The sequence below is a fragment of the Lutra lutra genome, chromosome 17 (genome assembly GCF_902655055.1).
Source record: "Lutra lutra chromosome 17, mLutLut1.2, whole genome shotgun sequence".
NCBI lineage: Eukaryota > Metazoa > Chordata > Mammalia > Carnivora > Mustelidae > Lutra > Lutra lutra.
This window is the reverse complement of record NC_062294.1, coordinates 52,139,890-52,265,379: the sequence shown is the minus strand read 5'-3', so window position 1 is coordinate 52,265,379 and position 125,490 is coordinate 52,139,890. Positions and strand designations below refer to the sequence as shown.

Below are 125,490 nucleotides of genomic sequence, written 5' to 3'. Positions count from 1 at the left end.
TGAGCCGAAGGCAGCGGCCCAACCCACTGAGCCACCCAGGCGCCCCTGGAGAGCCATCTTTTGAATGTATAATAAAAGGCAGTCCGCTGTTACTTTGTACGGATGAAGGAAGTCCAAATATAGGGACAGTTTTTCTTTTCAAAGTTTCTCTCACCTCTAAGGCCTTTTTACCCACATCAGTGGCCTGGCGTAAAACCCTGTATTCCTTTCCATTTGTTCCTAAGGTCATATCCTTTGATGTCCTTTGCGGTGAATTACAGCTATCTCCTTAGGTAGGTGTGTACAGCCTTAAGAAGAGTAATAATTTCCAACCCCTATTTGATTGGGGAGTTACAGCTTGACAATAACCCCCCTTTCTTCCAAACTGCTCCATGGACATGTAGGACTAGGAAAGCACATCTGGAGTCAGTATCAATATTAATTTTTAAGGCTTTGTCAATCACAAAGCACCACACATACCCCAGAACCATAAAGTGAGCACCACACATACGCAGCTTTTCTTAGTCTCTTTTCCATAAGACTACTGACATCAGTAAACCAATGGTCATCTGTCTTTTCAATGTGGGCATCTTTAAAATCTGGCTGACTACCATCAGCAAGATCAATAACCTCTTAACAGTTACGCTCTACAGAAGGACGATGGTCAGGTCCGAGCATGGGTAGCTGGGTTTAAAGTCTGACAGGTCAAGGGTTATTTCAGGGGATCTATATAAAGCATAAGTCTGGGGGGTGCCTGGGTGGCTCAGTGGCTTAAAGCCTCTGCCTTTGGCTCAGGTCATGATCTCAGGGTCCTGGGATCGAGCCCCGCATCGGGCTCTCTGCTTGGCAGGGAGACTGCTTCTCTCTCTCTCTCTCTCTCTCTCTCTCTCTCTCTCTGCCTGCCTCTCTGCCTGCTTGTGATCTCTCTCTTGTGTCAAATAAATAAAATCTTAAAAAAAAAAAAAAGCGTAAGTCTGCCTCCATCATCCATTGGTGGCCTTTGGTTTCAAAGACACTCTGGGCCTGATGTGAAGTCATTACAGTCAGGGACTGTCCCATAGTGAGCTTTGGGGCTCTTTTGTATGTACTTGGCTAACGCCTTTGCTTTGACGGTGAGGGATGAAACAAGAAGACCTCTTTGGGGTAAAGTGTTAATATCCTAATTACAAGGAATCACTGGCAAGTGGGGGAAGACCTAACTAAGAGATAAGGGCATTCCCAAGCACATTATGCAATCCGATCATAAAGAAAGTGGGGTCATCCATTATCTCCAGTAAGTCCACAGTTAACCCCATGAAGTGGGGCATGCTCTGGCTTCTAGGAAAGGATTTTTGTCTTCCCAGCCATGTGGAACTGGTCAAAGTGATAGCTGAGTTGTACAGTTGTTGGGGAATCTATCCCATTCTCCAGTTGTTTAAGTAATCGTATGCCCATGAGGGCCTGTTATTATCCCCACAGAAGAAAAAGCAGGAAGATTGTCTAAACGAGCTCTTGTGCTTTTCTCTGAAGTTTCCCTCAAGCTGTCTAGCTTAGGTAAATGACAAACATTTGAAGACAGTCAAGGTCTAGAATTTAACATCCACAAAGTGGGTTATTTAAACATAATTCCTTTCTCTAAAATAACCCTCATTTCCAGAGATAGCCGAATAAGGACAAATTTGTTTGCAAAACGAGTCCTATTTTAACAAACTTGGCCTAATTATTTACATACGCTCAGCAAGAACAGTGAGTGATCATATAGATCTTTTAGCATCTGCTTTGCTGGAACTTTTTTTTTTTTTTACGATTTTTTTTAAAATTTATTTATTTGACAGAGAGAGATCACAAGCAGGCAGAGAGGCAGGCAGAGAGACAGGAGGAAGCAGGCTCCCTGCTGAGCAGAGAGCCCGATGCGGGACTCGATCCCAGGACTCTGAGATCATGACCTGAGCCGAAGGCAGCGGCTTAACCCACTGAGCCACCCAGGCGCCCTGGAACTTTTAAAAAATATATTTTATTTATTTATTTGACAGAGAGAGAGCTCACAAGTAGGCAGAGAGGCAGGCAGAGAGAGAGAGGGGGAAGCAGGCTCCCCACCAAGCAGAGAGCCCAAACTGGTGCTCAATCCCAGAACCCGGGGATCATGACCTGAGCCGAAGGCAGAGGCTTAACCACTGAGCCACCCAGGTGCCCCTGCTGGAATTTTTTGTAAGGAATCTCTAGGTCGAACTTTTAGTAGCCTCTCCAGACCCAGAAGCCAAGCCAAGCGCTTATCATCAGGCATGTTGGCAGTATCTGTAGATTTGGATGAATTCCTCTTCACGAGGTCCCCAAGGTGTCCTGAGGGTCCTGCACCTGCCAGGAAGTGACATTTGGGCTGCTGGGAACTCTGTAAGCAAGGTACCAGGCCAATGTTTCTAAGGGGCTTTATGGCTCCACCTTTCACAAAGTCAACTTAGTTCCTTTAAGCTGTCTGGTCCTACCGGAGTCTATGGATGTCCTTCTCAAATACAACATTCCAGCCAAAGTCTTGGTAAAATAACCAATGTTTCCAAGTGTCCTCTTACAAGGAGAACAGATTGTTACAGAACTTACACAAATGACTATGACTGCCATGGAAGAAAGAATACTTACTGAGACCTTTTGAATCTTAGAGGGTACAGGTAGAGATCTGTTCACAAATGAATACTTTATCACGTTTTTATGAGTCACAGCTATCTTAAGAAAAAGAATTCTTAATCTGGAAGAGTGAACATTAGAAAACCAGCAATGTTTCAGACAAGAGCCACAGAATTATAATCATCTTTTTAGTTCACTTAGTCCCATGTTACTGATTCTTGTTCAGTTTGAATGCAGCTTTTAGTTAGTTCTGGAAATTCTTACTCATTTCAGTTCTGATCTTAAAGATACTAAATGCCTGTATTGTCCTACAAGTCTTTTGTATGAACCTCCTTGAAGATGAAACTCATTTTGCAAGATAGTAAGAACAATTACAAATGACAAAAAACCAAAAACAAAACAAAAAGACCCCAAAATGGACAGTGTTAATGATTCTGATACGAGAGTTCACTATGATACGACTGACAAGGAAACTCAAGTTATTCAGACACGTAACACTTCAATAACCAGAGCCAGAAGGTAACATATCACACAAATAAGCCTCATCAGTCAACAAGACTTTGTTCATGATTTAAATCTTGGGGATGTTTGCTAAAACCTTAGAAACTTTGTGGGGCACCTGGGAGGCTCAGTCGGTTGAGTGTCTGCCTCGTGATCCCAGAGTCCTGGGATGGGGCCCTGCCCGGTGGAGAGCCTGTTTCTCTGCCCCTCTCCCTTGCCCTCGCTCTCTTTCTCTCTGCCTGAAATAAATAAAATCTTTAAACAAAACCCTCAGAAACTTTTAAAGCACATGCCTAAATGGGATTCAGGATGTTAAAGATCTGATAAAGTCGAAACACAGAAACTGTGTTTTTCTGGGCGGGCAAAAAGGAAATAACTATTTACATTTTCTTAATCAAGAGCGGACCAACAATTGGAGAAAAACTGTTTGAACCGAGAGAAAGCAGACTTTTCAGTGTTATACCAGTGTACTTTTAAAATCCATTCATTTCAAGGGGCGCCTGGGTGGCTCAGTGGGTTAAAGCCTCTGCCTTCGGCTCAGGTCATGATCCCAGGGTCCTGGGATCGAGCCCTGCATGGAGCTCTCTACTCAGCAGGGAGCCTGCTTCCTCCTCTCTCTCTCTCTGCCTCCCTCTCTGCCTACTTGTAATCTCTGTCTGTCAAATAAATAAATAAAATCTTTTAAAAAAAATCCATTCATTTCAATCTTAGTCTGTCCTGACCACACCTAAAATTCTATTCTGAAGTTTTCTCTTCCTAAATGTCCTACAACTTTCCTTTGCAATCAGATTTTGTCCCAAGTCATTTCTTTCCAAACAACCAGTCTCATTTAGGACAAAAGTACCTTCTTTTACCATCGACAAAAATGCATTCCCATTCCTTATATCTTTCTTACATATCTTCTACTTTTCTAGAGTTGTTTCCCTTATTTCCATAAGTCTTAATCACACTTAGCAGAATTTTGCACTCTTACAAACACAGTACTCCCCAATGATGACCAAGTAGTAACCAGTTGTGACCTGTTAAAACAGTGTTCTTTGGATGGCAAAATTAAGCACAAAACGTTTTTACCAACAGATTTAAACATCCTTAGTTTCTTTGCCGTAAGAAGTCAAAAGCACAAAACCTATATCCAGGTATCAATGATTTAGGCCTTTATCTGATTTGGAAAAGACCCAGATGTCCAAAGAATTTCATCCCATTTATCATCCAAGCAAAACTTTCAAGTTTCAGGATACCAAAGCCTTTGAAATATATTGTAGCAATTAACCATGAAAACTATGATGAGACAGACAATTCATCATCATTTCAAGTCATCTTTTTACTAACAACTGGCAACAGAGATAACACGCGTTTCTTTGACCTTCAGTAGGCCTTGACAAAGTAAGAGTTTCACGTTTACTGCTGGTAACTTGAAAGAGACATTGTCTATCTTTTTGGTTTTTTTTAAAGATTTTATGTATGTATTTGACAGAGATCACAAGCAGGCAGAGAGGCCGGTGGGGGGGCACGCTCCCCGCTGAGCAGAGAGCCTGATTCGGGGCTCCATCCCAGGACCCTGGGATCATGACCTGAGCCGAAGGCAGAGGCTTAACCCACCGAGCCACCGAGGTGCCCCAAGACATGTCTATCTTAATTAAAACAACCAACTTAACTTAGTTTAAATACTGAATTATCCTCCCCGTTGTCAGTTTTTAGCTGAGACATGGGTGGGGAAATCTGGACTAGGCCGTGTTAAGTCCAAGAGGTGCTCTTCTCACTCCTGGACAGTGAGGGTAAGAGGAGGAGCCAACAGTTCTGGAAGCATCGAGGATGGTCTAGAAGCCAGGTTTACAGGCCGCACCCAAGGTGGTACAGAAACAGGGGGAGAAGAGGCAAAGTGCTGGCAGAAGACAGAGAGAAAAGTGTCCCCTGTCCTAGAGCTCCTCAGCTCCAACAGAGAAGCAGACACCATGTTTCGCTGCCAACAAGATGGGAACAGGTAGTCCATGTCCGGCCAGAGAACACAGGGAATTTCCCAAAATGAAGGGAGTTTCAGCAGATGCCTGGGAATATTCCTTGAAGTCCCCGCCCGACGGAGACTAAACACAGCTGGCTCCAGTTATCCCCATTAACCCGGGAAATGAGTGAGGGAGAAGCCCCCACATCTGTTAGGAGGAACAGAGAGGAGGAGAGTCAGGGTCCCCTTTGCTAGGGAGGGTCTGCGTTTCCCTCCAGCAACCCGGGGACGCCTGGGTGGCTCAGTTTTTAAGCATCTGCCTTCAGCTCGGGTCCTGGGATGGAGCCCCACACTGAGCCCCACATCGGGCTCCTTGCTCAGAGGGGAGCCTACTCCTCCCTCTCCCACTCTCCCTCCAGCAGCCTGGGTTTATTTGGAGGAGGTTTCTTTAGATAATTATCACCCGATATGTCAGGAGGGAGTTTACTAGCCGACCCGTTCTGCCCTATTTCCTACAAAAGAGATCTCTCTGACAGACCCCACTGAGGCTATGCGGTGTTACAGGAGCTCCGTCCTTTCCTCAGTTTTGCAGTCTGAATTGTTTCCAGTGGGTTGAAGACACCCCAAGGGAAAGTTCTTGGGAACCAAAGGAGAAGCGTACAGAGACCATGCTTCCAGAAAAGTAAAAAATGTCCATTATCACAGCCCCACCACCCCCACTCCTAGATAGCGTCCCATGCAGGGTTATGTCAGAAGTTCCCGTGTGTGTCAAAAGCGACCTGAGGCGTCCCTCAAGCAAGACATCACTATTAATCGCAATCTGGCCTTCCCATGAAGGCATTCTGCCCTAAAAGGCCCATAGGAGGGATGCCGGCGTCCCAGGCTGCTGATGGGTGCCTGGTCAAGGGACCCAAACACCCGTGCCGTGTTATCATACATCCCTGGAGGCTGCGTACTGCCCGGCCATTTTAACCCATGGAAAATACGAGACAAGTTTTACAAGGGGAAAAGACCCAATTTAGTAGTTTTAAATAGTTAGTAGAGAACGTTGACGGAAAACAGTAAAGACGGACATCCACCATGGTCTAAGCGACATTCCAACATATGCTGTCCTTTCAACCAACTTCTCTAGGAAATGGTCCCTGGTTGGGTTTTAATTCCATCGGGTACTGGTTTCGGCAGGATTCCAGTGGCCGTTGCTCGGCCAGAAGCCGCTGGACCAGGGACATGGGGGGGATCGCATTAGATCAGTCAGGAGGAAACCTCACATGGGCATCTTAACACTGGCAGCTGTCCTGATGACTCAGGTGGCTGTCCCATGCCCAAGACAGATGACTTTGTATTAAGGACAGGAATGACGAGAGGGCATCAAGTTTCTGGGTCTTATTACCATGCCGGCCAGGGTACTAACTTCCAGTGAAAAGGCAGACTTTCTCCTCCCCGTACAGAAGCCTCAGGCTAGAGGATAGCGACCTGAGCAACTGACAGGGAAACGTTCCAGTAAGACCGTATTCCTTGAAAGGCCCCTGAAATGAGATTGAAGGAAGAGGAGAGAAAGTACTCACCAAGTTTGCACTGAAGCTCAGAGTCCAGATGAAAAAAAGGTTCAAAGTCCCTTCCTGGTCACCAGATGTTGTTAGCAAGACCTTAGGGTTAGGGTTTGAAGCCGATGGCCCAGAAAGAGTTCTTCAGACATCTTTGGTGCAAAAAGGTCACCAGCAAGGGGAGAAGACCCCTGGGGAGAAAGTGCTCCACTAGAGTCACAAGGAGTGGCCCGTTATAAACCTACAAGTTGGGAGGGGGAGGTAGGAAAAAAGGAGTTTTCAAAAGAACTTTCATATGCTAAAGAGGACCTACCAGATACCTGAGGCTTTGCCATTGTCAAGTTCAGGTTGTTTTCCCCTCTAACAAGGCGTTAACATTAAGATAGTTGGGAGATTCCTGGAAGAGTGTCACACTTGTCCCATGGCGGGGGTGGGGGTGGGGGGGCAGGGGAGTGGGGGGTGGTGAGGGGTAGGGGGTGGGGGGTAGTGGTGGGTGGGAGGGGTGGGGGGGTGGGGGGTGGTTACAGGGTGTTGGCTTCTGCTTTGCGCTCAGCCAGTGTTCTGTTCCCTTCTCTCCCCTTACCAGTGTCCTGATTGCGACCTCACGAGAGACACTGAACCTGAAGCACCCAGCCAAGCCACGTGTGGATTTCCAACCTCCAGAAATTGTGTGAGATAATATTTATTGCTGTTTTAAGCCTGAACGTTTGGGAGCGATTCATTTCACAGCGATAGATGACTAAGTCATCTCAGACAATAAAGGCCTATTTACAGATGAGGAAACTGAGGCCCAAAGAAGGAGCTGAACTTTCTAGAGTTGCACAGGAGTTCTCATGGGTGCTCTCAGGTGTCCGGCTTGACAGCTGTGTCATTTAGACAAGAGCTTTCTTACTCAGCCCCACTCATAGGTCCCAGCCTCTTCCATGTCCTCCCAGCCTCCAGTCCCTCCCCTCTAGTCCATCCCCCCCCCACAGACTTACTATATACCCAGAGCTGTCCATGGCCTTCCCCTGCTCGCAGCCCTCGCATGGCTCCCTGGTAATGAAAAATCTCTTACATGTTTATAAAAAATATTTATTTATTTATTTCAGAGAGAAGGGGAGAGAGAAATAGCATGGGCAGAGGGAGGGAGAGGGAGAATCTTCAAGCAGATGCTCCATGGAGCAGGGAATCCAACACAGGGCTCCATCCTAGAACCCTGATATCATGACCTGAGCTGAAACTAAGAGTTAGCTGCTTAACTGACCAAGCCACCCAGGTGCCCCTCTCTTACACATTATTATAAGACAATGAAGCTGGGGCACCTGGGTGGTTCAGTCGTTTAAGCATCTGCCTTTGGCTTGGGTCATTATTCTGGGGTCCTGGGATTGAGCCCTGGGTGGGGGCTCTCTGCTCAGCGGGGTGTCTGCCTTTCCTTCTGCCTCTCCCACCCCTGCTTTCTCTCAAATAAATTAATAAAACAAAAAAGGACAATGAAGCTAATAGAATCTGCTATTTACAGTACATCCAAAGAGGAGAGAAACTGGTATTTTAAGACTCTTCTAACAAAGAAAAATATAATGTACAGATATTTTAAAGTTATAGACTTATATTACAAGATTTAAGTGATAGGTAGAATCTGGGTGTGGCTTCCCTGGGGCCCCTGCTTCACATTCTCTCCCAAGGCTATCAAAAAGGGGTCAGCTGGGGTTCTGGTCTCATCCAAAGTTTCAGCTGGGGAAGGATCCATTTCCAACCATGTTTTTTTTTTTTTTTTAAGATTGTATGGACTTATTTGAGAGAGAGAGAGAGAGAGAACATGAGCAAGGGGAGTGGGAGAAGGAGAAGCAGAAACAGACTCCCCTCTGAGCAGGGAGCCTAATGTGGGGCTCAATTCCAGAGTCTCGGGATCATGATCCGAGCCAAAGGCAGATGCCCAACCAATTAAGCCACCCAGGCACCCCCATTTCCAACCATGCTTCCATGGTTATTGGGAAGACTCAGTTCCTGGAGATAGGTTGGACTGTGGCCTCCATTCCTTGCTGGCTGCTGGCCACAGGCTATCCTTACTTCCTTGTCGTGGGACCTCTTCATAGGGAAGCTCACAACACGGCATCACAGTGAGCAAACAGGAGTGTAAGGAGGGCTGACGTCCGTCTATTATCACTTAGTCTCAGAAGGGACATCCCAACCCCCCTGGCCTTTAGCAGATCACTAGATCCAGCACACCCACAGGAAAGGGGAGACACAAGGACATGAAGACCAGGAAGTAGAGGTCACTGAAAGCCACCATAGAAACCAGCACCGGGAGATGAGGAGCCCTTTATTTGTGGGTGCAAAGTTATTCAGAAGCAGTGGGCCCTGGGGGATGACCTAGGAAATTTTGCAGGGTGGGCAATACTAGGTAGGATTTGGGGATTCTGTTTTGCTTCGACGTACTGAAAATGAATCCATCTCTCATGTTCTAAAAGCTGTGGTATCAGGTGTTCCGGTCAGCTACTGCTGCATAACAAATCATCCCAGAGCTTCGCAGCTTCAGACCACAGGAATCATCTTATTATCTTGCATAGCCCGTGGGTGATGGAATCAGGAAAGGCTTAGCTGGGTAGTTCCAGCTTGGGGCCGCTCAGTGTTTTTAGTCAGGCAGCAGTGGGGCTGGAACAGTAGAGTCCGTGGCGGTCGGAACCCACTGGCTGAGAATCTCCTTCCTCACAGAGTCTCCAGGCTTTCCGATCGTTTCTGTGTGGGTTAGTTCGGGCTTTGTTGTGGCTTGGTGCCTTCAGGATGTCTGGGTTTCGGGCATTATGGCTGAAGGTTTCAAGAGTATTTCAGCTCGCAAGGAAGACGTTGCATGGCCTTTCCTGACAACTGCACAAGTCATGGGGGTTGACTTTCTGCCATGTTGCAGTGACTATGGCTGAGTCATGAGCACACTCAGTTTCAAGGGAAGAGGAACGAGAGGAACTCCAACGAGAGGGGAAGTGAGTGGGACAGGAGAGATCTCAGGAAAATGCAAGGCAGCCCACTAATTCAGCTTTAGGAAAGGCTAATGTGACAGTGACTTAAACATCAATGAAGCTTATTGACCTGTCATGGGAAGTCCAAGAAGATGCCATCCCATGTGATATGAACATAGGGAGGGAAGTTCCAAGGTCAGGGAGTGTGTGTTTAACTTTCTATGTCAGCTTGGCTGGGCCACAGAATATCCAGGAATCTGGCCTTCTATTTTCTGGGTGTTTCTGTGAGGGTATTTTGGGTGACATTAACATTTACATTGGTGACTTCGTAAAGCAAACTAAAAGTTCCTTCTTTTGGGTGAGCCCATTCAGTCAGGGGAAGGCCTGACTAGAACCAAAAGGCAGACCCTCCTCAGAGTAAGAAAGAATGCTTTCTGCCTGACTGCCTCTGAACTGGGACACCAGCCTTCCTCCTGCCTTTGGGCTCACGCGGAAACATCAGTTCTTCTTGCATCTCAAGCTGCAGGCCTCCTGAGGAGACGTGCACCTGGTACTCCAGCCTTTGGACTTGAGACTGGAACTAAACATCAGTTCCCCTGGGTCTCCGGCTTGCCAGCTCCCGCTGCAGCCCTCAGGACCTGACCGCTTCCATTGTCGTGTCTTTCTTCTAGCTCTCTAGCTTGTGGCTCCACCATCCGCAAACGTGACTTCTGTCTCATGGTGTAAGACTGACACACCAATGCCCAACAACACATCTCTACTCCAGTATCAGGGAGAGGTTGAAAGGGAGACCATCCTCTTTGCTTAAAAAAGGCCGTAACTCAGACGCTGCATACATCCCATTGGCCAGCACCTACCCATGTGGCAAGACCTAGTTGCAAGGGATCCTGGGAAATGTAGTCTTTAGCTGAGCAGCCGTAGGTCCTTCGAATACTTTCCCATCATTTAAGTGAATGATTACAGTGATGTTAGCCATGTTTGCCACACAAAAGATGGAAACCAAGCAAGCAGAGGGCTGAAACCAGTGTAGTGATAGCTGAACAATGTTTAAGGGGACTTGGAATAGAAAATAATAGAAAACTCATTCGATTGATGTCTGATCTCTCTTATTTGCTCCAAGTTGGAATTGCTAGTGTAAATCCAATGTATCCATCTCCATCTTCTAGAGCCTGGTAGAGTTGGACTTCCTGGGCTCTCTCTGGCTCGTCAAGGTCGTGTGACTAGCTTTTGCCAATGAATTACAAGAGATTACGTATGTTGTTTATGTGTTAGGGCATTTAAGTTTTGGTACCAAAGCCTCCAGAACTTTCTTTCCTTGACCACAGTGACTGGCAGGACTCCAGATGCTAGTGGCTCTGTTAGCCTAGATACCAGACGTATACAGACCAGAACCCTCAGCTAATACATAACACCAGCGAGACATACACCTGTTTGCTAAGTTGAGATCTGGGCGTTGTTACTGCAACATCACCGAACTTACACAAACTATTACAGAAAAATAGGAAAGTTAGACCTTGCTTAGAGCACAGAGTTAACCCTAATTGGCTGATCAGCCACCCACACATAGCCCCCGGCCAACTGCTTGTAATTTTAGTGGGAAAGACATCCTAAACCTGCTACATAGAGGGGCCTATGACCCAGGCTTTGCCAATAAGGCCACTGAAACTGAAGGCAAGGGACGCCTGGGTGGCTCAGTCGATTAAGCATCTGTCTTTGGCTCAGGTCATGATCCTGGGGTCCTGGGCTATCAACCCCCATACTGAGCAGGGACCCTGCCTCTCCCTCTCCTGCTTCCTCCCTGCTTGTGCTCTCTCTCATGTTCTTAAAAAAATAAAAAGAAAGAAATGAAAGGGAAATCCCTTCTCTCCCCTTAAAATGACTTTTTGTACCATAATGGAGGCCTGGAGTTTCTAGACACTGTCTTGGAAAAAGCATGACCTCAAAGCGAAGGGCCATCGGTTAACATTTGTTGAGAATCTACCCTGCCCCCAGGGGCTGTTCATATACCATCTCATTTAACCCTCACCAGAGGGTGGTCAGTACTGTCTTTTCTTTACTGAGGAGGAGACAGGGGCAGGGAGAGGCTGCAGGAAAGTACATTTAGGGACACACCTCCTACCCACAGGCGAATCCTTGCCCAGGTCACAAAGGGTATGGTAGGCAAAACAAGCTCTGCCCACAGGGGTCTGCTCTAAGAGCTTGTGAAAAATGTGGTCTTGGGATACCTGGGTGGCTCAGTCGGTTAAGCTTCCGCCTTCAGCTCAGGTCATGATCCCAGGGTCCTGGGATTGGGTCCCACATCAGGCTCTCTGCTCAGCGGGGAGCCTGCTTCTCCCTCTGCCTGTTGCTCTCTCTCTCTCAAATAAATAAATAAAATCTTTTAAAAAAAATGTGGTTCTGACCCTGTCTTTCTCCCCTTCCCCACATCCTTCTACCAATTTATTCTCTAGTGACCCTTCTGGCAACCTCTTTGCTCCAGCTTCCACCAAACCACCATTGCCACAATCTCTGTGGGAGCCACGCCTTTTTTATTCATGGCACACATCAGCGTTTGTCTTAGGGGAAGGTGACTCCAGTGGCCTTCCTCACTTCTTCAAGGATGTCAGCCAGGAGTTCACTTTCCGCCAGGGGCATCACAGGACTTTCCTTCAGACCTGGGGGAGAGTACAGTTAGGGACCCCTTCTGACTCACACCTTTAAGATCAAAAGAACTACCATTCCCTGAATCCTGTGAGGCACAGTCATACATGGTGCTGGCAGATGGATGCTCCAGGGGATCCTGGGAATTGTAGTTCTAGACAGCTACTTAGATAAGCTGAGGGTTAGGGAGCAGCCCGCTTTTCCTACCAGGTTTGCCCCTCCACCCTGCCACCCTCTCACCCATCCTTCACATCCTTGCCCTTTCGCAAGCACTCCCGGACATGCTTGGCCTCATAAACCATGCCCGCTCCATTTGGAAAATTGAGTTCCTTGCCTGGGGTTGGGGGCAGCGGGAACTCCTTACGCTCTCCCTTCACCACCAGCTCTGCTGGGCACCAGTAGGGCTCGAGGACCTGGTGGGGAGAGAAGGGGTGGCTACCGTGGGCTCCAGCTTAAGGATATTCGGGGGGCCCCCCTCTCACACCTGGTGACTGGGAGCTGGTAGGAAGAAGGCTTGTCCCCCTCTTCCCCAATGCTGGGGATTTGCTTCTCAGCCACAGAACTGTCACAATAGAAAACTGTCCATTCACCTCCCCAGGGGCAAACCCCTCTCTAACCAGATGCTTAGGCCTCGAGGACGGCTTATCTCTACATGTGTGTGAATCTCCTTTGCAAGGAGGAGACTTAGACAATCCAGCATCTTCTTATTTTTTTTTTAAAGATTTTATTTATTTATTTGACAGAGAGAGATCACGAGTAGGCAGAGAGGCAGGCAGAGAGAGAGGAGGAAGCAGGCTCCCTGCTGAGCAGAGAGCCCGATGCAGGGCTCGATCCCAGGACCCTGAGATCATGACCTGAGCCGAAGGCAGTGGCTTAACCCACTGAGCCACCCAGGCGCCCCCAGCATCTTCTTATTTACTAGGAGACTTGATTTTTTGGCCCTAGAGCCCCCGGAAGCCAACAATATTCCCATTACCAAGTCTAGGCCAAACTGGAGACAGAGATGTGCCCAGGCAAGGTCCAAATTCTTCTGCTAAGAACAGGATTTCTTTCTAGCCACAGAGCCCCAGGAAGCCCAATGAGGCCGATCTTTGGTAATGCCTGGACCCAATCCTGGAAGCAATTCCACAGGCCACATCGGCCCTCTAAGCATGGTTGATAAGAACTGGTTTCTCCTCAGGCTCAAGGATTTTTGACAGGCCAGGAAATTCACCTTCAGGAAGGAGCCTAGAGGTCCAAACCCATCCCATGGCCTGGTGGTCGAGGATGGATTCCTTAGCAATGCTGGGGGAAAGGCTGATGCAGCCCCTAGCCGGGTCCGGCAACCACAACTGGCCCACTCCTGTTTGGAGGGGCCCTGGTTCCCAGCTCGGTCAGTCGCACCTCACCTGGGCCATGACCTTGGTGCCGCTCACTGAGGCCGTGTTAGAGAGCGGAGCACAGATGCTGCAGGTAAAGCTGGCGTGGAGCTCTCCTGGGTACTGGAGGAGCATGGTGACCATGTCGTCCACACCTGGGGAAGGCACAGGACAGAAGGCCTGGTCTCAAATCCCACCTATGGAACACTGGGGCACCTAGGTGGCTCAGTCATTGGGCGTCTGTCTTTTGGCTCAGATTATGATCCCGGGGTCCTGGGATTGAGCCCTGCATCTGGCTCCCTGCTTGGCGGGAAGTCTGCTTCTTCCTCTCTCACTCCCCCTGCTTATGTTCTCTCTCTCATTGTGTCTCTCTGTCAAATAAATAAAATCTTAAAAAAGGAGGGGGGGGGGGCTCCTGAGTGGTTCAGTGGGTTGGGCCGCTACCTTCAGCTTGGGTCACGATCCCAGGATCCTGGGATCGAGTCCCATATCAGGCTCCTTGCTCTGCGGGGAGCGTGCTTCTCTCCCTGCCTCTCCTTGCCACTCTGCCCGCTTGTGCTCTCGCTCTCTCTCTGACAAATAAATAAATAAAATCTTAAAAAAAAAAAAAAAGGAGGGGCACCTGAGTGGCTCAGTGGGTTAGGCCTCTGCCTTCGGCTCGGGTTATGATCTCGGGGTTCTGGGATCGAGCCCCACATCGGGCTCTCTGCTCGGTGGGGAGCCTGCTTCCCCCACCCACCCACACACACACTGCCCGCCTCTCTGTCTCTGTCAAATAAATAAATAAAATTAAAAAAAAAAAAGGAGACCTTGTCTCTAACACAGCAGTGAAAAAAGAATGAGGCACTAAAAACACACGTGCTGGGCACCTGGCTCAGCCGGTTGTGTGTTGGACTCTTGGTTTTGGCACAGGTCGCGATCCCAGGATCCTGAAATCGAACCCGAAGTCAGGCTCCCTACTCAGCAGGGAATCGGCTTCTCTCCCTCTTCCTTTCCCTCTGCTCCTCCCCCCACAACACATGCTCTCTCCCTCCCCCCCAAAATAAATAAATATTTAAAAATTTTTAAAAACAACAACAATCACAAAAAAACACATATGCTAAGTGAAAGCAGACCCAAAAGGCTGCATATTGTCGAATGCCACTTGCGTGAAGAGTCTCATGTCTGGCAAATCCCCAGAGCCAGAGAAGAGATGAGTGTGGCTGTGGAGGGCTCAGGGGTATGGGAGATGGGAGAATAATTCCAGGCCATGGGATTGTACACTTTGAATAAATACACTGTACGGTATGTGAATTATATCTCAGTAAAGCTGTTACCAAAATCAATGTATGCTGAAAAAAAGGGGGGTGCACCTGGGTGGCTCAGTCAGTTAGGCATCTGCCTTCGCCTCAGGTCATGACCCCAGGGTCCTGATATCAGGTCCCTCACTGGGCTCCCTGCTCAGCAGAAAACCTGCTTCTCCCTCTCCCTCCTGCTCTGCTTGCTTGTGATCTCTCCCTTTGTCAAATGAATGAATAAAATCTTAAAAGAAAAAAGCTTGCATACTGGGGCCTGCTTTTTACTGGACTTGAAACTGAGCCCACCATGTGAATGAGGCACACTTGCCAGATGAAAAAAAAAAGAGAGACTGACTTCATTAACTTTATGACAACCTCAGTTCCCCTTTCTTTCTTTGTCTCTCTTTACTCCCAACATGGGGCTCGAACTTTCAACCCCAAGATCAAGAGTGCACATGCTCTACTGACTGAGCCAGCCCGGTTCCCTTCTGACCACCTTATTATTGACATCTTACCAGTAACTAGGCTTCAGAGACATTAAGTGCCTTGGCTAAAACCATACAGCAAATCCCAGGACAGAGCCTGCCCACACTCTCCACTCTGATGCTCTTTGACTTTGGGTAGGAAGTTCCTATAGCTGTCTAACCTGATTCTTAGGGGCTAGGAGGCTCATCCCTAGTTCAGTGCTCCCAGTGAGGGAGGATATCCTTATCGTGCTCATACAGTCCAGGATAGACCGTACCTGTTTCATAGAGCCTGCCATGGCTGAAATCTTCTCGGGGCTTCTGCCCACCAAAGACCATGGAGATGAACTGGACACAGTAGATACCAAAGTCCAACAGGGCACCGCCAGCCTGGGCCTTGTCTATGATCTGGGGTATGCCGGTGAGGTCCTTCCCAAATTCTGCCCGAGCCACCTGGAGATCCCCCGACACGGCCGACCTTAGAGCTTCTATAGCAGGAAAGAAGCACGTCTAGATGCCCTGCACACCACAGAGGGGAGAAAGCAGGACAATGGAAAAGGAAGGAAAGACGTCAGAACCCATGAGTTAACCAACCAGTTCCTCTCCCTTCTGGAGCCCCAGCATGAGGGACTCCCCGCTGCTCCCCACTGTCTTCTCAAGAGCCCTCCCTCTCCCTTCCACAGCCCTCATCAGTCCCCAGGTTGTGTCCTGTCCCTGAGTCTCTCTGCCCCTCTCCTCTCCTCTCCATTCCCAGGGCCCCAACTCTGGCCTTGTCCTTTCTAGTTGGACCATTCCTCCAGTCTCCCAGTAGTTATGGGCTCAGTTGTGTCGCCACCAAATTCAGGGTGAGGTCCTAACCGGTTCCCCTCCGCCCAACCCCAGGATCTCCCAGTGTGGAGATGGGGTCTTTAAAGAGGTAATTAGGTTAAAATGAAGTCATTGTGGCAGGCACTGACACTGAGGAAGGACCACCTGAGACACAGGGAGAGGAGAGCAATCTCCAAGCCGAGGACGGAGGCCTTAGGAGAAACCAGCACCTTGATTGCGGACTTCTAGCTTCCAGAAGTAGGAGAAAATAAGTCTCTGTTGTTGAAGTCCCCCAGTCTGTGGTGGTACTTTGTTATCGCAGCCCTGGCAACCGAATACACAGGGTCTCCCCACTCCAGACCACCCTCCACGTGGTCCCAGAGGCAGCTTTCCCACTCCTAGAGTTGGCCCTGTCTCAAATTACTTGCCCCACCCAAGATCACAGAGCTAGGAACCGGTGAGATGGAATCTAGAGTCTCCTCTTACTCTAAAGCCTGTCCAAGGTCAAGTTCAACTAAAGACATGAAATCTGCCCACTCTTATTTTCTGGAAGTCTTAACTCTGCTTTCCCTCTCTGGCCCGTTTACCTGGGCACTGTACTTTTCCTTTATGGCTTGGGTCAGTTTCTACCCGCGGGAAACTTCCTTGACTATCCCCCACGCTGGGCTGATGCCTCTGGATTCTACTGCCTGGTGCTGTATCTACAAAAGTCTGTGCAACTGGGCATCGCGATAGCCCCTTTCTGTGACCATGGCCGACCTTGAGCTCATTGAAAACTGAGTCTGTGTCTTAACCCATTACGAATGCAGAGTTCCTAGGGTTGGATCTGAAACACAACTGGAGCCAATAAAAACAAGGAAGCAATAAATTCAGCACTTTGGCACTGCCGAGGCACAGTGAGAACCAGAAGCACCAAGGAACCAGAGTAAATCTGGACTATCTCCTCCCTGTGCATAGAGAACTTTGCAGACTGGGAGCAGTACTGGGCACAAGACAGCTAGCTAGGACATGGGGAAGTAAGAGGCAGCTGTTGCCACTATTGGCAGAACCTATGGCAAGGCAGCATCTAAGAACCAGGATACTCCTTAATGTGAAAATAGCTCCTAAAGGTCATTTGGTAGCCATCTTAACTGCTGGTGCTATCTAGTGCCATTGGGCAAACATTTTAATTACTGGCACTCTGCAAACTGTCAAAGGTCCCATAGAGGTAGCCATGTCTGATAAGGGCAAAAGCAAAGACAGGTTGACCTTGAGAGTTGGTAAGGTAGAGGTGCCCTGGTCCTTCTGATCAATATCCTTGGAAATCCCCCCAAACTCAGCCTATTGCTGTTCTGTGCCACTTTTTCTCTAAAAAGCTGACAAAATACCGCTCAGGGGGCTGAAGTTTGCTAAGCAAGGGCTCTCACTCCTGACAGATGTTGCTAGTAGAGTTCATGGCCCAGATCAACTACATTCTGGAAAATACACCAACAATAGTTCCCTTTGCCGCCATCTTTGTTCTTGACAAACCCTTCTGTTGTGTTCCTCCAAAAAAGTCCACTGGCAGCCATGTTTAGTAATGGCAAGAAGCACTCTGTTGGAGGTTGGAATGTCCCCTTCACCCTCACCTCCATGAGAAAGAGGTCTCAGGATTGGGCTTCGGCAACCGCAGAGGTCGTGCCCATGGGCTTCTCGCACAGAATGGCCTTGCCCACTGCCAGGCATAGCAACACTGCGGTCTTGTGCTGGACCTGCTGGGTGCTGATGTAGGCCACCTCTGGATTGGAAGGAAGGAGGGAGAGACATTAGGAGCCCTGGCCACCCCAGACATCCTGGACCTGTCCCTAATGTCGAGGCCCCGCCCCCAACAAGCTAGGAACTGGGGTCCCACCAACCAAGGACGGTCAGTCCCACCCTAGGGGTCAAGCCTTGTGTCCCATTAGGAAGGAGCTAACCATTCTCTCCTATAACTCATTTTCTTCAGATTATTTCCAACCTTCCAAAATGATCATGAAGTCATTTGTCATGATACCACCAAGAGGCAGATACTATTATTTCGCCTGTTTTACAAATGAGGAAACTGAGAAGGGCAAGCAGAAGAGGAAAATGCCAGTTCCCGCAGCCTAACTCCAGTCAGGTTGCTGTCCAGCTTTACGTCCTGCCCCCCCCCATCCAGGCCACTCCAGAACACAGGAGCCCAGGCCACACAGCTTACTTAAAGCCAGAACAGGGGCGCCCGGGTGGCTCAGTGGGTTAAAGCCTCTGCCTTCAGCTCAGGTCATGATACCAGGGTCCTGGGATCGAGCCCCACATAGGGCTCTCTGCTCAGCGGGGAGTCTGCTTCCCACACCACCCTTCTCTGCTTACTTGTAATATCTGTCTTTACAGATATTATAAATAAATAAACAATAAACAATAACTATAAAAATTATATTATTATACAATTATATTATAAATTATTATATTATAATTATAGCATAATTATAATATAATATATAATTATAATTATATATTATATATTATAATTTATAATTATAATTATATAATTATTATATAATATATTATAATTATATAATTATTATATTATTATAAATTATATATAATTATATATTATAAATAATCATTATAATAAATAAATAAATAAATAAAATCGGGGGCTCCTGAGTGGCTCAGTGTGTTAAAGCCTCTGCCTTCCGCTTGGGTCATGATCCCAGGGTCCTGGGATTGAGCCCCGCATTGGGCTCTCTGCTCGGCGGGGAGCCTGCTTCTCCGACACCCCCCACCCCCCCGTGCCTGCCTCTCTGCCTGCTTGTGATCTCTGTCAAATGAATAAATAAAATCTTGTAATAAATAAATAAATAAATAAAATCTAAAAAAAAAAAAAAAAAAAAAGCCCGAACAGGGGTGCCTGGGGTGCCTGGGTGGCCCAGTTGGTTAAGCGTCTGCCTTCGGCTCAGGTCATGATCCCTGGGTTCTGGGATCGAGCCAGTATGGGGTTCCCCGCTCAGTGGGGAGCCTGCTTCTCCCTTTCCCTCTGCAGCTCACCCTGCTTGAGCTCTGCTACGCCCTTTCTCTCTCAAATGAATGAGTGAATGAATAAAATAAATAAATAAATAAAAATCTTAAAAAGAAAAAAAAAAAGTCTTAAGAGGCTCACAAATTCAGGCCCCTTCCAAACCACGGACACCTTGTTAACAAACGCAATTTCTTGCTAGACTGTTAATCGCAGACCCAACTCGTTCCTACAGTTCTGTCTCCCCAGCCACAGCCCCTGCCGAAGCACACAGGGTTTGGGCCATCCCGCGGAGCCTTGTTTATCCTACGGGGCAGCCTAGAACCAGCGCCCTGGTGGCTTCGGCTGCATGTGTCACTCACCCACATTCGGGTCTTTGGCCAGCTCCTCATAGGACCCATAGGCCTTGCGGACGTCATGTTTCCTCGAAAACTCCTTCGCCCGGCTCAGGTCTCGGGCTGCTACCGCCACCACCTGGAAGGACGCTAGGGTCAGACTTGGGAGGTTGCGGCAGGTGGATGGGAGGGAGGTTGATGGAGAAGGGCCCGGGATAAGAAAAATTACGTCCCCCAGGATGCGAAGAGAAGGGGTCCCGGGGGAGGACGTGACGGGGGCTGGATACGGGTCCTGGAAAAGAGAGATCTGGCGCAAGCGATGATTAAATCCCCTAATACCTAAATTTGTTTTCTTCGCAGTAGTTCAGAACAAACCCCTCCCGAACTTGACGAAAGTCGAGTTCACGGGACAGAAGTAGGGAGAAAGGAGTAGGGCACCCTGGCTCCCTCCTCCCTCCTCCCTCCGACCCAGGAGTCCCGGTTCCCAGGCCTGCTCTTCCAGAGGATTCCAGAGAGAGGGTGGACCTGGTGCTCGGAGCGAGGCAGCGTACGCAGCACGGTCGTGAAGTCGCAGGAGATAAAACCGACTGACACGATGCCCCAGCGCACCGCCATCGCCAAAACCTGGGGTCCCAAGGTCTTGCCACCTGCGCCTAGAAATTAAAAACCTGGTGCCCCGCCCATCCGGGGGCGTGGTCATTTCTCCGCCTCTTGCACCTGCGCCACTTCTCATTGGCCACTAGGCCTGCGCACCCCTCCAGTCCGGACGCAAAGGAGAAGGTTATTTAAATCTAGCAGCGCACCATTGGCTCTGCTTTATGAGGGGGTGGGACCAGAAATTCTCCCTGAGTCGCCGGTGGAGACTTCTAACCGTGTGAAATTTTTTTTCCTTTTGCCTCTCTACGGGCAACATTGGGGTTGAAGTCCCCACCGACAACAAGCGTTGCACGCTCTACCCACACGCCAGCCAGGCCCTGCAGGAGTGGGTGGGGAGGCTTCCTCCCTTGTCACCTTCGGAGCTGGCGCCCTTCCTCCTTCCCCTAACTCTTTCGCTCCAAAAGCCGGGCACCCTTAGGAATTGCCAGGGGGGAGGGCAAGATAGTAATAGCAAATATAAACATTACTAATATTTCTAGAACGCCTGTCGTGGCCAGGCCCCCAGCTCCGTGGTTTAGTTTCCTCCCTTCCAATTTCTCACCACAGATCTGCGAACTGGGTTCTGTCGCTCGCTGTTTACAGAAAGAGAAACAATCCCAGAAAGCCATGGTCGTTCTTTGGAAGTCTCGCAGCCAGGATGTGAAGACGTGCAAACTGGCTGTTTCCAAAGACCGTTAAGTCTTAGAAACCAGTCTGTTCGCTTCTTAAGAGCCCAGGTGCCAGGTTGACTGGTCCCAGCCCCTCCTTGCCACTGCCTGGCTGTACTGCTTTGCGCAAAGGGTTTCCCTATCAGAGCTTCACCTTCCCGTTCGAACTGAAGTCACAATGGCATCTACCTGTTGAAGAGGATTAACTGAGCTCCAGAGTCTATAATGTAAAATATATCAAATGATTATTCTCTAAGTCAATTGGCAAAGGGCTGGCCAACTTCATCCACGGCAAATCTGTGCACTTCTCTTTCCTTGTAGACATTCAATTAAGGTCTGAGTTTCAGGGGCTCCTGTGTGGCTCAGTCGGTTAAGTGACTGCTTATGGCTCAGGTCATGATCTGAGGGTCCAACATCGGGCTCCCTGCTCAGCGAGAGAGTCTACTTCTCCCTCTCCCTCTGCCCCTACCTGCCCCCTAGCTTGTGCTCTCTCTCAAATAAATAAAATCTTAAAAAAGAAAACAAACAAACAAACAAACAAACAAACAAACCAGCTGATTAAACAATGTAGCAATGTCAGTTTCTGGCTTTGACAATGCACTATATTTACCTAAGATATCATCGCAGGGTGGGTTGCAGGGTGGGGGGAAGCTACTTGTAGGGCACAAGGGGGAGCTCTCTGTACTATTTTTGTAAGTTCTTAAACAGTTTCAGGATGAAATGTTACGACTTAAAATTGTTGGCAGCGAGTCCCTGTACCCAGAGGAATCATTTTGCAATATCCGGTAAAGGAGAAAAGGAGGGTGCCTTGTGATCCAGCAATTTCCACTGTGGGCAGAAGACACATACCCTTGAGAAACTGTCCGATGTGTACCTGGGAGGGCATGTGTATTATTGCAACATTGGCCGTGATAGCTCAAAATTGGGAAGAGCCATCAGTAGAAAAACCCATGAGCAAACGGTGGCAAATTCTAACAACAGGGTACCACACAGCAAGAAAAATGGGTGAACTAACTCCACACTATGTATACACTGAATCTCAAAAACATAAACTTTCAGTAGGGTACAGTACAAACACTGAACTGTGACGGCTGTGTTTAATTCGTAATCAAGTTAGGAAGATCACTGCCCTGGGACAAGAATCCTTTGTGCTGAAGGTCTGATAAGGAACTAGGGGTGGACCACCGGCAAGCAGATGATAGCCTCTCTGGGACCTGGAGTGAGAGCCAAGGGATTAACAAAGGGCATGAGACAATGTAGAATTTAGAGGTAGAACATCAGTGAATATATATTCTCTTGATGTCTGCTGGCAAGGGCTACCTGACTGGGCTCAAGTGGCCACACTGGAGGGTCTGTAACCGAGAAACACCCCTGCTTCCTAGCTCTTACTCTCTTTGTGGAGACAAGCAAGACAATGGTGCTGGAAGCATGGCAAAGATCTAAGCTTGGGCACCAGCACTTCCCAGAACTTGCAGGAAACACTGTGGGCAGACCTTGGAGGACGTTGAAATCATGGCAAAAGGGGAAGACCTGTGCCAGCCAGTTTCTAGCCAGGAATTCCAGAGAGACCTCTGGGGTCATTCCACAGCTTGTCCTCCCAGACAGAACACGGATATTTGCTGAGCATCTAATTTGCTCTAGGTCCCTAGGACACATCAGAAATGAGACAGATGCTTTCTCTGCTCTCATATGGGCTCTCAGTGCTTCGTTGTGTTCTGAGAACCCAGAACAGGCCAGCATGGTTGGGTCAGTGGGATGGAAGATGGGGCTGGGGAGGGGTCAGCAACGGTTTGGAGAAGACGTGGAAGGTTTTTCAGCAGGAGACAACAAAGATCTAACCGGCATGACTCACATATTCACTGAGCAAACATTTTTACTCTTGACTTGGTCGTGGGCTGGTTGATGTCCTGGGACAACCTCGCTTTGCTCTCTGCCGCCCTCTAGTGGGCGAAAGAGACACAACCTGTGACAGGCACAGTAATCACCCCCTCCCAAAGATGTCCCTGCTGTAATCACCAGAATCTGTGACCATGCGACCTGACCTAATAAAACGGACTTTGCAGGTATCACTGTGAAGGCTCCTGAGATGGGGAGCTTTGCCCGGATTCTGTGGTGGACTCGTTGCAATTATAGAAGACCTTAGGAGAGGAAGGCAGGAAACTCAACCCGGGCAGAGGGACCTCCAAACAGGGCAGGGGATTTGAAAATTCTGTGCTGCTGGCTTTGAAGCTGGAGGAAGGGGTCATTAGGCCAGGAATGCAGATGCCAGCAGAAGCTGGAAAAGCAAGGAAACAGATTTTTCACTTGAACTGCCAGGGTCTTGAGTTCGAGCTCCAAGTTCGGGCACAGAGCTTACTTAAAAAAAGAAAAGAAGTCAGAGTCTGGAACCCAGATTGGGAGTGGGGGAGAATGTGAAAGATAAACCTAGAGGGATCAACTGGACCACTTGGGCAGGGTCGAGGAGCTCCTGTGTGGGTGATAGAGTGTGAAGGTGAAGACAGCAGCGTTTTGATCAATAGAGTCATATCCAAGTGTTAGAAAAACCCTTAGGAAATTAAAGGTCACAACCACAGAACGGATGAGTGGACAGGATGCCAGGCAGGGAGCAGAGTGTGCACTCATTAGCCGGTTAAAAAAATTTTTTTGGGGGGGAGGGCGCCTGGGTGGCTCAGTTGTTAAGCTCCTGCCTTCAGCTCAGGTCATGATTCCAGGGTCCTGGGATCAAGCCCCACATCCGACTCTCTGCTCAGCAGGGAGCCTGCTTCTCCCTCTCCCACTCTTCCTGCTTGTGTTTCCTCTCTTGCTATGTCTATCTCTGTCAAATAAATAAATAAAATCTTAAAAAAAATTTTTTTTTTGTTTCAAATTAAGCGCTACACTCTACTTGGGCCTTGGACTTGTGGCCCTGAGATCAAGTGTCCCACGCTCTACTGATTGAGTCACCCAGGCACCCCCAATTAACTCATTCACCAGAAAATCTTCAGCACAGATTCAGTGCCAAAAAGAACTTCGCATGAACTGGATCCAGTGGACCAGGGTTCCAGTCCCAGCCTGGCCATTTACCAGCTGTGGGCTTTTTGGCAAGTGACTTAGCTTCTCTCTCTCTCTCTTTTTTTTCAAAGATTTTATTTATTTGTCAGAGAGAGAGGAGAGCGAGCGAGCACAGGCAGACAGAATGGCAGGCAGAGGCAGAGGGAGAAGCAGGCTCCCCGCCAAACAAGGAGCCCCATGTGGGACTCGATCCCAGGACGCTGGGATCATGACCTGAGCCGAAGGCAGCTGCCCAACCAACTGAGCCACCCAGGCGTCCCACTTAGCTTCTCTTATTCGCTTCATCTGTAGAATGGAGTTGGTGACGGTGATTGCCTCACAGTGTTTATGTGAAGATGAAATGGGCTGTTACTGAGATCATATAATGTGCTCGGCAGGGCACCTGCCATGTTCCAAGTGCTACGGAAATGTTCGCTGCTGTGCATTAATGTCTCGCTGCTGCTGTAAGAAATGACCACCAATAGTAGCAACCAAGAAATCATTTTCCGAATATACATAAATAGTCAAAATAATCCTGTTGATTTAAGACTAGAACAAAAGGCCAGGCAGGGAGACAGTGGTGGGGCGGAGGGGTCTTTGGGGCAGAGATGACCTGGTTCTTGACCATGTATGCTAGCCATAGATGCTGCTGTATGGGGCCACGAACTTGACAGCCGTGAGCCTCCCTCTCCTGGCTCCTTTGGAACTTAGAGTCTACTGATGGAGAGAGAGTAAGGAAGCCTGACACAAAAGGGTCCTGGGTAGCTGGAATGGGGGACCTCCTTCAACCTCCGACAGGTGCCCGGGGACACTAATTGCGTAAATGTGATCATATAATAAATTACTGCTTGCTGATCTCAAATTTCAACCCAGGAGCCATGCTGTTCATGTGTATTATTATTGGATCCTTCAAAGAACTCTACCATTTAATGCCCATTTTCCAGATTGGCTTAGTGAGGCTCAGCTCCCAGTCTTCCAGAAGCCGAGTGGCTGTGGCTGCTGTTTGTGGTCATTGCTGGGGTTCAAGCCGGGACGCACAGCAGGTCGTGTAACTTTCCAGAACCCTCCCTTGGATATTTCAGGATCTGGGAATTTGCGTTGTTAATGAGCCTCTCAGATAATTTTTTTAAAGTCCCATCAGTTCAGTAACAGGAAAAAAAAAAAAGTCCCCACAATGGCAGTGAAAACCCTTACTTCTGGGGTGTGTTCAGGCTTCTGCAAGTCTGGGATCTTACCAGCAGGCCAGAGACAAAGGCCTCAGTGGGTTTGTAACTGTCACCCCGCAGCTCTTTGACCCATCTCTCCACATCAGTCTCCAGAGCCACAATTTCCTCTTTCTGGGGGTGAGCTGCTCTGGGTCCACGCCTCCCGGTTGTAGCTCCTTGCGATCATACTTGACCGTGACCTTCCCTTGAGGCCTTACTCCATGCTGCTAGAGGCCCTTGCCTGCAGCCCCAGAGGGCCTCTGAAAGTAAAGAAGGGTCCCTGGCCCACAGGCTGCCAATACCTGGCCCAGGGTCGCTGTCCATTCCAGCTGCCTGGTGGGGCAAGGGAGGGTGGAAAGTATGTGCCTCCGGCCCCTCCCTGCACTGCTGCCTCCTCGAGGAGGCCCACCAGCTGGCTCCAGGCCACTGGCTTGGGCTCTGCCAGAGCCACACAGGACACCTCTCAGCAGATCTGCCTGCCCTTGGTGCCCAGGGGCTTTGTGTCTCCTCAGATAACTTTTATCATTTGAGCCTCCTTTACACTTCGTCCTCTTTGTGGGTACCAAACTGGACCTACGCTATTCCCAGTGGTGTGTTGGCAAATAGGCGCTGGCATGCAGGGGTAGGAGGAGGCTCTGATTTGTCGCCTCTGCTGATTTCCTTCATCAGCTGTTGGTGCAGATGTGATATCCGGAGCAGCTGCAGCCACTCTGGGGCCACAGCAGAACTAGGTTACGGGAGGAAGAGGTTCCCTGGAATCACCCTACCCTAGGATGTCTTGTGTTGGGAGATAATACTTATTCTATACTAAACCTTTCTATCCTTGTTGCTGGGATCCTGCTGAAGGGTGTGTGCGCTTGTGCGCGCGTGTGCACACACACACACACACACACACACACACACACACGGTGGACTTATCAGAAGACAGAAAGTTGCCAGGATGAAGCCTCTCAGCTATTATGCTTGAACTGAATTTTACAGAATGAGGAGCACTTTAGCAGGGGAACTGAGGATGAGGTTTCAGAGGGAACGGTATATCCAAAGACAAAGAGGCATGAAAAGTGTTCCAGAAAGTGTATTTGAATGGAACTGGAATACAGAGAACTTGGAGCCATGTGAGAAAAGGCCAGAAAGTGGGGCAGGGCCTCCTCCATGGGCTGAGGGGCTGGAACCTGATCCTGGGGCTGGGTTGGCTCCAGGACCCCTCTGGGGCTGTGTGGGGAAAGGGTGAGGAGCCAGGCAGCTGGAAGCCAGGGGTCAGGGAGAGCCTGGGTTCCTGGGGTCAGCACTAGTCAGCTGTGCTGATGACTCTGCTGCCCCTCGCAGCCAGCCATGGGGAAGACACCGTCCTTGGACATCAATGTTTCTCTCGAGAGACCCCCCCCCCCCAAAAAAAAAAACCCTCATCAGCCGGGCAGCAGGCAGAATTCCGGCAGCAGTGGGGACAGAGGCAGGATACCAGGGTAGCCATGATCTGGGCAGCTGAGGCCAAACCATCTCGGGAAGGCGGGCACAAGGCCAACCCTTCTCGGGAGGGAGAGGACTTCCCTAAGTTAGGTAGGCAGTGAGGGTCCAACTAGACTTGGGGATCTCGGAAAGAAGGGAGCACAGACTGGGAGGCTATGGAAGCTGAGGGGCAGATGTAGGGCTCAAGGAGCAACGTGTGAAGAGCCACCTGGCCCTCCCCTCCCCCAGGCGGCCACACAAGTCGCTGGCCCCCCAGAGAGGTTGATGTCGACTCCACAGCCCCCTCCCACCAACTGCCTCCATAGGAACTCAGAGTACGTGTATGTGTGTGTTGGGGGGGGGGGGGCTCCCAGGAGGATCACAGGTGTTGGGTGTCCAACTGGGGCAGCTGTGGGGGCTGATCGGGAACCTTCTTTTCTAAAGGGTCTCCATCCTTCTGGTCACCCGCTGGAGCTGGGACAGGTGCATCGTCTGGAAATGCAGGGAGGCAATGGTAGCAGTAGGCATCCCAGCTTCTTCCTCCCTCGGACCCGGAGTGGCCGCCAGCACCCTCCCCGCCCCCGGGGTGCCCAGGGACCCAGAGCACCTGTGTCCGGGTGGAACTGGAGCTGTCCCTCGGGGCCAGGGGCTGGGCTGTTCTGGCCTTGCTGCTGCTGTTTTCTTTGTTCCATTTGCAGAACGGCCTGTAGCGAGTGGGGGAGTTACGCAGGCAAGAGGGGATGATACGGAGTCTCCATCGCAACTTGCTAAGTGGTCCTGAACCCATCCCTTCCCTATGGGCCTCGGCATTTTTCTCTCTCTCTGAGAGTTGGGCTTAACAGTAAGAAGATCCAGTTTTCCCTCCCCTGTCATGGCTTGGGTCATACCTCGGGACCAGGAAGCCTTCACTGAACCCTTGCTGAGTCTAGCCTCCCACTCTGTCTTTGGTCTTCCTCCCTCCCACTTTCTTGCATAGAGCCCCCACTGCCCTTATCCAACATGGCAGCCACAGAGGGGTCAGGGATGGGGACATCCGCCCTTACTAAAGATGGCGGTCACCACCTGAGAGTCTGGTAGTGATGAACATGGTGGCCACAGGCCTTCCCAGCTTCTGAATATACAAGGACAGAGGCCACCAGGGACTTAGAGGATGCGGCCAGCCTCCCTGGCCAGTCACCTGCTGCAACTCTCTCTTCTGGGCCTCCAGGCGGCCCTGAGAGCGCCCCAGGGCCTCTGTCTCCTGGCTGAGGCGCTGCGCCTTGGCATTCAGCTCTGCCTCCCGGGCGGCCAACTCCTCCTCAAAACGCCTTAGTTCGTCCTCCGTGTAGGCAGGGTGCATCTCCACTGTCTGTGAGGTGGGGACAGGGGTCTCAGCGGGGTGCCGTGAGCCTTAGCCCACCCGCGCTGGGGAGGGCGCCGCTAACAGAGGAGGCCTGGGTCACGTGTGAGGGCGGAAGAGCTCTGTGTGGAAGCTGAGGGTGATAAAGACCCAGAGAAAGGGGAGAAGAGAGACCCAGAGGGGGATGGAGACTGAACCCAGAGACAGAGGGAGGCAGAGAGCCAGGGTAGGGGGACAGAGACCCAAAGGGTCAAAGAAGTGTCCAGAGACTCTGAAAGAAGGCTTCGGGCTGGAGGGAGAGAGGCATTCAGGACTCAGAGAATCTTCCATGGTCTCACCTCCCAGCCCTCCCCGGTGTCCCCAAACTCCTTCCTCTGGGTGGATGCGAGGAACTCCTCCAGGGTCACGAGACGGTCCTGGTTGGTGTCCACCTGGGGAGCCAGGGTAAGCGACAGAGCTGGGCCTCACTCCACCCCAGCCCCCACCCTCCCCATGACCCCTGTCCCCCCTCTCACGTTCTTCATCACGTGCTCCCTCATGCGAAGCCGCTCCTCCTCCATCTCCCGCATGTCATCTTCTTCGTTCTTCGGGTCATACACCTTCTCCAGCTGCAGCAGGGTCAAGGGAGAGGAAGGACACATTGACGGGTCCAGGGCGACCTCTCACCTAGGCTACTCCGTCTCCTTACACACACAGAACACGCAACTTCAACTCCCAGAAGTCCTCAGGGGCACCCTGACACTCCTGGTAGCCTCCTTCTGTCCCAGGGGCTGCTGGGAGTTGAAGTTTCTCTTGAGTTCCCATCCAGGGGGACCCGAGGGGACACGTGGCCAATGTGGGCATCCTCTGCACCCGTGGTTTCCGAAATGCTCGCTCACCTCCTTGGTGAAGAGGGCCTCCAGCTCCTGTTCATCCAGGACCCCATCACTGTTGATATCTGAGGGGGAGACAATAGGGTATCTTGGGGGGACTGAGTACAGGGTGGACTAGAGAAAGAATTGGGGGCTGATGTGGGCTCTGTTATGAGAGGACAGGTATCCTTGGGTCTCCAACAATTCAATGATACCCTTCAGGCTTCAGTACACCATTGGCCTGTTGCTAGGACAGCCAGATCCCTACCAACCAGGGTCCCAAGAAGGGAATAAATGAAGGTGGGCTTCGCCAGGACCACTCTTGGGACGGTCGTCACGCAGGACTACTTGATCCCTAACCCCTGGTGATCTAGGCACAGGATCAAGCCCTTTGCCCAGGAGCCAGGGGTGTCAGAGGCCTCCGTCCCACAGAGACCCAGGCCACAGGAATCTCTCCACCTGCCACCCAGCTTGTATGGCTCTGAGGCTCCAGGTTTCTCAGCCGCATGGGCCACACTTGCTGTCCCCCCGTCCCCACCCCTCGCTCGCTCAGATCAGCACCCACACTGGTCCTTCAGAGGAGGCCGGAAACCCTGACCTCACAAATCCAATGTTTAACTTTTTTTTAAACGTTTTCTTCTTAAGTAGTCTCTACAGTGAGTGTGGGCCTCAAACTTAGAACCCCGAGATCCAGAGTTACATGCTTCACCGACCAAGCTACCCGGGGGGTCCCGCCAAAGGGCATTTTACTTGACTTTCTGCCCTTGGCTTCCAGAACATCATTTTCTCCTCCCAAATACCCCTCATTCTCCTTCATTGGTTCCTGTGGCTCCATCCTCCTCCTGAATGCTACCTATTGGTGGGCCCCAGGGCTCAGGCCATCTGATCCTGGAATCCAACATGGTAGCCACCAGCCACACTGGCCATTTAAATTTAAATCGATTAAGATAAAAAATCCCAGGGGGGGCGTATGGATGGCTCAGTGGGTTAAGCAACTGTTCAACAGTTCGGCTCAGGTCATGATCCTGCGAGGGATAGAGTCCCACATCAGGCCCCCTGCTCTGCAGGGAGTCTGCTTCTCCCTCTGCCCTTCACCCTGCTCCTGCTCTAAAAAATAATAAAATAAAAATCTAAAAAAAAAAAAAAAATCCCAGTGTCTCACCCCACTTATTACCGGTCAAGCATTCAACAGCCACATGTAGCTGGTGGCTGCCATATTGGATAGCACGGAACATTTGGATCATTACATAAAGACTGTGACTGGCCAGCCCCTCTTCAGATGGATCCCTGCAGTCCCTCATCTACCAGTGCCTCTACACCTGAATATCCAACTGTCAACTCTCCTGGCCACATAAGTGTCTGACAGACATCTGCAGTTTAACTCGAACAGACCTAGTTCCCAATCTTCCCTGCCAAATATGGCTGCTCCCACCAAGTACCTCAGAGTCGCCCCTGACCCTATTTGTTAGCTCATAATCCTCATCCAGTCCATCCGCGAGTCCTACCAGCTTCCCCGTCAAGATAAACCCACAATCCAACAGCTCTTCCCTACTTCCCATGGCGAAGCCACCAGCATGTCCAGCCTTCTCCAGGCTTTGGCCATCCCGCCATATAGCCTATCCTCCACACAGCTGGATTCTGTCAGCCCTTAAGGCAGACAGAGTCAGTCCCAAACAAGACAAATTCTGTATGAGTCCACTCATGTGAAATAGCTAGAATTCACAGAGACAGCACCCAGAAGAGAGGTGGCCAGGGGCTGGTTGGGGAGGAGTAGCGGGGAGTCATTGATTGACCAAAGAGTTTTCCTTTGGAAAGGATGAAGAATAATTCTGGACTTTGGCTGAACAACAATGTGGGTGTCCTTAGCCTTCCTGAACTGTCCACTTCAAAAGGGCTGAAGATGGGACATTTCATGGTTAAGTGTATTTCACCACAGTTACAAATTAAAAAAAAAAAAATTCATGTCTCAAAACTAGAGAATTCAGTTCCTTGGTGTGTTTCAAGAACTTAACAGCCACATGGGGGCTGGTGGGTACAATACACTTTCCGCCCGTAACCCTCCTGTCGTCTTTGCCACGTTACTCATCTCTTAGCACTCCTCGGGGCGCTATTATCAAATCCCCTTCCTTGACTGTCATCCCCCCCACCCCCACCCCCAAGATCAGGAGGCATCTTGGCATTGGTGGTGTGTGAGTTTAACGGGCGGCTTGTGTAAAAATTCTAGAACATCTTGTACTCCCTGGTTTTTTTTAGATTCACCGAAATACAGCGTTATCAGTCTGCCTGATCACTGGCTGTGTGAGAGCGGGGAGCTCTGTTCCCTTCACAGCGGGATCCACAGACTCTCCATGAAGTTTGGTCTCAGAGGGAGCTGGGGGAAATGTCTGCTGAATCAATGAGCCAGGCCCAGCTAAGCTCCGCAGACTGCAGGCAGCTTCTGGGATAGGCACATCTGAGGGGGTCCTGGCAATCCTGGGTTAGGTTCCTTCAGAGGAGGAGAATGAAGGAAGACGTGTGTCTGAACCACCATGAAAAAGGTAGCTTTCCAGTCCCTGGAGGCCTGTTTATTTGGCAACAGGGCTCCTGGGCTGCTGTGGGAGGCGGGCCCAGCCTAGCCAAGCCTGGATGGCTCAGTTAGCGGATATCAGCCAGTCCTGAGAACCGAGGAGTCTAGTGTATCCCTGAAAGGAGACCTAGCTCTTCACTGGTAGGTTCTAGCAATGCGGAAGGGTGGAGCCTTCTAGACCAACAGGAGGGACAGGCTCAGATCTCTTTGGCCTGCCTAAGCCTCACTGTGATGGGGACACTTCTTGTTAGAATTCAGGCCCCAGAAAGGTCAGAGCCTCAGGGTTTAGCCTGGGTCTTGGGGCTCCTCCCCACCTTACCATGAAGTATGAAGAAGGTCTTGGGGTTAAACCTGTTGGGGTCCAATCCATCCAGCTCCTCCCACACCTCCTTCAACTGGGCTTGGCTGCCCTGTGGAGGGGAGAGCCAGGGGCTCATGAGCAAGAAGTCTGAGTCCCTCCCAGCCCTCGAACGTCATGCCCCTCGAGCAAGAAAAACTACAACTCCCAGCAGCTCCTGGGGGTGGCTCAGCATATTTAAAGGGCCTTCTGGCCTCAGTGTCTGCTGGGAATTGTAGTTCTTTGGCTACTTTCTCATCTTGCGGTGACTGGAGAGTTGGACTTGGTGTGGGGTAGCCACAAATGGGGGTTCTTACAGGTACATTGACTTTGGGGTGCTCTCGGTGCCGGCGTTGTTGTTCTTCCAGCTTTCTCTCTGCCTCCTTTCGCTGCTCCTCTCCCAGTGACTCCAGATAACGGCGTCTCTCGTGTTCCTTCAGCATCTCATAGCGTTTGAACTCTTCATGATGGGCTGCGTCGTACTGGGCGAGGTCCCGGGTGGCCTGGAGAGAGGCAGACGGTCACACCTAGGCCCTAATTTCAACCTCCAAATTCCAGGCCCTCAGCCCTGAACCTGGTCAAAGGCCACCCCAATCTCCACTCAGTCCTGGGTTCCATGTCCCGAGCTCACTTTTTTTTTTTTTTTTTTAAGATTTTATTTATTTATTTGACAGAGAGAGACAGAGAGAGCACAAGCAGGGGGAGTGGCAGACAGAGGGAGAGGGAGAAGCAGGCTCCCCAGAGAGCAGGGGGATCCCGATGCGGGCCTCTATTCCAGGACCCCGGGATCATGACCCGAACCAAATGCTGTTGCCTAACCAACTGAGCCACCCAGGTGCCCCCTGAGTTCACTTCTTGATCTCTACAACCCACTCTTGTCCCGTAACACAGCCTATCTGTTCAAAACACAGAGCAACAACTTTTTTTTTTTTGAAGTTTATTTATTTAAGTAATCTCTACACCCAACATGGGGCTTGAACTCATGACCCTGTGAGATCAAGGGCCCCAGGCTCTTCCAACGGAGCCAGCCAAGCGCCCCTACCCAGCAACAATATTAACCCACTTCTTTCAAGTCCTTCACAATCTCAAGATCTTGGAGGAATAGGGGCACCTGGCTGGCTCAGTGGGTAGAGCATGTGACTCTTGATCGCAGGGTTTTGAGTTCAAGCCCCACATTGGGTATAGAGATGACTTAAAAATAAAATAAGGATCTCAGGGGCGCCTGGGTGGCTCAGTGGGTTAAAGCCTCTGCCTTCAGCTCGGGTCATGATCCCAGGGTTCTGGGATTGAGCCCCACGTGGGGCTCTCTGCTCATCAGGGAGCCTGCTTCCCTCCCTCTCTCTGCCTGCCTCTCTGCCTACTTGTGATCTCTGTCTGTCAAATAAAGAAATAAAATCTTTAAAAAAAAAAAAAAAAAAGGATCTCAGAGAAATAAGTGATAGGTGATAAAGAACCCTGGGTCCCTAATTACTTTGCCCAGGGTTCTAATCCAGGCTCTGCTGTGTGAACAAATCCCACTAGACTGTGTGATTTTGGGCAAGTTACTTAGCCTCTCTGTGCCTCAGTTTCCTCCTCTGTAATTTGGAATGAACAATATGACACTGGGTTGAAGAGTATCCCCTTCAAAATTACTGTTCACCCAGAATGCTGAAATGTGAACTTATTTGGAAATAGGATCTTCGTTAAATCCAAATGAGTGGTGTCTTTATAAGAAGGCTACGGAGAGGGGCTCCAGGGTGGCTCGTTGGTTAAACGTCTGCTTTTGGCTCAGGTCACGATCCTGGGGTCCTGGGATCGAGCTCCGTGTTGGGCTCTCAGCTCAGTGGAGGGTCTGCTTCTCCCTCTGATCCTCCCTCATGCTCTCTCTCTCACTCTCAAATAAATACATAAATAAAGTCTTAAACAAAAAAAGAAAAAGAGGGACACAGAGAAGATACAGAGAGACATGGGGAGAACGCCATGGAAGCTGAGGCTGGAATGATGGGTCTACAAGTTGCAGAATGCTGGCAGCCTCCAGAGGCCGGAAGAGGCAAGGAGTGGGTTTTTCCCTATAGCTGCTGCTGCTGCTTCTTCTTTTGTTTTGAAGATTTTATTTATTTGAGAGAGAGAGAGACAAAGCAAGAGAGGGAACAGATGCAGGGAGAGTGGGAAAGGGAAAAGCAGGCTTCCCGCTGAGCAGGGAGCCCGACGTGGGGCTCGATCCCAGGACTCTGGGATCATGACCTGAGCTGCAGGCAGATGCTTTACGACTGAGCCACCCAGGCGCCCCTTCCCTATGGCTTCCAAAGAGAGTACAGCTCTGCCAAAGCCTTGGTTTGGGCTCAGGGATACTGATTTTGGACTTCTGGCCTCCAGAACTGTGAGAGAATACAATTCTATTTTTTATTTTTTTAACTCAAAAAAATTTTATTTTTTAAGTAACCTCCACACCCAACATGGGCCTCGAACTCACCACCCCGAGATCAAGAGTCAAGCGTTCTACTGACTGAACCTGCCAGGCGCCCCACATTTGTTGTGTTAAGCCACTGAGTCTGTGGTAAATTGTTACACCGTGCGATAATTTCAAGGTGTCTGAAGCTACTAGGTTTGTGGTAATTTGTTATAGGGCGGTATAAGAAACGAACAGAGCTGTTTTGTGGGGAACAGGTTCTCACAACAAGGATAGGTCTACAGGCATCGAGTGGGTAGAGAGCAGGGAATGCGGCTAAACGTCCTACAATGCACAAACCTCCCCCACAACAAAGAATTATCCAGCTCCAAACGTCAAGAGTGCTAAGTTGAAAAGTCCTGGTGAGCTCGGAAGGTAAAGCAGGGAGCCCACTGAAGAAGCAGCTATGAGAGATGGTGCGAGCTGAAGCTAGGAGAAGGACGGTGGGGCTGGAGAAAAGCGGACAGTTTCTGGACTATTCTGGAAGTGACTGGCAAAAACATTCCTCAGGGACTGAGCCCAATGCCAGGAATACTCAATTGACGGCTATTATCTTCAAGGCCACTAGATGGAGCTCCAGGAGGCCAGAAACGGGGCGCTCCGGGTTTGTCCTGGAGGCGCTGGGGACCCGCGGAAGGAATGCAAGCAGGGGAGAGGCAGGGTCAAGTCTGGGCACAGCCTTGCACTCCCCAGCCCCGCCGCCCTTGGCCGTCCCCATGAGGCTGGGCTGGAGATTCCGCTTCTCAGATAAGGGCTCTATTAGCTCCCATGGCTGCTATAATCGTACACTTGGTGTAAATGTAAATGGTGTAAAACAACACACATTCAGGGGCGCCTGGATGGCTCAGTCTGTCAGGCACATGACTCTTGATCTCAAGGTTGTGAGTTCAAGCCCCACATTGGGTGTGGAGCCTACTTAAAGGAAAAAAGGAGAGAGAGAGAAAACAACACACATTGATCATCTCGTATTATGGAGGCCAGAGATGTGAAAATAGTTTCACGGAGCTCAAATTACAGTGGAGGCCGAGCCATGCTCCTTCTACAGACTTTTCCTTTCTAGAACTACCTTCCACGCTGGCGGCTCCTTCCCCTGTCTGCAAAGCCAGCAACTGAGCACGTTCTGCTTCACACTGCCACATCCAAAGGTAGTCACACCTCCCTCTGTGAGGACACGGAGGGCCCACCAGGATAACCCAGGGTAATCTCACCTGCTCGGGACCCTCCTCTTAATCCCCTCTGCAAAATCTCTTTCGCCACAAGGTCACGCAGCCAGAGGTTCCGCTGATTGCGATGTGAAGGGTGAGACATCTCTGGGGGGGCAGCCACATGATTCTGCCTCCCCTGCCCCCACCCAAGTCATATGGGGAAGGACAAAGCCGAGGAATGATCTGAAATGGTTTGCATGGAGCCCAGCTCATTCTGCCTACACCTTGCTCTCCCAGAGAGAATCTGGGGAGGCTTCCGGGGACTGCCTGGCCTTTGCAGCCACTGACCTCGGAGAACACCAGGGTGATGGGGCACACGTCCCAGGCTCCGTTCCCTTCTCCCCCTCCACGAAGCCTCCTTCAGTCCACTGCCCGGAGGCCCCCCCCACCCCCCACCCCCCCACACTACCGTCTGGATCAGCAGCTCCAGGTCCCGGGCCTCGAAGGTGTGCTGATTCTGAGGGTCCAGATGTTCAAACTGCTTCAGGAGGCTCAGGTGATCCACCTGTACATCTGGATGAGGGAGAAGTTACTTTAAAAAAAAAAGTGCACAGAATGTTCCTTCTTTCAAAATCCCTACCCTGGGCTAGATCTGCTCTGAAGGAGGTCACAGCAGGTATTGGGAAAGCCCAGAGGATGTCCTGAATGAAGCTGGGGCAATCAGGGAGGGCTTCCTGGAGGAGGCGACACCACAGCTGACTCTGATGCTTAAAACAATAACCATAATAATAATTAACATGTATTGAGTACTCACTATATGCCAGGCTCTGCTTTAAACACATTAAATATATTTAATGCATTTTTAAAATATTTTATTTATTTATTTGACAGAGAGAGAGAGAGATCACAAACATCAGGCAGAGAGAGAGGAAGAAGCAGGCTCCCTGCTGAGTGGAGAGCCTGACGAGGGGCTCAATCCCAGGACCCTGGGACCATAAGCTGAGCTGAAGGCAGAGGCTTAACCCTCTGAGCCACCGAGGCACCCCTCTTTAATGCATTTTTTTAAAAATTGTATTTGTCAGAAAGAAAGAGAGAGTGAGCGAGCGCGTGTGCACAAGCAGGAGGAATGGCAGGCAGAGGGAGCAGCAAACTCCTTTGCTGAGCAGGGGGCCCAATGCAGGGCTCAGTCCCAGGACCCTGGGATCATGACCTGACCCGAAGGCAGAAGCTTAACCGACTGAGCCATCCAGGCATCTCTAGAGCATTTATTTCTCACAAAAATCTTAAGACAAAGGTTCTACGATGATCCCATTTTACAGATGTGAAAACTGAGGCCCAGAGAGGGTCAGGGACTTGTCTGGGTCACCATCATCTAGGGAGTGGCAGAGAGAATATAGAACCCATCGCCGGGCTCCAGAGCACAAGTCCTGTTACAGGCTGAATTATGTGCCCCAAAACCCATTTGTTGGGGTCCTAACCCCCAGACCTTCCAAATGTGACCTTATTGGCAGAGAGGGTCTTCCCAGAGATGACCAAGTTAAAACGAGGTCTCGGGGTAGACCCAAATCCAAGAGGACCTGTTTCCTTCTAATAGGGAAAAAAATTTGGATGCTATAGGGAAAACATGAGGCAGAAGCTGGCCATCTCCAAGCCAAAGAGAGACCCAGAACTGATTCCCAGCAGAAGAAACTGATCCTGCCACAACCTGAGCTGGGACTTCCGGCCTCCCTGGCTGTGAGACAATAGATCTCTGGTGCTAAAGCCAGCCTGTGAGGGGCAGGGGGACATGTGAATCAGACCCAGGCCGGCCCTCCAGTGGCTCCGGTTCTGGGGAGGGACAGAGCTGTACACGCGCAGGAAGGCCAGGACGCTGGGGTCCTGTGTTACCATGGGGCCGTCTCTGCCCAGGGTGAGCCCAGAGGAGGGACAGGCTCTCAGGACACAGACACAGATCAAATTTCATGGTGCATTATTCATGCCACTAATGGGGGCTGAGCCCCTACCCCTGGGCCAGACGTGGTGCCTGGCCCTGGGGCCGCCATGGGAAGCAGACAGCAGCAGCGTGGGCTCCCCTTGCCCCTAACACCCAGCTGGAGACAGAGGACCAACACACGTGACCCCAGCGACCCCAGGGACAGCAACCAACAGAACCTCCCTTGGGCAGCCCCATCAGGGTAGGAGCTGAGACAGAAACTTGGCCAGCAGTGCAAAGAGCCCTGAGAACATCCCAGGCAGAGGGAAGTGCCAGGGTCAAGGTCCAGAGGTGACAGACACCCGTTGCCCAGCAGCGTTATTAAAAATGCTGACAGGAGAGGGCACCTGTAAAGGGAGGGTTGGGTAGGCAGAGCAGCCGTGAGGACGGTGGACTTGGGCCTGCTGACCCCTGGGGAGCCGGGGTGGGTCCTAAGAAGAGGAGGGACAGGATGTGGACTGGATGCTGCGATGGGCTGCGTCACCGCCCCCAAGACGCCCACATCCTAAACCCTGGAACCCATGACTAGGGGACCTCAGGTGGCAAAAGGGCCTTTGCAGGTGATTAAATTAAGAATCTGGAGATGGGGAGGTGATCTCGGATTACCCAGGAGATCCAATGCAAACCATAAGGGTCCCTCTAAGAGGGAGGCAGGGGTGCCCGGGTGGCTCAGCGGGTTAAGCCTCCGACTCTTGAAATTTCGGCTCAGGTCATGATCTCAGAGTCATGAGATCGAGCCTGGCATTGGGTTCCATGCTCAGCACAGTCTTATTCCCGTCTTCTGCCCCTCCCCACCGCTCATGCTCCCAAGCATGCGCATGCGCGCTCTCTCCAATAAATAAACCTTAAAAAAAAAAAGAGGGAGGCAGACGGGGAAGGCCACGTGCGCACTGAACACAAAGGCTACATACTAGCTGTGAGGACGGAGGAAGAGGCCACCTGCCAAGGAATGCGATTCCAGCAGCCAGAAAAGACAGGCTGCCCCTAGGGTCTCCGGAAGGAGTGCGGCTGCGCGGACGCACTGATTTTTGCTGGGTGAAACTGAAAAATTCCGATTCTGATCTCCCAACTGTAAGGGAATTGGTGTGTGTTGTTTAACCCCTGAATTTGTGGTGATTTGCTGCAGTGGCCATAGGAAACGGCTACAGGATCCCCCTGGCTGCTGAAGGGGGGCGGGGGCAGGGACTAGGACCCAAAGCAGGGGAGGCACCAGGGAGCCCAGGGAAGAGGCGACTGCAGTGATCCAAGCAGGACCCAGGCGACAGCAATGGATGGGTGAAGTGGTCAACTCTGCAGCTGTAATAATTATATCAGCAGACAGCCGTGGGTGCCTATGAAGGCCGTCCAGTCACCGTGGAGCTCCAGCACCCACCTGGTGCCCGGCGCACAGTACAACCGGAGACACGGTTCGTCAATGGACCAGTGGAATCAGGTAGTCGTGAAAACAGGCGTGTCTGACTTTGGCTCGGGTCATGGTCTCGGGGTCCTGGGATCAAGCCCCGCATTGGGCTCTGTGCTCAAAGCGGATCTCCTTCTCCTTCCCTCTGCCCCTCCCCCTACTAATGCTTTCTCTCTTTCAAACAAAACATTAAAAAAAAAAAAAAAAAAAAAAAAAAGAGGGGCGCCTGGGTGGCTCAGTGGGTTAAGCCTCTGCCTTCGGCTCAGGTCATGATCTCAGGGTCCTGGGATCGAGTCCCACATTGGGCTCTCTGCTGGGCTGGGAGCCTGCTTCCTCCTCTCTCTCTCTCTGCCTGCCTCTCTGCCTACTTGTGATCTCTCTCTGTCAAATAAATAAATAAAATCTTTAAAAAAAAAAAAAGGAAAATAAGAAAGAAATGAAAACAAAGCCCAGCTCCCTACTGACGGTCAACACCACCCACCAAGGCTCAGCGCCCCCTTCCATAACACGGGAGCCTCACAGGATGTCCAGAGATAAAAGGCGAGCCATGGGTCCATCTCAAGAAAGGGGGCGTGTCCTTACATGTGGTCACGCCCCATACCAGACTGTACCACAGAGCCACAGGAAGTGTGGCCCCCCCACCATGGGGGGGGCGCCTGGGTGGCTCAGTCGGTTCAGCATCTGCCTTCAGCTCAAGTCATGATCTCCGGTCCTGGGATTGAGTCCCACATTGGGCTCCCTGCTCAGCGGGGAGTCTGCTTCTCTCCCCATCTCCCTCTACCCCTCCCCATGGCTCGTTCTCTCTCTGCCTCTAATAAATAAATCTTTAAAAATTTTTTTTAGAAATTAGAAAATATATATACCACCATGGTCCATAGTAGCCAAAGGGTACAGACAACCCAGATATCCATCAACCGATGAGTCGATAAACCCAATGGGGTCTATCTGTACACTGGAATAGTACTTGGCCCTAAAAAGGAAGTTGCTGACACACGTTACATTTTGGATGAACCTTGAAAACATTAGAAGTGAAAGGATCCAGACACAAAAGGTCACAGACGGTAGGGCTCCATTTATCTGGAGTGTCCAAGAACAGGCAAATCCAGACGCTTAACCGAATGAGCCACGCAGGCACCCCTATATCAATATTTTAAATGAAAATGGTTTTTAAAAATAAAAATGTAAAAAATGAAACGGAGAAGCAAAAAACAAACCACCAACCAGTCATGTTAACGGTAGATTGTTCTAGAAAGAAAACTCGGTCGATCTTCTATGCACATCTTAGGTGGTGGACAGGGGTGGGGTGGGGGGGGGTGGTGAGTCCCTAGGAGGGAGGCCGTCCCACCCCACCCACCCCTGCTTACTGGGCTCCTGCTCCGCGTCCATCTTGGCCTTGAGTAGCATCCGTAGCCGAGATACCTCCTGCCTCTTGAGCTCGTCCAGCTTGGTGCGGACATGGTGGCTGACAAAGTCCAGCTCCCGGCTCAGCTTCCCACTCTGCCCGGGTGGAGAGGACACTGGTCAGGCTGGGGGCCCTGGAGGGGGCGCACGGGGCAGCCTCATCCTTTCTCTGCCCTCCCTGGAACCTTCTACCAGCTTTGTGAAGCCTGGAAAGCTTACAGATCCTTGGCCCACCGGCTCCCCAAGCCTCCGAGACCAGGTCCAGCCCTGCAGCCTAGCGTCTGAGGCTCTGCCCACCTCAGGAGCCCCGAGTCCCGCCATCCATCAAATCACACTTGGTTCCAGCAGCAGTAACTGGGCATCAGCCTCCACGCTCAAGGCTCTTTCCCCCCTCCTGGGCTTTGCACATGCTAGTTGGTCCCTCTGCCTAGGATTCTCTCTTGCCATCCCCTTTCTAGGCCTAAGCAGATCCTCACTGCCCTTAGACACTCAAAGCACACGGCCTCTCCCTTGGAAAGATCCTCCCGGCAACTCCCCGCCCCCCTCCCTGGGGTGCCTTCCCTGGGCTGCCCCTCCTGTCACTTCAGATTCTGTTTGTTGCTCAGAGCTGACCCCACCCCTCTCCTGCTCACAGCCCCCACGGCTCCCCAGGGCCCCCAGGACAGAATCCCTGTGGCCGGTACCCGGGACCCCGCACGCATCCACCTCTCCAGCCCCATCGCCCCTGTCTTTGTGGCAGTGATCATGAACCACGGGGAGACAGCGGAAGGTACCAGATGCTTTGTTTATACACACAGTTCCCGCTGTCTGAAATGCCACACCTTCACCCCCCTATACAAACACACACACCCCGCAACAACTTCTACAACACGGACATCCCCACTCAGACTTCAAACTTCACTTGGGCAAGGGGCACCCCTGCTCCAGAAGTCCTCTCTCACTTGTCATGGGGGACTGTGCCCTCCTGAGGCCCGCCCAGGGCCCTCTGCTATCTGTCATCACTCAGGCTGCTTTTTCGGTCACTTGAGACTCACACCAGGGCTCCCCAGCCCACAGGTCCCATGGCCCTTGAGAGGCAACAGGACACGGTGACCATGGAGACAGCCCCATTCACCCCAACCAGTCAAGCATCTACTCTGGGCCAAGCCCTGTGCTGGACTCCCCGGATCTGTCCTCTAATCCTGCCCACAGCCCCATTTTACAGGTGGGTAAACTGAGGCGCAGAAGCCACTGGATCCCAGGTTGGTGTCGTGTCTCCCCACATTCTTTTCCTGCTCGAGCGGACATTACTGCCACTACCAAGGATGATGACTGACATCACCGTGGCCTCACAATGTGCCAGAGCAAGCCCTGAGGCAGGGATCTTTGCCAACCCACACCTCTCACATCCCAGAAAGTGTTGCATCAGGCCCCCCGGTTTCTGAGAAAGACACCAGGGCCCAGAGTGTGCGGCTGTTCAGCCTGGAGCACATGAGAAGGGGCTGGGATTGTACACTGTGCCTGGGCACTGTCGATCTCCACACCCTGCCTGCTTCACTGGCCCTTCTGTTTCCAAGGTCATTTCCCACTGATATGACCTTGAACCCTGGCAGGGTTTGGGGACGGCTGCCCCTGAGGTTATCCCGACTGGGCAGTGGGAGGGGTTGAGCCTCTAGGGTCTCTGGCTCTGCTGGTCCTTCACTGGTGGCCAGGTAGATGGGGAGACATGGGAGCCCCAGAAATGCTGGGAGGCTTTGGGGGAGCAGGGCCACCTGGGTCCTCTCTGGGACCAAGGCGTTTAGAGACTCAAGGAGGCCCCTCTAGGTGGGGCATGCCCACACGCACCTGAACGGGGTGGGGGTCTGTGTGCGGTGGGGCGGGGAGGAGGAAAGGGGGCCAGTCAGCCCCATCTCCTTGTGGAGGGGGAGGCCGCCATCAGCCAGCCCTGCGGGGACACAGAGCCTATAGGGATGACAAACACTGCCACGAGGGCCTCCATGTCCCCCTTCATAAAATGACGACTATCTCGGCCCCTCTGGAGGTCCAACATGAGCTAGAGGGGAGGCGAGCCGCAACTGCATCTCCTCTGTCTTGAATTCTTCCTGAGCAGGACACACTAGCCTGGCCCTCGGGGGACCTGCACGTGCACGGCAGGTGCGAGGACCGCCACCCTGTGTGTCTCCATTCTTGGAGCATCTCACCTCTGGTGATCCTAAGCTGAACCCTGTAATGCAGACTCGGCTAGCGCGCCCGCTTTGCAGATGGGGAAACTGAGGCACGCCGCGGGGCGGTCACACAGCATGGAAGGGTAGAGCAACAGGCTGGTCCTCCGAGCATGCACCCATCGTTCCCGCCCACCTGGTCCGCGCCCCACCACACCTTAATGTCCTCGGCATTCGCAGCCTGCAGCTTCTCTCGGAAATGCCCGTCCGTCTCCAGCACGTTGATGACTTCCTGGAGGTACCGATGGTAGTACAGGCCGGTGTCCTGAGGGGACAGGGATGAACATAGCGCCCAGCCCCCACCCCCCGTTCTCCCTGAGCCTAGGAGCCAGGGCCCACATCCCTGGGCGCCGGCTGAAGGACCCCGAGGCCCCGTGCTGGGAGCAAGAGGCAAGCCTGCCCCATGGAACAAAGCTTCTAGAGCCAGGTGGCCCCGGTTCTGATCCCCAGCTGCTCCATAAGACCAGGCTGATCCCCTGGGCCTCAGCACTTGTCTCCTCCCAGGCCATTGGTGGAGACAAAGTAGACATCACACGGGGAGACAGACACCCAGCCCGACACCGCACACGGAGTGGGTGCTCAGGGTGGACACACCAGTATTTGCTGGCGAGCCGTGAAACATACCCTCACCCATCGTTCATCAGGCAATCCCCGCGCTCCTACCGCGCACTAGGTGCTCTGCCAGGGGACTCAGCAAGTGACCAAGACAGACAAAAATCCCTATGTTCCTGGACCCAGACTGGCGTGTGTAGATGGGTGGCATGCCTGGGTGGCTTGGCCCGTTAAGCATCTGCCTTCGGCTGGAGTCCTGATCCTGGGGTCCTGGGATGGAATCCTGCATCAGGCTCCTTGCTCAGCGGGAAGCCTGCTTCTCCCTCTGCCTGCAGCTCCCCCTGCTAGTGCTCTCTCTCTCTCTCTGAGTCTCTCTCTTCCTGTGACAAATAAATAAAATCATAAAAAATAAAATAAAATAGGCAATAAATTCCCTGCTTCTCAGCGCCATGGTGAAAAGTACACGAGATGAAGGGCCTGGCACGATGCTCGATCTATTACTGCTATCATTTCGTAAGTAGCGAGCATGTGGTAGGAGCTGGATAACCTGATGGCTCAGCCAGGCCCCTGTGGGTATACCGACTTCCCACTGGCTGACAGCAACCCAAATGTATTCCCTTAGCGTTCTGAAGGTCAGAAGCCCAGAACAGGACAGGGCTGAGTTCATTCTGGAAGCCTTAAGGGAGAATCTGTTTCCTTGCCTTTTCCAGCTGCTTGAGGTTGCCTGTGCTCCTTGCCACATGACTCTGCGTCACTGTGACCTCTGCTTACGTCATCCTATCACCTCTGACTTTGACCTTCCTGCTTCCCTCTTATAGAGAACACTTGTGTTTACGTTGGGCCCACCTGGATAACACAGGCTAACTTTTCCTTCCATCTCAAGAGCCTTGTCTCAATCACACCTGCAAACACTCTTTTGCCCTGTAACGTAAGATAGTCACAGATTCTGGGAATTAAGGTGTTGACATCATTTTTTTAAAGTTAATTTATCGGTTTTGTTCTATTCTATTCTATTTTTAGTAATCTCTACACCACAGTGTGGGACTCGAATTCAGAACCCCGAGATCAAGAGTCATATGCCCTACAGACTAAGCCAGCCAGGTGCCCCAAGATGTGGACATTTTTGTTTAGCCAACGGGCTGGCTGCCAATTACTAGCTAGGTGACCTTGTTAGGACAGCTAGAATGCCTAGTTCACTTTAAATTTCTGATAAACAACAAATAACTTATAAATATACTGCAAGAGTTTACTTATACGCAACATTATTCATGCTTGTCTGAAATTCAATTTTAACTGCGTGTCTTGTGTTTTTATTTGCTATACCTAGAAACCTCAGTCCTTGGGCAAGTTACTTAAACCCTCTTGTGCCTCAGCCTCACCTGTGAAGTAAGGGTGGGAGCCCCCATTGAGGCCCCACGTGACCTGCCCCCTCCCCATTCTGCTCCAGTCCCACTGGCCACCTCCATGTCTCTCTACTCACTCTGCTCTCCACACCACACCGTTTTGGCCCAGGCTGTTCCCCCTGCCTGGAATGCCCTTCCTTGCATTTTGCATTTCAGCTCACAATCCTTCCTCTCTGACCATCACCCTGGTGTCCACTCTCAAGAAATGTGTGGGATGGGGGCGCCTGGGTGGCTCAGTGGGTTAAGCCGCTGCCTTCGGCTCAGGTCATGATCCCAGGTCCTGGGTTCAAGCCCCACATCGGGCTTTCCGCTCGGCGGGGAGCCTGCTTCCTCCTCTCTCTCTGCTTGCCTCTCTGCCTACTTGTGATTTCTCTCTGTCAAATAAATAAATAAAATAAAAAAATCTTAAAAAAAAAAAAAGAAATATGTGTGGGATGAATGAAGGGAAAGGGACTTAGAAGTGACTTCTGCACCTGCCAATATGTCACCAAGCACAGGCCTAGCTCACAAGGTGGGACCGCCACACAGGAGCATGGAACCATCCCTTCCAGAGACAGTGACATGCCCCTTACTGATGAAGGCTGTAGGAGAAGTCAGGCCAGAAATCAGCACCTGGGCCTTGGGAGTCTCAAATTCCCTAAGGCCAAAGATTTCACAGCATCTGATAAACACATGTGGGGACTACCTTCATAGCTTTAACAACTCCCACGATCTCCAGAAAGCCAGCACACCCCAGTTAAGGAACTCCACCTGCCCTAGGTGCTACTGGGAAATGTAGTTCTTTTTTCGGATTCCTTCTTGGGGGTGGCGCTTAAAACATAGGGGGGTAATGCAGATTTGTCACTTAAAATCTGACCTCATCTCCCCCACGCCTCAGAGCAGGGACTTACACTTGCACATACACACGTACACTCGCCCCGAGTTTTTCACCACGTCAAAGCCCCGGGACGGCAAAGAATGGCAGGCAAACTCCGAGCCGCGGCCGTGGGGGAAGTATCCACCCAGGGGCGACGCGGATCCGCGGGATTGTAGTACCACTTGCAAACACCTGGCTGGAGAGCAGGGCAGGGCCACTCACGGGGCTCTCGGTCGCAGGGCTCTCCTGCTTGGGCGTCCCCCGCTCCAGGGGCAAGGCCAGGACAGCGCGCAGCAGCAGCAGCGGTGGCAACAGGAGAAGGAGGGCTGCGCGGGGCCCAGAGGAAGTCATGGTGGCGTGGCCTGTGGGGGGCAGAAAGGTGGATAATGTCTGTCCCAAGTCAGACAGGACTCCCATGGACCCAGGAGTCTGGGCCTCCAGCCTCCAGCCCCCATCCCCTTTCTAAGAGTCAAGACTCAAAGCGTCTCGTTTCCGGAGACACAGGATTCCGCACCTCCAGCTCTTCCTTCCTGAGACCCAGAAGTCCTGGCTCCCAGCACCCAGTCTCTTCGCTCAGACTCAGGAATCCGAGATCTCAACCCCTTTTCCCCAGAACCAAAGGTCCAGGCCCCCAGCCTCCCTCTCCGCCAGGATCTAGAAATACTGGTGCCCAGTCCATCCCCCCGGGACCCAGTTTTCCAGCCCTCTGGTCCCCTTCTCCCGCTCCTCCCCAGGACCCAATCTAGGACCCCCCCCAACCCCTCACCTTTCCTTCCGCGCAGAGGGCGTTTTCCCGGGCTGAGACCTCCGGCGCGTTCCGGTGATTTCCCCCCGAGGCCCCGCCCACTTTCCCGCAGAGGACCCGCCCTCAGAGGTCTGATTGGTCCGCGTTGGCTCCAGGTCCCCAGGTCCCTGTCTAGCGGCCCGCCCCTTGCCGAAGTCGCTAGTCTGTTCTCGAAAGCCTCGCCTCCCTTCTCGGAAGCTCTAACTCTTGACGCCTCATTTCCTGCCTTTCAGGCGAAAGGAGAGTGGAGGCTTTCGAAGAGAACTACAATTCCCTGCAGGCAGGGGAAAATGAGGCCACTTCCGCTGGCCGGGAGGCGCCTGCCTCCGCCTACTGGCAGTTGTGGTTTTCCGCATCTATTTTTCCACAAGAAGTGGCTGCGAGTTACAGATCGGTAGCAATTGGCACAAGTCATCTTATAAATTTCTAACATATAATATATGAGATAGATGGAGATATATATATCTAATAATAAGCCATGTACATCCAATATAAGACACATACATGTATACCCCATATACACATGTATATACATATACGTATACATGTATATATGCGTATACACATACGTGTGTACACATGCATGTACACATACGTGTGTGCATATATACACATGCGCGTGTTGTGCGCACACACACACACACACACGTGTGTGTGTAGTAGAGCTACCCAGAGATGCCGGCTCTCTTGGGTCCCTTTAAGGAACACCTTCCACTCCCTTCCATTTCAGAACCCCGGAGCAGGGTTGCCTAGCTGTAGTGGAGGTCAAGGGTCATTGCTTTGTTGGAAGTGGAGTGTGAGGGGCCAGGAGGGAGGGGATAAGGGCAGGTCCCAGTGGGAATCCCCCCCTCCCTCTGAGCCCTCTTTCTTTGCCTGCTTAATTCCCAGAGACCCAGAGATTAGGTCCCCAGCTAAAGAGAGAGTTAGGTATGTTTAGAAATTGGCCAGAGAGGCAAGGTACCAAAGTGTGAATGTGAAAAGCCTCCGCAGGCACAAGGAGATGAGCTGCCCCATCCCAGGCAGGTGGGTGCTGGCCACCTGGGGTCAACAGGGGTCGAGTGTTTGGGGCCAAGAGTCCTAAGTTCCCATGCCTGCATAAAGGAGAGTTAGCTATTTGGAGGGAGAGAGAACTGGATTCCTGGGCCCATCGAAGTCATGAAAGCTGGAAACAGGCTGCTGGATCCCTGATGGAGGAGGTGCTAGAATTCAGGCTGCTTGGGTCCAGGAGAAAATTTTAAAGCTTAAGATCAGGTGTTGGAGGGTGGAGTCCACTGGGATCTTGGGTCTGTGTCCTGATTCTTCATTCTTGCTTCTCCAGAATGTCTCAGGAGAATGACACATGGAAGAAAGAGTGAGTGGGGGCAACAGGATGGGCAAGGATCGAAATGGGGGTGCAGGAGGGGCTTAAGGTTTGATTATGCCCACACTCACTTCATGGCTTTATGACCATGTTTGCAAGTTCAGCACCGTCAGCCTTGCAGTAAGGGGCTGGGGGTCTGGACTCCTGCATCCTACATTCTAGACAGGCCAGTGCTGGGGAAAAAGAGTTTCAGAACTGGTGGGACAGACTGAGGTTCTGCTCCTTCTGTGACCTCATGAGTGCTCAGAACCCGAAGTTGGGCAAGAAGGAAGGGAAGGAGGGGCTTTGGGGCAGCTGGGGTGCCCTGCTTGTTATCACCATGAGCCTGCACCTCTCTCAGGGTGCTGGGGGATGAGCTCATCGCCATGAGGCTGCAGAAGCTGGAACAACAGGTACTATGCCAAGGAGTCCTGACACCCCCCAAGCCCCCCATCCCGCACCCCCACCCTTCGGTCTTCCAAAGCTTCCAGGAGCACCACCCCAGGACTTGTTCTGGGACTCCTGGCCCTCCTTGGCTCTCTCCGAGCCTCAAGTCTGCAACTGGGAAATGAGAAAATAGGAATTGGAGATCCTAAAGAAGCAGACCTTGGTGATGAGAATGCAACATTTCTAAGGAACAAGGGTTCTGGAGCGCAGGACTTCTAGGTCCTGGGGGACCTGACGGGGTGCCAGGACTCCTGGATCCAAGGAAATAGGAGATGAGGGACTGAGAGCCTGGACTCCAGGACTCCCCTCCAGGCATGCCTCCCCTTACCCCAGGCCCTCCTTCGCCCCGTCTTCCCGTTCTGTTCCTGGTCCCCACACCCCCGTTTTACACTCGGCAGAGACGGCTCTTTGAGAAGAAGCAGCGGCGGAAGCGCCAAGAGCCCCTCATGGTTCAGGCCAATCCCGACGCTTCCCTGTGGCCCCGGCGACCATGGCGACGGGAGGAGCGCCTCGCGGGTGACAGCGGTGAGGAAAAGTTCTAGTGTCGGGCAGGAGCCTAGGCCCAGAGGGAGGGGTCTGCGGGAGTTTGGGACCGGGCCCCAAGGGCCGAGAGGGGAGGGTCCAAGCGGAGTCCTGATGAGACCCGTACCGGGCCCTCGGGCACCGGGGAGCAGGACCCGGGAGAGCTCAGGGGCGGAGCAAGGAGAGCGCGGGGGCGGAGCCCGGTGCAACTAGAGGGTGGGGCGCGAGAGCCGGGGCTGTATCCGGGCGGGGGAGGGGGCAGCCCTGGAAAAGGCAGAAAGGCAGGGACTCAATTCCGGAGAGTGGAGGCTGGAATTAACAAAGCCCCGGGGTCGCGTGGGGGCCGAGGCCTGGATCATTTCAAGACAGGTCCTGGAGAGACCGAGAGCTGCGTGTGCGATCGTGCAGGCACGGAGTTAGCCGCAGGGATGTGCTTGCTTGAGCCTTAGGATGGACTTTGCGTTCTGCTTGGGTCTCCGGGGTTTGGGCGGTCACGCAGGGAGTCGCTCAGGGCGGTCTGGGAGTCATTGAGAGAGCGGCTCTTCGCAGAGGACTGGAATTTGTACATAGTGTTAATGGGCCTCGCTGCACCTTCTCCCAGGCCTTGGGAACCCTTTCCTCCAGGAAAACGTGCCAGAGGCACACCTGCGCTCTGGTGTCCACAGTGCCCTGGGCATCGTGAGCTGCGGTGGAGATGGCAGCGGTGAGCGTGGCCCACTGGCATCGCCGACAGAAGGAGGTAATCTCGAGTCCTTGGGCCGCCTATACCCTAGAACTACACTCACACCAGAATCCAGGAGTCTGGAATCTCAATCCTTGCTCTCCAAAGAAGCCAGGAGTCCAGGACCCCAGGGGCCCTGTCATCCCTCACACCGAGGAATCCAGATCCTGAAACTACTCCTTCTCCAACACTCAGGAATCTCAATCTCCAGGCCCCTTTTCCACCTCCCCAACCTCCTGAAATCCTGATCTCTAGTCCCTTTCCTTCTCCTGGCTGCCAGACAGTTCCGATCCAGAGTTGGAGGAAGTTTCCGTGGAGGATGTCCCCACTTCTCCACCTCCTTATAAAGAGCCTCCAGGGACTCGACGCAGGGGTTGGCCAGCCCACCAACGACCTGGTAATTTCGGGGACGCTGGGTGGAATCCGGTTCCCTGGTCCATATGGCCCCCTTTCTTGTAACAGTTTTGTTTTTTAAAGATTTTATTTATTTGATACACAGAGAGAGAAGCACACAGTGAGGGAGGGAACACAATCAGAGGGAGAGGGAAAAGCAGGCTTCCCGCTGAGCAGGGAGCCCAATGCAGGGCTTGATCCCAGGACCCCGAGACAATGACCTGAGCTGAAGGCAGCCGCTTAACGACTGAGCCATCCAGGCGCCCCTCTTGTAACAGTTTTATTGAAATATATTTCACATATCATACAATTTACTCATTTCAAGCTTACAATTCCATGATTTCTAGTATATTTACAGAGACAAGCAACCATCACCACAATCAAGTTTAGAACATTATCATTATCCGGCGCCTGGGTGGCTCAGTGGGTTAAGCCGCTGCCTTCGGCTCAGGTCATGATCTCAGGGTCCTGGGATCGAGCCCCACATCAGGCTCTCTGCTCAGCAGGGAGCCTGCTTCCTCCTCTCTCTCTGCCTGCCTCTCTGCCTGCTTATGATCTCTCTGTCAAATAAATAAATAAAATCTTAAAAAAAAAAAAGAACATTATCATTATCCCAAAGGAAACCCTGTACCTTTTAGCAGTGACGCCACCCCCCCCCCCAACACCCTCCCCTCCACATCTCATTTCTCCCAGCCCTAGGCAACCACTAACTTACTGTCTCTTTAGATTTGCCTATTCTGGACACTTCATTTATTTTTTTCAAAATTTAAGTTCAATTGGCCAATATATGGTACATTATTAGTTTCAGATGTAGAGTTCAATAATTCATCAGTTGTGTATAACACCCAGTACTCATCACATCATGTGTCCTCCTTAATGCTCATCACCCAGTTACCCCATCCCCCGCTCAGTTTGGACATTTCTTTGAAATAGAATAACATAGTATATGATCTTTCATGATTGACTGCTTTTGATTAGCATGTTTTTAATGTCCCTCTATGTTGTAGCATCATCAGTACTTCGTTACTGTTATTTCTTGTATGACAATTCCTTCTATTCTCATGACATGACCAGAGATTCAATAACAGGGCCCTTGATTATCACCCCAAACCCCGTTCCTCCCTCCCATTTTAGTTGCCAATCTCTCGGATGAGCTCTTTGGGACAAGGTAAAGGGAGGACTCTAACCCCACCCCTGTCCTTAGACCCAGGGGAGAGACTTCTCAGTCAGTGTAGACACCGTGCACATGGGGGAGCTGGAGGATCTGGCATGAGTAATATGGAGAGGCCAGGAACCCAGGATATCTGGCCTTTTCCAGCAGCACTGGTGACCTGGTCCTAAGCTCCTGGGACCCAGGTGCCCTGAACCAGTCTTTTTTTCTGGCTTTTTCCACCCCTTAGGGGCCAGTGCGGAGGAAGAGAGTGAACCCCAGGATGTTGGAGATGAATACGAGGCCCCCATTCCTCAACCAAACCCCGGGATGGATGCTGACCTGGGACGGGGAGACTTGGCCTCCAACAAGGTAGGAGGTGGCACAGCCAATCAGGATGTAAGCGGAGGGCTAGCCTCAAGCTCGAGAGAGGGTGGTTCTAAAACTCTGCAGCCCAATCAGAGGCCCTTTTTGCTGGTGGGTGGAACCTGTTATGATTGGGCTACCAGTGTCTCTGGGTGTGCACCGTTTATGAAGTCAATCTGGAGGATTTAAATTGATGTAAGCATACATCAAAATCCAGCCCACCGAAAGGCAGCGAGCTTTGGAGAAGGGCCAGTTGGCACTCACTCTGAGTGAGTAAGACAGTTTCAGCTGCAGAGATCTGAGCCATGTTAGATGTTATCTAGACCGAAACAACACTGGTTTTAGCTGAACAGACTGCTTTCAAAGAGATTCTCTGGGGACGCCTGGGTGGCTCAGTTGGTTAAGCAGCTGCCTTCGGCTCAGGTCATGATCCCAGAGTCCTGGGATCGAGTCCCACATCGGGCTCCTTGCTCGGCAGGGAGCCTGCTTCTCCCTCTGCCTCTGCCTGCCACTCTGTATGCCTGTGCTCGCTCTCTCTTCCTCTCTCTCTCTCTGATAAATAAAAAAAAAAAAAAAAAAAAAAAGAGATTCTCCCATCTGTAGATGGGGCGGGCGTGGCTCCAGAGGGTCGCTATTAGTGGTGACCAATGAACAGATGATGAAGGCTTGGCTGGGTGGGCCCCTTGAAGGTGCTGGCCAATCAGCACGTAGCTAAGACGTTTGACCAATAGGCAGAAAACATGGTTGGGAGAGGGCGTAACCCTGCGCCGGCATGGCCAATCAGCAGTTGGTAAGGCTGCGGTGGAGGCGGGTCTGAACCATGCCTCAATTTTAATATGGCGCGTGGACTAGGGCGAAGACCTGGAAGGGAAGAAAGAGGAGTCGGAGTCTACAGTAAGGACTTCCCCACCGGCAGCCGAAGAGGTGTCCGAGACCCCGGAAGGCGAGGTCGGCGCGGGAAGCAGTGATGTGGGCAGCTCGCCCCGCGCGCCTCTCCGCGCGCCGGGCCCTCGGCTGGGAGAGGACATGGAAGCTTATGTACTGCGGCCGGCGCTGCGCGGCCGCACGATGCAGTGTCGCATCAGCCGCGACAAGCGCGGCGTAGACAAGGGCATGTTCCCTTTCTACTATCTCTACCTGGAGGCGGCCGACGGCCGGAAGGTGCGGTCTGGCCTCCTCTCCAGCAAGCCCCACCTCCCAGGGGCAAGTCCCGCCCCATTCTGAGGGAGGTCAAGACTTCCACGAATCGCGGTCTTGCTCAATGATGACACTGAGCAAGGACTTTTGAACGCCAACGCCAAACCCTGCCGTTCTCCGAACTAGGCTGCTTTCGCGGTAGCATAGGCCCTAACCAAGCCCGTAACTAAGCCTCGTCCACTCTTGAGATGGGCCCACCTTTCTCAAAGTCAGGCCACGCCGTCTGAGAGTCTAAAACCTTACCCCTTACACACCCTCTCGAAGTGTTGGACCCATTGCGTTTGTCCAAATTCGGCCTCTCGCTGAACCTTCTAATCTATCAGGCCCCTCCCCAATCCTGGGATAAGTCCCACCCCCTAGGAACCAAGCCCCTCCCCTCGCGGATTGCCTAGTCTAGAGCCAAACACGCCCCTCTCAACTGGCTAGTTTGCCCCTCTCGACTGGCCAGTTTGCCCCTCTCAACTGGCTAGTTTGCCCCTCTCAACTGGCCAGTTTGCCCCTCTCAACTGGTCAGTTTCCCCCTCCGCAGCGGCTTGGCGGCCTCTCCTCAAGGCAGTCTTCCAAAGGGAGGGTTTCCCCCTAATCAGTAGCGCTAGACCTGCGTTTGCCTGATGAAATGCCTACCAAAGTCCCGCTGGAGGCTCCTTCCTAGTCTCCAAAGCCACCCAGCCTGCCACAGTTAGGCTCAACGCTGCCAGGGCTCAGCCCTGACCCAGGACCCAGTGGCGGAAGGAATGAGGGGGGTATTAAGATGTGAAGCTCCCCTTCTGGACCCAGCTGATGACTTCCTTCAGTGAGAACCACATCTTCCAGAGCAAGGCTCGAGATACTTTTTGCTCTATTACCCTCTCCTCTGCCTTGGGGACACGTTTTTTTTTTTTTTTTTTTAATCTTGGACCCCTAACCCTAGCCAGATAATAGAAACTGATTCTGATGGGCCAATCTTCCTACCCACAGCACTTCCTCCTGGCTGGGCGCAAGAGAAAAAGGAGCAAAACCTCGAATTACCTCATTTCCCTGGACCCCACAGACCTGTCTCGGGATGGGGACAACTTTGTGGGCAAAGTCAGGTAGGCAGAGCCCTGATATGTGTGGAAACAGGCGGCAGGAGGGCTCGGGGGGTGCCGGGAGGGTTGGGGGAGAGAGGACAATCGGGCCACCAAACACAAGTTCCACCTGTTCTAGGACCTTTCCTCTTACAGATTGATGGGCTGTGTATATCTTAGGCGGTAGCCCCAGCAGGGGTGGAAATAAGAAAACTAAGGGATTTGGAGCAGAGGTTGACGTTTAAGACGTTTGACTTATTGAGTGGCAAGAGGGTGGGACTCCTAATTCCCATAGAGCAGGGCTGTGGTGTGCAGTATTCTTGTATTTTAGGGGGAAGAAGGCGCCTAAAAGGCAGGAGACTAAGAATCATGGCTCATCAAAGAAACAGAAGGGGCTGGGACTGTAGATGCATGGAGCACGGAACCCAAGTGCCAACTAGAGGGTTAATGGGAAGAGTTGATGACACGATGTGGGAAAGCACTTAATGTACAGCAAAACAGTAATTATTTTTACTCTGACCACTCCCCTCCTGGGGCAGATCTAATGTCTTGGGCACCAAGTTCACCATCTTTGACAATGGGGTGAATCCTGAAAGGAAGAATTTCATCCCGGAGACCGCTCGGATCAGAGAGGAGCTGGGGGCTGTGTGTTATGTGAGTGTCTGGGAGACAAGAGAGAATGAAGCAGGACGGTGGGGAGAGAGAAAGAGCCAGACCAACCGGAGCAAAATACCTCCAGGAGACCAACGTCTTGGGATTCCGAGGGCCCCGGAAAATGACTGTGATCATTCCAGAAATCGATGCCCAGAACCAGAGAATCAGTGTCCAACCTCAAAACGTGAGTTGGTTAAGGTTGGGAATTTCTGGGTCAATCGGGGAGGAAGGCCTGGGAGATCTGCCCTAGGTCCTAAGGGAGAAGGGGGCCCATGGCTTGCAGGTGGTCATATGTGAAGCCAGAGGGCGTTTGTCAGATTTCCGTGTTTCTCAAGGAAGAGAGATTAGGGACGCAAAATCTGCATCCCAAGAAAAAAAGTTCAGTGGTGGTAGCTTAACCACGCCCCCTGCTTTATCTTCTAGGAACAGGAGTCGCTACTGAGTCGCCTCCAACGGGGGGCCCGTCAGGGGCTGGTCCTGCTGCAAAACAAAGCCCCGTCGTGGAGCGACGAGAGCGGCGCCTACGTACTCAATTTTCACGGCCGAGTCACTCGGGCCTCGGTCAAGAACTTCCAGATCGTGCATCCGGTTGACCGTGAGCTCCTAGGAACCGGTTTACCTGGGCCAGGGCGGGAAGGGCGAGGGATGAGTAGACGAGAACTACTTCCCCCATCAGCCCTTGAGCGTTTTTCTAGGCAGGGCAGAGTCCGCGTTATTGCAAAGCCTCTTGGGAACTGCAGTTTAAACGGCCCTCAGGGTTTCTGGGCTTAGCGGGAGCGTCGCACAGCCTCTGAGAAGTGGTAATCTCGAAGTTCAGAGACCCGCATAAGGAAGTTGAGGAGTGGGGCTAGGTTTCCTTAGTTCCTGACTCCCTCCTCAGCCGACTACCTGGTGCTCCAGTTCGGCCGCGTGGCCCCAGACACGTTCACCATGGATTTCCGCTTCCCACTTTGCCCGCTCCAAGCCTTTGCCATCTGCTTGTCCAGTTTCGATGGCAAGCTGGCATGTGAGTAATGCAATGAAATGTCATGCCCTCACCAGCTTCTGTGCCTGCTCATTTGGAGGAAGGGCCCCCGCGTGCCTCCTTTTGCACTACCTTACTCATAACCAACACATCCTACTCTGCCTGCGTGCCAGTCCTGTGCTTTCACTGGACTCACGGTCATGGGAGATGCGCCTTAAACAGCAACAAAAAATCAAAATGCTCCTTTGCTACAAAGGAGAAAAGCGTGTGGAGGCACAAGTCAGCTGGGTCACATCAAGGTATCTATAAAAAAGTGATTTTCACACCACGTCTGAAAAATCACGAGCAACTAGGGCCAGAGGGGTCGGGGCGGGAACATCAGGGAGTAGGCACAGCTCATACAAAGGTCATACGGTGAAAAGGGGGCTCGATCGGTTTGGGAAAATGAAAGGAGACTAGTGTGGCCAGAGCCTGGGGAACCACTGGAGAGGGGCAAGGTATTTGAGCCTTTCAGCTGCTGGACAGATCTCATGGGGTCAGAAAAGACTTCTGAGTTGGAGACGTGAACTTGGATGGGTCATTGAAGACAGGCATGGGTCACTGAAGACATGCATGGGTGAGAGAGAATGATTACAAGATTAGCTACACTTACCTAACATTTATTATTCGGCGAACATTGTTTTAAATATGAACTTGGGATGCCTGGATGGCTCAGTTGGAGAACGTTGGGAATCTTGATCTCAGGGTTGTGAGTTCAAGCTTCACGCTGGGTGTGGGGGTTACTTAAAAATAAAACCTATTAAAAATGCAAATAAATAAATATGAACTCCTTTGGGGTTCTTACAGTCCTATAAGGCATGTGCTATTGTTAGTCAAGTTGTATAGGTAAGAAGAGTATGGAACAGGGCTTTAAGAAGGTGAAATTGGACTGCTGAAATCATCAAGCAGCCAGCACTTAAAGGCCAGCGGGAGGACAAGTATTTTCAAGGGAGGCACAGAAAACTGGAATTGAACCCTTTTCTACAGATCAGGGATTCCAGCCCCCAGTCCCCTTGGGGAGATACCTGTCGAAAGTTTAATAAAATTTAGGTCAATACCAAAGAAAAAAAAGACCTGGGGCACCTTGCTGGCTCAGTTGGTTAAGCGACTGCCTTCAGCTCAGGTCATGATCCTGAAATCCTGGGATCGAGTCCCACATCAGGCTCCCAGCTCCATAGGGAGTCTGCTTTTCCCTCTGACCTCCCTTCTCTAATAAGTAAAAGAAAAGAAAAAAAGACCCACCAGCCCTTAGTTCAAAAGAAGCTTAGGACAAGAAGAGGCAAATTTGAGGGATGTTGGGAAATAAGAGTTTGTCCTCTATTGACGTACAAGCCTTTATCCCCGGGGTAGTGGATTATTGTCAGGTTAGTACACACAGTGACGGTGACATTGCTTGTTACAAATCAGCAAGTTTTATTTCTTATCATAAAACGACACACAAAAATAAATAACTAGTAGAAACACAGAACTCCGTGATCTTAGCCACGCCTCCCACTGAGGTCCAGGCAAGGAGATGGGGACACAGGAGTGGGGGGAGATGCCCCAACTTGGCTCAAGGGTGTGGCCTGGATGGAGGACAGTGGTGAGATCTGGGGGACAGCAGGTGTGGCGGCCAGAAGGGAAGTAGGATTCCCACAGCGGGCCCAGGCCCTGGCCCGGGCGGCAGGGGTGAGACAGGGGCCCAGCTGCTCCTGGGCCTGGGCAATCCGCCGGGCGAAGCGACTGCGATCCCGGGCGAGCTGCTCCCAGGGTCCCCGGCGGGCGGCCTGGGCCGGTCCTGCCCAGACAGCCAGGAGATGGACAGAGACCTTCTCAGAGAAGCGAACCTGGAGATGGAGCAGCACAGACGCGTGTCCGCGGCGGGGGTGGGGGAGGGGGAGAGAGAACCCAAACAAAAATGAGTGACGCAAAAATGCTTGTTGTCTGAGTCACTCGCTAGTCAGGGGCCCACGGGATTCTCCACGTGACTCACTGCAGGCGGAAGCTGTTGCCAGGAGCTGACCTGAGCCACAGCTGCTCCCCCTTCCCATGGGGCCCCAGCCTCTTGCAAAGGATTGCATTACAGTGAATGCAGCCCTCCCAACGGAGTTCACACGCAACCGTCTGCAACACGCGGGGGACCCAGAAGTTGAGGCATCCAGCCCTCCTACCCCCCGCCCCAGGCCCAGGAGTTCCAGCTCCTCCCTAAGACTCGAGAAACTGAGCCCTCAGTACCCACCTTTCGCGACTGTAGGGGCGTCTCAGGGTCTGGATGCCGGGTGGGGGTTTCTATGGGCTTGAGTCGCCTCCGCAGTCGGAGGGGCAGCTGAGGACGAGCCCACGGAGGTGGCAGCTTCTCTCCAGGTAAATAGATGGCCACTCGGAAGGGGCAGGGCTCAGCTTCTCCCCGCTCCTCAGCAACTGCCCCTGCCCCCGTGTCCTCCTCTCTAGGCCGGTATATCCAGCCCCTGTGGAGGGCGCTCTGAGCTTGAAGGGAGGGACTTGGCTCAGAGTGAGCTGCTTCTGAATCCTCTTCCTGCTCTGTGTCCTCTTCTGGTCTATATACCCAGGCCCTTGAGAACGTATCTGTGGCCTCAGCTTCTCCCTCCTCCTCAGCTGGTCCCGTATCACTGTCTTCATCTTCCTCCTCTGTGTCCTCTCCTGGTCGATACACCCAGGCCCTCACGAGGGCACTTGTGGATGGGATGGAACAGGGACCCTCAGCTTCTCCCTCCTCCTCAGCTGGTCCTGTATCACTGTCTTCATCTTCCTCCTCTGTGTCCTCTCCTGGTCGATACACCCAGGCCCTCACGAGGGCACTTGTGGATGGGATGGAACAGGGACCCTCAGCTTCTCCCTCCTCCTCAGCTGGTCCTGTATCACTGTCTTCATCTTCCTCCTCTGTGTCCTCTCCTGGTCGATACACCCAGGCCCTCACGAGGGCACTTGTGGATGGGATGGAACAGGGATCCTCAGCTTCTCCCTCCTCCTCAGCTGGTCCCATATCACTGTCTTCATCTTCCTCCTCTGTGTCCTCTCCTGGTCGATACACCCAGGCCTTCACGAGGGCACTTGTGGATGGGATGGAACAGGGATCCTCAGCTTCTCCCTCCTCCTCAGCTGGTCCTGTATCACTGTCCTCATCTTCTTCCTCTGTGTCCTCTCCTGAACACCACTCCCAGGCCCAGGGGTGAAAGCCTGAAGATGAGGGGGAAACACGGCTCTTTCTGACTTCTCTGTTCTCTGTTCTTTCTTCCTCTTTGTCTTGAACCCCTTCCTCTCCAGCACAGTACACCTGAGCTTTGGGCTTGGATCCCAGAGATAAAGGGGCAGTAGGTGTTCTGGCAGCTTCTTTGTGTACAGCTTCTTCTTCCTCCTCCTCCCCTGGACCACACTCCCAGAGTGATGGAGAAAAAGAGAAGAACGTGACCATTTCATCTTCAGCAGCTCCTCCTTCCACAGATGGCTCCTCTCCACGAGGTTCTTGCAGGGTTCTTAGATGGCTGGGGAACAGGGGAGCAGGCTGGCCATTTCTAAATTCACCTCCTTGCTCTTTAGGGACACTGGCTGCTTGGTCCCCACCACACTCTTCGTCATCATCTTCTGAAAGTTCCCAGGCTTTAAGAGGAGGACGGTTGGCTTTTAAATCATGGCAGGCCTCCCAAAATGCTTCTCCATCCTCCTCAGCTGCTCCACTGTCTCCAGTCTCCCCTTGAAAGTGTCTGACCCAGAGGGAATGGCAGGTGGCCGGAAATGTCTTGGCTTCTCCCCCCAGGCCAGTTTCTCCCTGATCGGCTTCGGTTACTGCTTCCAACAGCCAGGGTTCTGGAGGTCCTGGGCCCCTCAGGTGGCTCCAGGCCCTGCTGAGAAGGCCCATCAGTGGGGACAGGAGGAAAAAGGGGTAGGTTTCCCTCCAGGAGGCACAATGATGGGGCACTTGGCCTGGGGCCATCTGTCTGGGCTGGAAATAAACAAAAGGAAATAGAGTTTAGAAGCCATGTAGGGGAGAGCATCAAGGGATGACTGTGAGTCATAGCAACGGAAATAGTAACACAAATAGCAACAAGAGATTCCTGTCCCACATTCCTTGCTGATCCCTGCCACTCCCCTCTCCAGCAGAGGCCCAGTGGTTCCCACCTCTCTTCTCTCCATACCTAGGAGTCTGAGCCAGCCCCCTAGCCTCTTCTCTCAGACCCAGAAGTCCCAGTCCCCAGAACTGAGAATACAGGTCCTCTACTTGGACCCCTTGGGGACAAGGTCCTAGTCCCTGGCTCTCTCATCCTCCTGAGGATCGACAGATCAGGCTCTCCTCCCTCTGAGACTCAAAAGTTAAGACCTCCGCAGGGTTCCATCCATTCCACCGGGGACTCATGAGTCCGGCTTCCAGAACCCTCCTCTCGCCAGGTTCAGGCCTCCAGGATCCCAATTTCTTCTCTTTCCTTCTCCCTGGAGTGCGTCCTTGTCCCACCTCATCCCAGACATAGGAGTCTGGGCTCCCAGGCCCTCGTTCCTCAGGACCCCGGGGTCCCGGCCTCAAACCCTCCTGTCTCGGTACCCAGAAATGCAAACTCCCTCTTCACTGACCAGGAGTCTGATCCCCAGCCCCCAACTGCCGGTGTGGGGGGGGGGGCGGTACCAGGCGTTCGGACCCCTCACTCACCGACTCGGGGCTGCACCTCACCCTGGGGGCAGGAGGGCCGGTTCGTGTTGCCACCAGCGATCGCAGATCTGGACGACTCGGGAGGCCAGCGCGTTCATCTCGCCCTCCGGTGCCGGGCTCGGGGATTCAGGTTATCACCTGCGGGGGCGAGCACTGTCGCAACGAAGGGATACGGGGCTCCAGTCGTAGGCGGGTGTGATCCACAGCGAGGTCGGGAACTGACGCCCCGCACGGCTTTTATAGGCCAACGCGGCCGCGTGTGATGACGTCACGAGGGGAGGCGGGGTTTCGAAACCCAGGCGTCTGGGCGTTGGGGTGGGGAAGGGAAAGTGAGGTCGGAATTCTCGCGGAGATTCGAGGGTTTTGTGTGACGACACCGCGGCGTTTCCGAACGCGGCCACGCCCCGAAATAAGCGAGCTTGTCAATCAAACGCGGGCACTGCCTCCGCCGCCTGGGCGCTCTCCCAGCTCCTTTCCGGGTGGGAAACCGGCTTCCCGCCCGGATTTAAAAAGCAGGCCACAGGCTAGAGTCTCCCACCGTCACTACCGGTCCGCTCCCTTCCTGGTGGGGCAGAGCATTGTTTTTTCACATTCCATTTTCACGGATGAGAAACTGAGGCTTGGGAATGCCATGTGCCCAAAGAAGTGGCCACAGCAGAGTCTAGATGGATTGCAAAGGAGAACAAGAATGTAAGCACCCTGAAGGCAGGCACTTGGCTTTGCTCACTAATTTTTTTCCCCTCAGTGCCCAGCACATAGTAGGTGCTCAACAAATATTGGGTGAGTGCATTGGAAACCAAAAACTCAGACTCCCTTTCCTGGACTCAAGCACAAGTTTCACCCACTTGAGACATATACAAAAGCTCGTACACAGGGGCGCCTGGAGGCTCCGTTGGCTGAGCGTCTGCTTTGGCCCACGTCATGATCCCGGGGTCCTGGAATCGAGCCCTGTGTCAGGCTTCCTGCTGCGCGGAGAGCCTGCGTCTCCGTCTCCCACTGTTGTTCCCCTGCTTGTGCGCGCTCTCTCTCTGTCAAATACATACATACATACATACATACATACATACATACATACATATCTTTTTAAAAAGAAAAAAAATGCAAGCTCATACACAAATTGAAATCCTGGCTGGGCAGAATCCACGGAAACTTACCAGGCCCAGGGACACACTCCCAATTCCCTGGCCCGTCCCCTTTACCATGATTTTGCTCCTCGGGATATGCCCAGGGACCATGTCTCCCTCTGGACGGCGGCATCCTCAGTCCAGAACACAATTCTCACCTGGATCCCAGGTAGATGTTTGACCATGGCCTCCTAACTCTGCCCTCGCTATGATCCAGGAATTCAGGGTCACTCCCTCTTCCTTGGAAAACCTGGATCCACTGGCTCAAAAACACATTTCCAGATGCCCGGCTCCACTAACCACTCAGGAGTCCTGACTCCAGGCTCACAGTTTTTCAGGGACCCAGAAGTCTGAGCCCCCTTTAGTTCCAGGATCCTGGCTACCTCCCTCAGGGTGCCAGTGACCCGGACCCCAGAGTTGTCGGGGCCCAGCTCCTCCTCTTCAAACAGGAATCCCAGTCCAGCAAGGACCCAGGAGTCAGGGGGCCCCTGCCCCTCCCATCGGTGGTGGGGGCAGCTGAACCAGGGGTCAGGCTTGGAAGTTGGGGGGGAGGCCAGGAGGGGCGGGGTCAGCTGGGATTGGAAGGGGAGACCGCAGCGTGGGCGGCTGGCTGGCCGACCAGCAGGGAGGAAAGAGAAACGGAGAGGGGAGGAAGACAGAAGGGGAATCTGAGGGAGAGGAGGAAACAGCGTCGGTGGGACAGAGAGAGAGATAGAGAAAGAGGAAGAGTTTGAGGGTGAGGGAGAGAGAGGGGGAGAGAACGAGATGGAAACCTGAGGAAGAGAGACTCTGAAAGTCCGAGGGAAAAAGATCTGGAACAGAAACAGAAAGACTGGAAGAGAAAGTCCAGGGTGGAGGGGGCGGGGGAGAGAATGAGTGAGAGACTGGAGGAGACCGATTAGACACGGAGAGGCAAGGTGAGGCCGGAGACAGAGACGCTCTGAAAGAAGGAAGAGTGACCAGAAGAGAGGAGAGACAAAAAGCAAAAAACGTGTGAGTGAGCAGGTGAGAAGGGAGACAGGTCTGAGAGGTAGCCCCCGCCCCCCCCCCCAGCCAGAAAAGGAGGGACACCATAGCTGGGGGCTCCAGCACTCACACGGCCTTCTTGCCCCGTCCTTGGGACCCCAGAGCTGGTAAGTTCCCTGGCTGGCCTGGGAGGGACTGCCTGGGTGTACATTCCTGGCAACCCCGAGTTTGGCAGGGATGGCTGGCAGGGTGTGTGTGGGCGGGCGGGAGACAGGTAGCTGGGGGCCGCTGGGAAGAGGCAGAGAATGGGGGCTCCCTGAGCACAGAGAGGGTCAAATTCCTGGCTAGAGTGCAGGGGGCAAGAATAAAGGAGCCCCTATTCTCTGTCTTGGGCTGCAGACAGCTGCCCCTTCCCGCAGCTGCCAGCGCCGCCCACCTCTCTTGGCATCGCGCTCGGTATGCAGTCCCCGGCCTGGGCCTCCCCCAGCCCCCCAGTCCCCAGACAACGGGCTCTTTCTCCTCAGCCTCCTCCGACCTGCGAGCCCCTGACCCCGTCTCTGTCCCCAGCCGGGTCAGCTGCAGAGACAGGCACACAGTCCCTTTCTTTCTCTCCCCAAGCCCTTGATGGAGGAGGGCAGACCTCGGAGCAGCCTCAGCCTGGCCAGCAGCGCTTCCACCATCTCCTCGCTGGGCAGCCTGAGCACCAAGGTTCGAGCTTCTTGGAGGGGTTGGGGAGGAGGGCGGGGCACTGGGCTGCCCCATCCTCCTGTTTCCCAGCCCCAGGGGTTGGGATCCTTAGCGATGGGCTCAGCCACACCCAGTAAGGTCCCAAACTGCCCATCAGTCCCAGCTAGGAATTCAGAGGCACTCCCAGCTGTCCCCACCCCTTGGATTTTCCCAATTCAACCAGAGTAACAGTCCCAGGGCATTCCAGTTGCTAAGATAGGGCTACTCCCCAGCCACGAGGCTCCCCCCGGGAACTCAGCCTGTGGCTACCCTTGACTGGGACTGAGAACTCACTCCCTGTCTTACCTCTAACCATCCTACCCAGTTGTGAAATCTGATAAGGAAAGACCTTTCTCTGATGATAAGTCTCTAAGAGGCCCGAGATACTGGCGTCACAAATTGTCACCCAAAGTTCAGTGACAACACTCATTTCCTTGTCCTCTGCCACCCTCTACTCATTTCCAGTTTCCCCAGTTCAGAATCTAGAGATTTGATCCCAACCTTGGTCAGCGCCATCCCCTAGGAAGTCCTGTGGGACTCTGGCTGTGGACGCCTGAGATGCCTGCATGGACGGGACAGGGGCTCCATCTGTTGGGGGGGGGAGGGGTTGGGAGTCATCTCTCTGCCTTGGACATGGTTGCTAGGGATGTCACTCCTTGGCACGGAGGCATCCTCCTCAGCTGACCCATCCAGCACTCAGAACGTGGCATGGAAATCTTTCCTGGTTATAGGGGCACCTCCCAGTAGTTCCAATTCTTTTTTTTTTTTTTTTTAAGATTTTATGTATTTATTTATTTGACAGACAGAGATCACAAGTAGGCAGAGAGGCAGGCAGAGAGAGAGGAGGAAGCAGGCTCCCCGCCAAGCAGAGAGCCTGATACGGGGCTCGATTCCAGGACCCTGAGATCATGACCTGAGCCAAAGGCAGAGGCTTAACCCACTGAACCACCCAGGCGCCCCAGTATTTCCAATTCTGATCCCAAAGACTGTACTACACTTCCGGCTCTGGTGGCCAACAGCATCCTCTCCTTGGCAGTAGACCCTTGAATCCCGTCCCTCCCCTTTCAACTAGTAGCTTCTTCCTTTCCCCCAAACACCTCCAGCTACCCATTCAGACTAACAGCTCTGTACCATGAATATCCAGTTCTGATCTCAAAACTCACTTCCCTCCTTGGCTTGGTGTCTAAGGGCAGCCAAGCGAGGGCCTCAGGTTGCCTGCCCCGCCCCCAGCACCGCCTCCCCAAGCCCATCCGAGGCCCCATTCATCTCTGTCCTCCTTCTCTCCTCAGAAGCCTCCCCGGGCAGTAAGCAAGGTGCATGCCTTTGGGAAAAGAGGCAATGCTCTCCGAAGAGATCCCAACCTCCCAGTGCACATCCGAGGCTGGCTTCATAAGCAGGTGGAGTGAGCATGAGAAGGGAAGGGACACCGAGTGACGCTAGAGGCCGGGCCCCTGGCTGTCCACTGTTTCTCTCCTTCCCACTCTCCAAATGCCTTTCGTTTTTTCTGATGTGGCTTCTCTCCTTTTCCTGTCCTTGTTCCATGCACCCGTTCATTCCGCGAGCACTTCCTGAGTATCCGTAATGTGCCAAGACCAGATAAGACAAACTAGTATCTATCGTACATTCAAGAGGGGGTGGGGCAGGGACAGGTACGACAGTAGCCTATTTCGATTCTAGGAATTGTTGGAATTGCTCTGAAGAAATAACACAGGAGGATACGCACAAAAGTGGCAGAGGGATGAGGGTGCCCTTTGACTCTTGGTCGGGGAAGGCGTCTCCGAGATGACATTTGAGCTGAGAACGAACAGACAAGAAGGAGCCCACCATGCTAAGAACTGGGGGATGGAGGGAATCTGAGAGCAAAAGGCTTAGCCTAAAGCTTGGTGTTTGGAGCCAGCCAAAGGTCGAGACAGGAGGGATGGCAGGGCAGTGGTTCGCAACATGTCCCTGCTAGGAACTTGCTGGAAATGCCGACTGTCAGCTCCCACCCACCCTAGATCTATGGACTCAGAAACTCTGAGGGTAGGACCCGGGAAACTGTATTTTAGCAAGCTCCCCTGGTGATTTTTGTGCAGACCCAGATTTGAGACTCCCTGCAAGCCAGTAAAAGAGGGGAAGGAATTCGAGATTTATTCTGAGTGTGATGGGAGGCTCTGTTTTGAGCAGGGGACTCCCACCATCTGACATAATTGAAAAAGATCCTACTGACTACGGAGGGAATAGACTGACGAGAAGAGAGGCACAAGGTTGGAGATGGAGTAGTTTTGGCAGAGGAGATAGGAGACGCAGGATTAAGATTATGGGTCCCAGTGCCACCTTCCGGGCCTCTGTGTCTCAGACTCCAGAATAATCCAATCAAAAGTCTGAGTATTTAAAGTTCTGGTGCACGGGCTGTACAGTTGCGTGTTCCAGCCTTCTGGTAACTTCTCAATCCCCAATTGACAGATGAGAAAACACAAGTGTCCTAGCCAGGAAATGACTGGTCTAATGGCATAGTTTGAGGGGGCAGAGCCAGGAGCCCAACTCAGGTCTGACTGTGTCCAGAATCCTTGTGAGTTCAACCAACCCCTGTACACTCTGGTTTCCAGCTCTCCGGCTCACTCTGTTGCAGCAAACACGTGTCTGTTCCTCTCCTCTTTCTGGGTTTATCTGTCCCCGGGTGTCACTGTCTTCACTTCCACTCCTCTCCCCACTGCCCCTCTACTCAGACCTCGCCTCCGGCTGTTTCCCCAGGACAGCTCCGGGCTCCGGCTCTGGAAACGCCGCTGGTTCGTCCTCTCCGGCCACTGCCTCTTCTATTACAAGGGTCAGTGCCCCGGCTGGCACAGGGTGGACGCCCCCCCCCCCTTTTTCCCTTAGCGTCTTGTGTGTTGCCTGATCCCAGCCCTTCTTTTGCAGACAGCCGCGAGGAGAGCGTCCTGGGCAGCGTCCTGCTCCCTAGCTACAGCATCAGGCCGGATGGGCCAGGAGCTCCCCGAGGGCGGCGATTCACCTTCACCGTGAGTCCGTCCATCCCCCGTGGGCACTAAGGCACTAGGCCATGGGGACAGCCATGGGAACATCCATTATTGGAGATAAAACAGCCTTGACCAGGGTCCATGGCATCCTCCTTTTTAGAGGGCTCGGCGTCCAGATCCCCAGTTCTCTCTCCCCCCGCAGGCCGAGCACCCAGGAATGAGGACCTATGTTCTGGCCGCGGACACTCTGGAGGACCTGCGGGGCTGGCTGAGGGCGCTGGGCCGGGCCTCGAGAGCGGAGGGGGACGACTTGTGAGTATAGTTCCTGGCCACGCGCCTGACCTGCACTTCTAATCCGAGTCCATCTAATTAGCCCCAGCCCCTCCCCTTTAGGTCCTGCCTCTTCAACGTCCAATCACGCGTCTTCTAGCTAAGGAGCTCCTGCCCTTCAAGTCCCAACTACAGGGAACTTCGGCAAAAAGTCTTTCTTTATTAAGCTCCGCCCACCATTTTTGTCCAGCCCTTCCCTTCATCAATATTCCATACTCTTTGATTGGCTCCCTCAGAAGTCCCCGTCCGTGTCGTCCGCGTCTCCCCCGTCCCACCACTCCCACCACCACCCCCCCCACCCCGCCTCGCGTCCGGGTTGCTCAGTGGCTTAAGCCTCTACCTTCCGTTGCTCGGGTTCTGATCCCAGGCTCCGCACTGGGCTCCCTGCTGAGGAGACCCTTCCCGCCCCTCCCCCTCTGCTTCTCTGCCTACTTATGATCTCTCGCCCTCTGTCAAATAAATAAATAAAATCTTAAACAAACAAACAAACAAACAAAAAAGTCGGGCGCCTGGGTGGCTCAGTGGGTTAAAGCCTCTGCCTTCGGCTCAGGTCATGGTCCCGGGGGTCTTGGGCTCAAGCCCCACATCGGGCTCTCTGCTCTGCAGGGAGCCTGCTTCTTCCTCTCTCTCTGCCTGCCTCTCTGCCTACTTGTGGTCTCTGTCTGTCAAATAAATAAATAAAATATTTAAAAAAAAAGTCTCCACCCCCAAGGCTGCTACTTAAGTAACGATCAAATATAAAAAGAAAGGCTTTTTTCAAACCCCATCCTCCTTTCCGAAGTTTCAGTCTAGAGACTCATAGTCTGGGACTTTGGGCTCAGTGACCCCAGAGGACCTTGTAGCCCTGCACTAGTCATTTCCACACTTGGGGCCTCAGTTTTCCCATCTGCAAAGAGGGAACAATGATTTATAGTGCACCATTTACCCTTTATTCTGTGTGGGTTCCCGTGTGCTCATCTGTGAGATGGGAATATGAGCTGTTACGAGGTACAAAGGAGCGATGTCTTTTTCTGTGCACACTCGTTAGTGGTCGACCCAGGTCACCCCCACGTCCCCAGCCTGGAGAGGGTCCTGGCGGCCCTGGTGGTCCCCCAGAGGTGAGCAGAGGGGAAGAGAGACACGGCTTAGAGTCACCAGAGGTGTCTCGGCTCTCCAGACTTCGTGGACGACCTGGGCTGCTCACTCCCAGCCCCACAGCCGACCTCCAATCTGGACCTCAGATCCGGAGGACCAGGAGCCCAGAGTGAGTTGAGGGAGTCTGGGACAAGAAGGTTCCACAGGCCACAGCGTCAGAGGAAGAGCTATATTGGGGGCGTGGTCTAAGAGAAGGGAGGGGACTGTGGCTGATTCGGGGCGTGGCTTAGTGCTCTCTTCCTTGAGTGGATGCGAGTTGCTGGAGTTCTTGTGGGTCAGAACCCATAGGGGGTAGTCTAAGGAGGAGATGCCTCAAAGGAGGAAATTATTCAGGATCAGGCTAATAGAGAGGGGTTCTACTCTAGAGGGACAGTGAGACACTGAAAGGGGACATGTACATGAAGCTGACTGGGTGGGTAGTGGGCTGAGGAGGCTCTAGTTCACCCAGTTTCCCGATTCTCTCTGCCCAACAGCCTATTCACACCCCTCTCTCGCCCTCCCTCCCCTCTGAGCCTTCCTCGGCCCCGTTCTGCTCCTGTGCGCAGACCCCCTCCATCCTCTGGTGACATAGCACCTCTTGCCAGACCCCATACCCCTCTGAGTCGCATCGATGTCCGGCCTCCCCTGGATTGGGGTCCTCAGCGCCAGACACTCTCCAGGCCCCCTACTCCCCGGCGAGGACCCTCCTCTGAGTCTGGGGGAGGAAGGCCCCCCAGGAGTCCCCAGCACTGGAGTCAGGAGGCCAGAACACAGGTGAGCAGATGGGCATGGTCTGTCTTTCCAGGCTGGTCTGCTGGCCATGGCCCCCTTGGCATCATGGGAATTGTGGTTCAACATAATCACAGCTGGCTTCAGATATGAGGGAAAGGGGACTTCATCTCCCATCAGTTCTCAGGGCAGTCTTTTCAAGCCAGCTTCTGGCCATTACACCTCATGTATTATGGGGATTGTAGTCCAGAATACTGTCCTGGACAATGCCAGGAGAGGTAGTGGGGATTGCACCTGTCTTGTGTCTCCAGTTTATCTTTCCAAGATGGAATTGTAGGCCCAGAATATCCACAGTTAACCACAAATGTGAGACTGAAAGTAGACTGCAACTTTTATGGACACTTGGGGCAGTTTTGCCAGGTTTCTCCATTTATTATCATCCCATGTGTCCCTGCAGTGGCACAAAGCTGGAGAACAGGTAGTTGAGGAAGTTGCAGGGGCCCGTTCTGAACCTCAGAGACTCTCCTAAGTCACACCAATTCTGGATGCAGAATTCTGGATGCACTGTAATATCTGTTACTAAAACATGCAAATTTCGAAACATCTCTATTTTGTTATTCCTTCCAGGCCCCCTCTGGCTCCTCCACATATCTCCAACTACCCCCGAGAGCTCCCGGGACACGGGCTTCCATGGTTTTATTGGTAGGTGTCCTTGGCGCCTCGAATCTGCCAGAGCCCCCTTCCTTGCTTTCTTGGCTATGGAGAATGTCATCTCCTGGACTAGTGTGCCTAGAGAAGACTGGATATTTTAAGGTCCCTTGACCGATGCTTCCATTAGTTTCCTCGGACTGCCACAAACTGGGTAGCATACATATAGAATATCTCTCCATTCACTGATATCATTTTCTAGGTATTTATTTCAGTTTTAAATTTTGTTTTCCATAGAGCTCTTGTATACTCTTAGTTAAGGTAACTCCTAAATTCCTGATAGTTTTTATAGCTATTTGAATGGTATCTTCTTTTTTACAAATTATATCTTCTAGCTATGGATGGTGTAGAGATAGACTATTGATGTTTGGAAACTCATCTTTCACCTGGCACTCTTGCCGAATTCTCTTATTCTTTTTTTTTTTTAAATTTTTAAGTAATCTCTACACCCAGCATGGGGCTCGAACTCAAGACCCCCAAAACAAGAGGCACATGCTTCACTGACTGAGCCAGCCAGGCACCCCGAATTCTCTTACTCTAATCACTCTTTGATTTCGTTGGTTTCTCTGGGTCGATAAGCATATCATTCCCATCCTAATACTTCTATTTGTTTCCTTTTTCTTTTCTTATAGCATAGGTCAAGATCTCTAAAACAGTGTTAAACTGTAACAGTAGTAGCGAGCATCCTTATTTTATTTTCAGTTGTAAAAGAAATGTCTAAATGTTCTCCACCAATTATAACATTGCTGAAGCTTTTTGGTAACAGAGTCATTGGATCTTCCTAAGGCCAGGAATTTGACAGGTGGTCTACCGAGGTTTGCTGAAGCTTGGAACAAAGCTAATAAGGGAAAAAAAAAAAAAAAAAGCTAATAAGGGGATGCCTGGGGGGCTCAGTCAGTTAAACTCAGTCGGGCTCAGTCCGACTCTTGATCTCAGCTTAGGTCTCTATCTTAGGGCCGTGAGTTGAAGCCCCAGGTTGAGCCCAGAAAGGAAAAAAAAAAAAAAAAAAAAGCTAATAAGAAGAAGGGTGGGGGGATCTGCCAATAGAAGCAGGGCTTGAGAAACAGGGCTTGACTGAGCACTGAGCTACAATAAAGACTGTCTATGTGACCCCTGCCTTTTCTCCTTTTCCTCAGCCGGGTCCCCCGCTGGACTCAACTTTTCACCAAAGCTTGGAGACAGATGTAAGTTCTCTGTGGTGTAAACCCTTCCAAGTACTCAGGCTAAGGGGGAGAATGCTTTAGATGGGGTGGGGTGTGGCGGGGAGGACCGGGAAGAGCCAGATCTGGTCCATAAGCTGCTCCTGTTCTCCTTTCTCCAGACTCTGTTGACCAAATTGTGTGGGCAGGACCGGCTCCTGAGGATGCTGCGGGAGGAGATAGACCAGAGGCAGGAGGAGAAGGTGTGAGGCTCTGAGATGGGGAGGGACACTTGGCTTCTCCACCTGCCTTTCCCCTCCTGCTCTCCAACATGCCCAGGGATTTGGGAGGACACCTTTTCTCTCTTGCTGGGGCCAAATGTGGATTCAGAAGTCCAACCACCTTCCCTCTCGGTGCAGGAGCAGCTGGAAGCAGCCTTGGAGTTGACCAGGCAGCAACTGGGCCAAACAGCCAGAGAGGCTGCGGCTCCAGGGAGGGCGTGGGGGCGCCAGCGCCTCCTGCAGGACCGGCTGGTCAGTGTGAGGGCTACTCTCTGTCACCTGACTCAGGTGAGCATCTGGGAAGGGGTGTGCACTCCCGCAGAGGCTCATGGGAAGGTTGTTCTTGAAAATTCTACTGCAAGGTTTTCTGGAGAAATCCCCTCCAATTTTCTTTTTTGCGGGGTGAGGGGCAGAGGGAGAGGGAGAGAGAGAATCTTAAGCAGGCTCCACATCGATCATGGAACTGGACCCCGGGCTCCATCTCACAACCCTGAGATTGTGACCTGAGCTGATTTCAAGATTAGAGCGCTTCACTGACCCAACTGCCCACGCGCCCTCCCTCTTCTCCCCCTCCCCTCCTCTCTTCCCTATCCTCCCCTCCCCCTCCCCTGCTTCTTCCCTCCTCCCCCTCCCCTCCCCTCCCCTCCTCCGCCTCCCCTCCCTAAGTTTTAAATCAGTCATCTTGACAGTCTTAGAGGGTGAGAGGCAAGCAGCCAAGAAACAGCAGACCTAATTTAGCGGTTTGAGAAGGTGAATTTGACGGTCTGAGAGGGTGAATTTGAGGTGCGCTTCCTCGCTTTGAATCTCAGCTCCTACTTCCTACTCATGGTAGCTGTGTCACCTTAGAGAAGTTACTTAACCTCTCTGGGCCTTAGATGCCTCTTATGTAAACTTGAAGTGATAAATATAGTATTTACTTCATGGAGTCATTGCAAGAATTTCATAAATACATATATTTATACACAAAATAATAAATGCATATTTAACACATATACATTTCATGTATTTCTCTTATAAATATATATTTAATATATATAAATATATATTTACATATAAATATAAATCATATAAATATATGAATACTTAATAGGGTAAGAAATGTTAGCTATAATTATTACCTGTAAAATGGAGACATTAATAATACTTACCCCGCGTGAATTAAACGAGAGTTGAGAATAGTGGCTGGCACGTGGTTAAGTGCCTCATCACTGTTAGCGGCCATGATGATGATCATGATGATGATCGCGATGATGGTGAGGCTTCCCAGGGGCACTTGGGGCTTATGATCGTGACTCTTACAAGAACTTACTGGATCTGTAGAGTCTACCACTCTAGCGTAGTCCAGAAGTAAGCAGAGAATTTAGGGAAATCTGTTACTTGTCAATACTAGCGGATCATTGGAATGGCACGTTCCATAGAGACTCTGGGAGTCTAATAGTCTGGGCGAAGACGCTCTTGGGAGTTGTAGTCCATAGACGCCCCAGGGACCAGGCTTCTCTTCCTCCTCGTCAACTGGGAAAAAAATGGAGTGGGGAAGGATCTGATGGGTGGGCATACTAACCCTGTGTCTCCCCTTTTTGGGACCCGAGGAGCGGGAGCGCGTTTGGGACGCATACAGCAGCTTGGAACAGGAGCTGGGCACCTTGAGGGAGACCCTGGAGTACCTGCTGCACCTTGGTTCCCCCCAGGTATGTCCCCCGCAAACTCCACCCTCTCCACCATCTTGCCCTGGAAACCCTTCAGGGCATTAAAGCTCCTCCCACTTCTTTTGAAGCTCCTCCCCACTGTCCTTTCCTTTCATTCTAGCCCCTTACTGTGCTTCAAATCCTGCCCTTTATTTTAACACCTGCCTCAGGTTCGGAACCACTTTCCCCTCTGGTTCTAAATTCTCTCCTCTAATTTTGGAGCCCGGTCCTTCAGTTCGCAGCTCCACGCCTCAGCCCTGCCCCCATCCTGCGTCCTGACTTTTGTTGTTATATTTATCCTCTGGAATTTCTAGTTCTAAATCCAATCCCTTGGTTCAAGCTCCACTTCTGAAGTATAAGTCCCCTTGCTTAGCCTAAGGCCCACTTTAAAAAAAAAAAAATATTTTATTTATTTATATATTTTTAAAGATTTTATTTATTTATTTGACAGACAGAAATCACAAGTAGGCTGAGAGGCAGGCAGAGAGAGAGCGCGGAGGAAGCAGGCTCTCCACCGAGCAGAGATCCCGATGTGGGGCTTGATCCCAGGACCCTGGGATCATGACCTGAGCCGAAGGCAGAGGCTTTAACCCACTGAGCCACCCAGGCACCCAAAGATTTTATTTTTAAGTCATCTCAAAACCCATGGTGGGGCTGGAACCCACAACCCAGAGATCAAGAGTCACATGCTCCAGGCGCCCCTCTCCCCGACTTCTTCAATCTAAGATGAATAATTGAGTTTCTGAATCATCTATCTTTAGTTTAAAATGTTGACTTCTTTTTTTCAAGATTTATTTGTTTATTTTAGAGGGGGGAGGGGCAGAGGGAGAAGGAAAGGGAATCTGAAGCAGACTCTGGGCTGAGCCCAGAGCCCCAGATTCGGGGCTCAATCTCATGACGCTGAGATCAGGATCTGAACTAAAACCAAGAGTCAGACGCTTAACCAACGGTGCCACCCAGATGCCCACTAAATGTTGATTTCTAGGGGTGCCTGGGTGGCTTAGCTGATTAAGTGTCTGACTCTTGATCTCATGTCCTGAGAGGTCTTGATCTCTCCCCATGCATACATAATCCATTTATGACTCCATAAATAGAGCCTCGCAGGGACACCTGGGTGACTTAGTCCGTTAAGCATCTGCCTTTGACTGGGGTCATGATCTCTGGGTCCTGGGATGGAGCCCTGTGTTGGGCTCCCTGCTCTACGGGGAACCTGGTTCTCCTTCTTCCCCTGCCTACCACCCACCACCCCTTGTGCACTTGCTCTCTTACTCTCTCTAATAAAGAAATAACATCTTGGGGCGCCTGGGTGGCTCAGTGGATTAAGCCTCTGCCTTCAGCTCAGGTCATGATCCCAGGGTCCTGGGATCGAGCCCCACATCAGGCTCTCTGCTCGGCAGGGAGCTTGCTTCCCCCCCTCTCTCTGCCTGCCTCTCTGCCTACTTGTGATCTCTCTCTCTCTGTCAAAATAAATAAATAAAGTCTTAAAAAAAAAAAAGAAATAACATCTTAAATAAATAAATAAATAAATAAATAAATAAAGCCTCACTGATTTCAGACCCAATTCTAACCCTCCTGGCATTCTCCCACCTTTGAGTAACAGATTCCTTTCCTTCTCCCCCCAGGACAGAGCATCAGCTCAACAACAGCTATGGATGGTGGAAGACACGCTGGCAGGTCTGGGGGGCCCCCAGAAGCCACCCCCCAACACAGAACCTGACTCCCCATCCCCCGCCCTCCAAGCGGAGGAGTCATCAGAGAGGGAGGTGAGACTCAAAAGCCTCTCTCCCCACCCCCAGCTTCCTGTCTTATCTGCCCTGGCCTGACTCCTCACCCACGCCACCTTCTTCTCTCTCCCTTTCTTTCTCTCAGCTAACCAACCACAGGCAAGCGTCGTAAGCTCCAGAAGCATTTGTTTCTTTATCTTGTTAGATTGTGATCGTAGCCCAGTGGTGTGCTCCAGCCAGCTCCCAACACCTCCTAAGAGCCACTTGGGCACATCTCCTCTCAACACCGTGTTCAGTGATATCCTGTTGGTTGCTTGAAACTGACCATGGTGGCGGTATTCGCACCACAGAGATTGGCGATTGCTACAAATTGGGGCTGTTCTCTCCCAGAGAGACATTTACTCAGCATTTACGAGACACTGCTGATCATAACCCCCAACTTGTAGGGTTCTGTAAAAAGGAGAGATGATGATTAGAAAGTATCAGACATGGAGTAGGCCCTCAGCACGCAAGACCCACTGTTGTCTGAGCTGGCTTAGAGTGGCTGTGTGCCTTGACCCTCAGATCATGCATCCGAGAGACCCTGGTTCAGATCCCAGCTCTGCCATCTTTGTGATAGCACTCGTCGACTTTGTTCTTGGAGCCTTGGCTTCCCCGTCTACTAAGTAGGGATAATAATGGCCACTTTGTAGGTTTATGGAGGAGAGTTAATGAAATAATGCAGGTAAAGGACTTATCACAGCTCCAGCTGCACGATCATTGCATAACCTGTGCTTACAATGCCTCACCACGTGTCAGGTGCTGTTCTAAGTGCCTTACATGTATGGACTCAATCTGCATAGCAAAGATGAAACATGGCTGGCCCAGAGAGGTAAAGTAACTGGCCCAGGGTCACACAGCTCAAATGCCAGAGCTGAGATTTGAAACCAGACCGGTTTTCAGTCAGATTCCTATTCATGCTGTGTCTCCATTGCTGAGTGCCTGACAACTAGTAAGAATGATGATGATAAGTATTATTCTCCTCTCCTGACCCCTCCAGAGCCTGCCTGAGTCCTTGGAACTGAGCTCAACCCGGTCCCCTGAGGCTGACTGGGGGCGGCCCCCCGGGGGCGACAGAGACCTCTCCAGCCCTCGCTCAGGTGAGCATCCCGGGCTGGATGGGACTTGCTGGGCATTCCCTGGCCTCACCAAGTCCCATTCTGCCCTCTCAGGTCTTGGATCACCGAGGGTCTCCCGGGCTTCCAGCCCCGAGAGTCGCCGCCCAGCTTCCCCACAGGCAGGAACCAAGGTAGGGGGGGGGGTCCATCCCCGCATCCTCACGCCCATCTTTAACCCTTTAACCTGACTGCCACCCACTGGGGGTGGGGGACAGCTGCGAGAAAGATGCTCAGAGATCACACCCCAGGGTAGGGAGAGATTTGTTGAGTGCTGGGATTGAATTTTTTTTCTACCACTTGTAAGCTGCGTGACTTGGGGTCGGTTATGAAACCTCTCCGCCCGTGTGTGCCCATCTGCAAAATGGAGCTCCTGGCAGTAATTCCCCCCACCCCCCAACCCCCGCCCACCCCTGCCTAGAACTGATGTAAGGATTCAAACTAGACTTCAAGCTAAGGTTGAAAATAGTGCTTAGGGACACCTGGGTGGCTCAGTCAGTTAAGCAGCTACCTTGGGCTCAGGTCCTGATCCCAGGTTCCTGGAATCTAGCCCTGCTTCTGACCCTCTCTCTCCCCTTCTCCCTCCCCTGCTCCTGCTTTCTCTCCCTATGTCTCTCTCAAATAAATAAAATCTTTTTTTTTTTTTAAAGATTTTATTTATTTATTTGACAGAGATTACAAGTAGGCAGAGAGGCAGGCAGAGAGAGAGAGAGAGGGAGGAAGCAGGCTCCCCGCTGAGCAGAGAGCCCGATGTAGGGCTCGATCCCAGGACCCTGGGATCATGACCTGAGCCGAAGGCAGAGGCTTTAACCCGCTGAGCCACCCAGGCGCCCCTCAAATAAATAAAATCTTTAAAAAAGAAGAAGAAGAAGAAAATAGTGCTTACATGTGATAAGGACTTCGTTCATTCATTTGACAAATATTTATTAAATGTCCTCATGGCTGGGGTCGCCGGGGTGGCTCAGTTGGTGAGCATCCCATTCTTGGTTTTGGCTTAGGTCATGATCTCAGGGTTGTGGGATTGCGCCCCGAGTCAGGCTCTGGGCTCAGCTCAGAGTCAGCTTGAGATTCTCTCTTCCTGTCCCTCTGACCCTCCTGCTCATGCTCTATCTCTCTCTCTCAAATCAATCAATCTTTAAAATATATCTATATCTATATCTATATATCTCTATATATATCTTGTCATGGTTGTCCAATAAGGTAGACAATAGCCACATGGGACTATTTAAATTAAAATGAAATAAAATTTAAAAATCACTCGCACTCACTGCATTTCAGGTGCTTAGTGCCCCCCCCTCCGTGGCCAGTGGCTATCCTGCTGGACACAGCAGATACAGAACATTGCCACCCTCCAGAAAATTCTCTTGCATAGAGCTGTCCAGGCGCTGAGGGCACAAATGTGAACAAAGGAGAAAAAAAAAAATCCTTCCCTCATGAATCTGTCATTCTAGCGGGAAGAGGCACATAATAATCAAATTTCTCTACACTATTTTTACGTCATGAGTGCTAAAGAAGTAAAAACAACGCGAACATGGTGAGGAGGTTTGGGATGGCAGAGGAAGGGGTGCAATTGTAAATGGCTTGGTCTGGACCAGTGACATTTGTGCAGCCGCCCGAAGGAGGTGAGGGAGCGAGCTTTGGGTGGAAAGGCGTTGCAGGCAAAGGAACAGCCTTTGAAGAGGTTCTGGGGGGATGTGGGGGGGTGGAGGGTGGTTGTGAGTTGGGGGGGTGGGGGAATGGGCTTGCCGTGTTGCCGGAGCCGCTAGAAAGAATGGCTAGAACCGAGTATGGGAGCGAGGGGGAGAGTGGTGGAGAGAAGAGAAGAGATGGGTATTGGGGTTGGACGGTGCTGGGACTGTGGTTCAAGGTGGGCCCCAAGGAGGGTTCTGAACGCCAGCGGGAGCTGGCGCCCTCTGCCGGCCATGCGGGGAACAAGCTGTGGGGTGAGCACTGAGTGAGGCAGGAGACCCGGTGAGGACAGTCCAGATGGAAAATAACGGTTATTCCCACTAGGTTAGAAGAACTGGATATGTTGAGAGGGAGGTAGATTCTAGTTACACCGCTCTTCAAAATGTATCCAAAACCCTGGGAACCAGATTTAATTCAAAATTCAAAAATTTGCAGATTCTGGGGACACCTGGCTGACTCAGTCCATTAAGTGTCTGCCTTTGACTCAGGTCATGATCCCAGGGTCCTGGGCTCGAGCCCCAAGTCAGGCTCCCTGCTCATAGGGGAGCCTGCTTCTCCTTCTCTCGCCCCCACCTGCTTGTGCACGCTGTGCACACGCTCTCTCTCTCTCAAATAAATAAAAAAATATGATTAGGCAAAGGATTTGCCAATTCTAGACTGGTAATAGGATTCACATACTGTGTATTATATAAGACGTCTAGCGGTGTCTGGCACAGAGCCCTTAATCAGACACATTACATTCCTCTAGCTATACATATGATGATTCGTACTTAAATGGGATTCAGTTTATAAATAACGTCTCAATTTAAATTTGTGGTTTTTAAAAATAGAGCAATGAACAACTAAATAATCGATTGGGTCAGAGTGGAATAAAAACCCATTATGAATATGCACTTTTTATTTCTTTTTTTTTTCAAAGATTTTATTTATTTGACAGAGAGAGAGAGATCACAAGTAGGCAGAGAGGCAGGCAGAGAGAGAGAGAGGGAAGCAGGCTCCCCGCTGAGCAGAGAGCCCAACACGGGGCTCGATCCCAGGACCCTGAGATCATGACCTGAGCTGAAGGCAGAGGCTTTAACCCACTGAGCCACCCAGGCGCCCCATGCACTTTTTATTTCTTTTCTTTTCTTTTTTTTTTTTAGATTTTAGTTATTTATTTGACAGAGAGAAACACAGGGAAAGAGGGAACACAAACAGGGGGAGTGGGAGAGGGGAAGCAGGCCTCCCCTGCAGGGAGCCTGATGCAGGACTCCATTCCAGGACCCTGGGATCATGTCCTGGGCCGAAGGCAGATGCCAACGACTGAGCCACCCAGGTGCCCCCAGGGCAAACCATCTAATTCCTAAACATCTCCTCTTTTTTAAAAAATATTTTATTTATTTATTTGACAAAGAGAGTGAGAGATCACAAGTAGGCAGAGAGGCAAGCAGAGAAGAGGGGGGAAGCAGGCTCCCCACTGAGCAGAGAGCCCGATGCAGGGCTCAATCCCAGGACTCTGAGATCATGACCTGAGCCAAAGGCAAAGGCTTAACCCCATGAGCCACCCAAGTACCCCAACATCTCCCCTTTTAATCACCCTATGAAGTGCTTTCCTTCCCCGCTGAAGTCCCAGATACCCCCAACCCCTTCTTGGTTCAGAAGGACACACATAACCTCATTTTGCCCGTCCAGCTTTAGAATTTCCAAGTCCGTGTGGATTCCCCTTGCACACGCTATTAAACTGGAATTTCTCCGCTTAATACTATCCTTTGTCAATTCGATGCTTGGTCTGGCTGGAAGGACCCTTGATGGGCACAGAAATTTTTGCTCCCCAACAAATGATCACTCATTTCACCTTTTCTTCCATGGGAAGTTGCTTCCCTGTGTCCCCAATGTCCTCAACATCATCAAGGGGTCATCCTCTTGAATCTCTGACTGTCAGAGTAATGAATGCCCACCTGGCGGGTCACTAAGTCACTGCCAGGTCCAGCATGGGCTTCTTATATACACCTGACCACTGTGGGTAGAAATAACAAGGCTGGGGATCATCTTCTCACCAGACCCCAGATCTTTGCTTGAGGACTTTGGGACAGGAGGTCCCGCACGTTTCACTTGCAGGGTCATTTTATTACATTTTATTTTATTTTATTTTTATAGATTTTTTTTTAAGATTATTTATTTATTTGGGAGAGAGAGCAGAGCCAGCAATAGAGAACACGAGTGGGGGGAGGAGGGGCAGAGAGAGAGGGAGAAGCAGACTCTCCACTGAGCAGGAAGCCTGACGCGGGGCTCGATCCTAGGACCCTGGGATCATGACCGAGCCCCCAAGGCACCTTTTTTTTTTTTTAAGATTTTATTTATTTATTTGTGAGAGAGAGAGAGAGAGACCGAGCAAGAGCACACAGGCAGACAGAGTGGCAGAGGGAGAAGCAGCCTCCCTGCAGAGCACGGAGCCAGATGTGGGACTCGATCCCAGGACGCTGGGATCATGACCTGAGCCGAAGGCAGCCGCTTAACCAGCTGAGCCACCCAGGCATCCCTGCCCAGGCACCTCTTGATTGAACGTTTTTTAAAGCATGTCTGGTGCTTCCTTTATTATCGCAGATACAAAACAGTCCGTCCGTCGTTTCCGAGGAGGAGAGGCACTGTGTGATTCTCAAAGGGATGTGTCCAGGATGGGGACAGTCGGGGCTGCTTTGAATAAGGCTGAACCAGTCATGTGGTTCTGGGGACTGTGGCTGTTTACAGCTCTGGGGTGGTGTCTGTTGTGAGTTCCAAGGATTTCGGAGCTGAGCAAGGACAGTGATATGACTGGGGAGGTGGAAGAAGGAACACCCGCGGGCTGTTTTTGGTCCACACTGGGGCAGGGGTCACTGCCTGGAGGCAGCAGCCCAGAAGCTTCAAGGGTGGGTCTCCATGTCAGAGAGCTCCTAAGGGCAGCAGCCACTTGGGGTTTTTTAAGAGCTGCGAGTTTATCTTATCTGTGGCTCGCAGACGTGGGACACTGTTTCCTGGAGTCCTCAGAGCAGGCAGGCTGTAAATGGCTACAGTTTTCTGCCTACGTGGGCTATGTCTAAAACAAGTCCGTGTGTGAACCTTGGAATTTGGTGATGGCCGGCTTGGGGCCATCATTTTTACAGCAGGTGGACCTGTGACTCGCAATGGCCCCGATCAGGGCGAACCAGAGTAACAGCAGCGTTTGGCCCTCCGCTAGGCAGCTGATCCAAGGCGGCTCCCTAGAATCCTCTAGTTAGAGGCTGTAGCTAAGGGTTCTCTTCCCTCTGGTTTTGTTTGTTGAAGTCCAAAAGCATGCCCTTGGGGAAGGCACGTGGGAAGGGGTCTGTTCCCAGGCATCTTGGCTAGTTGCAAGAGAACTCCAGGTGGCCTCTGGCATTCCCACTGTATGTGTCTGTGTCCACATGGCCCCCCTTTCCTGAAGGATGACACGTCTGCGGCCGAAGAGGTCTGTCCGCCTGGTTCTTGCCTGAATGACAGCCTTCCTGCATTTCGTCCCCAGCCTTTTCCCCTTTAGTTCAGGCTGGTGGCATTTCCGCTGAGCTGATTTCCCAGATCCGCACATCACATGCCTAATCTCTCAGCAAACAGGGTGGCCAGCCACACCCTTGGGATTCTCTCCAGAGTTCTGGTTTCATTTGAGTATTTTTTTCCTCCTCCTTCTTCTTTGATTTATCTCTGTCCTCCCACATTTGAAGTCCTTAAGTCTAGAGGGCCATGGTTCAGGTGTCAGTGAGGCCAGGCTCGCTCTGAAAGGTGCTGGGGAAGCATCTGTTTCAGGCCTCCGTCCTAGCTTCTGGAAGGTCCTTGGCTTGTGGCCACCCCACTTGACTTACCACATGGCGTTATGGCACTGTCCCTGTGTGTGTCATCCATCTGGTTTCAGGAGTGAGAGAAAGAGAGCTCAGAAAAGCCCTTTTGAAGACCAATCCAAAAGGATCCTCCTAACAATTTAGTGAATGCCTGTCATTCCTCCTTCTGTTGGGTCTAAGCTGACTCAGAGTTGTTTTTCATCACCAGGAACTGAGAGTTGACAGCCCGGCTCCTGACTACCAGGGTGAGGAAGCTGAGAATGTCCAGGACCTTTGGGTGTTTGTTAGGCTGTGGCTTTGGATCCGAGCAGGGCAGCTGCTGAAAATGAGGCCAGAGAGGCAGGGAGGGCCTCAAACACCTTTGTCCTGAGAGTGCTTGGAGACCTGGGAGGACACCTCAGCTCTGGCTGCCTAAAGATCCCTCTGAGTCTAGGGATGGAAAGGACAGGACTAGAGGCTGAGTGGTTCAGGGGAGAGAGAAAGAGGATCCCCAAAGTTGGGGCCTCAAAGTGTTTCTCATCTCCCCAGGCTCCCCTCGCCCGGCCTCGGATGAGCGCTCAGGAGCAGATGGAGAGAATACGCCGAAACCAGGAGTTTGGACGGCCTCTCCCTCGCCCAGCCTCCCCCAGGCTTCTCACTCTGGGAAGGACGCTGTCCCCTGCCAGACGCCAGCCTGACACAGAACCAAGGGTGAAGGGAACAGAGGGTGCAACGTGGGGCGGTGGGGTGGTAGTGGGTCCTCCGTGCCTAGTGTGAGCCTCAGTTTTCCCGTCTGTAAAATGGGCATTTCCCTCCCTCTTTTCCCAGAGCTGGGATTCGAGGTTCACCCCAATATGTCCCTGTGCTGCTGATGGCTCCCCTAGGGGGGTGCAGGTGGGGGAGGCAGAGACCTCTTCACATCACCAATGTTTTTCCTTCAGGACGGGGGTCACAGTTCAGGACTGTGGGTCCCACTTTTTTTTTTTTTTTTGGTTACTATGTGTTATCAAAGGGGAAAACAATGAGCAATGATTATATTCATCCTGTCACAATGGGGAGAGCATTCCAGATCTGAAGATGAATGTCTCGGCCCATGGTTTCATCTGAGACTTTTCTAGGGAGTAATTAGACAAGTCATAGGTGGGGTGATTTTACAGCTGGGATTATTTTGTAATCGGGAGACATCTCGGTTGAACACCGAATGTTTATCTCTGTGTCTAGTTAGTTTGAAGGGGACAAACAGTTCAGCTAATTCTTTATGAGCCCAAAATTGTGAATTTGGAGGACCCTTTCCTGGCCTTGTCGTAGGTAAATTAGGGGGTGGTCATCTGTCAGTCCTGTGGAGGTCATACAAAGGAAGAGAGGTTCTGTGGTAAGCCATTTCCCAGAAGGCAAAGGGATCTGTGTTGGGGGGTGGCGGGCGCGGATTTTCTTAATGCTTGCTGTTTTCCAGGAATGCATGTAAAGTTAAACATTGTCTCTGAGGCAATTTCACTCCCTCTCAGAGCCCCCCTCATTTCACCCTCAAAATGAGAACATGGGAACTTCCCGGTGAGGAGGAATTTTAATGCCCCAATTCCTTTGCAGCCAGTCCAGGGACTCTCAGGAGCCCCCAAATGGCTCAGAAGCTCTGGATCCTGGAGCAGGTAAAGAACCGAGAGGCAAGAAGGAGGAAATCAAGTTGCCAAAGGGAAAGCATTATTATTGCTGCCTTTTGAGTACTAAAGTACAGACTGCAAAACCTTTTAGAGATGCTTGACTTCCTGGGGCATCAGAAAGCTCACAGATCCGCGTGAGAATTGCAGTTTCTCTGGGTCGGGATCAAACTCCTGCTCCTGTGTCAGGAAAGCGGATGAAATTTAGGGAGGGCTAGACTACAAATCCCACGACCCACACAGGTTTTTTGAGGGCCACGGCCTGTTTAAAGTCTTTTAGGGACACGGGCTAGGGACTACAATTCCCAGAAGGACACGCGCGGCACAGTGGAACTGGCTCCTTGTAGATGTCCCCCAAATCTTTTTGTTCCCTAGTCCCAGGAATACCACCCCTTATTTGCCGACAGCCGAAGGGCACCGGGAGAGAGTCCTCAGCCTCTCTCAAGCTCTGGCTACTGAGGCGTCGCAGTGGCACAGAATGATGACAGGTGAAAAGGGGTTGGGGACCTTGGATTCCTGGGTTTGGGGGAAGAGGGAGCGAGAGCCTGGAATCCTTGGTTCTGGTCAGGAGGGTTCTGAGAGCTGCTGGGATCCTAAGTCAGTATGGGGAGAACGCCCTAGAAGGTTTGGGAGTTCCAGATCCCAGGCAGGAGGGGACAACGGGTTTGGGACTCCTGAGTCTGGGGGTGGGGGTGGGGCCAGACTTGTGGTCTGAGAGAGGAAGGGACTGGGGGCTCGACTCCCGGGTCTGAGGGGAAAGGCCCTGGGGGTCCGGACTCCTGTGTCCCAAAGTTTGCCATTCTCACTACCCACTCGTGCCATCCAGGTGGAAACTTGGACTCCCGAGGAGAGCCTCTTCCCCCTGCGCCACCGCCTCCGTCAGACCCCAGCCCCCAGGTGACCTCGCCCCCCAGATCTCCAGTGGCTAATTCCCGCTCCGCGGGGTTGTCCCGCGGAGGTAGTGGGAGCGGCGCAGGCCCCGCCTCCTGGGAGCCCACGTGGGAATCCGGGACCGCCCCTCCCGCCCTGACACAAGAGGAGGGGGCGTGGCCTCTGCGAGTCACGCTGCTGCAGTCCAGCTTCTGACCCGCCGGCGCGCCGCAGCCAATCGGAGTGTGAGGGCGTGGCCCGGAGGTACCGCCCCGCGATCTGGAGCCACTCAGGGCGCCTGGAGGCGTGGCCTGGTCCCCTCGGTAGCCGGGAGAGGGAGACGTTTCTATGGCCAAAGTTTGGTTTTTCCCAACACTTGTCCAAATTCGGATTAAAACTTTGAACTTTTAGTCAATAGCTTTCTCTCTGTCTGTTTGGGGTTGTGACGCGGGGTCTCTTCGGGGCAGAGCTGGAGTCGTGGACTCCTGCGTCCTGAGGGTCTGGAACCTGTAGGTCTGACATGGAGAGCTGGGGCCTGGATTCCTGGGTGTGAGGGAGGAGGGGGCTGGACGCCGTAAATCCTGACTTTGAGGAAGGAGGGGGATGGGTGGGGAGGAGCCGGACTCCTGGGTCTGAGGGCGGAGGGGGCCGGGGCCAAGTTGCCAGGCTTGGGGCCTTCCTGGCAACGCCCTCCCAGGGCCGGGCTTCGCGGACCAGCCCCTATTTAATGGTTCTGCTCCACGGCCTCACCCGACTTTGGAGGTGGGAAGAAGCACAGAAGAGCGACAGGAAAGACAGACCGAAGCAGAATGGCAACGGGAACGCGTTATGCCGGGAAGGTGGTGGTTGTGACAGGGGGCGGGCGCGGCATCGGAGCCGGGATCGTGAGAGCCTTCGGTGAGTAGGGGTCTGGCTGCTCAGGAACAGTGGAGCCTAGCAGACGAGGGACCCTGGGAACTAGTGGGCGTGGGATCTTCAGTACTGGAGCCACGGTTCTTATTAAAACCCAATTTACGATGCTAATGAAAGGGTAGGCAGTATAAGCCTGGGGCCTGAGCTTTGGCGGGTCTCCAAAAATGGTTATTCCCTTTCTCTGGGTCTCAGTTATTATACCTACAAAGTGGGTGGTTGGGGAATGGCGTTTGCGGGTTTGGGGTTTATTCTGGAACCAGGGATGGGGGGCTCAGGAACCCCAGCATGCACCTGGAGTGGCCAGGGAGAATATGTGTCAACTTTTCTGCCCTTTGCTCTAGAAGATCATCATGAGACTTTGGGGTCACGAGGGGAACGTTCGGGGAGATGGGCCCCCCACTCCAGGTGGCCACAAGAGGGCAGCAGAGGCCTTTGCCAGAGTCTGTGCAGGGGGTGCTAACCTTTTCTTCCATTCTCAGTGCAAAGCGGGGCCCAAGTAGTTATCTGTGACAAAGATGGTGAGTGTCCCTCAGTCCTCACCCCCAACCCCCTCCTCCCTCAGACCCAGGAGTCCAGACCCCTAGCCCCTCTTTCCTCAGACCCAAGAGTCCTGGCCCTTAACCCCTCTCCTCCCTCAGACCCGGGAGTCCATACCCCCACCCCGCTCCTCCCTCAGACCCGGGAATCCCAGCCCCCAGCCCCCTCCTCCCTCAGACCCAGGCGTCCAGGCCTCCAGCCCTTTCCTGCCTGCAGAGTCAGGGGGCCGGGCCCTGGAGCAGGAGCTTGCTGGAACTGTCTTTCTCCTCTGTGATGTGACTCGGGAGGAAGATGTGAGGGTGAGCTATTTTCATCCCTGTCTCGTCCCAAAGGTTTAGGCTCAGCCTCATTTCCAAGGTTTCCCTGCTGGCCAGGTTCTGGGTCTCCTGGGAAAGTTCTTCTTTATCTCTCCCTACTTCAGGGCTCTTGTCACGCCTGTCACAGTCTGCAACAAAAAAACTCGTCACAGTGGACCTCCTTCCGGAAGAGTTTTCCTCTCCTGCCTCTGGGTGTCTAACCCTTCCCTTCAGTCAATGTCTGATGTGCGCCCTCCATCCCCCACCCCGACCTCGCTGAGCTCTCTGCTGTGTGAATATAACCAGCCCTCTGGTCTCTGGCAACCCTGGCTTCCTGTCTCCTCTTCTCCTGCCATGCTTGGTGATTTGGGGGAGTCCCCTCTCAGCTGTGATCCAGCTTCCCCCTCCCCACCTTGCTTTTGGGAGTCCAGGCTGGGTGCCTGGCACTGCTCACTTACAAGACATCTTTGTCCCCAGACACTCATTTCTGAGACCGTCCGCCGTTTTGGCCGCTTGGATTGTGTGGTCAACAATGCTGGCTACCGTGAGTTGTGAGGCCCACAGGCCATTCTCCACTGCTTTCAACCCGGCTTCCCATCCCTTCCTCCCCCCATCTCAGTTTCCCCTTCATCTTCCCCATCCCTTTCTCTGTCCCTTTGGATGGGACAGTACAGCTTTGGGATTCCCCAGCTCCTGGGCTTACGACGTCCTGGCTCTGTTCCTTCCCTGCCGGGTGCCTCCAGACCCGTGCCCTCTCCTCTCCATGCTTCAGTTCCTGTATTTCTAGAATGGGAATGATGGTAACGATCATCATCATTGCAGAGTTGTGAGCATTGAATAAGGTGAACTACTCAGCCTCGTAATTACCAGAACCATCTTGGGCAAACAGCGTCCAGAAATCTTGTGGTCTCAATTAGCTTATCCATGCGGTGACGTGGATGGCCCTTCTTGTTGCTGATGACTATGAAGTTATCCTTATGCATGAAAGTTTATGGGTCTTAGTGTGGTGACTTGGAAGGGAGAATGCCATCAGGTTAATGACTACCCTTCCTAAGAATCTCTCCTGCTGGTAAACCAGGGCTCAGAGAGATGAGTTCACACTGAGGTCACACAGCAAAGCGGTGATCAAAGAGATACCCTCTTCTATTACCCTCCCTCTGCTTATTGGCTGGGCAACTTTAAGCAAGTGGCTCAACCTCTCTGGGCTGCATTTTCCTCTTTAAATTGCTGTAGAGGTGAAAAAGATGGCGAATACTAGTTCATCCTTTCTCTCTGTGTACATTCAAGAGATATTTACTGAGCGCTTACTATGTCCCAAGTACTTTCCTGGGGATGGGGGAGTAGGCAGTGAACGAAACAGACAAAAACATTCTTGCTTTCTTGGGATTCACACACTCGAGGAAGGAAATAGACAAGAAAGGATACAGTTAAGTTTCCCCATTTGTGGTTTCCGTATTCGTGAAATCACCAACTCACACTCACAATTTTTTTTTTTGTAACCCCGGCCTCAGTCCTCACTGCCTCCAAAGGATTTGCAGATTTGCATGGAGAGTGGTGAGAAAAGTCCTAGTGGCCTGAGCACCTGTTCCCAGACCAGGCCTACCCCTGCCGCCTGCTAGTTTCAGTGGATGGAACTGCCCTGGGGCCATCTGGATGATTTAACATCCCAACTCTGGCAGCCTCCAGCTAATGGCTTAACACCTCTGATCCTTGTTTCCTTGTTTGCAAAATAAATAAACAGAGTGTCCTGGTAGGAGTTGTTTTGAGGATTTAAGGCTCTAATCTGATTTGCAAATATCTATTAAGTTTATGTATATACGGTGTCTGCGTACAAACATATATATAGTGTCTTAGGGGTTCTAGAACAGAAGTGCCACAGATGGGGAGGGCTTAAACAACAAAGGTCGATCTCTCACAGCTTTGGAGGAGAGGTCAGCAAATTCATGTCTGGGGAGGCCCTGCTTCTTGCTGTATCCTCACAGCGTGGAAAGGACAAGGGGATCTCTGGGGTTTCTTTTCTAAGGGGGTCCATCCTTAGGACTTGAAAATCCCCCCGTAGACCTCCCCTCCAAATGCCATCACATCGAAGGTTAGGATTTCAGTATATGAATCTGGGGGGCGCGGGGGACGCATTTGGTCCATAACATTTACATCTTATTACATAATAGGTCCTATTTCCCTTGGGAGCAGTGGATGAATGATCACTAATTCATTGTCATTGGAATTTTATAGAGCGTAACGCCTTGAATAACAGGATCGGCTGTATATACGAGTATGTCGGGGTGATAAAGGCTATGAATAAAAATAAAGTCAGCCTGCCTGGCTGGCTCAGTCGGGGGAAGCTGCGACTCTTGAACTCAGGGTTGTAATTTTGAGCCCCACGTTGGGCGTAGAGCTTACTTTAAAAAAAAAAAAAAAAGATTAGGGTCTAGAAAATGGCAGGGGCTATTTTCTTTTTCTTTCTTTCTTTCTTCTTTTTTTTTTTTTTTAAAGATTTTTATTTATTTATTTGACAGACAGAGATCACAAGTAGGCAGAGAGGCCGGCAGAGAGAGAGGGGGAAGCAGGCTCCCTGCTGAGCAGAGAGCCTGATGCGGGGCTTGGTCCCAGGACTCTGGGATCATGACCTGAGCCAAAGGCAGAGGCTTTAACCCACTGAGCCACCCAGGAGCCCAGGGGCTGTTTTCAACAGAGGTTCCAGGGCGGATTCTCTGAAGATGTTTGAACAGCTCCCTGAGGAAGCCAGGACACAAGCTCTGGGTCCCTGGAAAAGAACAATCCAGGATTCTCTCAACTTTCTGGTCGCCATCTTGTTCTCTTCCTCCCCTTGTCTTCTATCTTCCCAGCTCCTTTTCTTCTGAACATTGATTTTTCTGTCCCTCTAACCCTAACCCCTCCCCGCAATTCCTCCTATTTATTTTATAAATACGTTATGGGACTAAGTGTCAGGCACACATACGGACTCATGAAAAGAATATCCTTTCAAGATTTTATTTGTTTTTTATCTTTTTAATTTAAATTCAGTTAGCCAACATAGAGTATAAGATTTTATTTTTAAGTAATCTCTACATCCGACGTGGGGGCTTGAACTCATGACCCCAAGGTCAAGAGCCACTTGTTCCACCGACCTAGACAGCCAGGTGCGCTGACTTGGGAAATTTCCTTTTTTCTTTTTTTTTTTTAAAGTAGACTCCATGCCCAACATAGGGCTTGAACTCACAACTCTGAGATCAAGAGCTGAGATCAAGTGCTGTACCCACTGGGTCACTCAGGTGCCCCCAGATTTGGGAAACTTCTAAGCCTGAGAACAAAGTGTCATCCTCCTTCTGTAGATAGGGAGGCTGAGGCACAGAGAGGCAAAGTGACTTGCCCAGAGTCACACAGCCAGGAAGTAGCAGGGGCTCATATCGGAACCCAGGCCTTCTGGCCTGAGGCGGCTTTTAAATTCACTGTTATGCAACCTCCCTTCCTTTTCAGGATCCCTGACCCTCTTGTCTGTCCCCTGCCCTCCGCTGATGCCCCTTCCTCGCCATATCCCTATTTCTTCCCTGTTCTCTGTGTCACTCCCTCATTCTCTCCACCTCTCTGACCCCCACCCTCAGACCCACCTCCGCAGTGGCCCGAGGAGACCTCTGCCCAGGGCTTCAGGCAGCTGCTGGAGCTGAACCTGCTGGGGACGTACACCTTGACCAAGGTGAGGACCGCAGCCCTGGCTGCCAGGCCAGGGGGCCTCCTGATGATGAGATTCTCAGATGCATTTTTTCTCAGAGCAGACGTTTTCCTCTGCCTTGGTTTGACCTGACTCCAAAAGGACTCCATCCTTTGTAGCAAGTAGGTGCGGGCAAATCCCTACATCCAGCCAAAGCTTAACCATGTGGCTACTTGACCCAGACCCCTTAGGAACCTTCCAGAACATTCCAGAGTGCTGTGCTGGTAGTGTTGGGGGATGTTAGGAACAGGGACGAAGTGTTGAGGCAGGGAGTCCGTGATAGGCATTAACAGCTCTGCCACCCTGTGAAGAGCTCTGGGGAATGAAGAGCTTTTTTGCCTCTCCCATCTTGCCCTCTAAACCCCATAAAGGTCTCTTGCTTAAGGGCCTCTCCTTCCCAACCATCCTTGCTTCTGTAGCACCAGTGTGCATGCACGTGCATATCTGTTCTCTGTAACACCCTGTTTATTTTCATCACAGCACATTTTAATTCATTCAACAATTATGCTAAGTACCCACCGTGTGCACCCAGCAGAGGACAAACATCCTTGTTCCTGGGCAGCCGACAGGCTGGTAGTGGGGGACAGGCAGTGAGTAGGTAAATAGAATATAATGTCAGGGAGTGATAAATGCTGGCCGGAAGAGTGATGGGCAAGTGTAAAGACTCTTTTAGAAAACTTTTTTTTTTAAGATTTTATTTATTTATTTGACAGAGAGAGAGAGTGATCACAAGTAGGCAGAGAGACAGGCAGAGGGGGAGGGGGAAGAAGGCTCCCCGCTGAACAGGGAGCCCGAGGTGGGACTCGATCCCAGGACCCCGAGATCACAACCAGAGCCGAAGGCAGAGGCTTAACCCACTGAGCCACCCAGGTGCCCCCTTTTCTTTCTTTCTTTCTTTTTTTTTTTTTTTAAAGTGGGCTCCTTGCCCCCTGTGGAGCCCAGTGTGAGGCCTGAACTCACAACCCTGAGATCGAGACCTGCCTGAGTTGAGACAGTGGGACACTGAACCGACTCAGCCATCCAGGCACCCCTACGAAACTTTTTATTTTGACATTTAAAAAAAAAGATTTTATTTATTTATTTGACAGACAGAGACCACAAGTAGGCAGAGAGGCAGGCAGAGAGGAGGAAGCAGGCTTCCCGCTGAGCAGAGAGCCCGATGAGGGGCCTTGATCCCAGGACCCCGAGATCATGACCTGAGCCAAAGGCAGACACTTAACCCACTGAGCCACCCAGGCACCCACTAGTTTGACATTTGGCAAGCATACTCAAAAGCAGAGAGATTGTGGACCAAACTCCACACACCTATCACCCAGCAACCGTTAGCAACATTCTGTCATTCTTCCCGTGGACCTCTTACTGTTTTCCTGCTTTACTTTGCTTTCCTTTCCTGTTCTTTTTCTTTCTTTTTGCTGGAGTATTTTATTTTTGTTTTCATCATTTTTTAAAAGGATTTTAGGGCGCCTGGGTGGCTCAGTGGGTTAAGCTGCTGCCTTCGGCTCAGGTCATGATCTCAGGGTCCTGGGATCGAGTCCCGCGTCGGGCTCTCTGCTCAGTGGGGAGCCTGCTTTCCTTTCTCTCTCTCTCTGCGTGCCTCTCTGCCTACTTGTGATTTCTCTCTGTCAAATAAATAAATAAAATCTTTAAAAAAAAATAAAAAAAAAAAATAAAAAAAATAAAAGGATTTTATTTAGTTATTTGAGAGAGCACAAGTAGGCAGAGCAGCAGGCAGAGGGAGAGGGAGAACCAGGCTCCTGGCTGAGCAGGGGGGTCTGATGCGGGGCTCAACCCTAGGACTCTGGGGTCATGACCTGAGCCAAAGGCAGTCACTTAACTGAGTTAGGTGTAGGTATCCTTGAGTCAAGGATATGGGTGAGGCCGAGTGATCCAGCAGAGAACAGCCTGTGCAAAGGCCCTGGGGTGGGACTGCTCCAAGCAGAGGAGGAACAGCGAGAGGCCAGCGCGACTGAAGCAGGGCAAGGGGGAGCGGGGTAAGGTGAGAGCATAATGAGGACGAAAGGGTCTAGATCCTATCTGGCTTTATCCACCACACAGTGCTTTGGCACTTGAACCTAAAGCCCACGGAGTGAGCGGCCATTAGTGGGAACCGGAGCCCTACGGCGGCTGCGTTGGGAATAGGCGGGGGCGAGGTCGGAGGCAGTGGCCCCAGAGTGGTCCAGGCAGGAGGTCATTTGAATCCGACCAGGCCGGTGGCTGTGGATTTGTAGGGGAGCGTTCCGATTCCCGATTCATTTTGAAGGTAGAATCGTCGGGATTTCCTTGTAGACTAGACGTGGGGGAGTGGACTCGAGAAAGAATGGAGTGGAGGTTTTGGTTTATTGGTCTCCCACCCCTACTGCCAGCAACTGGCCATGGCACTGAGTTGCCATCCATTGCCACAGGGATGCCCTTTGGGTGGGGATGAGGGTGGGGGTGGGGTGCTTAGCCCGTCCCCTTGGTATTCTTGGGTCTGGGGTGAGGGGAGAGGCCTGGAGTCATCAGTTGGGAGCTCACCAGCCTGAAGCTAGGGTAGATCGGAAAAGACGTTGTAGACAGAGAAGGGAGGAGCCCCAGGAGTGGGCCAGCCGGGCGGGGGGAGGTGGTCACCAGTGTGAGGAAGCTCAGACACTGTTTTTTTTTTGTTTGTTTGTTTTTAAGATTTTATTTATTGGTTTTACAGAGAGATGATCACAAGTAGGCAGAGAGGCAGGCAGAGAGAAGGGGGGAAGCAGGCTCCCCACCCAGCAGAGAGCCTGATGTGGGGCTCGATCCCAGGACCTGGAGATCATGGCCTGAGCCAAAGGCAGAGGCTTTAATCCACTGAGACACCCAGGTGCTCCTCAGGCACTGTTTTTGAGGTCTCACCAGAGTTCCAGGTGAAATGTTTCTGGGCATTTGAGTGCCCTTGTTCAACCCATGAACCCTCACTCCTAGCCCTCACTTGTGTTCACCTCTATACGGTAAGACATATACCACAGCCCACAAAGAGGGTATATATCTAATTATATATTATATACGTAATTATATATATAATATTTCAGTGCCCATTATTTATTTTTTATTTTTCTTAAAATATTTTATTTATTGGGGCACCTGGGTCGTCAGTCATTAAGCGTCTGCCTTCAGCTCAGGTCATGATCCCAGAGTCCTGGGATCGAACCCCATATTGGGTTCCCTGGTCGGCTAGAAGCCTGCTTCTCCCTCTCCCACTCCCCCTGCTTGTGTTCCTTCTCTCGCTGTGTCTCTTTCTGTCAAGTAAATAAAATCTTTATTTAAAAAAGACATACGAGGGGCACCTGGGTGGCTCAGTGGGTTAAGCCTCTGCCTTCGGCTTAGGTCATGATCTCAGGGTCCTGGAATTGAGACCCTCATCGGGCTCTCTGCTCAGCAGGGAGCCTGCTTCCCCCGCCCCTGCCTCCTTGTGATCTCTCTCTGTCAAATAAATAAATAAAATCTTTAAAAAAATTTAAAAAATAAAGAAGACACGCGAATTAAAAAAAATTTTTTTTAAAGATTTTATTTATTTATTTGCTACATCTCGGTTTTCTCCTGTGAAAAATGAAGCTAATCATGGCATCTCATTCACTGGGTTGCTTCTGAGAATTGTGTGAGGGTAAAATACCCATAAAGCCTTTAGAACATGCCTGGCATAGTTTACTATCTGCACATTCTTTTTTTTTTTTTAAGATTTTATTTATTTATTTGACAGAGAGGGATCACAAGTAGACAGAGAGGCAGGCAGAGAGAGAGAGGGAAGCAGGCCCCCTGCTGAGCAGAGAGCCCAATGCGGGACTCGATCCCAGGACCCTGAGATCATGACCTGAGCCGAAGGCAGCAGCCTAACCCACTGAGCCACCCAGGCGCCCGACTATCTGCACATTCTTATGGCTTATCGTGAACTTTGCCCCATTCTGTTTCCAGCAATCTACCCCACTCAGGTCAAGCTCACAGAAATATACATGGGGCAGATGAAACTTGGCAGAAGTAGAAGGGACAGGGTGAGCTTTAAGCTGAATCCTGAGTGGGAGGAAGGGAAGTGGAGAACTAGGCCATAGAGTATTTCACTTACCCAAAAAAGACTGTGCAAAGGTCCTGGGGACTGTAATCACCCAGGTGTGTTTTAAGAATAAGAGAGGCTTATCTCCCATTCCACACCTCTAGCTTAGCAATTAGAAGTGTTTTATTAAATTGTTTTATCCATTGCCTCCTGCCACCTCCTACCGAGACATCCTATAATTTCATCAGTAGGAACTTCACAAATACTACCAATGGATTTAAATATTTACTTATAATTACTGACATAGTTTAAGACTCATAAAATCTTGTCGGAATAGTACGGAGAACGCCTGTATACCCAGACTCCTCGTTGCTAATATTTTACTCTGTTTGCTTTATTTTTCTGCCTCTTGGTTTGACGGTAAATTGCAGGCGTCCATTCATGTCTCCTAAGGTGTCCTAAGGTCCCCAAATCTGGGGAATATTTCCTAAAAACGAGAACATTCTCTCACGCAGTCACAGTAAGATTAACATTGACACCGTGGTCTTGGGTAATCCAGAGTCCTTCTTATTCAGATTATTAGAATTCTTTTTTTATTTTTTTATTTTTATTTTTTTTAAATTTTATTTATTTATCTGACAGAGAGAGATCACAAGTAGGCAGAGAGGCAGGCAGAGAGAGAGGAGGGGAGGCAGGCTCCCCGCGGAGCGGAGAGCCCGATGCGGGGCTCGATCCCAGGACCCCGGGATCATGACCTGAGCCGAAGGCAGAGGCCCAACCCACTGAGCCACCCAGGCGCCCCTAGAATTCTTTTTTTAAAAAAGATTTTATTCATTTATTTGGGAGAGAGAGGGAGCAGGGAGAGAGGGAGCCTGATGCAGGACTCGATCCCAGGACCCCGGGATCATGACCTGAGCCCAAGGCAGATGCGCAACTGACTGAGCCACCCAGGCGCCCGAGATTTTATTTTATTTTTTTTAAATTTTATTTATTTATTTGACAGATAGAGATCACAAGAAGGCAGAGAGGCAGGCTGAGAGAGAGGAGGAAGCAGGCTCCCCACCAAGCAGAGAGCCTGACACGGGGCTCAATCCCAGGACCCTGGGACCATGACCTGAGCTGAAGGCAGAGGCTTTAACCCACTGAGCCACCCAGGCGCCCCACTGAGATTTTATTTTTAAGTAATTTCAGGGTGGGCTTCCCAGTGGAAGTGAACAATGAGCAGCATTGACTAGAGAGTGGGGTAAGGTGGGGGGGTGGCTCTCCAGGCTGGGAGAATGGGGGAGGAGAGCCAGACGTACAGTAGTCCAAAGGGGTCCTTGATGTGGCTACACCTGAGGTACAAGTGTTCCTGGCAGAGGGAACAGCTGATGCGAAGGCCTGGCCTCCAGAGAGCTGGGCACTGTGGAGAGGCTGAGTCGTGCAAGCCAAGGGTCTGGTGAGGAAGACTTTGGGGGAGCAGATCATATGGGGACCCAAGGGCCATGCTGAAGTGTCTTGTCTTTCTCTCAAGTGCAATAGGGAGCCATGGAAGGTATTTGAGCAAGGAAGCGATGTGATGCCATCAATACTAACAGATTGTGGGGCGCCTGGGTGGCTCAGTTGGTTGAGCTTCTGACTCTTGGTTTGGGCTCCGGTCATGATCTCACAGTCATGAGTTTGAAGCCGCTGTTGGGCTCTGCACTCGGTGTGGAGTTCGCTTGGGATTCTCTCTGCCCCTCCCCCCACACACGTATGCATCCCCTCTCTCTTTAGCTTGCTTTCTTTCAAAATAAATAAATAAAATCTTTTAAGAAATGCAAACAGATCATTAATGTTAAGGGATCACTCAAGGGGCGCCCGGCTGTCTCAGTCAGTAGGGCACCCGATTCTTGATCCCAGGGTCGTGAGTTCGAGCCCCATGTCGGGGTAGAGATTACTTAAAAAAAAAAAAAAATCACTCTGGCTCTTGTCTGCAGAACAAATCAGAAGACAGAGTGTGGGAGTGGGAAAACCAGTATTAGGAGACTGGCATTTGTGCAAGTAAAAAGTGGTGGCCTTCAGAGCCTCATATAGTCTGGCCCTGGTTCCTCCTCTGATCTCTCCTCCCACCACCGTGACCTTGTTGTGCCAAGCGCACCAGCTCTGTCTTGCCTCAGGGCTTTGCACATGCTGTTCCTTCTGCCTGGCCCAGGCCCAGGCTTCTTCAAGACCTCCCACAGTTCCTATCTGGGTTTGCAGCTGCACCCAGCCCAACACTCCCATTCCCCTCATCTTGCTCTACTTTCCCTGACCACACTCTAGCACATTCCATTACACTCTTTTATTTGTTTATTGCTGCTTCCTCCCCAGATCTTGGGCTCTGTGAGGACAGAAGTTTTGGTCTTGTTTCCTCTGGTATCCCTGTTGATGTACCACAGTACCTGGCACATACGAGGTGCTCCGTTAATGTTTGTTGAATGAATGAGAGGGAGACAATTGTAGAAATTCTGCAGGTCCTTAGATCCTTAGAAGGCACAATGGCCAGGGCTTGATGTGAGGGATCGGATGAGAACTTAGGGAGAGGGAGGCTCTAGAAGGCTCTCACCTCTCTGGTTTGAGAAGCTAGATGTGAGTGGACCCCAGGTCTGAGGCTGGAAATCAGGAAGAAAGGCAGATTCTAGGAGGAGACAACGGAGTGAGTTTTGCCCTGGAGACTTCAGAGATGGAGGGACCCAAAGGTGGCAGGGAGCTCCAGAAGGTGGTTCTAAGGGAGACTTAGCATACGCTGATGGGAAACCAGCAAAGCAGGGGCTCTCCTGGCAGATCTTGGAGAGAAGCAGACCCAGGAACCCCAACATTTAGGAGAAATGGAGTCAGGCCAGAACAAGGCTGCAGGCTCCCGGGGACAGTCAGGTGTCCGAAGGGAGGGAGGGAGAGAAGGGAAGGGCGGGCCAGTAAGATTCCAGCGCATCCTTGATGTGGCTACTCGGAGGTGCTAGGTGACCTTGGAGGTGGGGGTTGGGCAATGGGCCAAAGAACATGAGTGGGAGGGTTGAGAAAAGGACAGCAGGGAGTGTGGGACAAATATTTATTCAGTGCTAGCTGTGTGCCCAGTGCTAGGAGAAGGGTGGCGCATGACCCACATCACGCAGCCTGTGCAGTCCTTAGGGACCTCACGGTTGCAGGATGGGGGTGGGGAGGAAGTTATAAGGCTGGGCAAGGAGAAGGTTTAGGAAAGAAAAGGCAGGGGTGCCTGGGTGGCCCAGTCATTAAGCATCTGCCTTCGGCTTAGGTCATGATCCCAGCATCCTGGGATCAAGCTCCGCATCGGGCTCCTTGCTTCTCCCTCTCCCACTCCCCCTGCTTCTGTTCCCTTTCTCAATGTGTCTCTCTCTGTCAAAAAAATAAATAAAATCTTAAAAAAAAAAAAAAAAAAGGAAAGAAAAGGCAGGGGCAGTACCTGGGGGTGGGGAGGGGAGGGACAAGGCCCAGGCTGAGGGAGGAGGGTTCCAAGGTCAATAAGGGAGAGGAGAGAAAGGAATGGAGGTGGGGGGGGGGGGATGGGAGGGAGTCAGGTCCCCCGGGAGAGGTTGGAGGAGTCAACCCCCCTAGTGCCCACATAATGATGGCACTCGTGCTCATATTATCTTAAAGTTCTTTTTTTTTGTTTTTTAAAGATTTTATTTATTTATTTGACAGACACCGATCACAAGCAGGCAGAGAGAGAGGAGGAAGCAGGCTCCCCGCTGAGCAGAGAGCCTGATGTGGGGCTCAATCCCAGGACCCTGGGATCATGACCGGAGCTGAAAGCAGAGGCTTTAACCCACTGAGCCACCCAGGCGCCCCTATCTTAAAGTTCTTAAGACTTAGATTGTTAGAAATTCTTTTTGTGGTTGTGGGTTTTGGTCTCTGCTCACTGTGGGGTGGAAATACCGGCTCTGACAGTTGTCCCATGACCCTCAGAGCCTCGGTCACCTGTTCAGTCTCCTCACCTGGAAAAAGGAGCTATGGACTGTCCCTTCTAGGATTGTCCTGAGGATTAAATGAGCTAATCTATGTGAAGAGCTGACAACAGGGCCAGGCACATAATAGATAAATTCAGGGGCACCTGGGTGGCTCAGTCAGTTAAACGTGTCTGCTCAGGTCAGGATCTCAGGGTGCTGGGATAGAGCCCCACATCAGACTCTCCGCTCAGCGGGGAGTCTGCTTCTCCCTCTGTGCTCTCTCTCTCTCTTAAATAAATAAATCTTTAAATTAATAAATAGGATGTCAGGGTTGGCCTCATTGAGAAGGTGACATCTGAACGAGATTTGGAATTGTTGAGGAACTCGGTTTACCCAGGACTGTCCCAGGAATATCCCATGGCCCCAGGAGCCCTTCAGTGCTGGGCAGACTGGAGTGGCTGGCCACTCAAGGAGAGTCCCATGTGTATCAGAGCAAAAGTACTCCAGACAGAGGGAACCACAAGTGCAAAGGCCCTGAGGTTGGGACACGCAGGGTATGTTTGAAGACACGGTCCTCAGAAAAGGTGAAGGCTGTTTTTGAAGGGAGCAGAGAAAGTTTAAAATTGCTGGTGGGGTGACCCAGAGAGGGAGGGAATTTCGATTCCCACTCTGGGAACCCCCAGGGGAGCCTGCTTGCATTCATTAATGTTTAGTGGCAGGAACAGGTCTTGACCGGCCAGCTCAGCTGTCAAAAGAAAGCGAGGGGAAGGATAGGATTTTAATTTATTCAAGGTCATGTGTAGTGAAAGAGCTGAGAGACAGAGGAAGGGAGGAGAGGGAGAAAGAATTAGTTTAGGGACCTCTGGGGAGCCAGAGAGTTGCAGGGGAGAAGCTGGTAAAAATGGGTGCATTTCCTGAAGGTTTCCCACATCATGTTCTGACCACAGAGTTCTCCCTAAAGTTCAGAGAGACTATCTTCCCCTTATGGATAAAAGAGCTTCCTCCCATTTTTGCAAAATATGCAGCCATCTTGCATTTTCCTGTCTTGATCTGGACACGAGTTCGAGTAACATACAAAGACCTAGAGGCGGGAGACAGAGACCTAGAGAAAGGGGGTCAGGCTGGGGTGGGGTGGGGAGGGAGGTGGGGGAGAGGGTCAGGGACACAAAGGGGAGGGAGGGAGATAGGAGAGGAGACATGGAGAAAAATGCCTTCCAGACATGGAGGGACTCCTTAACCAGACCTGGAGACCCTGGGGCAAACCGGTGAAGGCCCTCTCTGGAGTTCTAGAATGCCTTCCCCACAAGGCACTGCGATCCGCTAGTGAGCATACCAGGGCAGTGGCCATTGACCCAGGCATCAGGATGTGTTTTGGTGTGGCTGGTGGAACCAAGGGGCCGCGTGGCTGACGTTGCCTTCTGTCTCCCCAGCTTGCCCTCCCCCACCTGCGGAAGAGCCGGGGGAACGTTATCAACATCTCCAGTCTGGTGGGGGCCATTGGCCAGGTCCAGGCGGTTCCTTATGTGGCCACGAAGGTACCCTGCCCCTTCCTTCACTCCCTGCCGGGCCCTCCAGTTACCTCAGCTCCGAGGCATGACCACTCTGTTCTCATGCCCCAACTTGACACCCGCTGGCTGGAGGAGAGAACAGGAGAAAACTTCTCTTCCCTGGACTGAACTTTCCCTCCAAATCATCTTCCACAGGGGGCAGTAACAGCCATGACCAAAGCCTTGGCCCTGGATGAGAGTCAATATGGCGTCCGGGTCAACTGGTGAGCAGCTCTAGCTGGGCAGAGAAGGCAAGTGAGCCCGAGAGGCCACACTGGTGGCACCCATCCCTGACACCCTCTTCTCCTTTCCCTCAGCATTTCTCCAGGAAACATCTGGACCCCACTGTGGGAGGAGCTGGCAGCCTTCACGCCTGACCCTGCCGCCACAATCCGAGAGGGCACCCTGGCCCAGGTAGGGGTGGGGGCCCGGTCTAGGTGCTGTGGGAGTGAGTTAGGGCAAGGCAGCCAGGCCAGGTGCTTCACGTGTTCTCCTTGCCTCCGGTCTCTCCCCAGCCCCTGGGCCGCATGGGCCAGCCAGCCGACGTGGCAGCCGCTGCTGTGTTCCTGGCCTCGGAAGCCAATTTCTGCACTGGGATTGAGCTGTTTGTGACTGGGGGTGCAGAGCTGGGGTATGGGCGCAAGGCCATTCCGGGAACCCCCGTGGAGCCCCCCACCATCCCTTCCTGATTTCCCAAATTTCCACCCGGGCCTTCCTGATTAGGACTCCCACCCCAAACTCAGTATCCCAGATTTCAGCTTCTACCATCTACAGACCCCAACTCTAGACATTAACTCCACTTACCAATGTGCCAAACCACCCCGCGAGTTCCCGTAAAACCAGTTTGTAGCCAGGAGGAGGAGGGCATCACGACAATTTTTTCTACCTTCGAGTTCTGCCACTCAAGGACGGCGTCTGCGCTCCCCGTCCCAGGTGTTTCCACGCGTAGCCTCGACCCGAGGGACTACAACTCCCGGCAGGCCTTGCAGCAGGCTCCTGGGGAGGTACTGCCGGTCGGCTTTACCCTAGCTAATACAATGGCCCGCAGGGGAGAATAAATTAAACCCTATTAGGAGATAATAGTGGAGGTGAAACAAAAGGGCCTCCTCGTTATTCTAGGTCCTTAAGGGAATGGCGTTATGAGCTCGCTGGCTGTGGAATAGGAGGATGGCGGGCTCCAGAAGTTCTGCGGGAAGCAGCCACAAGGGTTGAGAGTCCTTGGTCAGAGGGAGGAGGGGCTGGGATCCTGGACTCCTGGGTTTGTGGGAGGAGGAAACATGGGGCGTGGACTCCCCAGTTAGGGAAGAGCGTACCCTGGATTCCCTCAGGGGCGCCGGGCCCAGTTTGGATTGAATCTCCCCTGTGGGGGGTGGGGGGGTGGGGGGGTGGGGCCGCATGACTGCTGCGGATTGGCCACTTCGGAGGGTGTGCGGCAACCGCTGATTGGCTGAGGCGGGGGTGGGTGCGGTCGTGGCTGCCACGCCCCTCGGGCTCCAGGCGGGGTGGTGGGAGAGGAAGACTGGGGCATAGGAAACCAAACTGGGTGAGACGTTGTGTGGGAAGGCTGGCAATTTGCCAAGGCCTGTGGTGTTAGGGCTGGGTGACAGTGAGCCGGGGACAGAATTCGGGGCAGAATATCCCAGAGTAGAATTATGCAGGCACAGTGGCCCAGGAATTGGAGTTTGAGGACCCAACAGGAACAAGATTTTGGTTTTTGTAATCCGGATGCAGGAGTTGGGGGAATCCTGACCTCAGGAGGTTTTGGGGCCACAGTGACCGAGGAGTTCGGTATAGGGGGCACTGATGCAGGTTTGAATTGCTAGGGATTCGAAGGATCCTGATGAGCTGTAATTAGCTAACTCTGCCCCTGGGGGTTCTGTCATTGGGGAGACATTCACAAGGGGGCATAACCAGCTAAACCTACTCTAGGAGCTCTAGGGGCTGTCCTTAGAGGCTCACTCATGCGTTGGTAGATTAAAATTTTTAGGGTCTCACTGATGGGACTGGAACCATGTGTGTTGTATCTTTTCTAAAAATGATATTTGTTTATTTATTTATTTATTTATTTGGGGTGGAGGGAAGAGGGGAGGGAGAGGGAGAGAGACAAGCGGACTCTGCGCTGAGCAAAGAGCCAGCGACGGGCTCTATCTCTTGATCCTGATAGCATGACCTGAGCTGAAATCAAGAGCCAGAGCCTTAACCGATTGAGCCACCCAGGCATCCCTATTTATTTCAGGTATTTATTCATTCTAGAGAGAATGAATATGTGAGCGTGGAAGAGGGGCAGAGGGGGAGGGAGAAGGAAAGGCAGAGAATCACAAGCTGACTCTGCGCTGTGTGGGACTCGATCTCAGGACCTTGAGATCATGACCTGAGTGGAAACTAAGAGTCTGACGCCTAACGGACTGAGGCACCCAGCTGCCCCATGTGTGTTGGATCTCTCTCTTTTTTTTTTTAAGATTTTATTTATTTATTTGACAGAGAGATCACAAGCAGGCAGAGAGGCAGGCAGAGAGAGAGGAGGAAGCAGGCTCCCCGCTGAGCAGAGAGCCCAATGCGGGGCTCGATCCCAGGACCCTGGGATCATGACCTGAGCTGAAGGCAGCGGCCTAACCCACTGAGCCACCCAGGCGCCCCTGTGTTGGATCTCTTAAAAAGTTATAAAGAATACACAGACATTTTCTCCTTGGAAGGAAAAACTATATTCCAACTGGGGGGGGGGGGGGTGATTGAGACCCCTTCATCCATCCCTACGTGCCACCCTTTTCAGAGGCCTTTTTCCAGGGTCCTTTTCCTTTTCATTTGCATGCTATATGCGCCCGCCACTACACTTACAGCAAAGCACTCTCTGCCTTATCACCAAGGGATGGAGACACGCAGACTTTCCAGTTCTTGGTCTTTTAGCTCTTACCTCAGGCTGCTTATCCTCGTTAGGGTTCCGTGACAGTACCTATTAAAATGCATTTAAAACAAACAAACAAAAAAAACCTTCATGCACTGTCTTGCACAGCGATCGTGTGGCGGGAACAGAATCTGGGTGGGAGTTGAGAGGAGGGTGCATGTCCACCTACTCCCCTAGCCCCGCAGATTCCAGCGCATGCGCCCTCTGGCAGGGCCCAGCTCCCCACCCGCGCCCTATAATTGGGGCGGCCCGACCCGCTTGCCGCGTAGGACAAGCAGCCCTCCAGCGGGAGGGGGCGTGAGCGGGGCGGGGCCGGAACGTCTTTCTCCCGGGCCGCGCCCCGGGCGAGCACAGTTACCCGCCGCACCGACCATGGCCGCAGCCGCACTGGGACAGGTGGGTTCGCGGCCCCGGACCGGGCAAACGGGAGAGGGGGTGGGGAGGTGGGGGAGGCCCACTTCCGGGTGGACCACTAGCTCCGGGCCCCGTCCGGCTTCGCGCCCCCGGCGCTCGGGTTCCGCTGCGGAGCGCCGAGAAGGAGGGGGTCTTTTGGAGAGGAGCACGAGGCTTTAAGGGCGAGGGAGGTGGAGGGAGGTAGTTGATGGGACGGGGCCACCAGCGGGAAATGCGAGGGAAACACGGAAGAGGGTACAGTAATGGGACAGGCCCCGGGCTGGGGCGGGTGGGGGTTAAGGAGGGGGTAACCGCCAGCCTGTGGGGGCGCCGGGATAAGACGCCCCGAACTTCTGGGGGTGCGCGCAGGATGAAGGCGCGGATCGCGGGTCTGGACTGGGAGTTGGAGCCACGGCCCCGTTCTCTTGAACTAGAAGTTAAGATGTATGCGGACTGTCCCTGCAAGCTCGCCTCCAGAGCTGCGCATCAGCCTTCCAGCTTCCCGCTGTCCCAGAGACGGGTCCTCCCGGTCCCTTCTGACCCCGAAGAGGTCGACCCGCAGAGTTTTGGAGAGTGGGGTTTTACAGCACAGTTTCTCCGCGAGGAAGGAGACGCTGACAGCTCGCAGAAGGGATCTTTACAGCCGTGCCCGGCGGCACCATCACACTAGGAAAAGGGGTGTTCGCCTCCTGTTCTGCCCCTGCCCCGCCCCGGGACTCCTGCCCCAGCTAGATCGAGAGCAGGGCCCATTGTTACTGTTCTGAGTTTTGGGGTGACTGACGCTGGGCTATCCCTGGACAATCTGGGCTCTGATGGTGCCACTCCTGGGCTGCGGTGGGAGAGTCCGGGGCAGTTTGGTGGAGTCTTGAGCTGCTGTGAGGCAGTCTTGGTCTGCGATGGGAGAGTCCTGGGCTATTATGGGACAGATCTACTTGTGATGGGATCGGTCCTGGGCCGTGATGAGGACAGTTTGGGGCTTTGACTGGGACCGTTTGGGGCTGTAATAGGGACATTCCCTGGCTGAGACAAAGGATAGCACTGCATTACCAAGGGGGCCCTTCCTGGGCTGTGATGGGGGCACAGTCCTGAGCTATGCAAAGACAGTGCTGGGCTCTGATGGTCACATCCCTGCTGAGAGGACACCCCTGGATTGTGCTGGGGACAGTCCTAGGCTGTAATGAGACCCCAGGAGGCTCCATCACGTTGCAGAGCCCTACTTTGTGCCTGTCCCCCTCCCTCTCCCCTTCCTTGTTTTTAAATTCAGCCCAATCTTTTTTTTTTTTTTTAAATTCAGCCCAATCTTTTCACACTCTTTGTCCCAGTAGCCCGTCTACCATCCCCTGGACCCAATTCCCATGGCTTGGGGTGTCAGATAGTAGAGCCCTTTCCCTGAGCTGAGGTGAGACACCCCCCCCCCGCCCCTACAGAAATGTCCTGGAAGGATAGAGTCAGCTTCTTCCAGGACAAGAGGGTCTTGATGGCCAGAGGGACCTCCCAAGTGTGTGGTGGCCATTGCTGATTGTCAACCTGGGCACTGCCCGGCTCCTTCTCTCTGCCCTGTGGGTGTGTTTTTCTGCCTCTCCCTTCTCTACCTCTTGGATATACTCTGTCTCTAGGCATCCCTGAGTCAGTTTCTTTCCAGGTGTTGGCATCACTCTGTCTCTTTGTTTTTCCTCCTTTCTCTGGGTCTCCTTTCACTTTGTGCTCTCTCCTGAAGGCTGGTCTTTGTCTATTTACTTTCTCCTCCCTCAGCCTCTCTGTATCTCACCCTTGGCATTTGTCTAGATTTCTCCAGACTTGACTTAACCTGAGTTTGTCTCCCAATCTGTCTCTTGTAGCAATCTCTCTTTATGATCATATCTGTTTTGGCATCTTGTGTTCTTTTTTTTTTTTTTTTTTTAAGATTTTATTCATTTATTTGACAGAGAGATCACAAGTAGGCAGAGAGGCAGGCAGAGGGAGAAGGGGAAGCAGGCTCCCTGCTGAGCAGAGAGCCCGATGCAGGGCTCGATCCCAGGCTCCTGAGATCATGACCTGAGCTGAAGGCAGAGGCTCAACCCACTGAGCCACCCAGGTGCCCCGGCATCTTGTGTTCTTGATTTCTGTTCTCAGTTTTGTTTCCCCTTTTTTTAAATTTTATTTTATTTTATATTTAAGTAATCGCTCCACCCAACCCGGGGGCTCGAACTCAGGACCTTGAGATCAAGAGTCACCTGCTCTTCCAACTGAGTCACCTACGCACCCGCCTCGGCTGTGTTTTCTATTTCTATGTCTATTTGTTTTCTCATTCTTGCTTTTCCCTCCCTTTTATTTATTTTATTTTTTTCCATTCTGGCTTCTCCTGAGTGTTGCTCTCCTGCCCAGATACTGGCTGTCTCTGCCTTGGGTGTCTATCCTTCGTGCTCTGGGTCTTACCGCCAGAGTTGCGTGTGCTACATGGCGCCACCTAGAGGCCATGCCGCGGACCCACACTCTCATCGGCCCAGAAGCCCTTGGGCCCTGCACGATGGGGAACCACACCTCAGACTTCACGCTCCACAGACCGCATTGGCCCATGACTCACCTACTGACCGGTGACGGCTGCCATTCATGTTGGTTCTCAAGACTGGTGTCTGCTCACCCAGCTCACAGGGCAGGAAATGGCTGGGCTGTTCTGTCTGCACCAGCCTCAGGACCCAGCTGCTTTCCTGCCGGGCTGGGAAAGAGGTGTTGTGAGGTCAAAGAATACTGGGGAGAGGCCACCCTCATGGACAGACAGACTGGCTCTCCCTTGTTTGTCTCAGGCAGGCCACAGATGTTTGTCTGAGCAGGGTCTTTGTTGATGACTAGGATCACACCCCAGGTCCATGGGGCTGCCTCTCAGCCCTGGGATCTGAAGGGAATTGGAGGCACTGGTGTCCAAGGTATGGGGCTGGGAGCTTAGGTAATCTGAGCCCAGTTGGTCTAATATCCTGAAAGAATAAGGACTTGGACTCCTGGATCTGAGACAGAAGGGGCTGGGGGCCTGGACTCCTGGTCTGAGAGAGGAGGGACTGGGGATTGATCTCCTGGGTCTGAGGGAAGAAGGGCTGGGGGCCTGGACTCCTGGGTCTGAGGGAGGAGGAGGCCAGAGGTCTGGACTCCTAGGTCTGAGGGAGGAGGAGGCCAGAGGTCTGGACAGCAGGGTCTGAGGGACGAGGGGTCTGGTGGCCTGGCATTCTGGGTCTGAGAAAGGTGGGACCGGGGACTGATCTCCTGAATCTGAGGGAAGAAGGGCTGGGGTCCTGGGTTCCTGGGTCTGAGGGAGGAGGAGGTCAGAGGTCTGGACTCCTAGGTCTGAGGGAGGAGGGGAACAGGGGCCCAGCTTCTGGGTTCTGGGGAAATATGGCCTCTACATTCCTCACTTTTCTAATTCTTATCAGAATTTGTGTCCCCCGGGGAGGCCTTCACTTACCTGTGCACGGTGCCTCACTGTCTTCTGTCTGAGCTGATCTCAGGGCTGGGGCCAAAGTTCCCAGGGGTGGGAGGTGCCTGTGTTTGACTTTGTCCTGGCTGGGAGGTGACAGGAGCTGATTCAGCCCTTGCTAGGAATTGTCCTTGTGAGGACAGGGAGGGGGCTTGGCCTCCTTCAGACTTCCTCCCACAAGGTGCTGATCTGACAGGGGAGTGGACTTGTCCAGGAACACATGGTCCATGTAGAATGCACTGGGCCTTGGACAGACCAGGGCAGAGGGGCCTCCCAAGTGCATGGCAGCAAAGCTGGCCCAGGGTCCCCTGCTTTCTCTACCTTTCCTGGCCTCGCTGCTTTTCTTACTTTTGTCCCCATCCCCAGATTTGGGCCCGAAAACTCCTCCCTGCCTCTTGGCTTCTGTGTGGCCCCAGAAGATATGCCTCATCCAACTTCAAGGTGAATGGAGGGGAATGTACTTTTGGATCTCAAGGTGGGACTGGGGCCAGGACTGCTGGGCCTGAGGGGGGAAGGGGGTAGGGGGTCAGGACTCTTAGGTTTGAGGAAGGGGTGGGCAGCTGGATTTGGGCATCTCCAAAAGGGTCCAGGGTCCAAAGGTGAAGGTGTTTGGCAATGGGGTCCTACTAGTCCGCTGTAAGGCTGTGGGAGAGATGTGATAGGGTATGTCCCAGAAGCCTCTGGGGCTACAGGTTTTTTTCTGTCTTTGGATCTTAGCCCCAGAGGTTCATGGTAGTTGTAGTTTTTCACTTTGAAGTTGCGACCGGATTTCAGGATACTTGGGTCCCCGTCTTTTCTCAGGCTGCAGACCTGCAGCTGGAAATGACACAGGAGCCTCACCAGAAGCCTGACCCCAGCAAGCCCCTGGTGTTTGGGAAGATATTCACTGACCACATGCTGGTGGTAGAATGGAAGGAGGAGAAGGGCTGGAGCCAGCCCCGTATCCAGCCCTTCCAGAACCTCATGCTGCACCCCGCCTGCTCCGGCCTCCACTACTCGATGCAGGCATGGCCCCAACCTCCCTCCCCGTCTCTCTGCATCTCTTCCCCCTTGCCGTGTCTCTCGCTGAGTCCATTTTTCCCTGGGCGTGCACACACTTTGTGTGTTTCTTCTTGCTCAAGATGTGTTCCCTGAGGTCTCTTGTGTTCCAGGCCCCCTGCAGTGTGATGCCAGGGTCCCCAAGAAGAGCAGACCCAGTTCTTCCCCTCAAAAACCCCATGTTCGGGTTACAGCCCCAGGCAGTTGTGCCCTGAGGGAGGCCCCTGAGGCATCGTGGGAGCCAGAACAGGCACCGATCCCACCTCTAACTTGAAAGGAAGTAGGGTCTCTTTCAGCAAAGAAAGTGTAGGGTGTCAGCGGGAGAGGGAGCCACCAGTACAAAGACACGGTACAAAGGAGAGCCTGGCGTTTGGGGGGAATTGGGGGATTGAACGCAATAGGGGAGGCTGAGGATGCCATCAGGGGCCTCAGAGGGGCTGAAGGCTGGCACCTTGTCAGGAGGGCAGCCTCTTTGAGGGCGCTGGGAGCCATGGAGGACCCTGAGGAGGCATGGAACAGGTTGGCTCTGGCTGTAGTGACACCCCTTAGGCTGATTGGAGGATGGGCTGGAGGGGAGAGCTGGAGGCCAGGAAGCCCGAGCTGGGGCCAGAGCCGGGGGAGGGACGGAAGGAAGGGTCTGGCAGGCTGGAAAAGAGCAGGAATGGAGGGCTGAGCATGGTGCCCAGAGGTGTGGCCAAGGTGACCAGTTAGGCCATGGGGCTGTCCCCCTCTGAGGACTCCTCTGGAGATCGGCTTTGCCGGACTAGCTGAGGGGCCTTTGAGGGAAGATATCTAGAAGGCATTCAGGTGATGACTCAAAGCTATGGCTGGAAGCAGAGTCTTCCTGAGGCAGCTTCTGTGCTGACAAGAATTTGGATGAACGTGTTTCAGCCTTAGTAACCGGTTTGCAGTGTCAGCTCAGAAGGCTGAGATAAGAGGGGCCAGATCCTGTGAGGCCTCCAAGGCCAAGGTCAACGACAGGCTGGGGGTGCAGATCAACTTCGTGGGATTTTTTATTGTTGTTGTTGTTACTTTTACAAATATTTTGGGGCACCTGGCTGGCTCAGGCATTGGAGAATGTGACTCTTGATCTCAGGAGTCATCAGTTGGAACCCCACAAAGGCTGTAGAGATGACTTAAAAAAATTTTTTTTTAAAGTTTTTATTATGGGAAATTTCAAACATAAAAATAGAATGATATATAAGCCCCCCACCACCACCCTGCTTCATCAGCCAGCGCCTGTGGGTCCCCATCTGGACTCCCATCTTCGTGCCCCCCCTTTCTCTAAGATTTTGAAGCAAACCCTGGACTTTTCAGTATTTCACCCATAGCAAGTCCAGTGCTTCTCAAGAATGCAAGGAATCTTTAATTTTTTTATTTTAAAGATTTTTATTTATTTGTCAGCAAGAAAGAGAGAGAGCACAAGCAGGGGGAGCCACAGGCAGAGAGAGAAACAGGGTCCCCATTGAGCAAGGAGCCAGAGGTAGGGCTTGTTCCCAGGACCCTGGGAACATGACCTGAGTCAAAGGCAGATGCCTAACCGGCTGAGCCACCCAGATGCCCCAGGATTCTTTAGAAACAGAACTTGCCTCTGCCTTCGGCTCAGGCCATGATCCCAGAGTCCTGGGATCAAGCCCCGCAGGCGCCGGCATTCTGCTCAGCAGGGAGCCTGCTTCCCCCTCTCTCTCTGCCTGCCTCTCTGCCTACTTGTGATTTCTGTCTGTCAAATAAATAAATAAAATCTTTAAAATTAATTAATTAATTAATTAAAGTATTTAAAAGGAAAAAAACAAAAACAAAAAACAGAACTTGCATGCCATCACTGTTCCGGAGAAATCGGACCAGTAACACGGAAGGGATTTAAGCAGGGTGATTCTTCGGCACCTCTGGGGGTGTGTCTCCTGTCTTCTGGTCTCTCTCTGTCCCTCTGTCTGTCTCTGCCTCCTCCTCTTCCTCTCTGAGCTCAGCGGGTTGATCTCTCCTCGCGTCTGTCTCTGCATCTGTGTCTGAGTCCTTGTGTATCAGGCCCTGTTTCGGGATCTCTCCATGTGGCTCGGGGGTTCCCTGAGGTGGGGTTTGAGCTCTGCCCCCCACCCGCCCGTCCCCGCAGCTCTTCGAGGGCATGAAGGCGTTCAAAGGCAGCGACAAGCGCGTGCGCCTCTTCCGCCCCTGGCTCAACATGGATCGGATGCTGCGCTCGGCCCTGCGCCTCTGCCTGCCGGTGAGGGGCCCTGGCTGGCCCCAGGGGAGCAGGTTGGTGGGGGGGGGGGTAAGGGTGGAGGAGAGTGCTGACTCGTGGGGATCTTGCCCAGAGTTTTGATAAGGTCGAGTTGCTCGAGTGTATCCGCAGGCTGGTGGAAGTGGACAAGGACTGGGTCCCTGAGGGCAAGGATACCAGCCTCTACATCCGGCCTGTGCTCATCGGAAATGAGGTGGGCTGGACTCCCTGACTGGGGGGTTTGGGGTGGGGCCTGGACTCCTGGGTCCCTGATGCCACCTTCCGCCCACCGCAGCCCTCGCTAGGTGTCACCTGCTCCTCGCAAGCGCTCCTGTTTGTCATTCTCTGCCCCGTGGGCGCATACTTCCCCGGAGACGCCGTGGATCCTGTCTCCCTCCTGGCCGACCCAACCTTCATCCGGGCCTGGACGGGTGGGGTGGGTGACTACAAGCTTGGGGGGTAAGTAGTCCCTGCAGCAGTCCCTCCCCCAACCCTTCGTGTCCAGGATGCTGGACATCCGAGACACTGGCTGTCGTGCTTCGGGTGTGGAACTGTCTTTGGATGTCAGTTGCCCTTTCTGTCTCGTTTCACATGGCTGGGGACAGCTCTGCTTGCCCTTGGGAATGGGATGCTGTTGGCACTGTGGCGGGAGTGCCAGGGGAGGCTGTGCTAAGCGCTGTGGACACGTTGGCTCAGAATTTGGCCGGGGGAGGGTAAAAGTCAGTGGAGAAACCCTGATTGGCCTCCCGGGAAGCCTTCAGGAATGAAGTTTATTCTTAGCTCATCGGTGTCTTGAGCGCCAAGGCTCGGCCAGCGCCCCGCCCTCCCCACCCCCACACGCAGCTCTCCTAGTCCCCTGGGCCTCCAGTGACCTCCATGCTCTGTGGGGGCTTCCTGTGGAAAGCCAGGGACCTTGGTTCAGCAGGGCAGGGAGGGTACCCCCCCCAGGTGATCCAGGCAGGAGGTGGGGTGACGGTGTGTTGGGGATACCGAGTGTGGCCCCAGCTGGAAGCTTCATACGGGTCCTTTCCACACCTCCCTTGTGAGGCTCCCAGGGCCAGACCCTGTGCCCAGCGAAGCTGGGGACGCAGATGAATCAGGTGCGGGCCCTGCCTTCCAGGGGCTCCCAGGCTAGAGGGCGCCCCAGTACCCAGAGCCACCGGCGCTGTGATGGAAATGGCTGGGACACTGCTCACTGTGATGGGGAGTGAGCCTTCAAGTGTGTCTGAGGGAGGAGCCGTTTCCTGGTCAACCACGCTGCTCTCTGCCAGGAATTACGGGCCCACCGTGTTGGTGCAGCTGGAGGCGAAAAAGAGGGGCTGTGAACAGGTGCTCTGGCTCTATGGGCCTGACCACCAGCTCACCGAGGTGGGCACCATGAACATCTTCATCTACTGGACCCACGAGGATGGGGGTGAGCCCTTCCGTGACATCCCCCCCCACCGGAAGTGGGTCTGTCATAACTCCTAGCCTGCTGTGGGGAATGGGGGGTGGGGGGGTGGGTGGGTTTGGGTGGCCTCAAAGAAGATGGGCGGGTGTGCCTGAGGGCATGAGGTAACCCTCCAGCCCTTGAACTTGCCCCAGTGCTGGAACTGGTCACCCCCCCACTGGACGGCGTCATCCTGCCCGGAGTCGTCAGACAGAGTCTGCTGGACCTGGCTAGGACTTGGGTGAGGGCGCTGTGTCCGTGGGTGGCTGGAATGATGGGCTACTGCCGGGGGTGGGGGGAGGGGCGGGCGCAGAACTTCAGGAGGCTCCAGAGGGGGCTGTGACACCCCATCAGCACGTCTCTGCCCCCGCTTCTCTCTCGGTGTCTGTCTCCTCCGGTGTCTTTGTCCCCGTGCCCTGGGAGGACGAGGCAGGGCTCTGCGGCGGGGGCCGGTCCTGGGTTCACGGGTATCGCCCGGCAGGGTGAGTTCCGGGTGGCAGAGCGGAAGATCACCATGAAGGACTTGTCGCGGGCGCTGGAGGAGGGGCGGGTCCGGGAAGTCTTTGGCTCTGGCACCGCTTGCCAGGTCTGCCCTGTGCACCAAATCCTGTACCAAGGCAAGGTGAGGTGGGGCTGCCCTCGGAAACGGGAGGGAAGAAGAGGGGTTTCCCGGTCCTCACGGCACGGTCTTCTCCAGCACTTGCACATTCCCACCATGGAAAACGGGCCTGAGCTTATCCTCCGCTTCCTGAAGGAGCTGAAGGCCATCCAGGTGAGATGCACCGGCTAGGACGTGGGCTGGATGTTTGCTCCCCGGGAAGTTGCCGTCCCAGGAGCCTTTGGACTGGGAGCCCTGCTGCCCCGCAGTCCCAAGAGCCAATAAAGGCCCCTGCCGTGGGCCTCTGGGCCCCAGACCGAGTCACTCTTCCTTTCCTGGGAGCCTCTAAATGGTGACTCGAGGAACCCCCCTCCCTCCGCCTCTGTGGCTCATGCGTGTCCTTGCGGTGGGGACCCCTCCCAGCGACCCGTGGGAGTTCGGGCCGGAAGCCCCGCGGGGAGCCCGTGGAACCCTGGGCTTTCCCTTTGGCCTGAGAAATTTCCTTCCGCAAGTCCCTGGACCCTCGTGCCCCTCTGTGGCCCAGGAGTATTACCTCTCATCAGCCTCTGGAGGTGTTTCCATACATCTCGGCCGAGGTATATCTTTTGTGAGAACCTGTGGGCTCCTTTCCTGGCACTCGACCTAGAACTGCCTTTCCTGTGAGGTTCTCTGATGTCCTGCGCATCGGGACCTAGAACAACACCTCTCCTCACTCTCCGGGACATCTCAGCCGAAAACGACTCCTTTTCCACCGAAAGCCTTTCAGGCCTTCCAGTAATTTTTGCAGAACTCCATCTCCCTTAAGCCTCTGTGCCCCCTCGGCCATGGTTCCCCTTCCCTACGGCTGTAGGCCGGCTTGCGGGAAGTGGACTACATTTCCCATGAGGTCCCGGGGCGCACATCCGCAACCGTTCAGCCTGGGACGCCGCCGGGCTTGCTGGGAGTTGCAGTGTAACTGCTCTGACACCTCGCTTCTGTTGTCCCGCAGTACGGAGCAGGAGCCCACGACTGGATGCTGCCAGTGTGACGCTAGAGACTCAGCCCTACCTCTCCCCGGATCCACCCCCCACCCCCGCGGCATCTAGTCCTCCACGGGCCCTCCCCTCCCTACCAATGACTCACCTGAAGTGCAATATGAAATAAAAGGCCGGGGGCTGCCGGGACGCCTGGGTCTCTGGCGCCCCCACATGGTCGACACTCCCAAAGCCATAAGGGTCGGACCCAGGCGTCTAGGCCCCTAGCCCCGCCTCTCAGATCTTGGGGGATTTGGGCTTCCCGCTGCTCCGTGTTGTCGGGTCAAGGATACACTTTGACCTGACCCAACTCGACTTCGCATCTCTCCGTTCTCAGGCCGGATCTCCCGGTGCTGCTTGATTTTTTTTTTTTTCCTTTTGCTGCAATTTTGAAATAAATGCCAAAGAACAAGACATTAACTGTTTTCTCAATGATGCAACTCAAACGCTCTAGGGTTTTCATCGGCAATCCTTGTTCTGGGCCTTCTTTTTTTCAAAGACCCGGCAATCCGGGCCCCCAGTGACCTGGCGGGTTCTCTGATGTGGGAGATTTTCGCACCTCCTCACACCCTGAGTCTAGCCTCTTGCCCCCACCAACCCACGCCTCCTCTACTTTCCCATCTTTGGGAAAGCCCCACTGGACATCCAGTCACTAGGCCAAATCCCTGCCTCCCGGCTGTACCCCTTTCTCCCCAAAGTCCATCACACTCAAGTCCTGTCCTCCGGCACCTGGATGGCTCAGTCGTTAAGCTTCTCTGCCTTTGGCTCAGGTCATGATCCTGGGGTCCTGGGATCGATCCCGCGCCAGCTCCCTGCTTGGTGGGAAGCCTGCTTCGCCCTCTCCCACTTCCTCTGCTTGTGTTCCCACTCTCTGTATCTCTGTCTTTCAAATAAATAAAATCTAAAAACAAAAACAAACAAACAAACAAACAAAAAAACCAGTCCTCCTGTCCCCAGCTCTGCCCTGTCTCCTCCTCTGTGTCCTCTCAGCCCCGCTTCAACCCAGTTCTTGTCTTCTCCTGCCCGGACACTTGCCCTACCTAGCCGTCTCTCTGCAACCAGTCAGGCCCCCAAAGGGTCCTTGTCCACCCAAAGCTGCCTCTGCTCACTCTTTTCCCAGGACGTCCCAGCCCCCACGGCCAATACTGCAGATAGTGGGCCCTGGTGGGTGAGGAGTGAGGCAGGATGCTTTACCCGTGGCTGAGGGTGAACATCAGAAAGCTGTAAAACCTAGTCCCCGCTCCCTCCCTGTGGCATGCCTTGTGTCCCAACCTTGGCTCTTACACACATACACTTTTTTTTTTCTTTTTAAAAGATTTTATTTATTTATTTGACAGAGATCACAAGTAGGCAGAGAGAGAGAGAGAGAGGAGGAAGCAGGCTCCCCACAGAGCAGAGAGCCCGATGCGGGGCTGGATCCCAGGACCCTGGGATCATGACCGAGCCGAAGGCAGAGGCTTTAACCCACTGAGCCACCCAGGCGCCCCCAAAAAGCTGATTTCATTTCAGCAAGGGGATAGGATCTGTGGGCAGAAAGCTGTACTGGGGTCATGAGGAGTGGCCTGTTATATACTTCCAAGTTGGGAGGGGGTTGGGGATAAAGTAAGTCTCTAAGAAATTTTGGAAGCAAGGTTTCCAAGACCCTGAGGGGGATAACTATTGTTAAGAGAAGGTCATTTATTACTGTCTAATAAAACCTCAGTCATGAGACCCTGGATGTATATCAGTGGGCCCTATGCCTGGGGGACGACAGTCAACATACATCTTGGGGGAGGGGCAGGTAGAGATAAGGGAAGTTTCCAAAGAAATTTTTGTATGTTAAAATAGATTGACAGGATCCTGGGGGGTCAGGATGAATAATGTTAACGTAAGATGGCCTTTTGCCCTTAGCAAAGTATTAACATGGAGGCAGCTGAGTTCCTAGAGGAATGTCACTCTTCCTGTTTCAAGGACTTGTCAATGGGCTATAAGTGGTAAGGAAATTGAATGTTTCTTTTGCCTTTGCATCCCACATCACGGGCATATCCATTCGATTGCAGGTGTAGAGACCAACGTGCCTCCGTTATCTGCTTGGTGTGTGACCTTGGGCTGGTCGCTATCTCTGACCCCCCTCTGACTCCCTTTGTGACCCACGTGGGACTAGGACAGGCACAGTCTGTCCAACAGTTAGTTATCAGCTCTGGGACAAAATTCCAATTAGTGGATCACCATTGTCATCCCCTCTCATCTCCTTTTGTCAGTGATTTTTCAAGAGAAGGTCATGCACACTATGGGGATATTTGTGTGGTTGCCTCTGGGAAAGCTTTATTCCCTCCATAAAAGAAATTCTGAAAGAAGACAACGTTTTCTTTTCTTCCCTCCCTTTGGCTGCGATTATCTGGAATTGTGATGCTTGGAGTGGCCGCAGCCATTTCACACCCAAAAGTGACACTGGCCACACACTGAATGCCAAACACAGAGATGTCAGGTTCTCCAACCATTATGCCTGATTTCTAGGGATGTCTGGGTGGCTCAGTTGGTTAAGGGTCTGCCTTCGGCTCAGGTCAAGATCCCAGGCTCCTTGATCAGCGGGGAACCTGCTTCTCCCTCTGCCCGCTGCTCCCCCTGTTCGTGCTCTCACCCACTCTCTCTCTGACAAATAAATAAATAAACCTTAAAAAAAAAAAACACCTGATTTCTAGATTGTTTTGCTTTTAAAAAAAAAGAAGTAAAAATTAAACAAAACTGGTTTAAGGGTGCCTGGGTGGCTCAGTGGGTTGAAGCCTCTGCCTTTGGTTCAGGTCATGATCCCATGGTCCTGGGATCGATACCCGCTTCGGGCTCTCTGCTCAGTGGGGTGCCTGCTTCCCTTCCTCTTTCTCTGCCTGCCTCTCTGCCTATCTGTGATCTCTCTCTGTCAAAAAAAAAAACAAAAAAACAAAAAAAAACTGGTTTAAGCCACCTTTGTCAGGTTGTGGTTTGCTTTTGGGTTTTTTCATATTTTGTAGAGTTTTTGTTTTGTTTTGCTTTGTGACCTGCAGTCAAAGATTCTTTGCTTCTTTGCTACCTGTCCCAATGGCCAGAGCTAATTATACCCAAGGAGAATCCCTGACTCTGGTAGCCAGTTGAATTCCTGGGCAGTAACTGGGCCCCAAAAGGGTAGGCCAGATTTTATTTTTATTTTTTAAAAATATTTTATTTATTTATTTGACAGACAGAGATCACAAGTAGGCAGAGAGGCAGGCAGAGAGAGAGAGAGGAGGAAGCAGGCTCCCCACTGAGCAGAGAGCCCGATGCGGGGCTTGATCCCAGGACCCTGAGATCCTGACCTGAGCCGAAGGCAGAGGCCCCAACCCACTGAACCACCCAGGTGCCCCCATAGGCTAGATTTTTATCATAGATTTGCATCTGAAGGGAAAGGACAGCGTAAATAGCCATTATTATGAGGTTAACAAAACCAGAAGCCCTCCAATAGAGACGGAGTCCCTGCGAAGTAAACATAACTTGTCATTAGTTAAGGATTGTTATTTTTTAAATGAATTAATGAATACCTATTTGGCTAATCGTTGCGATTTCTAATTCTGTAAATATGGGTAGATGTGACCCACATTAAGGCCCCTTGGTTGAGGCGGGGGTGGGGGGGTGGTCCTCATGGCTTTTGAGGAAGGTCAAGAGGTCTCAGGACCAAAAAGTCCATGAGCGATGCTTGGTACTTAGCAAGCTCATGCGAGACTTGGTTAAATGTTAAAATAAACAACAGATCTGCTCCTGTTGCGGCTTCTTTCTTACAGGACTTTTGGGGGGACGGGGACCTGGAGAGGCCTTGGAAGTTCTTCGCCCTTCCCTAGGCCTGGTCCTCTGCGTCTCATCGTCTGCGCGTTCCCGGGTTATATCCCGTTACAACCAACCGGTGATCTAGATCCAATCTGAGATCCCACATTTCCGTTCTCCACCTGGCTGCTTACCCTCTTCCTAGGTGGGGAAGGTCCTATGTCTTTTCTTTCTTCCTTTCTTTTTAAAAAAGATTTATTTATTTTGGAGAGAGAGCACGTGAGAGCGGTGGGGGAGCAGAGAAGGAGAGAGAATTTCTGAGCAGACGTCTCCTTGAGGCTGGCACCCTACATGGGGATCGATCACACAACCCTGAGATCGGGACCGAGCGGAGATCAGGAGTCCGGTGCTTCACACACTGAGGCCCCACCCACGCGCCCCTTTTGCATCTTTTCTGATCTTTCATGGCCTGAATAGTGCAGAATAACGGTAAAGAGGAGGCAAGAACATAGGTCCCGGCTCTGTTAAATCAGCAGCTCAACCATCCAGGGACATCGGTCAGTTTCTTGGCAATGCCCTTGCCTTTCTGGGGGCAATTCAACACCGAGATTCCCAAGACGTACCTCCCACACCTCAGTGACCAGAATGGGTCCCACCCTCAAAGCCGAAAAGGAGGCTGGCAGCGTCCCAGTGGCCACAAGGCTCGGCCCAGGTGTCACTGCCGGAAGGAAGCTGGGGTCTGGCGGCCTTGATGTCGCTCGCACACTGCCCCTAAGGCTACCGGGTCACGCTAGGGCTGGTAGCTGGAGAAAGCTGTCCCTAGACTGTTAAAAACCAAATACGAAACTGTTTGAAAACAGACATGAGGTCCATCAGGGAGTAACTAGTGCAAAGGCCAGCCCCACGTCACCAGAGACTGATACCCAATCTAGGTAAGGGTTCAGCCCCTTTCAGGAATGGCATCTTAAACCATTTGCAAATCTCCTCATCAGCCCTCCTGAGGCCCCCTGCTGTCCCCTAAAGGAAGGGGCCCTTGGCCACAACCAATCCACTTTTTTTTTGTTGTTGTTGTTAAGATTTTTTTTTTAAAGATTTTATTTATTTATTTGACAGAGAGAGATCACAAGTAGACAGAGAGGCAGGCAGAGAGAGAGAGAGAGGGAAGCAGGCTCCCTGTTGAGCAGAGAGCCCGACGCGGGACTCGATCCCAGGACGCTGAGATCATGACCTGAGCCGAAGGCAGTGGCTTAACCCACTGAGCCACCCAGGCGCCCTGTTGTTAAGATTTTATGCATTTATTTGAAAGAGAGGGGGAGACAGAGCATGATCAGTGGGGAGGAGGCAGCGGGCAGAGGGGGAAGCAGGCTCCCCGCTGAGCAGGGAGCCGGAAGTAGGGCTCAATCCCAGGACTCTGGGTTCACCACTGGAGCCCAAGACAGACGTTTAACCGACTGAGCCACCCAGGCAACCCAAATTTTTTATTTTTTAAAGATTGTATCTAGGGCGCCTGGGTGGCTCAGTGGGTTAAAGCCTCTGCCTTCAGCTCGGGTCATGATCCCAGGGTCCTGGGATGGAGCCCCGCATCGGGCTCTCTGCTCCGTGGAGAGCCTGCTTCCTCCTCTCTCTCTGCCTGCCTCTCTGCCTACTTGGGATCTCCCTCTGTCAAATAAATAAATAAAATGTTTAAAAAAAAAGATTGTATCTATTTATTCAATTATTCATTTATTTATTTTAGAGCGAGAAAGAGCGCGCAGGAGCACAAGGTGAAGGGAGAGGGGAGGGGCAGAGGGAGGAGAACTTACTCCCTGCTGAGAGAGCCTGACTGGGGGATGGATTCCATGACCCTGAGAGCAGGACCCCAGCGGAAATCAAGTGCCAGGGCCCTTAACCGACTGCACCACCCAGGTTCCTTCGAGTTCTTCGAGTTCGTTTCAGACATCTTCACCCCTCCCCTCTTCACTTTGTGTCTTCCATTGTGTCTTCCAACAGTGAAGCTGTTTTTTCTCTACTATAAATCACTTGGCCACGCATAATGAAAATAACAATTCCCGAGGCACCTGCGTGGCTCAGTGGGTTAAGACTCTGCCTTCAGCTCAGGTCATGATCTCGGGGTCCTGGGATCAAGCCCTGTATCGGGCTCTCTGCTCGGCAGGGAGCCTGCTTCCCCTCTCTCTCTGCCTGCCTCTCTGCCTCCTTGTGATCTCTGTCAAATAAATAAATAAGATCTTTTAAAAAAAAAAAAGCAACACCGATTCCCTAATGTCATTTAATTGCCCGTGGCAGGTGGAACTGGAGCAGCCCGCTGAAGCAGGTGAGGGGTGAGCCACGTGGGTGTCCGGGGGAAGAGCATTGGGTGCAGAGAAAACAGCAGTACAAGCGCACTGAGACTAGAAAGTGCCCTTAGTGTTCCAGGAACTGTAAGGCAGGTGTGGCCAGCACAGAGTCAGCGAGCCAAGGGTAGACAGTGGCGTTGTGAGGGCAGACAGAGAAGGGGCCAGCTACTTCTAAGCCCGTTGGCCCTGAGGCTTTTCTAGGAATGAGCCTGGAGCTACGAAAAGGTTCCCAGCAGGAAAGGAACTTGACCTTCCTTAGGTGGGAACGGGCGCCCTTTGGCGGCCGTCTGGAGAACAGACTGAGGGAGTAGAGGATGGATGCGGGAAGCTTTCAGTTGGGAGGACTCAGAGCAGTCCCCGTGGGCGGGGGCGGGCTGGGGGGGGGAGGTTGCAAGACCAAGGAGGTTACTGTGGCAGAAGCAAAGAGTCATGGGATTCTGGTGCATTTTGACGGTCAGACCAACGGGGCAGATGGGATGCATGAGATCACACCCCTACCAGCCAGGTATGAGAGGAGAAAGAAAGAAAACAGGATTTCTTTCCCGTAACGCTGTCCTACAGGGTAAGGGTTGGGTCCTGCAAGCCTGCTGGTAGCGCCCCTACTTCAGATCCCAGTTCCAATTACAGTTTCTGACCCCGGAGCTACAAATCAGGGCTTCCCACAACCCCTACCTTGGGTTGGACTGACTTGCTAGAGTGGTTCACAGAACCCAGAGAAACGTCCCTTACTAGATGACTGGTTTATTATAAAAGGATATAACCCAGGATCGGCCAGATGAGGCCTGGGGAAGGGGCACGCAGCTGCCACGTTCTCTCCGGCAGTGCCACTGTCCCCAAATTTCCAGCAGCTCATCCACCTGGGAGCTCCCTGAATCCCACCCTGTTGGGTTTTACGACCACTTCAGTACACAGGCACGACTGATTAAATCACTGGCCATTGGTGATGAACTCAACCTCCAATTGCTCTCCCCTTCCCTGTGGTCTGGGGGTGGGGGTGGGGGGTGGGACTGAAACTTTTAACCCTCTAGCCACAGGATTGGTTAGACAACCAGCCCCCACACTTAGGTGCTTTCCAAAGTCAGCGTTTAAACTCAAATGTGGTTGAAAAGGGTTTGTTAGGAACACCAGGAGGCTTGGTTGCTTAAGTGTCTTCATTTAGTTCAGGTCATGATTCCAGGGTATTGGGATCGAGTCCCACATCGGGCTCCTTGCTCAGTGGGGACCCTGCTTCTCTCTCTCTGCTGCTGCTCCCCGTGCTTGTGCGCGCTCTCTCTCTCTCTCTCTCTCTCTGGCAAATAAATAAATAAGATCCTTTTTTTTTTAAAAGATTTTATTTATTTATTTGACAGACAGAGATCACAAGTAGGCAGAGAGGCAGGCAGAGAGAGAGGTGGGGGGAAGCAGGCTCACTGCTGAACAGAGAGCCTCGTGTGGGGCTCGATCCCAGGACCTGGGATCATGACCTGAGCCGAAGGCAGAGGCTTCAACCCACTGAGCCACTCAGGCGCCCCAATAAATAAGATCCTTGAAAAATAAAAAAGGACTATCAAGAGACCTTGATCACCCTAAAGCACTTAGGAAACTCTAAACGCTTAGGAAGGAATGAAGACCAACGTATATATTTCTTACTATAAATCCCAGGATCACAGGGTAAGCTCCAGTTTGGAGCTTTTATGAGAAAAGCTGATGAAACATACTGATCAGACCAGCCACTCTGCGCTGGTTGTATTAATTCACAGCCCTGAAGGGCGCCTGGCTGGCTCAGTCGGTGCAGCCTGAGACTCGTGATCTCAGAGTGGGGGTTCGGTCCCCAGGACGATCCCTGGCCACCCTGCGCACTCACTTTACCAGAATGAGAAATAAAACTCAGTTGTTTCATCCGTGGATATTTCAGGATTTATCTGCCTCGGTGGGTAACATTGTTTTATCTACTACAGGGACAGGGGCTCCTGGGTGGCTCAGGCAGTTAAGCATTGGACGCTTGATTTTGGCTCAGGTTATGGTCTCAGGGTCATGGGCTCGAGCCCCGTGTCAGGCTCCCCGCTCCTGCTTCTCCCTCTCCTCCCTGCTCGTGCTCTCTCTGGCTACCTCTGTTGTCTCTCTCTCAAATAAGTAAATAAAATATTTTTTTTTTTAAAGGAACAAAGAAAACCCTATCAACCCAATAGAAGGAAAGAATGGAAAAAACAATTCACTGAATAGACTCCAAATGACTCAAAGAGTTCAATGTTAAACACGCAAGCATGAAAGAAAGGGAAGCGAACGTTGGAAAGTTCCTTTCTAACCTGAGTATGAGGAAAGCCTTTACACTGTGACTCATAATCCTGAATTATGAAGCCATAAGAGAAAACTGATGCATTTAGGGGTGGCTCAGTGGGTTAAAGCCTCTGTCTGCGGCTCAGGTCATTGTAAGGGCCTACTTAGCCAGAACGAGCCATTTTGTTGTTTATGTAGTAAACTCAGATTGAACCTGCCCCTTCCCCCCAAGAGGAAAGCGCTTAAAAACAGAACTGGTAAAATACGGTCAAATAGCCCCCGATAACGGAGTACAGATACAAGGACGTGTCCGGCCCCGTGGAAACGTCCAATCAAGGAAAAGGCACGTATTACCTCCCTACCCGCCAAGGATGAGCCAAGCCAGGTGAAGACATCCAATCAGGAAAGCACCTCCCTAACCACCCAAAATTGTGGGCCCTGCCTTTTGGGCTCCAATTCTGACCAGAGTGATAGGCTAGTTCAAATAACTACTATAGGGTGAATTGTAAAATTCAATTGGTCACCTGTGTGTGGCCAGGCCCGACCACATGGTCTTTGCTCTATAAAAGTTAGTCTGTGAGGCTGGGAGGGGTCGCCTTTTTGCAAGAGACGGCCCTGGCCGGTCAGTTTGATTCTCGATGCTTGGCGCGAAATAAAGCCCTGCTTAACTTTTGCTTTGTATCAGTCTCGTCCTTTTGTCTACGGACCCTTTCAGCCATGATCCCAGGGTCCTGGGGGGGGGAGGGTCTCTGCTCAGCAGGGAGCCTGCTTCCTCCTCTTTCTCTCTGCCTGCTTCTCTGCCTACTTGTGATCTCTGTCTGTCAAATAAATAAATAAAATCTTTAAAAAAAAAAAAAGAAAGAAAACTGATGCATTTAAACATGGGGAATGGAATCAAAAGTCTTCTTTCTTCTTTTGTTTCTTTTTGAACAAATAGTTCTAAGGCCCTTGGGTGGAGCAGACAAGGTCAGTTTATGCAGGAACAATGGCTCAGAATGGGCTGTCTTGACCTTAGTGGGTTGGGGAGGGCTCAGTATAGTGGGGAGCACCCAAAGGGTTTTTGCTGGGAGCCGGGGTGGCCCCCTGGAATGGAAGCAGAAGCCCAAGGTAGGTGGCAAGGGTTTGGGGGGGCACAGGAGGGGAGGTGTAACAGATAAGGGAATTGATCAAAGAAGTCTATTTCTTTTTTTTTTAAGGTTTTGCTTTTTATTTTATTTTATTTTATTTATTTATTTGACAGAGAGACAGAGATCACAGGCAGGCAGAGAGAGGGGGAAGCAGGCTCCCCACGGAGCAGAGAGCCCGATGCGGGGCTCAATCTCAGGACCCTGAAATCATGACCTGAGCCGAAGGCAGAGGTTTAACCCACTGAGCCACCCAGGTGCCCCTAAGATTTTGCTTTTTTTTAAGTGAGGACTGCACCCAGTGTGGGGCTCAAACCTACAACCCTGAGATCGAGAGTCGCCCGCTCCCCGGACTGAGCCAGCCAGACACCCTGATCGAAGAAGTCTATTAAGGAAAACAGATGATGTCTTGCGGGGCAAGGAGGGAACGGTCAAGAAAGAATTCTCCAGGGGCACCTGACCGGCTCAGTAGATGGAGCGTGGGACTCTTGATTTTGGGGTCGTGAGTTCCAGCCCCACATTGCGTGCGGAGATTACTTAAATAAAAATTGAAAGGAAAAAAAAAACCTAGTAAATTAAAGTTAAAAAGGAAGGAAAAGAATTCTCGAGACGTTTTTGGTGCAAAAAAAGAGATGTTTTTGGGGCGCCTGGGTGGCTCAGTGGGTTAAGCCACTGCCTTCGGCTCAGGTCATGATCCCAGGTCCTGGGTTCGAGCCCCGCGTCGGGCTTTCTGCTCAGCAGGGAGCCTGCTTCCTCCTCTCTCTCTGCCTGCCTCTCTGCTTACTTGTGATTTCTTTCTGTCAAATAAATAAATAAAATCTTAAAAAAAAAAAAAAGAGATGTTTTTATTAAAGCACGGGAACAGGACCTGGGGGCAGAAAGAGCTACATGGGGGTCATGAGGAGTGACCGATTCTACACTTTTTTAGTTAGTACCTTACACTCAGAAAGTTCTGGAAAATAATTCTTGTTTGTACTGTACTTCCAGAATTTCTATACGTTTGTGATTGTTTCAAAGTTAAGAAAAATTATTATTCTTAAGATTTCATTTTAAGGGGGCGCCTGGGTGGCTCAGTGGGTTAAAGCCTCTGTCTTCACCTTGGGTCATGATCCCAGGGTCCTGGGATCAAGCCCCGCATCGGGCTCTCTGCTTGGTGGGAAGCCTGCTTCCTCCTCTCTCTCTGCCTCCTTGTGATCTCTGTCTGTCAAATAAATAAAATCTTAAAAAATAAATTAATTGGGCGCCTGGGTGGCTCAGTGGGTTAAGCCGCTGCCTTCGGCTCAGGTCATGATCTCAGGGTCCTGGGATCGAGTCCCGCATCGGGCTCTCTGCTCAGCAGGGAGCCTGCTTCCTCCTTTCTCTCTCTGCTTGCCTCTCTGTCTACTTGTGATCTCTCTCTGTCAAATAAATAAATAAAATCTTTTTAAAAATTTAATTAATTAATTAATTAATTTAAAAGATTTCATTTTAAGTAGTATCTACATATATATATATCACATCATATACTATGGACATATATATATCATAGCTTTATGTCTATATTTATATATGAGCATGTCTGTAGTCTTTTCCTTAAAGTAGTATAGTTCTTTATTTTTTTAATTAACATTTAATGTATTATTTGTTTCAGGCGTACAGGTCTGTGATTCATCAGTCTTACACAATTCACAGCGCTCACCATAGCACATACCCTCCCCAATGTCCTTCACCCAACCACCCCATCCCTCCCACCAGCAACCTCCACTCCAGCAACCCTCAGTTTGTTTCCTGAGATTAAGAGTCTCTTATGATTTGTCTCCCTCTCTGGTTTCATCCCATTTCATTTTTTTCCTCCCTTCCCCTACGAACCTCTGCCGTGTTTCTCAAATTCCTCATATCAGCAAGATCATATGATAATTGCCTTTCTCTGATTGACTTGTTTCACTTAGTGTAATATCCTCTAGTTCCATCCATGTCATTGCAAATGGCAAGATTTCATTTTTGATGGCTGCATAATATTCCATTGTGTGTGTGTGTGTGTGTGTGTGTGTGTGTGTGTGTGTGTACCACATCTTCTTTATCCATTCATCTGTCGATGGGACATCTAGGTTCTTTCCATAGTTTGGCTATTGTGGACATTGCTGCTATAAACACTGGGGGCCATGTGCCCCAAATCACTACATTTATATCTTTAGGGTAAATACCCAGTAGTGCAATTGCTGGGTCGTAGGGTAGCTCTATTTTCAACCTTTTGAGGAACCTCCATACTGTTTTCCAGAGTGGCTGTCCCAGGTGGCATTCCCACCAACAGTGTAGGAGAGTTCCCCTTTCTCTGCATCCTCGCCAGCATCTGATGTTTCCTGACTTGTTAATTTTAGCCATTCTGACTGGTGTGAGGTGATATCTCATTGTGGTTTTGATTTGTATTTTCCTATGCCGAGTGATATGGAGCACTTTTTCATGTGTCTGTTGGCCATCTGGATGTCTTCTTTGCAGAAATGTCTGTTCATGTCCTCTGCCCATTTCTTGATTGGATTATTTGTTCTTTGGGTGTTGAGTTTGATAAGTTCTTTATAGATTTTGGATACTAGTCCTGTATCTGATATGTCATTTGCAAATATCCTCTCCCATTCTGTCAGTTGTCTTTTGGTGTTGTTGACTGTTTCCTTTGCTGTGCAAAAGTTTTTTATCTTTCTTTTTTTAAAGATTTCATTTATTTATTTGACAGATAGAAATCACATGTAGGCAGAGAGGCAGGCAGAGAGAGAGGAGGGGGGAAGCAGGCTCACTGCTGAACAGAGAGCCTCGTGTTGGGCTCCATCCCAGGACCCTGGGATCATGACCTGAGCTGAAGGCAGAGGCTTTAACCCACTGAGCCACCCAGGCGCCCCTGATCTTTATTTTTTAAAAGACTTTATTTATTTATTTATTTGTCAGAGACAGAGAGAGACAGCAGGAGAGCGAACGCACAAGCAGGGGGAGCAGCGGGCAGAGGGTGAAGCAGGCTTCCTGCCGAGCGGGGAGCCAGTTATGGAACTCAGGACCCTAGGATCACGACCTGAGCCAAAAGCTGATGCTTAACTGACTGAGACACCCAAGCATCCCTTTGTTTCTCTTCTTAAAAAACTTAAACATTTTGCTTGGCTACTGAGAGGATACTTTGTTTACTTTTAAAGTCCATTGACTTTGGGGCACCTGGCTGGCTCTGTCAGCGGATCGTGCCACCCTTGATCTCAGGGGTTGTAGGTTTGAGCTCCACGTTGGGTGTGGAGATCACTTAAAAATAAAACCTTTAGGGGCGCCTGGGTGGCTCAGTGGGTTGAGCATCTGCCTTCAGCTCAGGTCATGATCTCAGGGTTCTGGGATGGAGCCCCACTTTGGGCTCTCTGCTCAGCGGAGAGCCTGCTTCCCCCTCTCTCTGCCTGCCTCTCTGCCTACTTGTGATCTGTCTGTCAAATAAATAAATAAAATCTTTTAAAAAATCTTTAAAGTCCGTTGACTTCAATAGGGTACAATTTGATACTGATTGTTCTTCTGTATCAATCTCCCTGAAATACAATGATTTATGAGAAATATGTATTTTGTCATTCGGATGACCAAAATACGTATTTCTCAGCCGTATTTAGTCTTTTTTTTTTATTTTTTTTTATTTTTTTAAAGATTTTTATTTATTTATTTGACAGAGAGAAATCACAAGTAAGCAGAGAGGCAGGCAGAGAGAGAGGAGGAAGCAGGCTCCCTGCTGAGCAGAAAGCCCGATGTGGGGCTCGAACCCAGGACCTGGGATCATGACCTGAGCCGAAGGCAGCGGCTTAACCCACTGAGCCACCCAGGCGCCCCCGTATTTAGTCTTCATGCAGTTCCTGCAAATGCTTCAGAGCCCTACAGGTGAAAGGACTGTCTTGTTTTTTGTTTTTGTTTCTGTTTTGAGAGAGAGAGAGAGACCCTTCATGAATGGGGAATCGTGTCCCTTCTAGGCAGAGAGAGAAGCCTAAGCAGGCTCCATGCCCAGCTTGGAGCCTGATGTCGGGGCCAGATCCCAGTACCCTGAGATCAAGACCTGAACCGAAATCAAGAGTCAGATGTTCCACCAGACTGAGTGCCCCAGGCGCTCCAGGGCTGTCTCGTTATTCACGAAGGTGACTTTGGGATTCCAGCCAAAGATGCAGCTGGTCACCAGGAGGACTGGCCTTGTGAACGACAGGGTGGAGCTCTCATTCCCACCTCCACTTCCCCAACCGCAGGCGAGACTGAATCAGACAATGCCCAATGACTTAGTCCTCCGTGACTCTGCAAACAAGTCTCCATAAGAACCGGAAAGGCCTGGGGTCTGGAGAGTTCTGGGCTACTGAGCCCAGAGGTCTGGGAGAGCGGGGCGGACTCCAGCGGGCACAGAGGCTTCCCTGTTTTTTCCCAGACCTCACCCTGTGTATCTCTGCATCTGGCTGTTGATTCACTTTCTTTATCATATCCTTTCATAAGCAGCTAAACACAAGTAAGTGTTTCCCTGAACCAGCCTAGCCAATTAAAAGCATCACAGAGACGGTGGTTGGAACCACCAATCTATGGCGGGTGGGTCAGATGCACAGCCTGAGGTTTAGGCAGACTGATGTCTGGAGGGGGGGGTTGGGGGCCGTCTGAACTTGTGGAATCCGAGGCTGCCTCTGTGTAGAGAGTGTCGGAATGGAGTTGAGTTCATGGACACCAGCAGGGACTGCTTGGTGTTGTGGGGGGGGGGGGAATTCCCCCCCCACCACCACCGTGCTGGGATTTGGAAACACCTCTAGAAGAATTGGAGTCAGCAGACTCCCCTCACACTATATCGTTTTCATCTGGAGCTTCAAATCTTTTGTTTTCTGATAAAGCTGTATTGAGTTACATCTTTTTTTTTTTTTTTTAAGATTTTATTTTTCAGCCAACTCCATGTGGACCCAAGGTGGGGTTCAAACTCACAACCTTGAGATCAAGAGTCACATGCTCAACCGACTGAGCCAGCCAGGTGCCCGCATCTTTTAATTATAGCAGCCAAGTATGAGCCATATGTGCCTCAGTCTCCTAATCTGCGAAATGGGGATATAACGTTGCTTTTATCTTTCAGGGATTTTCTGACAAAGTAATAAAATAATATTTATTTTTATTTTTTTAAAGATTTTATTCATTTATTTGACAGAGAAAGAGAGAGCACAAGCAGGGGGAGTGGGAGGGAGAGGGAGAAGCAGACTCCCCACTGATGCAGGGACTCTATCACAGGACCCCAAGATCATGACCCGAGCAGAAGGCAGACACTCAACCAACTGAGCCATGCAGGTGCCCCTGTTAAATCACATACTTAATTGAGAGAGAGAACCTGGGCCAGGGAGGGGGGGGCGGAGAGGGAGAGAGCCTCAAGCAGACCGCCCGCTGAGTGTGAAGCCTGACTCTGCGCTCTATCTCATGACCTTGAGATCGTGACCTGAGACCCTGAGATCATGACCCATACCGAAACCAAGAGTCACCTGGGCACCCCCCAAAATCAATTTCTTCAACTTCAGCTCCTTGGTGAATGAAGCCTACCTATAAGGTAGGAAACATCACAAGTAAGAAGTATCAAAACTGTGAAGTCAAAATCCTGATCAGAAGAGAGGTACTGAAGAAACAGATTTATATCCAGGACACTGGCACCCTTGTAACCAGTTGAATGTAAAGAAATTGATTTGCTGGGGCACCTGGGTGGCTCAGTTGTTAAGCATCTGCCTTTGGCTCAGGTCATGGTCCCAGGATCCTGGGATCGAGTCCAACATCAGGCGCCCTGCTCGGCCGGGAAGCTTGCTTCTCCTTCTCCCAGTCCCTTGGATTCTGTTCCTTCTCTTGCTGTCTCTCTCTGTGTCAAATAAATAAATAAAATCTTTAAAAGAAAGAAATTGATATGCTGATCACTATACTCCTGTCTGTCTGTCTGTGCTTGAGATATTTAAGTCATTTAGAAAAATCTTGTATATTTGAGGGGCGCCTGGGTGGCTCAGTGGGTTAAGCTGCTGCCTTTGGCTCGGGTCATGATCTCAGGGTCCTGGGATCGAGTCCCGCTTCGGGCTCTCTGCTCGGCAGGGAGCCTGCTTCCCTCCCTCTCTCTCTGCCTGCCTCTCTGTCTACTTCTGATCTCTCTCTGTCAAATAAATAAATAAAATCTTTAAAAAAATCTTGTATATTTGATTTGCAAAAAATACGATCAAGCTTGTATTACTGTTTGTCTTCTCTTCAAGGCACTTCACTCGCTTAAGGGAATCTGAGATGAAGTTCATTGATTTATGTTTGCAATGTTCAAATGTTTGGAAAAATCTAAAATTGTGAAATGCACAGCTTGCTATTTTTAGCTGTAGATGTCGTCAGCTAATGTTTAGAGGAAAGTGGATTGCTTAAAAATTCGTTAAT

The 125,490-nt window shown here is 51.9% G+C and overlaps 7 protein-coding genes and 2 long non-coding RNA genes across 20 annotated transcripts; 4 read left to right on the top strand and 5 right to left on the bottom strand.

The window, feature by feature from the left end:
* Positions 1-11,881: 11,881 nt before the first annotated feature.
* DHDH (dihydrodiol dehydrogenase) lies at positions 11,882-20,041 on the bottom strand. Its single transcript, XM_047710645.1, is given in 7 exon segments — positions 11,882-12,151; positions 12,397-12,550; positions 13,526-13,650; positions 15,515-15,755; positions 17,651-17,799; positions 19,398-19,509; positions 19,896-20,041. Coding segments are annotated over 7 exon segments (969 nt in total). The 5' UTR covers positions 19,986-20,041; the 3' UTR covers positions 11,882-12,053.
* A 5,927-nt stretch (positions 20,042-25,968) lies between these two features.
* Positions 25,969-45,728, bottom strand: NUCB1 (nucleobindin 1). Of its 3 annotated transcripts, none has more exons than XM_047710641.1 (13): positions 45,572-45,728; positions 44,998-45,167; positions 42,152-42,259; positions 39,757-39,889; positions 35,491-35,594; positions 31,766-31,951; positions 31,431-31,521; positions 28,573-28,631; positions 28,210-28,302; positions 28,033-28,125; positions 27,533-27,703; positions 26,963-27,059; positions 25,969-26,847 (listed from the first exon to the last, which is right to left on the bottom strand). In XM_047710641.1, exons 2-13 carry the CDS (start codon positions 45,154-45,156, stop codon positions 26,735-26,737), a joined length of 1,407 nt encoding a protein of 468 aa, XP_047566597.1. In that variant the 5' UTR covers positions 45,157-45,167; positions 45,572-45,728; the 3' UTR covers positions 25,969-26,734. The 3 variants fall into 3 exon arrangements, with proteins under 3 accessions (XP_047566597.1, XP_047566599.1, XP_047566598.1); XM_047710643.1 differs by having other exon boundaries at positions 45,028-45,167; XM_047710642.1 differs by lacking the exon at positions 45,572-45,728 and adding an exon at positions 45,320-45,460.
* A 655-nt stretch (positions 45,729-46,383) lies between these two features.
* Positions 46,384-54,464, top strand: TULP2 (TUB like protein 2). Of its 4 annotated transcripts, none has more exons than XM_047710640.1 (13): positions 46,384-46,612; positions 46,908-46,940; positions 47,290-47,341; positions 47,774-47,891; positions 48,499-48,636; positions 48,899-49,015; positions 50,412-50,533; positions 51,380-51,688; positions 52,682-52,794; positions 53,310-53,424; positions 53,510-53,608; positions 53,848-54,019; positions 54,305-54,464. In XM_047710640.1, the coding sequence occupies exons 1-13, from the start codon at positions 46,590-46,592 to the stop codon at positions 54,436-54,438; spliced, it is 1,545 nt and encodes a 514-aa protein (XP_047566596.1). In that variant the 5' UTR covers positions 46,384-46,589; the 3' UTR covers positions 54,439-54,464. The 4 variants fall into 4 exon arrangements, with proteins under 4 accessions (XP_047566596.1, XP_047566595.1, XP_047566593.1 ...); XM_047710639.1 differs by having other exon boundaries at positions 47,774-47,900; XM_047710637.1 differs by lacking the exon at positions 54,305-54,464 and having other exon boundaries at positions 47,774-47,900; positions 53,848-54,298.
* A 1,356-nt stretch (positions 54,465-55,820) lies between these two features.
* PPP1R15A (protein phosphatase 1 regulatory subunit 15A) lies at positions 55,821-59,290 on the bottom strand. Of its 2 annotated transcripts, none has more exons than XM_047712216.1 (3): positions 59,067-59,290; positions 56,646-58,367; positions 55,821-56,253 (listed from the first exon to the last, which is right to left on the bottom strand). In XM_047712216.1, the coding sequence occupies exons 2-3, from the start codon at positions 58,356-58,358 to the stop codon at positions 55,906-55,908; spliced, it is 2,061 nt and encodes a 686-aa protein (XP_047568172.1). In that variant the 5' UTR covers positions 58,359-58,367; positions 59,067-59,290; the 3' UTR covers positions 55,821-55,905. The 2 variants fall into 2 exon arrangements, with proteins under 2 accessions (XP_047568172.1, XP_047568173.1); XM_047712217.1 differs by having other exon boundaries at positions 59,088-59,290.
* A 1,478-nt stretch (positions 59,291-60,768) lies between these two features.
* On the top strand, positions 60,769-82,111 carry PLEKHA4 (pleckstrin homology domain containing A4). 4 transcript variants are annotated; one of them, XM_047710901.1, is made up of 20 exons: positions 60,769-61,323; positions 61,775-61,864; positions 63,172-63,279; positions 64,616-64,688; positions 64,781-64,881; positions 65,042-65,151; positions 66,197-66,412; positions 66,888-67,056; positions 67,639-67,713; positions 68,856-68,903; positions 69,041-69,121; positions 69,278-69,427; positions 70,729-70,827; positions 72,447-72,587; positions 73,588-73,687; positions 73,760-73,836; positions 79,726-79,887; positions 80,764-80,822; positions 81,207-81,319; positions 81,658-82,111. In XM_047710901.1, the coding sequence occupies exons 2-20, from the start codon at positions 61,781-61,783 to the stop codon at positions 81,915-81,917; spliced, it is 2,226 nt and encodes a 741-aa protein (XP_047566857.1). In that variant the 5' UTR covers positions 60,769-61,323; positions 61,775-61,780; the 3' UTR covers positions 81,918-82,111. The 4 variants fall into 4 exon arrangements, with proteins under 4 accessions (XP_047566857.1, XP_047566856.1, XP_047566855.1 ...); XM_047710900.1 differs by having other exon boundaries at positions 66,849-67,056; XM_047710899.1 differs by having other exon boundaries at positions 60,770-61,195; positions 66,777-67,056.
* On the bottom strand, positions 80,805-103,432 carry LOC125089080 (uncharacterized). 2 transcript variants are annotated; one of them, XR_007123850.1, is made up of 3 exons: positions 102,463-102,622; positions 84,153-84,229; positions 80,805-81,011 (listed from the first exon to the last, which is right to left on the bottom strand). It is a non-coding gene; the product is annotated as an uncharacterized LOC125089080 (long non-coding RNA). The 2 variants fall into 2 exon arrangements; XR_007123849.1 differs by lacking the exons at positions 80,805-81,011; positions 84,153-84,229 and adding exons at positions 99,169-99,554; positions 103,333-103,432 and having other exon boundaries at positions 102,463-102,594.
* HSD17B14 (hydroxysteroid 17-beta dehydrogenase 14) lies at positions 82,293-97,460 on the top strand. Of its 2 annotated transcripts, XM_047710904.1 has the most exons (9): positions 82,297-82,598; positions 83,093-83,131; positions 83,367-83,449; positions 83,924-83,990; positions 87,049-87,140; positions 96,488-96,592; positions 96,761-96,828; positions 96,922-97,018; positions 97,120-97,460. In XM_047710904.1, the coding sequence occupies exons 1-9, from the start codon at positions 82,511-82,513 to the stop codon at positions 97,291-97,293; spliced, it is 813 nt and encodes a 270-aa protein (XP_047566860.1). In that variant the 5' UTR covers positions 82,297-82,510; the 3' UTR covers positions 97,294-97,460. The 2 variants fall into 2 exon arrangements, with proteins under 2 accessions (XP_047566861.1, XP_047566860.1); XM_047710905.1 differs by lacking the exons at positions 83,367-83,449; positions 83,924-83,990 and having other exon boundaries at positions 82,293-82,598.
* Positions 94,963-97,545, bottom strand: LOC125089081 (uncharacterized). Its single transcript, XR_007123851.1, has 3 exons — positions 97,409-97,545; positions 96,637-96,842; positions 94,963-96,178 (listed from the first exon to the last, which is right to left on the bottom strand). It is a non-coding gene; the product is annotated as an uncharacterized LOC125089081 (long non-coding RNA).
* BCAT2 (branched chain amino acid transaminase 2) lies at positions 99,728-110,056 on the top strand. Its single transcript, XM_047710903.1, has 11 exons — positions 99,728-99,902; positions 103,711-103,785; positions 104,146-104,349; positions 106,493-106,603; positions 106,695-106,814; positions 106,896-107,059; positions 107,872-108,014; positions 108,185-108,270; positions 108,511-108,651; positions 108,727-108,801; positions 109,616-110,056. Exons 1-11 carry the CDS (start codon positions 99,879-99,881, stop codon positions 109,652-109,654), a joined length of 1,182 nt encoding a protein of 393 aa, XP_047566859.1. The 5' UTR covers positions 99,728-99,878; the 3' UTR covers positions 109,655-110,056.
* Positions 110,057-125,490: the final 15,434 nt, after the last annotated feature.

Coding starts and splice junctions, on each gene's coding strand:
- TULP2 (XM_047710637.1), top strand. CDS start 46,590: ATGAGCTGCCCCATCCCAGGCAG. Junction 46,613..46,907: donor AGCTGCCCCATCCCAGGCAG/GTGGGTGCTGGC, acceptor TTGCTTCTCCAG/AATGTCTCAGGAGAATGACA. Junction 46,941..47,289: donor AATGACACATGGAAGAAAGA/GTGAGTGGGGGC, acceptor CACCTCTCTCAG/GGTGCTGGGGGATGAGCTCA.
- HSD17B14 (XM_047710904.1), top strand. CDS start 82,511: ATGGCAACGGGAACGCGTTATGCCGGGAAGGTGGTGGTTGTGACAGGG. Junction 82,599..83,092: donor CGGGATCGTGAGAGCCTTCG/GTGAGTAGGGGT, acceptor TTCCATTCTCAG/TGCAAAGCGGGGCCCAAGTA. Junction 96,829..96,921: donor TATGGCGTCCGGGTCAACTG/GTGAGCAGCTCT, acceptor CCTTTCCCTCAG/CATTTCTCCAGGAAACATCT.
- PPP1R15A (XM_047712216.1), bottom strand. CDS start 58,358: ATGGCCCCAGGCCAAGTGCCCCATCATTGTGCCTCCTGGAGGGAAACC. Junction 56,254..56,645: donor CGCCCCTACAGTCGCGAAAG/GTGGGTACTGAG, acceptor CTCCATCTCCAG/GTTCGCTTCTCTGAGAAGGT.
- BCAT2 (XM_047710903.1), top strand. CDS start 99,879: ATGGCCGCAGCCGCACTGGGACAG. Junction 99,903..103,710: donor CCGCAGCCGCACTGGGACAG/GTGGGTTCGCGG, acceptor CCCCATCCCCAG/ATTTGGGCCCGAAAACTCCT. Junction 108,271..108,510: donor TGGACCTGGCTAGGACTTGG/GTGAGGGCGCTG, acceptor ATCGCCCGGCAG/GGTGAGTTCCGGGTGGCAGA.
- PLEKHA4 (XM_047710899.1), top strand. CDS start 61,781: ATGGAGGAGGGCAGACCTCGGAGCAGCCTCAGCCTGGCCAGCAGCGCT. Junction 64,689..64,780: donor CTGCCTCTTCTATTACAAGG/GTCAGTGCCCCG, acceptor CTTCTTTTGCAG/ACAGCCGCGAGGAGAGCGTC. Junction 69,428..70,728: donor CTCTCTGTCACCTGACTCAG/GTGAGCATCTGG, acceptor TTGGGACCCGAG/GAGCGGGAGCGCGTTTGGGA.
- NUCB1 (XM_047710641.1), bottom strand. CDS start 45,156: ATGACTTCCTCTGGGCCCCGCGCAGCCCTCCTTCTCCTGTTGCCACCG. Junction 39,890..42,151: donor CGAATGCCGAGGACATTAAG/GTGTGGTGGGGC, acceptor CCACCCGGGCAG/AGTGGGAAGCTGAGCCGGGA. Junction 35,595..39,756: donor GGACGCGGAGCAGGAGCCCA/GTAAGCAGGGGT, acceptor TCCCTCATCCAG/ATGTACAGGTGGATCACCTG.